The 144,179-nt window shown below is 43.9% G+C and overlaps 5 protein-coding genes across 8 annotated transcripts; 4 read left to right on the plus strand and 1 right to left on the minus strand.

Annotated features, from left to right (window-relative positions):
* Positions 1 to 1,821: 1,821 nt before the first annotated feature.
* Positions 1,822 to 7,670, minus strand: tstd3 (thiosulfate sulfurtransferase like domain containing 3). The gene is made up of 4 exons (XM_021596363.2): positions 7,403 to 7,670; positions 7,037 to 7,222; positions 3,574 to 3,733; positions 1,822 to 2,964 (listed from the first exon to the last, which is right to left on the minus strand). Exons 1-4 carry the CDS (start codon positions 7,527 to 7,529, stop codon positions 2,907 to 2,909), a joined length of 531 nt encoding a protein of 176 aa, XP_021452038.1. The 5' UTR covers positions 7,530 to 7,670; the 3' UTR covers positions 1,822 to 2,906.
* Positions 7,671 to 9,105: 1,435 nt separating this feature from the next.
* On the plus strand, positions 9,106 to 57,175 carry usp45 (ubiquitin specific peptidase 45). The gene is made up of 18 exons (XM_021596366.2): positions 9,106 to 9,409; positions 10,474 to 10,582; positions 11,295 to 11,464; positions 11,669 to 11,769; positions 12,085 to 12,185; positions 36,036 to 36,187; positions 37,621 to 37,716; positions 38,016 to 38,146; positions 48,090 to 48,177; positions 50,923 to 51,004; positions 51,241 to 51,332; positions 51,776 to 51,832; positions 51,962 to 52,087; positions 52,177 to 52,810; positions 53,728 to 53,825; positions 54,017 to 54,103; positions 54,265 to 54,412; positions 55,621 to 57,175. The coding sequence occupies exons 2-18, from the start codon at positions 10,480 to 10,482 to the stop codon at positions 55,749 to 55,751; spliced, it is 2,397 nt and encodes a 798-aa protein (XP_021452041.2). The 5' UTR covers positions 9,106 to 9,409; positions 10,474 to 10,479; the 3' UTR covers positions 55,752 to 57,175.
* Positions 57,176 to 61,733: 4,558 nt separating this feature from the next.
* Positions 61,734 to 69,954, plus strand: pnisr (PNN-interacting serine/arginine-rich protein). Of its 4 annotated transcripts, none has more exons than XM_021596376.2 (12): positions 61,734 to 61,841; positions 62,656 to 62,777; positions 62,950 to 63,132; positions 63,505 to 63,755; positions 63,861 to 64,023; positions 64,222 to 64,481; positions 64,672 to 64,824; positions 66,306 to 66,405; positions 67,070 to 67,123; positions 67,665 to 67,850; positions 67,940 to 69,155; positions 69,624 to 69,954. In XM_021596376.2, exons 2-12 carry the CDS (start codon positions 62,690 to 62,692, stop codon positions 69,652 to 69,654), a joined length of 2,685 nt encoding a protein of 894 aa, XP_021452051.2. In that variant the 5' UTR covers positions 61,734 to 61,841; positions 62,656 to 62,689; the 3' UTR covers positions 69,655 to 69,954. The 4 variants fall into 4 exon arrangements, with proteins under 4 accessions (XP_021452051.2, XP_021452046.2, XP_021452056.2 ...); XM_021596371.2 differs by having other exon boundaries at positions 61,753 to 61,846; XM_021596381.2 differs by having other exon boundaries at positions 61,753 to 61,846; positions 67,943 to 69,155.
* A 2,686-nt stretch (positions 69,955 to 72,640) lies between these two features.
* Positions 72,641 to 89,317, plus strand: coq3 (coenzyme Q3 methyltransferase). The gene is made up of 6 exons (XM_021596396.2): positions 72,641 to 72,952; positions 82,581 to 82,718; positions 84,423 to 84,522; positions 87,020 to 87,271; positions 88,127 to 88,286; positions 88,623 to 89,317. The coding sequence occupies exons 1-6, from the start codon at positions 72,780 to 72,782 to the stop codon at positions 88,817 to 88,819; spliced, it is 1,020 nt and encodes a 339-aa protein (XP_021452071.1). The 5' UTR covers positions 72,641 to 72,779; the 3' UTR covers positions 88,820 to 89,317.
* A 416-nt stretch (positions 89,318 to 89,733) lies between these two features.
* On the plus strand, positions 89,734 to 114,853 carry LOC110519140 (failed axon connections homolog). The gene is made up of 6 exons (XM_021596393.2): positions 89,734 to 91,332; positions 94,990 to 95,125; positions 95,359 to 95,555; positions 108,729 to 108,946; positions 112,828 to 112,944; positions 113,422 to 114,853. Exons 1-6 carry the CDS (start codon positions 91,076 to 91,078, stop codon positions 113,778 to 113,780), a joined length of 1,284 nt encoding a protein of 427 aa, XP_021452068.2. The 5' UTR covers positions 89,734 to 91,075; the 3' UTR covers positions 113,781 to 114,853.
* The last annotated feature ends 29,326 nt before the right edge of the window (positions 114,854 to 144,179 follow it).

Consider the following 144,179-nt stretch of genomic DNA (forward strand, 5'->3'; position numbering starts at 1 on the left):
CAGTTGCTGGAGAGGAAGGAAACCGCTCAGGGATTTCACCATGAGGCCAATGGTGACTATAAAACAGAGTTTAATGGCTGTGATAGGATAAAATTGAGGATGGATCAACAACATAGTAGTTAATCCACAATACTAACCTAAATAACAGAGAGAAAAGAAGGAAGCCTGTACAGAAAACAAAACATAAAACATCCATCCTGTTTGCAATAAGGCACTAAAGTGAAACTCAAAAGAAATTGGCAAAGACAAAACTTTAGGTCCTGAATACAAAGTGTTATGTTTGGGGCAATTCCAACACAACACATCACTGAGTACCACTCTTCATATTGTCAAGCATGGTGGTGGCTGCATAATTTTATGGGTATGCATGTCCTCAGCAAGGACTAGGGAGTTTTTGGGGGTATAAAAATAAACGGAATAGAGCTAAGCACAGGTAAAATCCTAGAGGAAAACCTTGTTCAGTCTGCTTTCCAATGGACACTGGAAGACAAATTCACCTTTCAGCAGAACAATAAACGAAAACACAAGGCAAAATATACAATGGAGTTGCTGACCAAGATAACATTGAATGTTCCTGAGAGGCCTAGTTACAGTTTTGACTTAAATCTGCTAGAAGATCTATTGCAAGACTTGAAAATGGCTGTCTAGCAATGATCACCAACCAAGTTGACAGAGCTTGAAGAAAAAAAGAATAATGTGCAAATATTGTACAATCCAGGTGTGCAAAGCTCTTGGAGACTTACCCAGAAAAACTCACAGCTGTAATCTCTGCCAAAGGTGATTCTAACATGTATTGACTCAGGGGTGTGAATAGTTATGTAAATTTGATATTTCTGTATTTCATTTTCAATTAACATGCTAAAATTTAAAAAACATGTTTTCACTTTGTCATTATGGCATATTGTGTCTAGATGAGAAAACACATCTATTTAATCAATGTTTAATTAAGGCTGTAACACAACAAAATTTTAAATAAGTCAAGGGGTACGAATACCTTCTGAAGGCACTGTAAATTACTATGGCTCTGCATTGTCCTAGAGAAGGCGTCAACTTGTCCAAAAATATTTCTTACTTTCTGTTTTTGGCTATGTACCCTTTCATGAACAGGGTGCGGGTCAATTCCATGTATATTCAGGAAGTAAACTGAAATTCCTATTCCAATTTGCCTCAAAGGATGTCTATGTGAAAAATGTGTAATTGGAATGACAATTTACTTCCTGAAATGGCATTGGCCCCAACCCTGGTCATACGATAGTTCAGTATGGCAAAGTAATTAAACAGAGAATGTTGAGCCGGGAAAATGAAGAAGACACAGACATTGCTGCTTCTGAAGCCATTCTAAAAGATCTGCCTCTCGTTATTGGGACCTGGAATGTGTTTATGGTGTGTTTTTTAGTTGGATGAAGTGGAGAACCACGAGGTGAATAGCCTGTGGCTATGTACTTGTGTACAAGGACTGCTGAATTTGGCAACAAAACTTGACACATCTATCATTGATGACAAACGAACTTGTGAATGCCTCCTGGAGGTTATGTGGCAAATTCATATGGAGAGGTATTGGTTATTTCAAGTAGTTATTACATACAGTATATCACCCCAGTGCACCAGCTTTCTACATGGCAGGGATTAAGTTACCAATACCTTTTTCATAGCAGACAAATATCCTAATTTAATTCAGTTATATAGCATATCATATGGCCATGTCTGTTATTTCATGAGAACATGTAAATAATAGTAAATAATGTTCTTTGTACCTTGTTATAGAATTTGCCTAGTTTCCACTACTCGATCCTCAGAAAACCTTTTTGACAATTAAGAGACATTTTAATTCAATGTGTGTTTATTTCATTTCATACAGAAGTTAAATAACATATTGTGTATTTGATCAGTATATGCAGCAACAACCTACCTATCTACAGTATATTATATCCAATAACTTAGCCTTCAACACAGCATGTTGTATTCACCAATGCTCATATTTACTTGACAGCAGAGACCTGGAACACATTGAGTAGGCAAACATTGTGGAACGCTGCAGATAGAAATGTCACAAATAGATATCATTCTTTATTCTGCATGTCAATCAAGTTTATTTTATAAAGCCCCTTTTACAACAGCAGTTGTCATAGTGCTTTACCAGTTACCTGCCAAAATCCCAAAGAGCAAGCTGAAGTGAATCACAGTGGCCAGAACAAACTCCCTTGACAGAAAAAACCTAGGAAGAAACCTAGAGAAAAATACAGCTCAGAGGGTTGGGCCCATCCTCTTCTGGCTGTACCAGGTAGAGATTTTTAGTACAGACATTTAAGGCTTGATTGTTTTTCCAGTTCATAGTGTTTGTAAGACTGATGGATAAGCAGACAGAGAATCAGGTCTGTCCTACACAATATATTTCTATCTGAATGTGTCACAATGTTGTGCACTGCTGAACTTAGCTCAGATACAATCTGAAGCCAAAACATATCCTATATTACCATATCAGCTACCTACGGTACCCTGCACAAAGTACAAGGTTCACAGCGACATACTCCACCAATAAAAACATTATCATTTGGAGTTGATTACTTATACAACGTGTGGATCTAATCCTAGATTCTGATTGGTTAAAACTGCATTCTATCCGGAGTCTATTCCACAAGTTCCACAAACTGGTTATTAACACCCAACAATGGGTTTATTTTAAACCACAGTCAATTTCACTTGAATCAACAGGTAACAGTGGTCAATTTGCTGTGTACATTCCCTCTTTAATGATATAAAGCAAAATTGGCTATTTATGGATTACCTTCCATAATAATCTGAAATGTCAGCGCAATCTTGATTGATTAAATAAAACATTAAAACTTCTGGTATGATTAAGCAAAATGACTTCCAAGAATGGCACAATTCTTGAGCCTCCCAGACAATCAGCTTTCCTGTTCACATTTTGCCCAATCTTGCCATCCACCTGCATAGTGTTGTGCGCTAGAAAGAGAGAGAAAAAGAAGAGAATAAGTGAGCAATTAATGTTTATAGAACTGGGCAGTAGGAAGCCTAGTGGTTAGAGCATTGGGCCAGTAACCGAAAGGTTGCTAGATCGAATCCCCGAGCTGACAAGGTAAAAATCTGTCGTTCTGCCCCTGAACAAGGCAGTTAACCCACTGTTCCTAGGCCGTCATTGTAAATAAGAATTTGTTTTTAACTGTCTTGCCTCGTTAAATAAAGGTTAAATAAAAACCGATATAATGAAACAGTCCCTGTTTTTCACAACTACAGCATAAAAAAATATATATTTCCATGTACTTGATCAGATGTTTTGGTACTGTATGTGGGACTTCCCCATGGTGCTGAGCATGCTGGGTAAAGCACAGTTGTGTAAGAAAGTGAAGTAAAACAGGGAGTTCCCTAAATGGGCCTTAAACAAAATGAAGTCAAGAGCTGAATTGTATTTTCTATAGCATGAAAAAGCATGACTTGAGGAAATCTCTAAAGTGAGAAGTTATTTCTAGCCTATGCATTTTATGTCAATATGATATAGGCCTGCAATGTATAGTATGGTACTACTAGTAGTGTGTGGATAATGCAGTCTCTCACTCTTTATATCCTAGAGAGACGGCTTGGTCTAGGGCTTTTTGGCTCCTGATCCCAGCCAGGCAAGAAAAGACAATGTGGTCTGTCGGCTGGGGCATGTCTCCACCATACTTCTCCTTGAACTCCTCAGGGTTCAGCTGGAGGGCAAGGTTCACTTGTCCCACTGCAATGGAATGGAAAAGAACAGTATACAACAGAACTGAGGCATAAAGAGCATGTCCCTAACAGTGTCCTAGGAATGTCAAAGAGGTTGGTGGAAGTCCACGAGAGCTACTAGAAGTTGCCATATCATAAAGTTTTTGTTTGCTATGAAATGTATTTGTTTTTGTGCCAGAAAATCATATTGTAAAAGAAATGGTGAGCGGCACACACTAGGAGTGCAGATGCAATAATTTAATAACCAACGTTTTAACCATCTCCATCAGGATAACACAGTGGGTCACAAGTTTATATATACACTGAACAAAAATATAAAAACACAACATGCAACAATTTCAATGATTTTACTATGTTTACAATTCATATAAGGAAATCAATCAATTGAAATACATTAATTAGGCCCTAATCTCTGGATTTCACTTGACTGGGCAGGGGCGCAGCCATGGGTGGACCTGGGAGGACATAGGCCCATCCACTTGGGAGCCAGGCCCAGACTTTCTCCCACAAAAGGGTTTTATTACAGACAGAAATACTCCTCAGTGTCATCAGCTGTCTGGGTGGCTGGTCAGATGATCCCGCAGGTGAAAAAGCCGGATGTGGAGGTCCTGGGCTGGTGTGGTTACAATGTGGTCTGCGGTTGTCAGGCCGGTTGGATGTACTGCCAAATTCTCTAAAACAACGTTGGAGGCAGCTTATGGTAGAGAAATTAACTTTAAAATCTCTGGCAACAGGTCTGGTGGACATTGCTGCAGTCAGCATGCTAATTGCACACTCCCTTAAAATGTAGACATCTGTAGCATTGTGTGACAAAACTGCACATTTAAGAGTGGCCTTTTACGACCCCCATCACAAAGTGCACATGTATACAGTAGATTGAAAGGACACACATAGGTGTCTGTAATCATGGCTGGACTTCATTGGTGGATTTACAGATAAAATAGAACATATAAAACAGCATGACTGATTACATATGATCATACCGCCATAATCAAACAGGAAAAGGTTCATCCAGAGGCGGCGCTCCTAGTGGCCGGGGACTTTAATGCAGGGAAACTTAAAATCAGTTTTACCTCATTTCCATCTCCAAGTTAAATGTGCAACCAGAGGGAAAAATATACACACCCCAACCAGAAGCCATGGATTACAGGCAAAATTCACACTAAGCTAAAGGGTAGAGATGCCGCTTTCAAGGAGCAGGACACTAACCCGGAAGCTTATGAGAAATCCCACTATGCCCTCCAACGAACCATCAAACGGGCAAAGCATCAATAAAAGACTAAGATCGAAACGTACTACACCGGCACAGACACTCGTGAGATGTGGAAGGGCTTGCAAATTATTAGACTACAAAGGGAAGCACAGCCGAGAGCTGCCCAATGACACGAGCCTACCAGACGAGCTAAATAACTTCTATGCTCGCTTCAAGGCAAGTAACACTGAAATAAGCATGAGAGCATCAGCTGTTCCAGAGGACTGTGTGATCATGCCACGCTCTCTGCAGGCCGCAGGGACAGACAGATTACCAGGACGTGCACTCCGAGCATGCGCTTCCCAACTGGCAAGTGTCTTCACTGACATTTTCAATTTCTCCCTGTCCGAGTCTAATACCAACATGTTTTAAGCAGACCCACATAGTCATTTAGACAGGTTACCTTAGTGTTCTTGGGTACAGGGACTACCGCCCCGTAGCACTCACGTCTGTATCCATGAAATGCTTTGAAAGGCTGGTCATGACTTACATCAACACGATTATCCCAGAATCCCTAGACCCACTCCAATTTGCATACGGCACCAACAGATCCACAGATGGTGCAATCTCTATTGCACTCCACACTGCCCTTTCACACCTGGACAAAAGGAACATCTATGTGAGAACATTAATCATTGACTACAGCTCAGCGTTCAACACCATAGTGCCCTCAAAGCTCATCACTAAGCTAAGGACCCTGGGACTAAACACCTCCCTCTGCAACTGGATCCTGGACTTCCTGATGGGCCACCACCAGGTGGTAAGGGTAGGTAGCAACACATCCGCCACGCTGATCCTCAACACAGGGGCCCCTCAGGGGTGCGTGCTCAGTCCCCTCCTGTACTCCCTGTTCACTCATGACTGCATGGCCAGGCACGACTCCAACACCATCATTAAGTTTGCTGATGACAACAGTGGTAGGCCTGATCACCGACAATGATGAGAAAGCCTATAGGGAGGTCAGGGACCTGACCAGGTGGTGCAAGGACACCAATCTCTCCCTCAACGTGACCAAGACAAAGGAGATGATTGTGGACTACAGGAAAAGAAGGACCAAGCATGCCCCCATTCTCATCGACAGGGCTGGAGTGGAACAGGTTGAGAGCTTCAAGTTCCTTGGCGTCCACATCGCAAAAACAAACTAACATGGTCCAAGCACATCCAGACAGTCATGAAAAGGGCACGACAAAACCTATTCCCCCACAGGAGACTGAAAAGATTTGGCATGGGTCAACAGATCCTCAAAAGGTTTTACAGCTGCACATTGAGAGCATCCTGACGGGTTGCATCACTGCCTGGTATGGCAATTGCTCGGCTTCCGACCGCAAGGCACTACAGAGGGTAGTGCGAACGACCCAGTACATCACCGGGGCCAAGCTTCCTGCCATCCAGGACCTCTATACCAGGCGGTGTCAGAGGAAGGCACTAAAAATAGTCAAAGACTCCAGCCACCCTAGTCATAAACTGTTCTCTCTGCTACCACACGGCAAGCGGTACCGGAGCGACAAAGTCTAGGCCCAAGAGGCTTCTAAACAGCTTCTACCCCCAAGCCATAAGACTCCTGAACCACTAATCAAATGGTTCCCCAGATTATTTGCATTGTCCCCCCCTTCTACGCTACTGCTGCTACTCTCTGTTTAATAACTACTCTCTCTCTCTTTAATAACTCTACCTACATGTACATATTACCTCAATACCGGTGCCCCCGCACATTGACTTTGCACCGGTACCCTCTGTATATATATTATTTGTTACTTTTTTTTGTTGGTATTTTCTTAAAACTGCATTGTTGGTTATGGGCTTGTAAGTAAGCATTTCACTGTAAAGTCTACCTGTTGTATTCGGCACATGTGACAAATAACATTTGATTTGAGATGTAATTTGGCTACATAGGCCCACAAACATTATTTACAATGGATAGCAAAAACAATCACAAGAATGGCTTCAGATCAAACTCTACGTCATATTGTACCATGTTGCAGCACATTTTACAATATGCAGATTTGTTCTTTAGAGGTTTATGTCACGAGACAGGTCATAATGAAAAGGATAACTCACGAGGTACGTTGATTGACCCCGGGATGTTTCCGTACTCTCGGAGTTCCCACGGCTCCCGGACATCTATTACCACACTTGTTCGGGTAGCGAGTAGTTTCTTTAATTGTTCGTAAGAGACATCAGTTTCTGGCAATGGGGATGAGCTGAAACTACGTAACACGTACACTTTGTGGGTGACATGGATATCTGAAAGATATAAAACAACGGTTGTTTACTAGTGAGCAGAAAAAAAAAACATTTTGAATGAGTTTTATAGTGTAAAAGACTCACTACAAAAGTTTACAATTAAGCCTCACGTTTTCAACTTCGCTGATTAAACAGCCATAAGACTAGTTATTCATTTCAACCCATGCAAAGCAGACTTACATGATGCACATCGGGAGTGAGTACCGAATGTGTTTGACAGCGCTCTTCGTGAGGCTGGAATGACATTTCGGTTTGCTAAAAGCCATGGAATAGCTGCAGCAAGCCTCGAACAAGCTTTCTGAGCCATGTCAATATTTACACATGAAACTAAATCAAAGGTTTCAAAACAAAACTCAAAAGGACACTACTGTATTGACTGCGACAGCGCTGTTGTTTTCTTCTTCTTCTTTGGGTTTTATGACGAACAACACTCAAAAGGTGTATTGCGCCACCAACTGGTCGGGGGTAAAATGCTTACAAAAGAAAATTCAACTCCACACGGGAGGCGAAAATGTACATTGATCCACACGCACTTCAACAACAAAAAAAGTAACAAAAATATATACTTTCCCAACCCTTCAGTCCTTCAAAACTAAAATACCCTACTCAGGCAGAGAACGTATGGGTAATTGCATACTTGGTGTGTGCCTGAAAGTGGGCGTTACAAAAAAACATCAGTTGGTGGATCAACAGTGATGAGCGTAACATCAGCACTCCATTACTGGTTAGACCAGCCATAGCCAGGTGCACCATGGCTTAATGTCACCCGGAGCGAGCGTACTGTTATGGGTGTAAATCCATCACTGACCCCTAGGTCTAGGGCTCCTGTGCCTGTTTGCTTCTCAGGTTGTTCTTCTTCCCCTCTGCAGATCCAGAACCAGTCCCAGCACCAATCCAGATACCATTGGCCGTCCCAGCACCAGACCACCTGACGAAGTGCGGAGGGAACAAACACCAGACCTTCACCCGGAGCAAGCAGACCACAGGGGGAGTGCCACAATTGACCTCCAGGTCTAGGGCTCCCTTGTGTCTGCTTGCCCTTCAGGTTGTCTTTCCTCCCCTCTACAGATCCTGACCCCGCCCCAGTTCCGGGTGCTGGGTTCCTGTTTTCTCAGAGAACCACAGTCCCAACACCAACCCCTGGGCTTCCAACATTGATACCACCACAATTTCTAACCTGGCCCCAACACCAACCCAGGTTTTCCTTTTCCCAGGCCCAACACCAGCATCAACCCTGGACACAGCACTGACCAACCAGAATTGCCACCTTCATCCAGCAACTGTCAGCTCAACCTTCCCCTCCCCAAAGACACATTGTGGACTGAATTGACTGGCAGATTTGTCTCATTCCTTTTTTTTATTCATTGATTTCTTTGCTTTTTTTTCTCTTTACTTTTGTTTGATTGGATGATCATTTGGTTTGCTTTAATTTAATTGATTACTTATAGATTGAATAGTTGATTATTTGTCATTTTTACTTGTTGAACATTTTAAACTGTAATGAATATCGGAATAACCAAATATTAACATAGCAGGTTAAGATAACTAATGTAGCAGCTTATGAGAATTAATGTAGCCGTTTAGGATAATTAACGTGGCAGGTTACGATAATGAGGATAAGGTTAGGAAAAGGTTTAGGTTTAGCTAAATGTACCTCTTCAGATGCAAAATTGTTCAATCCCAGAACGGGCAAAACAACTGCAAAACAAACGCGCAACATTGCGCGTGCACCAAAGTGTACATATCACACCAAAGACAGTAAAACGCACTTCTCAAATCAAATCTGTCGTATGTTTACACAAGCATACACATTTTCATAAGAATATAGCTCCATAATTTACTTTACTACCATCATAACTCTGCTTTTCCTGCTAGCTGTGTTTAACCTGAACGAGCCACCATATTGCGTCACATGTTGAGTTCACCAATTTGACTTTTTGTGGGTTCAGATGGTAGTTCTCGATGTTCCCAATCGTTTTAGAAAGTCAAGTTTATAACTGAAACTGTATTTAGCGTTTTGAACACTAGCTACAAGTATTTTGTGGACTTTTGAGTTTCTTGATTTGTATGACATACAATACAGTTCTCAATCGTTTGAAATAAGATACGACACTGCAGTGTGTTGACATATTAGCTAGCTAGCTAACTTGCTAGCTCATTGACCAGTTTCAGGGGGAAAAAAAATAGGTGAGTTGTTTCACGTTAGCAACAACATATTTTTTAAATCATCAGAGGCAATGTGGTATGCCAGCTAGTAGCAAAACGCGTTTAAAACCACGAACTCCCAAGTTAACTTAGCTAGCTAACGTTAGTCTATATGGCGACCCCTTTGACAGTACTAGTAACTGTTAGCTAGCTACCTGTAACGTTAGTTAACTTGTCATGTACTGCGTTAGCTAAACGTCACGGTGGCTTGACTTGGTTTTATATTGTTATATTAAGTGTAACCCAGTTAAAATAGATTTGTAAAACACAATTAAAAGTATTATTGTCTGTTTTTGTAGCTATGGCCTACAAAATAGAGCTGTGTCATATGCTTTTGCATCATGTTGAAGTTGGTGACTTTATAAATTAGCTGAATGAACCATTGTCGATATCTCTACAGAACAAAAGATTTCAGCTATTGTCGTTTAGATTATTGTGTGTGTGACTGTGCCCTCCAAACGTTAGTTCAGTCTGGAGGCCAGGCATCATCAGTCTTGCCTCTCTACAGCTCTTAACCACACTATATTCAACTAATTCTAATTGTGGCGGCCATTCAAGACCATGACTATGTGATTCTTTGAATCTGGTGTTGTGTTGGGCTGGGCGGAAACAAAAGCCTGCACGTACAGCAGCCCGTCAATGCCAGAGATGCCCAGTAAGTAAGTAACCTTGCACGAGTTAGAGCGGCTCATAAGAGCAGATCTCCTGTTTCTGTAGCGTGAGGCAGCTTAATGAACAAGTATATCCCCTGGACGGGATGCTAGTCTATTGCAGGTCCTTACTCCCAATCTATCTCCTTAATGCTGGGTGCCATTTTTACTGTCTTTAGTATGACTCGGTCAGGGATCGAAATCCCAACCTTCCAATCTCAGGTGGACACTCAAATCACAAGGCCACTGAGTTGGTTAGAGTTGCCCAGCCCTACACTAAATCATGCAGCAAAGCTCTTAGATTTGCCTTCAATGTTTTCTCTTGGCCCGGTCAGTTTTGGGCACTGCTTAAACCCCAGAGTGGTACTGATATTCCTATGTCTCTCCAATCTACAGCTACAGATGCGGCTAAAGGATCCCTTCTCGTTGAAAGTCGTCGGCATGACTAAGCGGACTAACAAGCCAAGGAAGCCTCGAGATGAAGAGTCGTCGGACGAAGTTAGCGGTAAGATCATGCTCCCTGTTGTGATGGAAAAAAAACATGTTTCTATATTGGCTGCCTAAAAAAGTTTAATTGACCCAATCTTTTTTTATTTTTTATTTCATCTTTATTTAACCAGGTAGGCTAGTTGAGAACAAGTTCTCATTTACAACTGCGACCTGGCCAAGATATCAAATCAAATCAAATCGCGTGATAAAGCATAGCAGTGTGATCAGACAGCAACACAGAGTTACACATGGAGTAAACAATAAACAAGTCAATAACACAGTAGAAAAAAAATACTCTATATACATTGTGTGCAAAAGGCATGAGGAGGTAGGCGAATAATTACAATTTAGCAGATTAACAATGGAGTGATAAATTATCAGATGGTCATGTGCAGGTAGAGATACTGGTGTGCAAAAGAGCAGAAAAGTAAATAAATAGAAACAGTATGGGGATGAGGTAGGTAAATTGGGTGGCCTATTTACCGATGGACTATGTACAGCCGCATCGATCGGTTAGCTGCTCAGATAGCAGATGTTTAAAGTTGGTGAGGGAGATAAGTCTCTGCTCTAGTAATGGATAGTCCAATCATGTCTGATTAATTCTATGGCAGGGGACTCATGTAGTTCAGATTATGCCTTTATTTGACATATATTGTAAATCATGGTCATTAAGGGATTTGTAGATGCTGGGTTAGCGAGCAACATCAATGTGACTTCTTGCTCCTCAGAGCTGACCTGCCAGCATGTCAGCAAGGCGGTGGACCTGAGCTCAGTCAAGAAGGCGGTGACCTCGAGCATGTGGTCGATGTGTTCAGATTGCCTGAGGGAAAGGACTATGATAGATGGAGAGCCAGCCAGTGGCCACGACATCCTCGTATGCCTCAAGTGCGGCTTCCAGGTGAGCTTGGCTTTGAAATATTTTATCTAAGGTGGGAGGATGAAGGTTCTATCAGTATGTTGATGTATGAATTGCTGCACTTGACATGCGATTTGGAAATGAAACACTGTTCGTTTCATTTGTAACAATCTGACCGGCAAAGAGTATGGATGGTGGTAGCCTATCTAAGAAATGGTGATCCAGTGACTTTTACCCCTTTCACAGGGCTGTAGCCAGTCAGAGAGCCAGCACTCCACCAAGCATCACCAAACCCTCCACCCTGAGTCCCACTGCATCACCGTTAGCCTCGGCACCTGGAAGGCCTGGTGAGGACCCTACAGCAACACATGGAACGTACAGATTATAACAGGACGACAATTGTTTTGTTTTTTTTACAGCCATTCTGCCATTCCAAATAGGCTGATGTAGCACTATCCCTTTGTCTTCACTGTAGGCAGAGGATCTTGAACTGAAAAGTTATTTGAATATTTACATTTTGCCTACATTTTGCCTCAGAATCTCCAGTAAATGTTGTGAGCGGTAGTTATTCACACCACCTAAAATAATGACAATTTCATATCAGTAAGCTGATGGCTGTGTTTGTTGCTCTTTCTCTCGCTCTCTCTCCAATTTGTTCACAGGTGTTTTGAATGTAACGAAGAGCTCTCCACTCACTGCAATAAGAAGGCTTTGGCCCAGACCCTGGACTTCCTACAAAAGCACTCTGTCAAGGCAGCCTCAGGTAACACGTTCAACACCTGACAAGGCCAGCCACTCAATGAAAGGTGATACATTTGAGGTATATTTATGTGTAGACCATGGGAACAGCAGGCTACCTACCACCTGAAATGAAAAAGGGTGGGTAAACAGTGATGCCGCACAAGGTGCTGCTACAACTCACACTTCTTTTTCAAATTGAATTATTGACGTTTCTTGGCCTTGACAAAGGCGCTGGACTGAATGAAAAGCTGAAGAATTGAATAAATGAGAACCACTATTCAAAAAAACTATTCTATCTTCTAGGCTAGAGCCTAGATTTCCAAGAAGCAATTTCAGCTTCCTTTCACTTCTATGTATTTTGAGTGCAATTGCTATTGGTTTTTACTATATGTGCTAATACATAGAGATATAGGTTATTACTGAATGCAGAAACCCTCTGTGGAGACTCTTCTCTATAAACTTACATTGGTGCCTGTAACTCCATTGATGTTCACCTGAAGGTGTGGAGTTGAGTGCAACACACCAACTCCCCCTGGTGGCCAAGGCTTTTTGGATTCCAGAATCCAGACACCTTTTTCTTTGAAACTGTGGCCCATAAAATTGTTACCTAAGGATGTGCATCTCTTCTTTCATGAAAGATTCGATACGCATCGAGCTGCATGGGCTCCGATATGATTCAGGAACGATACGTTTTAGTTTGAAACGATTCGGTGCGATTCGGTTTGATTAGGGGAACAAAATGATGTGATGCGATTCGATGCACTAAAATGTATTGCATGAACACATTTTTATTTAAATATCTGCTGCTGAAGGGAGCTCAGGGACTGGGCCTCTCTGATCTGGATCTGTCTGCGGTTACTTCTCTAAGCTGAGTGGCCCCGTGTGTGTGTGAGACCATGTCAAAGGTGTGTATAGGCAGTTGAGCCCAGACTGAGCATCTACCACCCCACTATCAGATTAGGGGTGGTGGAAATGTATGCTTTTTGTCCCCCCCAACTTTTTATCTGAAATGACATCACCCACTGATTAACTTGTCATTTTTACAGATTCAACATGTTTTGAGCTAGTACTATGTCAATATTTATATTTAGAAATTAGCATGGTATTTAGCCAATTAATATTATGCAGCTTTGGATTTTACCCTGTCTTGAAAGTGAATGGTTTAGACAGGGTTCGTCAACTAGGTTAGGCCTTGTGCCAAGTTTTGTTTCTGAGCTAAGTCTGCGGGCCAGAACATAATTTGTATATAATATTTGCACAATTAATTGGCCTACACTACGAATTGAACAACATTTTTAACACATCTGATTAGTACATAATAAATTCAGTGACATTAACATAATCATTTTGATCAGATTACGCTCATAAAATCACCATGACCCTCTTCATTTATTTTAGTCTTTCTCTGTAGGTTGATTGGTGGGGGAAAACAGGTCTACGGAGCCTATTGTAGACTACACTTTTTCTAACGTCAACATTTGTTCAGAACAATTAGCTTGGTCGCAAGAGAATATGTCGCTCTCAAAAAGTATCAAAAGAAAGGTGGATAGTGAAAATGGAAGTTTCAGGGAAGAATGTAAGGAGATATGCGTTCATCTTACCGTATTTTCCCAATGCCAAGCCAGTGTGTCTTATTTTGCAATGAGATAATTCAATCTCAGACGTCATTATAAATCTAAGCATGGAACTTTCAAAGTGGCCTTCCCGCCCCAGACAGAGGCCAGACGCAGAAACATTGAAGCCATAACTGTAAGCTACACACACTGCATTTTTGGCGGACATATTTTGTCACTTAAACAGGTTAAATCTGTAGTTACAAGGAAGAGGGAAAACTGTCATGGACATGGTGGAAAAACTTGTAGCCTTCCGGACTTGTCACCCGGAAGGCTACTGCACTTCAGCACACTGAAGAAACGACAGGCCGTGGAACCAGGCCGCAGTATAGTCACAGAGGTGATGGGAGCTTTCATCAAGCAGCCGAGGGACAACTTCTCCACCAGATTTGAAGACTACAGCATGTCCGAAGATATTGCATTTGTACTTGATCCTCTCACAGTCCACCCAGGTGGACAATACTCCTCCCTTGCTAAGAAAACGATACCCTCTCTGGATGAGGCCGCAATGCAAACTGAGCTGAATGAATTCCAGACATCGAGCCAAATCAGGGATGCGCTCAGGAACGCGAGTCCTTGTGTGCGTTTTGGGTGGCATGCTCAGAGGAATACAGCACAATAAAGATACTCGCGTTTTATGTGCTAACAATGTTTGGATCGACTTACACCTGTATTAGTCCTCATTTTCTTCTATGTACGCAATATAACCTCACGCAATATAGACTCACGACAGGAACCGGCTTTCACATAAGTCAATTGAGGTCAAAATCACATCCATCTCACCTGACATCCACAAGATCGTATCTGAGGGAAATACAACTTTTCTGATTGAGTAAGTAACTTAGTGGCCTGTATGACTGTATTTAGAAAATACTAACATTATCACGAGTGCTTATCCAGGGATATTTAGGTCTCAAGCTGTCAGTATTTTCTGTTTATTCTGTCGTTACTGGAACAGGCTATCCCGATACAGACATTCAGACACACATTGCCTTTTTTTCTTAAAATGGTTTTATTTAAGCAACAACAACAACAGGAAAAATATTTGCGAAAGATGCTGTTAAGCCTCACAGTTTAAGCCTACCTCAGCCAGTTAAGTTATTTTATATAGGCATAGGCTCGGGAAGAAATAGACTCCAATTAAAGCACTCTTGTTAATTAAAATGAAGATTATTGTTGAAATCAATTACTCGACTGGTGTTGTTTTTCTCCATATGTTGCTGTGCAACACTTGCATAACATATTAACTATATTATCAGCACCAGGCACTGTTCACCACCTATTGATTGCACTGCGGTTGTAGCTTTACGTTTCAGCAGCACAACAAAATGTTCCTGCAGCCTGCTTTATTAGTTGATTGTCTCCTGCATTCTCTCTCCGCATGAATTAGGTTAAAATGTAACTTTTGCATTATTTAGATAGGGTAACTTCCTTCTTGGGACATTACATTTGGGAGTTTTTGCATCTCAGGTCTAAGATTCTAAAGTAATGTATATCATTTTTTTTAATGAAAGAAATATTCCGAATTAATTTGGGGGTGCCAGTTGGGGAACCCTGGTTTAGACCGTTTGGAATTTAAGCTCAGACCAATGAATACGAAATGATTGCTGTCCTTTATGAAATGACCCTGTTCATGTATTTGGTCATTTTTACACTGACACTTTAAAGCAAAACTATTTCTTATGAGGAACCTGAACAATCTAAATCAAATCTGAATGATTGAAAACGCCAATCAGCAGTTGGATCTGAGTTGCTGCTTCCACTCCCATAGGCTACACAACTCCGGTAAAACACAATTGTCTGCAGTGCATTTGGTAACAATAACCCAACAATCTACAATGGTTGTCACTCAACTAATACAGCACAGTGTGCACAGTTGTTATCTGACAGTCATATGCACTTACATGCATAAAAGTTTGGTAGGCTACTGAACTGAAGGAGAGGACGCAACAGTTCAGTCGCAACAAAGAAATCATTTTTGGAATACAACAATATGAGTAAAAAACACCCATTAGTGAAGGCGACTCTTAACATTTGAATCGGTTTTCTGCCCGATGCATGCTTAATTTGGATCGGTTTGTGCTGCAACAGATGCACTCATGTCTTACGCATCAGTACCCGGTTCAAATGTTTATTGGTGAGTCGTTACATCCCTATTGTTAACCATAATTTTCCGTATCAGTAAAATAATCCTCTGAGAATGTTGCGTGTAATAACCGGTATTGCTGTGCAAATATGTCAACTAATCATTTGCCGTAGTTTGCTTCAGGTTCAAGAATGTCCAAAGCTTTGTTACAGAACGTTTCTGCATTAAAAGACGCACTGAGGTGTGTTTTAAGTTGACGGAAGCTGTGATGACCTCCCCATTCATGTTGGTCAGGGCCACACTATGGCTTAACTGTTGACATCACTGAAATGAAAAGCTGCCGTTTGGAGGCCACACCGGTGACAACTGAAAACTCGTAAAGATAAGATGGTTCATTGTACAGCTTTTTCTCCTATTGAAGTGAGATGTAATAAGCAATTTGGTAAATGCTTTTGTGAAGGGGCTTGTACAGGATACATTTCCTTGGAATTTTCAAGTAAAATCCTGCACTTGCCATGACTGTTTCATGATTCTGCCCCTTCACAAAAGTGGTTGTGTAGCCTAGCCATGCGTTTCCCAAACTGTACAGACCAAGCCAATTCCACCTTACCCCAGCCAGCTGAGCCACCCTCAACCAGGCCGCCACATTCTCCTCGACCCCCCCCCCCCCCGCCCCCCACCTCCACATCCTCCCGCCTGCCCCGTGTTCATGCCTAAGCTTAGGCTGGTCCACCACAGTCAGTCAGGCAGGCTGTAGTGATGTGGGAATGATGCTCCAGTTCCCCGCCTCTGCCGCATGACCGCACTCATTAGTGGCATTAGGCGCTTGAGCGACGCTCCCCGGCTGGGTTCCCTGAAGAACGAGAGCAGCTGTGTGGGGTCCGGCCACTGAGCTGAGCCCCCCCCCCCCCCCCCCCCACAGTCCCCTCAGCTCACTGTGCCCTCTGTCCCACGCTGCATGTCTCAGCACCTCTGGGAAGGGCCTGTGGGGCATGCTTGTGGGAGCCAGGGTCCAACAACGAGTCCGAAGTGCTGGAGATCAACAGCTGCAGCGCATTCCTAGGGACGAACACACTCAATGATTCGACACACACACACACACACATTCCTTCAATTGACAAGCATTTCACTATACCCGCAATAACATCTGCTAAACACGTGTATGTGACATATCCATTTTGATTTGAATTGTATAGATTGTGTGAATAGGTACATCATGTTTTTTTGTTGTTGTTGGTATATGAGTTTGTGTTGGGCTTTTTCTCTTCCTGTGTCTTAGAAATCACAGAATGGTGCTGTAGCCTCCAGTATTATTCCCCCAGCTTCAAGGGCACTGCGGTTTGAACATACCACTATCCAATTAGATTCTCCATTCCTCCTCTCACTCCAGCCTTGACAAAGCGTACAGGACTACACAGAACTGAAATTCCATCTTGTTCCCTCGTAAATGACGAGGTTGTGATTGTGATGGCAGAGTTTGCCATTCCTTTTCATGAAACATGGTGTGCTCTCTAGATAACTTCCTGTCACCCATCCACTCACTGAGTGGAATAGACAACTTGCACGAGGCACAGTTACACATCGATGTCGCTGATCCTTTTACATTTTTTTTTTTATCAGTCCCTTTGAGTCTGTGGGGGTGGCAGGGGTCCAGTGTTGAGGGGTCACAGAGTGTGAACATTGCTGGGCACCAACAGCCAACATCCCTTCCCCTTTAACTCTACGTTACCTGTCACCGTGCTTCCCACCTGATTGTTTCACACCGGCTGGCGAAACAGGGACAGAAAACGGGCAGCCATTGTTGCAGCGAAAATGAACTGCTGCTGTCAGATGGGGAGCTGGTGAATTGCATTTCTGCTTGAAGGCCAGGTTTTTAGGCAAAGTCTGTTGTTGTATTCTCTTTTTACCATAGACCCCAGGCACAAAAGAGCCCCAGCAAGAATTTTTCTGAATCCATAATAGTTTTGTACAACAACAGCTCAGGGAAGAAAGAAAATCTATTAACCGTACTCTCTCACCAACAAGGCCTTCAGCTCAAGTACCAGAGTCCCACTAAAAGGAGACTTGACCTCAGGGAGCTAGTCTTCGGCTTGTAACACAGCTGGGGTGTCTTTGTGGAGGAAATTAAAATGTTTCTTTTGAAAAGGCATCAGAGCTTGGCGCTCGCTGCGTTTTGCCCATTATTTTCTGGTATTGATTTTCATCCATCCAAGTGAGTCATTTTCCCCCCTCTTTGATATTAGTGTACTTGCAGCAGCAAGGACACGCACAGAATTGTACGGAATCTTTACTTATTACTATTATACTATTATATTTTTCTTCCACCTCTCCTACTCATATACCAAAACCAATGGCTATATGTTTAATAGATTGCTTGTGCTTTTTGAGCTGGTACTTTTTTTTAATTACATTTTTTAAGACCAGCACACAATCTCATAACGTCTCTATGACCACAATATTTCAGTATTTAATGCTCAATATAATTTTTTGAAGTATAAGAACCATAGCTTGATATCCAAGGCTGATGACACAGAAATGGGGATTCTTCAAAACTAAATGAGAGAACCCATGTCAACTTTGTTAAAGGGGCAGTTCAGACAACATGATTTTCATGTTTTCTTGATATTTCTCCACTATAAGGTTGAAATAACTCTGAAATTGTAAAAATTATGATAATGCCATTTCACTAGTGTAAGAGCTTTTTGTATTTGAATTTAAGCATGTTTAGGTGGGATGGAGTTTTTGGCTCACCGCATGACATCACAATCTGATTGGTTATTGGTCAGAATAATACAGTCACGATTTATTTGCATAGTGTATCCTCCTACTTCGAAGGGGTAAGCGGGGTAGGCTCTAGACTAGAAATATTGAAATTTGTATCAACACAACCACATCAGATCAGATTGAGCATTTCAATGGCAAAAGGAGGCTCAAGGAAATAAAAGAAAAAATATATATTGATTGAGTTATTTTAATGAAATAAACACCCACTGAAAATGAAAATGACTGCATAGGGGCTTTAAAATGGCTGCTCCCACCTTAATCACCTTATTCTACTGATGTTTCAGCGAGAACTTTACCTTTCTAGTTGCTGGTGTTATGCATTTTTTGTATTTAGAAAGATGCTAGCCACAGTGGAACAGAATGCTGTACCTGGTGAAAGTAAACGTTTTTGTTTTCTCTCTCTCTCTCGACAAATAAACACATTTGTGCTATAGAAATATTTCCCTCCTAAAAGAGACCATCTTGTGCAATGCATTCCATTTATACAATGGAGCTAGACTCTCTTTTTGACATTTTGGTTTTATGTGTTCAGCCTTTTTTTCATCTAGGACCTTCAACTGTGAGAAAACAATGTATTTGTTGTGTCCATTTAAATGGCATCTCTCAAAGGATACAACTCAACTCTTACCATGTGACATGTTGGATAACCCTCTAAACCCTTTAGCGTTACAGCTGGCTAGATGTTCTATTCTTGGGGGCCCTGGTCAGCCCATAAGACACTTGTTTAAATCCATGGTTCCTGTTCTATATGTGATATAGTGTTGGTCTACAGTCAGTCAGTGGGTAATATCCATAAGAGAAAAACTTTTACCCTGGTGGTCCCTTTTAAGCTAATCAAGGGTGCTTCTGTAGTTTTTTCCCACCACTGCACACTAATGTAGGCAAGCAATGTGGCTAGCAACTGCTTGGAAAGTGTGTATATTTGCGTGTGTGTTTGCGAGCCCATGGCAGTGGGCTCTTTTGGCCTCAGATGGCAAGAAAGCAGGCTTTTCATGCCCTGCAGTCACAACAAATTAATAAGACATTTGGTGTTGCCCAGCCTTCCCCTTGACTGCCTGTTCTCTGCTGCATGACGAGAGCTGTCCTTGGCTCTCCACTACGGTCCCATTCTAAATGGTGAAATTAATCAAACAAGCCTCTTGATAAATGCTCTATTCAAGTATCTGCTTCAATGTTTTAATGTGATGACAACGCTTCATAGGCTTTTGAGGAAGTATGTCAAACGAGAGGTCAAGTAGCGTTTAGCTTGTCTTTTGATACGTTTTGGATATCCATTTTAGCTTTAGCCTAGCCCTATGCTGTGGCGGGTGTATTCAAGTTTTCAACCATAGTTGTTACATTACTCTACTCTAGAACAATAGCGACTGTGGTGATTTAATTTATATTAATGTGTCAACATCTCAAATATGTTTCATTCACCGCATCAATCTAGTGATTTCTTGTGAATTCAATTTATAATAAAAAAGTAGTTTGTGGTGGAATGGCGGTACATTTGATCATATGAATAACCTCTATTGTCTTGTCAGATTTTCAAATGTTTTTTTGTGAACAATTGTTTTTAGTAGATCACAAAGGCAATACAATAAAACATAATTTGCCTCCTTTTTAACCCAACCCTCCCAAATCCCTAACAATGCACACTATAACAAATGTTTAACTCCCAACATAAAAATGTCCTGAAAATAAGCCAACCATTTCCTTATATGAAGGTCATGTGGTGGCAACCGGTGCTGAACACGTTTTTTTTGGCACCAGTCAGCCAAGCCTTGCGCTGTTTGTCATTCAGCTGCAAACCTGGTCTGTCATTAACAGAGAGATTGATTCAAGGGGCACGGTTTTATCAATCGTGTCAGAGAGAATACTGTCCTCCAGAACTCATCAGAACAATCCCATATCATATGTTTATATATGTCAAGTTCATTGAGGGAACATAGGTCACAGTTTGGACTTGGAGACTGTTTCGCATGAAATCTTATAAGTGGTGTCAAGTATGACCTATGAGCTTCAAATGAATTAACTGATGGTGTGGGTTCTTTTGAGTGAAATACACTGCTCAAAAAAATAAAGGGAACACTTAAACAACACAATGAAACTCCAAGTCAATCACACTTCTGTGAAATCAAACTGTCCACGTAGGAAGCAACACTGATTGACAATAAATTTCACATGCTGTTGTGCAAATGGAATAGACAACAGGTGGAAATTATAGGCAATTAGTAAGACAACCCCAATAAAGCAGTGGTTCTGCAGGTGGTGACCACAGACCACTTCTCAGTTCCTATGCTTCCTGGCTGATGTTTTGGTCACTTTTGAATGCTGGCGGTGCTTTCACTCTAGTGGTAGCATGAGACCCACACAAGTGGCTCAGGTAGTGCAGCTCATCCAGGATGGCACATCAATCCGAGCTGTGGCAAGAAGGTTTGCTGTGTCTGTCAGCGTAGTGTCCAGAGCATGGAGGCGCTACCAGGAGACAGGCCAGTACATCAGGAGACGTGGAGGAGGCCGTAGGAGGGCAACAACCCAGCAGCAGGACCGCTACCTCCGCCTTTGTGCAAGGAGGAGCAGGAGGAGCACTGCCAGAGCCCTGCAAAATGACCTCCAGTAGGCCACAAATGTGCATGTGTCTGCTCAAACGGTCAGAAACAGACTCCATGAGGGTGGTATGAGGGCCCGATGTCCACAGGTGGGGGTTGTGCTTACAGCCCAACACTGTGCAGGATGTTTGGCATTTGCCAGAGAACACCAAGAGTGGCAAATTCGCCACTGGCGCCCTGTGCACTTCACAGATGAAAGCAGGTTCACACTGAGCACGTGACAGAGTCTGGAGATGCCGTGGCATGACCGGTTTGGCGGTGGGTCAGTCATGGTGTGGGGTGGCATTTCTTTGGGGGGCCGCACAGCCCTCCATGTGCTCGCCAGAGGTAGCCTGACTGCCATTAGGTACCGAGATGAGATCCTCGGACCCCTTGTGAGACCATATGCTGGTGCGGTTGGCCCTGGGTTTCTCCTAATGCAAGACAATGCTAGACCTCATGTGGCTGGAGTGTGTCAGCAGTTCCTGCAAGAGGAAGGCATTGACGCTATGGACTGGCCCGCCCGTTCCCCAGACCTGAATCCAATTGAGCACATCTGGGACATCATGTCTTGCTCCATCCATTGCACCATAGACTGTCCAGGAGTTGGCCGATGCTTTAGTCCAGGTCTGGGAGGAGATCCCTCAGGAGACCATCCGCCACCTCATCAGGAGCATGCCCAGGCGTTGTAGGGAGGTCATACAGGCACGTGGAAGCCACACACACTACTGAGCCTCATTTTGACCTGTTTTAAGGACATTACATCAAAGTTGGATCAGCCTGTAGTGTGGTTTTCCACTTTTAATTTTGAGTGTGACTCCAAATCCAGACCTCCATGGGTTGATAAATTTGATTTTCATTTATCATTTTTGTGTGATTTTGTTGTCAGCACGTTCAACTATGTAAAGAAAAAAGTATTTAATAAGAATATTTCATTCATTCAGATCTAGGATGTTATTTTAGTGTTCCCTTTATTTTTTTTAGCAGTGTATATTCTCCCAGACATTCTCCCAATCAGTAGCCTCATCATCAATAGTAATTTCCTTTGTCCACGCTTTAACAATTGAAAGATCTTTCCGCTTTAGTAATTGAAGATGAGAGTAAATAACTGACACAACCTCTGAATTTTTTTACATTCCCATCCCAAACGCGTACCCCATGGGATCCCATAGGTGCTGACCCTAGTCTAAGATGAAGAAAGAAAGATGACCCTGGCCAACTGAAAACTAAGGAGACCCTCTGAGTTAAATACATGTATTTCCTCTAGATTATTGACCCATTTTGCAGCCCAGACTTTTGACTCAAATTCTTTACTACCTGAAGTAACAGCCTGGTTATGCCACAGAGGGGTATGGAGATGCCTCTTCCAGTTACACCTATTCACTTCTCAACCCACCCCAAATTATATTTAGTATTAGAGATAATGGAACCATAGTATAACATGCATTTCTTAATAGTTATACTAGAAAATAACACGTATTGTAATCTAATAGGAAAAATGAGTTCCTCCTCCAAGAGACTGATGTAGACTGATCTAACCATGAGTAGGCATATCTGGAAGGACTGGTGGTAAATATAAACATTTTGGTAATGCAAGTCTCCAAAGATCCGGTTTGAGGTACCGGATCTTTGGATGTTTTCCATTCCAAAGGTATTTACGTACAAGTTTATCAATCCTTAACCAATAATCTAGTGTTGGAAAGAGTGGAATCGTCATTGCTACGGAAATTAATACGTGGCAACACTCATCTTTATGGAAGCAACCCTTGTTGGTAAGGAAGCAGGCAACTTCTCCCAAATGTTTCGATCTCGTTCAACCTCTTTGTAAGTGTTCTCATAATTAAACTTCACCAAACCATGCAGAGATGTTTTGTATATTAAAGATGCACAATGTAGAAATTGGCATTTCTTGGTTGCTAAAATTCAAATAGTTCACCTAGTTTCAGTTTGTGACAAAACAAGCAAGTATAGTGTAGAGGATCATTGTATCATCTAAACCACTGTGAAATATATTTTCCCATAACCAAAAAAATGTATTTTCAGCTGTTTGAAGGTGGTGTACAAAACTGAAAGTAAAAGACACAAAAACAAAACTTAAGAATGGCAAGCATAGAAATAGCGCACATAGAACATATCTATAACACACATTTCTATGTGAATTTGGTCGGTTCGCCCAAAAAGTTATATATTGCAGCTTTAATGCCCAAATAAGTGGACTGAGTTTTAACAGGATTTATTGAGTGAAGTGAAACTTTATTGGCTGCTTCATTGAGTGACATTTAATGCTGACTTATATCCTGACACCAATCTGACACCAATCTGACACCAATCTTCTGCCACAAATGCGGCTCTAGAGAGAGAATGAATTTCGAGGATAAACCATCCCCTTGTCTACATCCACAAAAAAATATTGATTGTATGTCATTTGTAGACACCATGGCAGAAAGTTTAGCATACGATCCACGAACCGTATCGATAAAATGCTTTCCCAAACCAAATTTCCTTAAGACCGCCCACAATACTGCCATTTTGAGCCTGTCAGAAGCCTTTTCGGCATCTAGTGACTGCACACAAGCGCACAGTGTGTCCAACTGTTGTTTCATGTATTGCCTGCATTAAATTATAGACTTAGATTTGCGCTGTTGAATTATTGCGATTAGTATTCCACAAATTCAGAAATAAATGAAACCTCAGTCTCAATATGAATGCAACATTCAGGCTTGCCTGCTTTCTGGTCCAATTCCTTTCAAGTTCTTGGAGATACGTTTTTTTTTTTTTCATAAAGAAAGCAAACAATAGCCGTTTTTCTTTCTCGCTTGTGTGAAAAAGAGCTTTGAGTCGAGGAGGGAGTCAGCAGGAGGGGGGAAGGCAGGCATTGGGATCGTTTAGTCTGCCCTGGGGACAAGCTCCACAGTGTCACTGCTGCCCATATTCGGTGGCTGAGCAAGGAGGGCCAGGTGGTGGTGCCGAGCGCGGCACAGTCAAGCGTGGACGCAGCGCATGCTGACATTTGCCTTCCCGACTGCTGCAGGGGGAGGAAAAATCTGCTTTTCCATATGCTTCTGCCCGTTGCACCCCCCCCCCCGCACACCCTTCCCGGGCAGATGGCTCCCTGAACATTGTTTACCTTGAGTGGCGTTCCTAGATGAATTGTGTCCATAGGCATTCCCATTCCGCCCAGTTTTCCCCCCTCTCCTTAGCCAAGGAGCCGGTCGGAATGCACACACACACACACACACACACACACACTTGTATAAACAGGTACATTCTCACAAAGCTACAAACCCATCTCGTCACATTTTCCCCATCGCATACAGATTCCCGAAAAAACGTATCGTATTTCTCTGACTCGTTCTCTTTCTACCAGGAACTACCCTGTACACACTTGTTTGCAATGTGTTGTGTAGTGTGGACATATGGGCCCCTCCCTGATGGCTGTTTAGTTCCAGAGAGACAGGCCTCCAGATGTTTCCAGTGGGGCGGCTGGAGGGACAGATGCTTTTGGCTGGACTGGGGTGGACCAACACTCCATTGAATGGTCCCAAGGCGGAACCCCGCCCCGCTTGGTCACAGAGACCATCATAGTGCCAGGCAAAGAACATCCATCTGCCATAAATCAGAGTAATTATCATCAATATTTGATGTTTGACATTCTCAGTCGATTTTTTTAGCAGGATCACTAACTGATTCTGTCGCAGTAGAGTAGATCTAGCAGGGAGGGTTGGGGGGAGACCGTCTACATCCTCAGCCTGCCATAGTTACTTACACACTTGTCCTGATCTCTGTTGTGGGTTTACAAACTGGGTCATACTCTATGGTAGTGAGTATTGATATTTGACTCGAAGTATCCATTTGTAAAATACATTTATACTTGGTAGCTAGCGCTAGTCGTCTGTACCTGCGCCAAAATGTTTCATCCTATAGCTTGTTCTCCATCTTTTTAAAGTGACCCAACATGTTTTCAGTACTTACGCTGAGTGTGCGTTAAAAGTGTTCAGGTTCCACTCTGCTATGTGTCTGAACATCAGACGGCCAGGTCACGCTTGTCAAGGTCCTTCTTCCCTCAGTTGGGCAGAACCCAGTGGTGGGACTGACTGGCTGCTCGTTGAACACAGCTTTTTATCTTGTGCTGAGCCTAAAACTACCTTTTTACAAAGGAGTGATTTCTTCAGGGAGCATGTGCAAGGCCTATGTGTTTGTTTTTAGCAGGGAAAGGGTGGGCAGGAGGGTCGATTGTTTTCACAACGATAACCTTGGGTTAAGGGTCATTTCGTCCATGTCTCTCTCACCTTGCCCTTGTAATGCTGGGTCAGAGCCAGAAGCGGACTGCCTCATTGGCTTGGGGAGTAAGGCAGCAGCAAGTGGTCCACTGCTAACTGAGCCGTCTGTCTGTCTGGTCGGGGTGAAGTCCTCAAGGTAGCTTAACCTGTAACCAAGCACATGCTGGTTTGGTTTACTTATGGTACATGCAGCTATGGCAATCTCCGTTTGATACCATTTATATGATGAAATCGGTACTGCAGGTAGCCCCATATACTGTCACCAAATATTAACAATGTCACACAATTATAGTCATAAAGATGTCACATACTGACATTGAGCACCAAAAATGATCACATTTCTCATGACTTCCCATTTAGAAAATCACAAATGAACAGAGAGACGAAAGCAAAATGGCAATCAGGTAGCTAGCACGGCACCCACCTTTTCCCATCTCTGATAGTCTTGTAACTCTGATTAAGGTACTCGTGAGAAGTGTGTGTTAGTTCACGGTTAAGCAGCTTGCTCTCTCCCGGAGCATGAAAAAAAGGGATAAATTGTGTAAATGGTGTGAGTTATGGTTTTAGGGTAGGGGGGAGGGGCAGGAAGGAAAACAGGCACAGAGGGTGCTTTCTTTCATCTCGTCAGCCTTGGGTCCTCTCACTTGTTTTGTTCATTAATGCCTAATGTGACGGAACACCACTTGTCTCTCCCTTCACAAATGACACTGATGACAACGGAATAGGAAATGTTGGGCTGCTGGAAGAATTGTTAATTGTTTATTGCTTGTAATGTTCGTACTAGGTCCTAGCATATAAACTCAGCAACAAAAATAAACTTCCCTTTTTCAGGACCCTGTCTTTCAAAGATAATTTGTAAAAATCCAAATAACTTCACAGATGTTCATTGTAAAGGGTTTAAACACGGTTTCCCATGCTTGTTCAATGAACCGGTGTGGCAGGTAGCCTAGTGGTTAGAGCATTGGACTAGTAACCGAAAGGTTGCAAGATCGAATCCCCGAGCTGACAAGGTAAAAAAAACATTTAGTTCTGCACCTGAACAAGGCAGTTAACCCACTGTTCCTAGGCCGTCATTGAAAATAAGGAATTTGTTCTTAACTGTTTAAATAAATAAACTAGTTAAATAAAGATTTTAAAAAACATAAGCAATTAATGAACATGCACCTGTGGAACAGGTGCATGTGGAACAAGACACTAACATCTTACAGACGGTAGGCAATTAAGGTCGGTCAGTTATGAAAACTTAGGACACTATAAAGGGGCCTTTCTGCTGACTCTGAAAAACACCAAAAGAAAGATGCCCGGGGTCCCTGCTCATCTGTGTGAACGTGCCTTAGGCATGCTGCAAGGAGGCATGAGAACTGCAGATGTGGCCAGGGCAATAAATTGCAATGTCCGTACTGTGAGACACCTAAGACAGAACTACAGGGAGACAGGACGGACAGCTGATCGTCCTCGCAGTGGCAGACCACGTGTAACAACACCTGCAAAGGATCGGTACATCCGAACATCACACCTGCGGGACAGGTACAGGATGGCAACAGCAACTACCGAGTTACACCAGGAACGCACAATCCCTCCATCAGTGCTCAGACTGTCCGCAATAGGCTGAGAGAGGCTGGACTGAGGGCTTGTAGGCCAAAAAGTGCTCTTCACTGACGAGTCAAGGTTTTGTCTCACCAGGGGTGATGGTCGCATTCGCTTTTATCATCGAAGGAATGAGTGTTACACCGAGGCCTGTACTGTGGAGCAGGATTGATTTGGAGGTATCAGGTCCGTCATGGTCTGGGGCGGTGTGTCACAGCATCATCAAACTGAGCTTGTTGTCATTGGAGGCAATCTCAACGCTGTGCGTTACAGGGAAGACATCCTCCTCCCTCATGTGGTACCCTTCCTGCAGGCTCATCCTGACATGACCCTCCAACATGACAATGCCACCAGCCATACTGCTCGTTCTGTGCGTGATTTCCTGAAAGACAGGAATGTCAGTGTTCTGCCATGGCCAGTGAAGAGCCCGGATCTCAATCCCATTGAGCACGTCTGGGACCTGTTGGATCGGAGGGTGAGAGCTAGGGCCATTCCCCCCAGAAATGTCTGGGAACTTGCAGGTGCCTTGGTGGAAGGGTGGGTGGGGTAACATCTCACAGCAAGAATTGGCAAATCTGGTGCAGTCTATGAGGAGGAGATGCACTGCAGTACTTAATACAGCTTGTGGCCACACCAGATACTGACTGTTACTTTTGATTTTGACTCCTGCTTTGTTCAGGGACACATTATTCCATATATGTTAGTCGCATGTCTGTGGCGCTTGTTCAGTTATGTCTGTTGTTGAATCTTGTTGTGTTCATACAAATATTTACACGTTAAGTTTGCTGAAAATAAACGCAGTTGACAGTGAGAGGGCGTTTATTTTTTTTGCTGAGTTTATTTTAAAGTATGTGGATACCACTTCAAATTAGTGGATTCAGCTATTTCAGCCACACCCGTTGCTGTCAGGTGTATAAAATCAAGCACACAGCCATGCAATCTCCATAGACACACATTTGCAGTAGAATTTGTTTTTTGTTTATAATTTTTTTTAAATTTAACCTTTTATTTAACTAGGCAGTTAGATTTGGTTATGATATTTAGGCAAAAATTGAAAACAAAAGGGGGCTATCCCTAAGAATTAAGAACAAATTCTTATTTACAATGACGGCCTACCCCGGCCAAACCTGGACGATGCTGGGACAATTGTGCACCGCCCTATGGGACTCCCAATCACGGCCGGATGTGATGCAACCTGGATTCGACCTAGGGACTACAGTGATGCAGTGATATCTTGTACTGAGATGCAGTGCCTTAGACCGCTGCGCCACTTGGGAGGCCTTACTGAAGAGCTCAGTGACTGTCAATGTGGCACCGTCATAGGATGCCACTTTTCCAACAAGTCAGTTTGTCAAATTTCTGCCCTGGTCAACTGTAAGTGCTGTTATTGTGAAGTGGAAACTTCTAGGAGAAACAACAGCTCAGCTTCGAAGTGGTAGGCCACACAAGCTGACAGAATGGGATCGCCGAGTTTAGAAGAGCATTGTGCGTAAAAATCATCTGTCCTCGGTTAGAAAACTCACTACCAAGTTCCTAACTACCTCTGAAAGCAATGTCAGTACAATAGCTGTTAATTGGGAGCTTCATTAAATGAGTTTCCACGGCCGAGCAGCCGCACACAATCCTAAGATCACCATGCGCAATGCGAAGCGTTGCCTGGAGTTGTGTAAAGCTTGCCACCACTGGATGCCAGGAGAACGCTACCTGCCCTAATGCATAGTCCCAACTGTAAAGTTTGGTGGAAGGGATAATAGTCTGCGGCTGATTTTCATGGGTCGGGCCAGGCCCCTTAGTTCCATTGAAGGGAAATCTTAACGCTACAGCATAAAATAACATTATAGATGATACTGTGCATACAACTTTGAGGCAACAGTTTGGGGAAGGCCTTTTCCTGTTTCAGCATGACAATGGCGCCGTGCACAAAGCAAGGTCAATACAGAAATGGTTTGTCGAGATCGGTGTGGAAGAACTTGACTGGCTTGCACAGAGCCCTGACCTCAACTCCATCGAACACCTATGAATTGGAATGCCGTCTTCAAGCCAGGCCTAAGCCCCCAACATCAGTTTCCAAACTCACTAATGCTCTTTTGGCTGAATGGAATCAAGTCCCGCAGAAATGTTCCAACATCTAATGGAAAGCCTTTCCAGAAGTGTGGAGGCTGTTATATCAGCAAAGGGTGGACCAACTCCATATTGATTCCCATGATTTTGGAATGAGATGCTCTACGAGCAGGTATCCACATACCTGTAGTGTAGTGTATCTTCTGTGTGTGTGTTTTGTATTTGATTTCATCAAGACAACCATGTGTATTTAATGATGTAAGATGTGTCAAGAAGAAGTATCTTATCACTCGTTTGCCTCTTAGGCCCCGATTTGCCCTGTGTTTCAACTATTTCTAAGCATAGAGAGATGTACTTAGTTTGTCTCAGCCAGCCACACCCCATGGTTTGAGTGTTAGACTAGTGCACAGAGCTGTCAGTCTCCTAAGTACTCCCCAACTATAATCCTTCTGTGCTTGTCCCTGCTGGCCTGCTCTGCACTGACGACTGCCTCCCTCTTGCCGAGTTGGGACGGTCATGGAGGAGTAACAGCTGGCCCAGAGAGCCATCTCTCCCTAAACAGCGGAAACTTTTCCAGCTGTCATCTGCTCTCTCCCATATGACCCAGCTCTTTTTCCAGCTGCCGCCCTGGCCTGCCGCACGTTAACCCACTTCCACCGCAGGAGACCATGCTCGCAGTTTGCTCTGGTGTGTGTGTGTCTGTGTGCTGCTGGGACCAGGACTGGCCCCCACTAAGAAGCCACCCCAGCACATAATGGGTTGAATGCAACCCCTGGCTCCCTGAACAAACTATTAGGCTCTGGTCTCACAGGAGATTGAGATACACTTTAGGTGTTGATTTTTCTTTGGCGACCTCAGAGAACTTGGCTCGTACGTGACTCGAATGTAGCTCATACAGTTTAAAGTTTCAAAATGCCTTTGCTGGAAAAAGCTACATTGATACGGACAAACTCTTGAAAGGTGAGAACATGCAAAAAAAAACGTAACACATTTTCACTGCACTTGACATACTAAATGAACAGTAAGCGCATCTTAGCGAAAACATTTGTCAGTGCGTGCGTATACAGTGTATTCGAAAGTATTCAGACCCATTGACTTTTTCCACATTTTGTTACGCTACAGCCTTATTCTAAAATAAAAATAAATAAAATCCCTCATAAAAAACTAAGTCATGCGGTAGAAGGAATTGTCCGTTGAGCTCCAAGACAGGATTGTGTCAAGGCACGGATCTGGGGAAGGGTACCAAAAAATGTCTGCAGCATTGAAGGTCCCCAAGAACACAGTGGCCTCGAACATTCTTAAATGGAAGAAGTTTGGAACCACCAAGACTCTTCCTAGAGCTGGCCCCACCCCCCAAACTGAGCAATTGGGGGGGAAGGGCCTTGATCAGGGAGGTGACCAATAAGGTCACTCTGACAGAGTGGGCAGACGGAAGCCACTCATCAGTAAAAGGCACATGACAGCCTTTTACAGTATTCTACCTTAATACCTTAGATGTGTTCATATTTCTGGGGGTGGATTATCCCTGATGTCATCTGTGCGCGAAGTATGTTTGTTGTTAAACGCCGAAAGCTGAACGTTAGACTTCGGTTTATTGTTTTTGTCAAGCTGACACTGTTTCTATATACTTTTATTTTATTTTGGATCCTGTGGCTCTGTTGGGCTTAGTTGCTGTGAGCGCTGCTGCCTGACCCGGGATCCCTCCAGATTCCACAGAGGGGGAGATACACGGAAGCCCAGCTAGCCTAACTGGCTCGGCGGGCTCAATTGGAGATTGCTATTGAACATGGCCAGCACTGCAGGAGCTGTGTTTACTGTGCTTTGTTCCGTGACAATGTGGACCGCACTGACTTTCAATGTAGCAACTGCTTGCTTGCGGAGGACTACAGGGGCGAAGCGGCTACTCTTGGCAAGCAAGTAGCAAACCTTACACAAGCTAATGGGGAATCGACTCCCGCCTACCTTTTCGTTTTCTTCCACCCCAGTAGCCGGACGCCGCTCTGGTCTGGTGGAAGTGTCACCGCCGTGTCGGCTCTCCACAGTCGACTGGCCGGTGCTCAGCAGGGTTCCATCACCGAAAGGGTTTCCCCCTTCCCCCTAGAACGGAGCTCTTCTCGGCCCAACTCGCCGTGGAAGTCGAAGACGGTGTCCTCTGGCAACAGGGGTCTCCTTGGAGATGTTGAGCCCGGACCTGACACAGACCAGGAACAGCTTTGCCGCCCTGGATCCAGATGTTCCATCACCTTTCTTCCTTGAGGGCTTCCCATTCAAGATCGGATCCGGAGGTACCTGCGCCTTTGTCCTGTGTTCTGTCTCCCTCTCCTGTGGCTTCTACCTCGGGTTCAGATCCTCGGAGCTCCCACCCTCATCAAACCGTGAGGCTGCCTGAGAGACCAACCCATTTAACATCGCCAGCTGTCATCATAGGCAGCTCTATGGTGAGAAACATCTCTGTTCCCAAGGCAAAAACCCTGTGCTACCCAGGAGTACGAGTACAGGACATCACAAGGCTGCTTCCGACTGTTCTATGACAGATGCCGGTCAATAACTTGCTTGTAACAGATGACATTCATATTTTGACTATCTCTGTGTTGTCTCTCTTGTTGTGATGTGTGTTTTGTCCTATATTTATTTTGTATTTATTTATTTATTTTAATCCCAGGCCCCCGTCCCTGCAGGAGGCCTTTGGGTAGGCCGTCATTGTAAATAAGAATTTGTTCTTAACTGACTTGCCTAGTTAAATAAAGATTCAATTAAAAAAAATACATATCTTTGAGTTGACATTGGTACTACATTGGTAGCAATACACGGTTATAACATTTACCGAAAATACAGAAATTCCAACGAGGGCGGTGTTTGCTGTCTATATAAATAACAACATTCCTGTAAAGCTTAGAGAAGATCTAATGTTCGATACTGTTGAAGTAATATGGCTACAGGTTCATCTGCCTCACCTAAAACCCATTCTAATTGGAAGCTGCTATAGACCACTGATAAGGAAATGTGTTTTAATAAATTATTAGAATGTTACAGTCCTGAAACCATAGGCCTGAAACCATGTGATTGTATGAAATTAATTTGAATCATTAGATGATTATAATACATGTGTGTAAGGGTTAGACTCATTTGATGATTATATTATAATACTGTATGTGGTTTTAGTCAGAATCAATGTTTTGGGAACAATGTGTCTAGTGTCTTGAGAACAGACTATCTGTCTGAGCCCAGATCCGGGGCGACCTTGGCTGGGACACTGAGAACTTCCCAGTCCCCGGTCTCTCCCTATCTTAGGGGAGGGTAGGAAGACACTATTCTCACGTACTCCCCTAGGCTCAATTGGCGGGCGGATTTGATGGTTGGTGTGGAAGTATGTGTGTCACTATAAATTGAAGGTCCTGTACTGTATACGTCAGAACTTTCTGTGAATAAACATTTAACTTTGGTAGACTGGGCCTCAGTCTGTTTTCTTTTCTATTAGTATCTTACAAATCCTGATATAACAGACTAAGGGTAATCTAATTGAATTGGTAAATTAACAGGAGTATAGAATTCTCCTGACAACCACCAAGTGCTAACAGTTAGTTTCTGGATAATATGTGTGAAATGCTTGATAATGTATGTGATATCAACCGAGAAGTATATTTTCTGGGTGATTTTAAAAATTGACTGGCTCTCATCAAGCTGTCCACTCAGGAAAAAACTGTAACCAGTGCCTGCAACCTGGAACAGGTTGTCAGTCAACCTACCAGGGTAGTTACAAACAGCACAGGAATTAAATCATCAACATGTATTGATCACATCTTTACTAATGCTGCAGAAATTAGCTTGAAAGCAGTATCTAAATCCATAGGATATAGTGATCACAATATAGTAGCCATATCTAGGAATACCAAAGTTCCAAAGGCTGGGCCTAATATAGTGTATAAGAGGTCATACAATAAGTTGTGTAGTGATTCATATGTTGATGATGTAAAGAATATTTGCTTGTCTGTGGTGTGTAATGAGGAGCAACCAGACACTGCACTTGACACATTTATGAAATTGCTTATTCCAGTTACTAATAAGCACCCACTCATTAAGAAAATGACTGTAAAAACTGTTAAAACCCCTTGGATTGATGAGGAATTGAAAAATTGTATAGTTGAGAGGGATGAGGCAAAAGGATTGGCAAATAAGTGTGGCAGCCCAACTGATTGGCAGATGTACTGCAAATTAAGAAATCATGTGACTAAGCAAAATAAAATGAAATTATACTATGAAACAAAGATAAATGATATGAAGACTGATAGTAAAAAGCTTTGGAGCACCTTAAATTCAATTTTGGGGAAAAAAGCCAACACGGCTCCATCATTCATTGAATCAAGATGGCTAATTTATCACAAAACACACTGATAATGCCAACTACTTTTCATCACTTTTTCATTGGCCAGATAAACAAACTTAGGGGATGACATGTCAGCAACAAACGCTGACACTACACATCCAAGTATATCTGACCAAATTATGAAAGACAAGAATGTAACTTTTGAATTCCGTAAAGTCAGTGTGGAAGAGGTGAAAAAAGTATTGTTGTCTATCAACAATAACAAGCCACTGGGGTCTGACAATCTGGATGGAAAATTACTGAGGATAATAGCGGATGATATTGCCACTTCAATTTAAGCCTACTAGAAAGTGTGTGCCCTCAGGCCTGGAGGGAAGTAAAAGTCATTCCGCTACCCAAGAATAGTAAAGCCCCCTTTACTGGCTCAAATAGCCTACCTATCGGTATGTTACCAACCCTTTAGTAAACTTTCAGCACGCATGTAGAGAAGGACACACAACAAGCACGGCACTTGACTGATGATTGGCTAAGAGAAATTGATGATAAATGATTGTGGGGGCTGTCTTTTTAGACTTCAGTGCAGCTTTTGACATTATCGATCATAGTCTGCTGCTGGAAAAACGTATGTGTTATGGCTTTACACCCCCTGCTATAATGTGGATAAAGAGTTACTTGTCTAACAGAACACAGAGGGTGTTTTTTAATGGAAGCCTCTCAAACATAATCCAGATAGAAGCAGGAATTCCCCAGGGTAGCTCTTTAGGCCCATTGAAAAAAGCAATCTTTACCAACGACATGCCACTGGCTTTGAGTAATGACTGAAACACTTAACAAAGCGCCGCAGTTAGTTTCTGAATGGGTAGCAATAAATAAGTTAGTAAAAAATATTTCCAAAACCAAAAGCATTGTGTTTGGGACAAATCATTCAATAAACCCTAAACCTCAACTACATCTCGTAATGAATAATGTGGAAGTTGAGCGAGTTGAGATGACTAAACTGCTGGGAGTTACCCTTGATTGTAAACTTTCATGGTCAAAACATATTGATACAACAGTAGCTAAGATGGGGAAAAGTCTGTCCATAATAAAGCACTGCTCTGCTTTCTTAACAACACTATCAACAAGGCAGGTCCTACAGGCCCTGGTTTTGTCGCACATAGACTACTGTTCAGTCGTATGGTCAGGTGCCACAAAGAGGGACTTGGGAAAATTGCAGTTGGCTCAGAACAGGGCAGCACTGCTGGCCCTTAAAAGTACACAGAGAGCTAACATTAATGACATGCATGTCAATCTCTCATGGCTCAAAATGGTTGTCTGTTTAAAATACAAGCACACAGCTCAGACACTCAGGCATACCCCACAAGACATGCCACCAGAGGTCTCTTCACAGTCCCCAAGTCCAGAACAGACTATGGGAGGCGCACAGTACTACATAGAGCCATGACTACATGGAACTCTATTCCACATCAGGTAACTGATGCTAGCAGTAGAATCATGAATCATGAAGTAACACAAACACAGGCACAGACACATGCATACAAACACATGACAACATACACACTATACACACACGTACGCATGGATTTTGCATTGTTGATATGGCCTTGGCAGAAGCTAATGGGGATCCATAATAAATACAAATATAGCACGCTTGGGGTTTGTCAAAAGGCACCTAAAGGACCATGAGAAACAAGATTATCTGGTCTGATGAAACCAAGATTGAACTCGTTGGCCTGAATGCCAAATGTCACGAGGAAACCTGGCACCATCCCTACGGTGAAGCATGGTGGTGGCAGCATCATGCTGTCGGGATGTTTTTCAGTGGCAGGGACTGGGAGACTAGTCAGGATTGAGGGAAAGATGAACGGAGCAAAGTATATAGAGATCCTTGATGAAAATCTGCTCCAGAGCGCTCAGGACCTCAGACTGGGGTGAATGTTCACTTTCCAATAGGACGACGACACTAAACACACAGCGAAGGCAACGCAGGAGTGGCTTCGTGCCAAGTCTCTGAATGTCCTCGAGCGGCCCAGCCAGAGCCAGGACTTTAACCTGATTTGACCATCTCTGAAAATAGCCTGACAGAGCTTGAGAATATCCGCAGAGGAGAATGGGAGAAACTCCCCAAATACATGTGTCCCAAGCTTGTAGCGTCATACCCTAGAGGACTCGAGGCTGTAATCGCTGCCAAAGGTGCTTCGACAATGTACTGAGTAAAGGATCTGAATACTTATGTAAATGTGATATTGCTCCCCAAAAAATTAAAGCCTTTTTGCTTTGTCATTATGGGGTTTGTGTGTAGATTGAATGGGGGGGACTGTTTAATCCATTTTAGAATAAGACTAATGTAACAATGTGGAAAAAGTCAAGGGGTCTGAATACTTTCCGAATGCACTGTACATTTCACCTGCTTAATAGTTGCATTTGAAAATGTCAGGCACTCATTAGTAATCGAATACAAAACCTTGAGTTAGGCATGAGTACTCGATTCTAGTCTAGAGTTTAAAAATGACAAAAACCTTGTGTATTGGAGTTAAACAACCCTTCCTCTTTGTGCCTTGCAGGAACCACATCGAAAATGATCAAGCTTAGAGAGGAGCCCAGCGACTATGCAGACCAGTCCAGAGGGAAGAGTCCAGTCAACAACAGCACACTGGTCCTGGTCAAAGGCATCAACAACCTCGGAAACACCTGCTTCTTTAACGCAGTTATGCAGGTGCTGTCATTATGAGATTGGTTTGTATACCGTAAACATTACGTCACTGGTGCGGCTGCTTATGGAATGCAACCATAGGGATAAGGTCATGTCGAGGTCATGGTGTAATGAAAGTCATTGCATACCTTACAGAGCTATTTATAACTTGTCAGAAATGTGAAGATCAACTAGCCCATGTCCGCTAACACTTTCTTGCTAGGTTTGTTAGCCCGTAGATTTTTTTTCTGATGTTTGAGTCGCTCAAATATCACATGAATAAACATTAAGCATGGCATGGCATGTATAGAATTGCAAGAAGATTAGCTTTAAAACGGCAACATGTTGTCTGCACCCCATAACAAAATGTGTGGAATTGCTGGAAATTAGCTTTAAACTTGCAACATTTACTCTCCCCCAACAAGAGAGGTGTCATAAACAGGGCTTGTGCCCATAGAAATAGATGTGGCGTGGGTAGCCCTGGTCTAGGGAACGGTGTACTGTAAACATGGCGGCTGGTCAAACTACCAACTGCCATGTCAAGTGCTGCTCCTCCCTACAGTAAAATACCATAACATAACAGGCATCGGCAACACATATAAACAGGTTCTGCCATAATGCCATCTGTCATATTTGTTTTATGTCTTTACAATACAGCTGTATAGGCAAGGTCAAGTTATGCATATATAGTACAAGGGTATTATAAATGCATATGTGTGACTCATCTATCCACAGGAGAATAGGACTGGTATGGAACACATTCTCTATGTTGCAGTGCGTATTGGCTGTCTGGTCTTGGGGATTTGAAACTTACATTCCCTTTCTGTTTTCTGCCATTTTGTTAATCACCTTCTGGAGCTCTCTTGTGATTGAAACCAGACCGAACATTCTTTCTTTACACGTTTTCTTTTTCTGTCTCTTTCTATTCTCATTGTCTCCTTCAAAATTGCAATTTTTGCTGGTGAAACAACATAATTGTCAGAGAGAAAGCTCACACTGCTGAAGTCATTGTGTCTTTTCCATAGCAACTGTCTTCATTGCCAGGATGTGACAAAACAACTGTCGCTTGAAAGGGAAGAAAGAGATGCTGCAGTAATATGATGGGACAATGGTGGCTCTGGGCAATCCTTTCTGTGTTTCAGTCACAGCTCATCGTTTCTTTGGAAAGGGCTTCTTTAGCATAATGGTATTTAGGCTAACACCTGCCAGTTTCTCAGAATTAAGAGATTTTTTCAATTGTAGACTTTTCAGGTTTTTTTTTGCATTTGTAATATTTTTCAGTTTTTATCGTTTTTTTTGTGAAGGGATAATGAAATAAAAAGGAAGAAGTGCAGGAAGATGTTAATTCATGATTCTTCTAACTGATCAGAAATGATTCTGTCCTGTCCATGCAGGGGAAAACGATGATGACTAAATTAATGGTAAATTGTTAGTAACAGCTGATTTCTGTCCATCAGAATCTGTCCCAGACTCACATGCTGAACGACCTGATACAGGATGTGAAGGAGAAGGGACACAAGCTGAAGATCTGCCCCCCTGCCGAGTCAAACGTGGTACGTTCCACCCTCATCCGCTTGATGTGGTCCAGTCCACCACTGTAGTCTTTTACTGTACATGGCACAGGAAGCCACTTATTACTGTCTATATGGGTGGTTCTTTTTATTATTAGCATACAGGTAAATAACTCTTAAGTCATGTTGTAGCCCACACCCCACGTCTCCAGTCATCTGTAAAATGCAGTCGAGCCCCTTCAGCCTTTCCATGGTAGTGCAACAATGTATGAAATACATGCCTTGTCTAACACTCATATGTTCTCTCGCTCGCTCTCTCCTTTCCTGGGGTCGTCCTTCAGGGGGCGTTGACGGTGACTCTGCCCAGCCCAGAGCCCCTGACCTCGGCCATGTTCCTCTTCCTACACAGCGTGAAGGAGTCTGGGAAGGGCCCTGTCAACCCCAAGATCCTTTTCAACCAGCTCTGCCAGAAGTAAGAGTCTACACATTTGTCTTTATTTTATGTTTTGGCCATCTCGCAGCATTGGTGTTGATGGTGCCGGAACCCAGTATAGGCTATTGTATAACCATGGGTGTGGACTTAACCTGCTTCCTGTGCTGGTCCATGCTAAAATATATGTTATGAAAAGAACATATGAGGGCTGCCCTGTAGGGTGCCAGAGGAGGCACTACAGACCTGTAAAAGGTTGGCGAAAGCTTTCATAATTATGTTCTCTTTCATTGTGTACTAATGACAAACTTGATCACCAAGAGATATCAATAGCTTTCGTTGCCATCAATTCTTCCTTACTTGAGTGATGGAATCACCGCTGCGCAGAAACATTGCACTGTGGTTGCAGCGTTGGCGATGCATCAATGTTGGACACAGCCTCATATGCAGACAAGCTGCCCTGCTCCCAAGGATCGAGGTCAGCGTGCCCCAACTGGTCTGGCACTTCTCCATTGCAGTGGCAACAGTCAACCACACAATACAGGCAGGGGCCACAGCTTTTACCTGCCCTGTTGTCAAGCTGCCATGGCGACGACTTCAGAGAAGAGGATGTCTCAACCTGCTGGACCCTACCAGCACCTGGTCCATCCAGTCTTCAGTCCACCCTGCTTCCCAACGCTGCTCAACACTAAACCCATTAACACCAACGAACTCCACACGGAACGAACAACAGACCTCACCGCATAAAATGGCTCTGGTGCACTCTGCTTCCAGCTGCAATCAAAACAGCATGGCATGTCCTTGTTCTCTTGAACACACCGCACCACCTGTGTAGGTGTTTGAACCTGAGCATGGTAAACCGGCTGAGTGGCTGGCCCAGGCAGCCCTCCCAGTTTCATGGCGAAAGCTTATGAACACGGTCCCCTCTGAACATGCTGAACGGTTGGTTAGGTCTCTCTTTAAACGTGTGGTGAATGGTTGGTTGGCTCTTGTTGTTGGAACATGCTGAACGGCTGGTTTGGCCCAGGCTGGCTGTGGTGTGTAGAGCCTGTTGGGTTAGGTAGGACCGGGCTCTGTACAGTTGGCTGTGTCTGGGTGGGATGGGGAACGTTTGGGTGGCTGGAGCGCCGAGACTGTCGACCGGCTGGGTGCCTCTGGTGTGTCCAAGCACCTGGCCTTTTCATCTGCCCAGGTGTGTGTGAGTGTGAGAGCAACGCCACCCCTCACCTGGTACCACCTCACCCTGCAGCGCACATGCACTCAGCCGGGCGTGCACATAGGCACAACACGCATGCACGTGCACCAACACACGTTCACCCAGTGGACCTCACTTCATTCCTCACGCTCACATGCACATGACACCGACGCATGCCTTTATTCAAACCCTTCTTCCATGCACAAATTGACTCGGCACAATCAAATGCACATGCTACACCCCTCATTCCATGTCTCCACGCACACCTATGACTTGCCATCGCTCTCCCATCCTTAACAGACCAACTCTACACCTCCCTCCTCATTCTGTCTGTAACTGCATGTCAGTGGGGCAGGGTCAAGAGTCGCTCCTCTATACAGGGACATTCTCCTGATGCTGTTTTATGATATTTCTCCCGCGGCGTGTTGACCTTCGGGATGGATAAAGCCATGTACACACTAGGCTGTGTGCATGTCCAATCCTCGTCTTTATTACCCGAGGTCTCGTAGCTCAGCGGCGTGTTGACGGCCCTGACCTGGGAATGTGCACCCTAGTTGCTTAACAACACACTGTTTTGTTAAACTGGCTACTTGGATAGGACCCCATGGTGTGTGTTTGTCCTTGGTATTTAAGGAAGATTGAGCCTAGTGTGTGTTGTGTTGTGTTCACCCTTGACCAGCTGAGTCACTCCCTGCCTGGCCTGCCCTTCTGGCTGCCCTGCTATACCCAAAGCCAGGCCTCCTGCGCCAGCTGGACGGGTCAGGCTCGGACCAGCGCCAGGCCCAGCGGTTTGGAAGGTCAACACCACACACTGTATCTGGTGCCAGTGAGAGACTCAGCTTGTACCCAGACCCGCCAACTGGGCCTATGCTGCTGTGGTGGGGGATGTGTGTATGGTGCATGAGAGGAAAAAGTGCTACAATTTATTCTGATGTAAATTGTCATATGACTTTGGACTGTCAGCAAAGCTTGCGTATGCTTACACGGGAACACTTTTACCCCCCATTTTCCTTACACTAGCATTCACTTATAAAATTGTACATACACAATACGAACACACACACTTGCACAAATGCACTCCGCAAACACACACACACACACATACACACTGACTGACCTTCTTTCATTACTTGTAGTCTGTTTCTACCAACCTGTGTGTAAGTCCAACGCATTAGGAAAATAGCAGGGTACAACAATTGTCCACATCTCTAGCAGGCAGCCACACAAAGGCACATGGCCACACAGGTCTGTACATGCATGGACGATCTCCTGCCGGTGAAGCATTGAAGACCAGGCATTCGCAGAGGAAGGTCACATTCAGCTGGTCTCACAATGCCTGATAAATCATGTCCACAGAGCTGCAGCTGCCTATACAGGGCATTCATTCCATTTCTGATGTTCCATATCACGCTTTTGTCTGTCCTTGTGAGGAGTAGTCTATACGTGAATGAATGAAAAGGATTCAATGCACTCATACGTGTAGGGAGGTAGATAAAAAGCTGCATTCAGTGATGTGAGTATGGCAGAAGAGCGAGACGTCGCTAAGAAATAGACCTACACTTATTAAAAGGAATGTCTTTTATTTTTTTTTGAAATGATTGCTTGTGGCGCTGTGACACTGTGAATGTAATTACATATGAGCCAGGGTGTTCTATAAGTCAGATAAGTGTTGATTTTTTTATGTTAAAGATGTGTGTTTTTTTTTACATGGATAATAGATGAGTGGTTTTTTTTTTACATGCTTGTGCTGGATGGATAAGTGGCTTTTATTATGCGAACGTGTGTGTCAATGGGAAAGCGACTCAATGTACACTACCGTTCAAAAGTTTGGGGGTCACTTAGAAATGCCCTTGTTTTTGAAAGAAAAGCACATCTTTTGTCCATTTTAAAATAACATCAAATTGATCAGAAATACAGTGTAGACATTGTTAATGTTGTAAATGGCGGATTTTTTATGGAATATCTACATAGGCGTATAGAGGCCCATTATCAGCAACCATCACTCCTGTGTTCCAATGGCAAGTTGTGTTAGCTAATCCAAGTTTATCACTTTAAAAGGTTAATTGATCATTAGAAAACTCTTTTGCAATTGTTAGCACAGCTGAAAACTGTTGTCTGATTAAAGAAGCAATAAAACTGCCCTTCTTTAGACTAGTTGAGTATCTGGAGCATCAGCATTTGTGGATTCGATTACAGGCTCAAACTGGCCAGAAACAAAGACCTTTCTTCTGAAACTCATCAGCCTATTCTTGTTCTAAGAAATGAAGGCTATTCCATGCGAGAAATTGGCAAGAAACTGAAGATCTTGTAAAACGCTGTGTACTACTCCCTTCACAGAACAGCGCAAACTGGCCCTAACCAGAATGGAAAGAGGAGTGGAAGGCCCCGGTGGAGTGGGAGGCCCCTGGTGGCATCGTATGTTGGAGGGTCATGTCAGGAGGAGCTTGCAGAAAGGGTACCACATGAGGGAGGAGGATGTCTTCCCTGTAAAGCATAGCTTTGAGATTGCCTGCAATGACAACAAGCTCAGTCCGATAATGTTCTGACACACTGCCCCAGTCTGAGCACTGATGGAGGGATTGTGCATTCCTGGTGTAACTCGTGCAGTTGTTGTTGATATGTTCATCCCACAGGTGTGATGTTCGGATGTACCGATCCTATGCAGGTGTTGTTACACATGGTCTGCCACTGCGAGGAAGATCAGCTGTCCGTCCAGTCTCCCTGTAGCTCTGTCTTAGGCGTCTCACAGTACGGACATTGTAATTCATTGCCCTGGCCACATCTGCTGTCCTCATGCCTCCTTGCAGCATGCCTAAGGCACGTTCACGCAGATGAGCAGGGACCCTGGGCATCTTTCTTTTGGTGTTTTTCAGAGTCAGTAGAAACGCCTCTTTAGTGTCCTAAGTTTTAAATTACCTGTGACCTTAATTGTCTACCGTCTGTAAGCTGTTAGTGTCTTAACGACCGTTTCACAGGTGCATGTTCATTAATTGTTTACAGTGCCTTGCGAAAGTATTCGGCCCCCTTGAACTTTGCGACCTTTTGCCACATTTCAGGCTTCAAACATAAAGATATAAAACTGTATTTTTTTGTGAATAATCAACAACAAATGGGACACAATCATGAAGTGGAACGACATTTATTGGATATTTCAAACTTTTTTAACAAATCAAAAACTGAAAAATTGGGCGTGCAAAATTATTCAGCCCCTTTACTTTCAGTGCAGCAAACTCTCTCCAGAAGTTCAGTGAGGATCTCTGAATGATCCAATGTTGACCTAAATGACTAATGATGATAAATACAATCCACCTGTGTGTAATCAAGTCTCCGTATAAATGCACCTGCACTGTGATAGTCTCAGAGGTCCGTTAAAAGCGCAGAGAGCATCATGAAGAACAAGGAACACACCAGGCAGGTCCGAGATACTGTTGTGAAGAAGTTTAAAGCCGGATTTGGATACAAAAAGATTTCCCAAGCTTTAAACATCCCAAGGAGCACTGTGCAAGCGATAATATTGAAATGGAATGAGTATCAGACCACTGCAAATCACCCAAGACCTGGCCGTCCCTCTAAACTTTCAGCTCATACAAGGAGAAGACTGATCAGAGATATAGCCAAGAGGCCCATGATCACTCTGGATGAACTGCAGAGATCTACAGCTGAGGTGGGAGACTCTGTCCATAGGACAACAATCAGTCGTATATTGCACAAATCTGGCCTTTATGGAAGAGTGGCAAGAAGAAAGCCATTTCTTAAAGATATCCATAAAAAGTGTTGTTTAAAGTTTGCCACAAGCCACCTGGGAGACACACCAAACATGTGGAAGAAGGTGAAACCAAAATTGAACTTTTTGGCAACAATGCAAAACGTTATGTTTGGCGTAAAAGCAACACAGCTCATCACCCTGAACACACCATCCCCACTGTCAAACATGGTGGTGGCAGCATCATGGTTTGGGCCTGCTTTTCTTCAGCAGGGACAGGGAAGATGGTTAAAATTGATGGGAAGATGGATGGAGCCGAATACAGGACCATTCTGGAAGAAAACCTGATGGAGTCTGCAAAAGACCTGAGACTGGGACGGAGATTTGTCTTCCAACAAGACAATGATCCAAAACATAAAGCAAAATCTACAATGGAATGGTTCAAAAATAAACATATCCAGGTGTTAGAATGGCCAAGTCAAAGTCCAGACCTGAATCCAATCGAGAATCTGTAGAAAGAACTGAAAACTGCTGTTCACAAATGCTCTCCATCCAACCTCCCTGAGCTCGAGCTGTTTTGCAAGGAGGAATGGGAAAAAATGTCAGTCTCTCAATGTGCAAAACTGATAGAGACACATACCCCAAGCGACTTACAGCTGTAATCGCAGCAAAAGGTGGCGCTACAAAGTATTAACTTAAGGGGGCTGAATAGTTTTGCACGCCCAATTTTTCAGTTTTTGATTTGTTAAAAAAGTTTGAAATATCCAATAAATGTTGTTCCACTTCATGATTGTGTCCCACTTGTTGTTGATTCTTCACAAAAAAAATACAGTTTTATATCTTTGTTTGAAGCCTGAAATGTGGCAAAAGGTCGCAAAGTTCAAGGGGGCCGAATACTTTCGCAAGGCACTGTAGTGTTCATTGAACAAGCATGGGAAACTGTGTTTAATCCCTTTACAATGATCTGTCAAGTTATTTGGATTTTTAAGAATTATCTTTGAAAGACAGGGTCCTGAAAAAGGGACATTACTTTTTTTGCTGAGTTTGTTGTATTGATTGTGTGTGTGGCAGTTTGTTGGCACCCCTCTGCCTGTCGAGGTGGTGCAACGTGCCGGGGTTGCCTTGCGTCTGGTACTAACTCATCCGCTGTTAATTGTATTAGCACCGCAGCTGTCTGCATTGGTCAGGGCCAGATTGGGAGCAGCGCTACAGGGCCCTTCTGCCTCTCTTCCACTGGGATGAGCTTCTAGACTGCCCCGTTCCCACTGATCCCATTGGAGCTGCTCGTCTGCCTCTCACCCGTCGTTGCTCCGTGCTCCTTTCCCGGAACAAAATACCCCAAGACTGCTGCGTGCCTCTGTCTGTCTTATAATCCCGATTATCACTGTGTGCCGACCAGATCCTGCACCAGTCCGACCCGCTTTGTCATTGAGCTGTTAGATATGCCGAGTTGGGGATGAGTGTGTTTGGCATGCATGCAAGACACGATTTGCTTGATAGAAAGCCAAATTCCCCATTGTAATTCTCATTTGCGTTCAATTACTTTCTTACACTTCCTTTACACAGGATACAAAAGAGGTGGCAAGCTAACAGCTCAAGTATTCAGACAAGAAAACATGCTTTAAAACCCAACACTCATTTTGTACACATTTGAAGGAAGATATTTCATTATATGTTTTGGCATCTTTAAAGGGAATGAAATGAGGGACATATGTGATCCCCCCTTCCGCCCCTCTTGCGTGTGGCAGAGAGAGGGCAAAGGGACAAAGGTAGAGAAGGGGGGCTGAGTTGGTCCTCTAGACCTCCTACTCATGCCCTGTGTTGGGGGCAGGTGGCCATTCATCTCTCCCCCAGCTCCCGTCACCCATTCTGGGGCTAGACGTCAACATCCATCAGCACATGGCAGAGATGACCCAGACTGTAGGCCCATCCACTCTGCTGCCAGTTAGAGGATGAATACCTCTGTTCTGATTGGGTTTGGGAGCACGCCAGGAAGAATGGTTCACCGGTTCAAAGGGGTAAATCATTTGGTTTCATTTGCATTGCAGGCCAATCTGGACGGGTCATTGGCCTGTATGTAGAGAGGATATGACATCGGATCAGGATGCCAAACCTGGGACAATGGAGCCCCTACAATGCCTTTTAGGAGGACACATTTCTCTGTGGTGAGCTGCTCAGGGGCGTTAATAAAATAGGACGTACAGACATGTAGGCTAACGCCCTTCGAACAAGTACCAGTATTCCAGTGATCAAGACGGTGAGCATTGTTATATACAGTGCCTCGCAAAAGAATTCATCCCCTTTGAAGTTTTTCCTATTTTGTTGCATTACAACCTGTAATTTCAATTGATTTTTATTTGGATTTCATGTAATGGACATATACAAAATAGTCCAAATTGGTGAAATGAAATGAAAAAAAGAACTTGTTTCATTTTTTTTTTAACAAACAGAAAAGTGTGGAATGCATTCACCCCTTTGCTATGAAGCCCCTAAATAAGATATGGTGCAACCAATTACCTTGAGAAGTCACATGATTCTGTAAATAAAGTCCACCTGTGTGCAATCTAAGTGTCACATGATCTCAGTATATATACACCTGTTCTGAAAGACCCCAGAGTCTGCAACACCACTAAGGAAGGGGCAACACCAAGCAAGCATCACCATGAAGACCAAGGAGCTCTCCAAACAGGTCAGGGACAAAGTTGTGGAGAAGTACAGATCGGGGTTGGGTTATAAAAAATATCTGAAACTTTGAACATCCCACGGAGCACCATTTAAATCCATTATTAAAAAATGAAAATAATATGGCAGCACAACAACCATGCCAAGAGAGGGCTGCCCTCCAAAACTCACAGACCAGGCAAGGAGGGCATTAATCAGAGAGGCAACAAAGAGACCAAAGATAACCCTGAAGGAGCTGCAAAGCTCCACAGCGGAGATTGAAGGATCTGTCCATAGGACCACTTTAAGCCGTACACTCCACAGAGCTGAGCTTTACGGAAGAGTGTCCAGAAAAAAAGCCATTGCTTATAGAAAAAAAATAAGCCAACACGTTTGGTGTTCACCAAAAGGCTTGTGGGAGACTCCCCAAACATATGGAGGAAGGTACTCTGGTCAGATGAGACAAACCCAACACCTCTCATTACCCCGAGAACACCATCCCCACAGTGAAGCATGGTGGTGGCAGCATCATAATGTGGGGATGTTTTTCATTGGCAGGTACTGGGAAAATGGTCAGAATGGAAAGAATGATGGATGGTGCTAAATACAAGGAAATTCTTGATGAAATCTGTTTCAGTCTTCCAGAAATTTGAGACTGGGACAGAGGTTCATCTTCCAGCAGGACAATGACCCTAAGCATACTGCTAAAGCAACACTCAAGTGGTGTAAGGGGAAACGTTTAAATGTCTTGGAATGGCTTAGTCAAAGCCCAGACCTCAATCCAATTTGAGAATATGTGGTAAGACTTAAACATTGCTGTACACCAGCGGAACCCATCCAACTTGAAGGAGCTGGAGCAGTTTTGCCTTGAAGAATGGGCAAAAATCCCAGTGGCTAGATGTGCCAAGCTTATAGAGACATACCCCAAGAGACTTGCAGCTGTAATTGCTGCAAAAGGTGGCTCTACAAAGTATTGACTTTGGAGGGGTGAATAGTTATGCATGCTCAAGATTTCTTGTTTGTTTCACAATAAAAAAAAACATTTAGCATCTTCAAAGTGGTAGGCATGTTGTATAAATCAAATGATACAAACCCGCCAAAAAATACATTTAATTTCCAGGTTGTAAGGCAAAAAAATGGGGGTGAAGACTTTCGCAGGCCACTGTAGATGGTCAGATGCTAGACTGGTATCAAAGAGGCAACGAATGTACTTGCCACCCTCTATCACCATGTGCGCTCCGATAGCGTTGGGTCAGGAGTGGTCAGTGGTTCTCTTGGGTCAGCTGCATGTTTTCCTGCCAGCCTGTCAGGCCAACCTGTTCTATGGCTGTGTGGCTGGCGCTGCCCAACAGGTTGTGGTGGTGGTTCTGGCCCTGGATGCCCATCTGGCCATAGCATCTGTCCCTACATCTGTCCTGCTGTGGCCAGGGACAGGCTCAAGGAGAGCTCCCTCTACGAGTGCTGAGGTATGAACATGCAGGATGTCCACTGGCACCATCGCCATGCGTTTTCACCCTTAACTACATGTGCTGCTGGGGAATGACAATGATGATGGGAGATATGTGTACTCTAGACAGTAAAGTGCTTTCTATTGAAAAAATTCTGAATTGGCTTGCACAGTAGGCCGTTGGTAAGCCCAACAGCCATTTTCACCTGCAATATCAAATTTAATTTGCAAATACTTGCACAGGTCATACAATTAGCCACGAAAAGAAAGACATTCTCATGTACACCATAAAGTAATGAATGTATGTCATTGTCATCGTCTTTACTTGGAATCTTGCTTAACACCCGAAGGCAGAAGGAGTTCATTGTCTGGGTATGCATATATATATGTGTGTGTGACCGTAACTGGTTTACTGAAAGCTGTGGGAATGAAACAATGGCTGTCTTTAAGCACCAGAAAACTGCAGAGAGGAGAGGAAATTTGAATGAACCAACGAAAAGTCCTTGAGAAAAAATAATGGCCTTTCTCCACTCTCATTGATGTCTCTGTATGCACTAGTGATACAGCCGATTGCTTTATGCATGTGGTTGATTGCTTTGTGCATGCCTGTGTGGGTGGGTGGGTGTTGGTGTACCAATTGATTTGTGTTTGCCTGTACTAGATTTACTCATTTTTTATAAACTATTATCCATTATCAACAACATACATGTGACTGGTCTAGCTTAGCAGTAGAGCTGCCCGCTTCAGACCACATGTACTGGCCCTGGAGACAGGTTTCGGTCCGCCGTCCACCTCTAACTTTCATCCCTCTCAACTGTCTCCCTCTCTCAAGATCTGTCAATCTCTGTAAAAAAAGAAAGAGAAAAACAACAATAAAATACAGAATTATGTTTACACAAGAGTGTGCGTATGTGTACGCATTTGACATGGTTTCTGTGTGAGTGTATATGTTCTGACTGTGTTCTCTCCGTCTCACCAGGGCTCCACGCTTTAAGGGCTACCAGCAGCAGGACAGCCAGGAGCTGCTCCATTACCTACTGGACTCCATGAGAGTAGAGGAGACTAAGGTGAGACTATAGACCCACGTTACAAACACCACATCCTTCTTCCACTCGGCCTAGTACCATGGCTCCCGCTCTGTGCCAGTGGCCGTGTTTGAGATCCACACTGACTGAGCAGACTGACCCATCTACGAATCGTTCGTAATGAGTAGTTATTTAGGATGCCTTTTTTTCTTCTTCTTGTAGATCAGTCAAGTGACTGAGCAGAATGTTTGCTCTCCAACACACCCTGTGACTTGTGAAGTATGAACATGGTGACTTAAAGCCCTTACTCTCTATGTGAATGGTGTCTATGATACCCGCAGCCAAGCTACATGTAGGGTGGTGTCCAAGCTAGTAGGAGTATGCAAAAGAACAGCCAATGTTTTGATTGCAATTGAGAAGCACACTTCAATCGCCAACGGAGAGCAGACTGAAAGCCATGGGAGACATTCACCTGTGTGCTTGTGGATGACAGTGTGCAGGGTCTGGTCTTTGCCTTTGCTCCTCGGCCAGCCATTGTCTTTTAACCTTATGGTACCATATTTTCTGGCAAGTGCAAACAGTCTCCCCCCCCTCGTTCAGCAATTAGGGGGAGCCCACCATCACTCGGTGCTGAGTCAGTTGGCCCCTCGACCCCACCAGCGGCTCAGCCAGCCCCAAAAAGAGAGGAGAGTAGCGGGTGTGGAGTGGTCAGCCCGGGGCCAGTGACAGGGGGACAAGGGTACAGGCTGGGACTCCCCCCTGGTTCTTTTTAAACTTGTGAACACTGACAGTTGTGCCACTTACTGGACTTGCAAGTGGCACAACGGGCGTCATTGTGTGATCTGGGAAACACGCAGCTGTGGGTCGCCCCATTGTGCTGGAGGGTCACCCCCCCCCTGCTCAAATCAGGGAGTCCGGGAGGGAGGGGTGAAGGGTGGGGAGCTGGCCCTATTCATACATACATTATAGGTTTGTTCATTATACGTTTGTTTATCCCATGTGTAACTCTGTGTTGTTGTTTTTGTCGCACTGCTTTGCTTTATCTTGGCCAGGTCACAGTTGTAAATGAGAACTTGTTCTCAGCTGGCCTACCTGGTGAATAAATAAAAGTGAAAAAACATAAAGGTGAAATAATAAAAAAAACGAACATTTCAAACATAGGCTTATATGCATTTTACATCTACTGTCTGATGATTTTACAATACATTTACCTGCAAAAAGGTGTAATGGGTTCACACTCAGAGATGTCGCGTGAAGCTTGCTTCATTCGATTTCTTACATTATTTTCACTGCATCAGGGATAGCGTGCCGTACACAGACGTTTCACTGCATCAGGGATAGCGTACACAGACGTTTCACTGCATCAGGGATAGCGTACACAGACATTTCACTGCATCAGGGATAGCGTACACAGACGTTTCACTGCATCAGGAATAGCGTACACAGACGTTTCACTGCATCAGGGATAGCGTACACAGACATTTCACTGCATCAGGGATAGCGTACACAGACGTTTCACTGCATCAGGGATAGCGTACACAGACGTTTCAGCTTTACAATGTGTAGGTACCATTTTCTTTTCATTCAAATAAGCATTTGTAAAGAACAGCCAATGTGCAGCAGTTGCTTCTAATCAGGTTTGCCACTCATCTGCCATAAATTGACCTGCACACCATATACAACCCAACAAATATTGTATACACATCATCTTGACACTTACACGTTTTATTTACTCAAAACGGAATTGTAGGTACACTCATCGTGTTTAGCTTGCACCAACTCAAATGTACGGAATCAGCCCAAACAAACGTGCAATAAAACACACACACACACACACACACACACACACACACACTCTCTCTGAGTGACTGGCCATTTCTCCCATAGCCTGTCAACAACAACCTAGGAGGCCCAAGTATTTGTGTTGATTGGCCATTTAGTTTCAGAAGTCTAAATATGCTAATTGCACACAGTCAATCATCACCAATTAGCTGAGACGTTAGGTAATGCTCCCTCTCAGGGCCTGTCCTTCTTGGCCCATCTTAATTTAGTTTACACCCCTCCAACCTTTTCTTTCCTCACGCCCCTTTCCTTAACCTGAGCCTACACACTGTTACTTTGGGTAGGGGGGTTCTGGGGGGTGGCGGATGGGGGTGTCCTGCTGGTGATTAATTAGTGTGGGGCTCAGCAGGGTCTGACTGACTAGGGAGAGGAGTACAGGAGGGGTGCAGCGGGGGCTGCAGAGCTGGGATTAACCAGGTTTTTGACCTAAATAGCCAGTCCAGTGTGTGGGTCCGGGGACAAGTCCACAGACCACGGCCAATTATCTATTGATTGGTGCTTTACTGTGTTTGGTGCCTCTTCTTCTACTAGCCGACACACTCGCTGACCATGTCACCTTCAATCACTGCCCACGGCCCCGCCACCGAGAGTGTCAGAGACGGCTGGCTGACACACTCCACACAAACACATGCGCAGTTTACTCACACAAACACACACAGGAGAAGTACACATATGAAGTATACACACGGCCGCTGTGTACACACACACACACACACACACACACACACAGAGAGAGAGAGCTCTGGAAGAAGTGTGTATTTGTTTACTAATGTGTATTTACAAACCCACTATCATTTTTGTAGTGGTTTCAATTCCTTGGCTTTCCATGGTAGCTCTTATATAAATCACCCTTTGTTGTGTAAAACCTCCATTTTGTAGTCCTCCAATTTTCTATCTACTTAAGTTGCATTTCTATGAGATCAATGTGGTGTTTGACATTCCCAGCGGATCAAGGCGGGCATTCTGAAATCCTTCAACAACCCCACAGAGAAGACTGCAGATGATGAGACCAAACGCCAAGTCAAAGGTTCCTGTTCCATTCGGACCCTCATTAGTTTTGACCTAAATCGATAGCGCCATCTCGTGGCAGCTTGATGTACTGTTCAATGGCTTACTTACTATGGAAAAATTCCTCAGCCAAAGGAACCGCAAAGCATGTTTCATGATAAAACATAGGCATTGATTGAAGTCCATTTATTCTGCATGATTGTAGCTGAACTTTGCTGTTTTTATTTGCTTCACCTTTATTTCCTCTTATCTCAGCATACGGGAAGGAGGGTGTGACGATGAACTTTGTGGATCGCATCTTTGTGGGGGAGTTGACCAACACCATCATGTGTGAGGAATGTGAGCATGTAAGTGATTCATTGTCTGTCCTTTCTGTTTATGGTTACTGGAATCTAGGTGCATTTAGGTGTGTGTGTGTGGTCAACCACTGAATAGTGTGGCTGTATTCCTTAATACTTAATGGTGATTCATCATAGAACTATAGTTATAATATATTAATAATATATGCCATTTAGCAGATGCTTTTATCCAAAGTGACTTACAATCACGCTAAATACATTTTATGTACGGCTGACCCTTGGAATCGAACCCACAATCCTGGTGTTGCAAGGTGCCGTGCTCTACCAGCTGAGCCATATGTTTTGTGTGTGTCATACACAATTAAACCATTTTAAACCACTTCTCAATGAGCAGCGTTCATTTTTCAGTAAGACTGCAGTTGCTCCCAGCTGAAAGCCAGGACGTACTTTGATTGTGAGTGTTATGGGTGCCTGTCCTCTGTCTCCCACAGATCTCCACAGTGAAGGAAGCCTTCATTGACATCTCCCTGCCCGTCATTGAGGAGCGGGTGAGCATATCTTTGCATTGGTTTTGCAATAGTGTCCAGTCTGCTTCTGCCATGTTGGTCATACGTGATAAGTGTATATAGTATGTTGGTTTCATCTCTATCTTTGTGTCATGTCCTGGTGCTGTTCAGATGTCCAAGCCGTCCAACCCGGGCAGGACTGGGAAGAGCAGTCGGGAGCAAGAAGCTCACGTCTCCCACGGTGGCGAGATGCTTTCCGCAGTGCTCAATAAGAACAGCAGGAAACTTAGCGGACAGGTGTGTGTGTTTTTTGTGTCTGTGTGTAAGTGTAGTTTGAGTCAGTGGGTGGGTGTGTTTTGCTGACTGTGTGTGTCTACCTCCCTCAGAAGCAGCAGCAGGGCCAGAAGTCCCCTGGCTCTGTGGAGGAGAAGGGGGCAGACAGCCCCTCAGACCACCCCGAGGAGGAGTCCCCCTCCGTAATGGCCCGTGCCGCAGGAGGTTCCAAAATGGCCGCCACCAGCAGCCTATCGGATGGCAGCGATAAAGACTCAGGCCCTCAGGAAAGTAGCAATGACGCAGACAGCGAGGCCTCGGAGAGCGAGTGGATCCCCCGGCATCCCTCGGGCCACAGCCATGGTGGCAGAGGGTCCACTCCTACCCAGTCTCCCACCCCGCCTGCCCTCTCCCCCAGGACCCAGCAGGGTGGTGCTGTGGAGCAGCTGGTCAGTGCAGTGCATAAGATGAACCTGGGCCCTGATTCAGGGGACTCACCCTCCACACACTGTCCTGAGGACCAGAGGGAGCCCCAACCTCAACATCCTCAACAGTCTCCTCACTCCAACCACCAGGGGGCATTCAAGGCACTGTCCCACAGCTACACGCCCTGCTCCAAGGAGTGCTCCATTCAGTCCTGCCTTCACCAGTTCACCTCGGTGGAGCTTCTGATGGGCAACAACAAGCTGTTGTGCGAGAGCTGCACAGACCGCCGGCAGAAACAACTGCGGAAGAGCACCTCAGTAGGTTAGTAAAACACATACATCGTTTGATAGAGAACTTGTGCTGGTTTGAAAGATGTAATGTATTTTTTTTATTTAACTAGGCAAGTCAGTTAAGAACAAACTCTTATTTACAATGACGGCCTACCCAGGCCAAACCCGGACAACTCTGGGCCAATTGTGTGCCGCCCTATGGGACTCCCAATCACGGCCGGATGTGATACAGCCTGGATTCGAACCAGCCTCTTGCATTGAGATGCAGTGCCTTAGACCGCTGCGCCACTCGGGAGCCCTGGAGATCCACAGTTGTTAAAGACAATTTGTTGAGATACTGACCTGATAGTGACAGCAGTAGGTGTTATGTAAATTTGTGGCTATTCGGCACCTATCCATGTCATGCATTTACACAGATATTCAAATGCAGACATTTAGGCTACGCTGACTTGTATCAAGCAGAGCAATCATGTTTTTGAAAAATTCCCATTCACAAAGTGACATTGTGGTGTCTATATGTGCTTACAGACAGTGGTGTAAAGTACTTAAGTACAAGTACTTTAAAGCACTAGTTAAGTAGTTTTTTTTAGGGAATCTGAACTTTACTTAACTATTTAGATTTTAGACAACTTTCACTCCACTAAATGCTTAAGGAAAATAACGTACTTTTTACTTCATTCATTTTCCCTGACACCCACAAGTACTCTTTACATTTCAAATGCTTAGCAGGACTGGAAAATGGTTACTTTAAAGAATGTGAAATTATTTATACTTTTTTTATTTTAGCAATTACATTTACTTTTGATGCTTAAGTATATTTAAAACCAAATACTTTTAGACTTTTGCTCAAGTAGTATTTTACTGTATGTCTTTTGCTTGAGTCATTTCTTATTAAGGTAGTTTTACCCAAGTATGACAATTGTGTACATTTTGCAACACTGCTTACAGAGAAGAAGTCTGACAAGGTGTACACCAGCGCTCGCAAACAGATGCTGATCTCTTCGCTGCCCCCGGTGGTCACTCTGCACCTGAAACGCTTCCATCAAGTTAGCATATTATGCATTATTGTACACATCTTTACGTTATACTACATGATATATAATTTTCATGTGAATTACGTTGTGTTCTCCTGTTCATCTAAATTGTTGTGATCATGGTGTAGGCTATTACTGTGTGTTGATATCTTTGGGGTTGATTGTGTGTGTGTGTGTGTGTGTGTGTGTGTGTGTGTGTGAAGGCAGGGATGAACCTACGAAAAGTCAACCGTCACGTCAACTTCCCTCTCATCCTGGACCTGGCGCCGTTCTGCTCGGCATCCTGCAAGGTACTCACTCTTCTTCATGTGAAAACAGGGACATTATCTTTACTATAAAAAAACTCACACTGAAATTAATATGGGTCCTTGGACACTGTAGCTCAAATGATAAGTATTTGTGCTTGTTCCTCATCCTGAGTGCATTGATGTGTGTGTTTCTATTTGGGCAGAACCTGGTGGCAGGGGAGCGTGTGCTCTACAGCCTGTATGGCATCGTGGAACACAGCGGGTCGATGCGCGGGGGCCACTACACAGCATACGTAAAGGTCCGTTGGCCCCAGAGGAGAACCGAGCAGCCACACCGCAGAAACATGGCAGGTAAAAACACTCTCTTTCTGTCTGTCCATAAAATACACTCTATTCCTTTACCAATTTTGTCTTAAGAGTCTGTCAATGCGTTTACATTTCAAATATATATATAATATATATATATATATATATATCGACCAAAGCATGGAATTGTATGATTGTAAAAAAGTATGTGTCGCTTACACATACAAACGCACTGTATTTGTGTGAAGGCCTCACTCTGCGTAACCTTGAAGGCGGCATTAATGAGAGAAAAAGCGCTGTAGTGTGTATAAATGTCCAGCGTTATATAGATGTATTTTCTCCTTTCCATACTCAAGGAAAGCGCCTGCCATTCAGCGACGCTCAACTGTAATGAAAATGTCTTTGTGACAGAGGTCTGTGTGAGCAGTTGTCCTCGCTGGTAAATAACTAGTATAGAACTTGAGGTGACATTGTCTTGGCAGCATTGGTGAGCCACCGTAGAGAGGTCAAAGGGACCTCGGTAACCACGGTTCGTCTGTCTCCATCAAATGGCAACGCCGCTGTCGTCCACCATCCATCTCCTCGTGTCAACACATCCCTTCTTACAATGCTCATCTTTTTTATCCCCTCTTTATTTTCTCCTCACTGCTTTTCTCTTTTGCTTCAATACATGTTTTCCTCACCCTGCTGTTAACCTTCCGTCAGGTAACGGCTGAAATACACCACACGGCTTTTGCCCGGTCTACGGGCTCTAACCATCAGAGAACCTCTCGCATTTAACAATTCAGTCAAATCGTAGTGTACACCTGGCGGCCTCCACGGCGGTACAATGGGAGAACTCACACTTGGCTGATTTACGGCCGAATATATTCTATATATTTTCTCATTATCGGGACACCGTAAGTGCCCTTGAGAGCCTTCAACCGCAAATTGGGTATGCGCTTACACTTTACGGGCTGTGGCGTTATATTTTACCTACGGTTTGCTCCGATTTCCTCCGATTTTGAAAAATGTGCCAGGATCCTGTAGATCAGGTTAAAAACCTGTAATGTCTGCCCAGTTTAAGTTTAAAATAGACTTAGTGCAAACAGTAAGAGTTTAGGGGCTTGTAAGTAAGCATTTCCCTGTATTCTGTTGTATTCGGCGCATGTGACTAATAACATTTGATTTGTTATGATTATGAAACACGCTTGGTCTAATTTGTCTTACCTACATACCAGTGTTGCTATGAACATGTATTTACTGTGTTTCAGGTCCAAGGGAAGCAAGCAGTGCCACACAGGGTCAGTGGGTTTATGTAAGTGACACCAATGTCCATGCGGTACCAGAGTCCAGGGTCCTCAACTCTCAAGCCTACCTGCTGTTCTACGAGGAGATGCTGTGACTGCCAGAGCACGGAGCTGCCCAACAATCATTGGTGTCTCAGTAGACAGAGGAAGAGGGGAAAAAGAGAGAGAGAGACCTGCTTTGGGTATACCTCTCTCTAAACTTTGACTCCCAAGAGCATGAAACATGGCACGTACTACATGATGGGATTGGTAGTTCATCAGGGACATAAAGTCACCGTGATGTTTACTGGACTGCTCAGCATTGAAGGTTCACCACGCTGGTCCACTTACTGAACGTCCCCATACCCTTGCTCATACTTCTGTATGTGAGAGAGAGAGTTTTATTTTTTTTTATTTTAATTTATTTCACCTTTATTTAACCAGGTAGGCTAGTTGAGAGCAAGTTCTCATTTGCAACTGCGACCTGGCCAAGATAAAGCATAGCAGTGTGAACAGACAACACAGAGTTACACATGGAGTAAACAATTAACAAGTCAATAACACAGTAGAAAAAAAGGAGAGTCTATATACATTGTGTGCAAAAGGCATGAGGAGGTAAGCGAAAAATTACAATTTTGCAGATTAACACTGGAGTGATAAATGATCAGATGGTCTTGTACAGGTAAATACACCAATATTGGTGTGCAAAAGAGCAGAAAAGTAAATAAATAAAAACAGTATGGGGATGAGGTAGGTAAAAATGGGTGGGCTATTTACCGATAGACTATGTACAGCTGCAGCTGTACATAGTGAGCGAGAGAGTGGCAGAATAGTAGGTTTGATTAAATGTACAAAAAAAATGCTGTGTTATTTATATTTTACAGCCTGCTGTGGTGAATACGAATTGTATTTTTTGTAGAACATGCGAATGTGTGACTATCATTAAATGGTGATTGCCAAAAGAGTTTTTGGTAAGGGAAATTATATAAAATTATGGGAAACATATCAAAAGACTTTAAGTACCAAAAGAATGTGATCTCAAACTATTCCTGAATGGAGAGGTCCATCATGTGGCAGGCCATCCGAGTGTGTTTCAGACCAATACATTACTGTGTTGGGTCGGCACTGTTTTTTTCAAATCCTAGTTCTATTAAATATGCACACTGGTGCACAAACAATCTCTAACCACACAGATACAAACACATTGTGACGTTTAACAAAGAGACATTGCTACATATATGAATGCCAGCTCGCCGGACAATAAACGATTGTTTTCATTTCATTTAGTATTTTTATCCCCATATGTTCTGCTGTAGTTAAACTAACGTGTGTTGATCAATCTTGGGATTCAAATGTGTCTCACCATTTATGTTTAATTGTTCTGCAACATTTTTTTGTGGGGAATGAAATGGAGATATTTCATCTGTCGATTGTTGGGAAATTGCCAAATTATTCTGGTCAAATGAGAGATTTCTGTAAGTAAAGATACGTTTTTTTGTCCCCCCCCCAAAAAAAAACAAATAAATACTCAGTGCCTACACTCTAGGATTACTATGCTTCTGCATGTTAAGAACAAATAATTACGGTGAACACATATTTGCATACAGACAGCTTGTGTGAAATGTAAATGCAAAACCATGAGAATATGGTGAATTACCACAATACTAAACCATATATGGGTATGGTGCCACAGGGTTTTTCTTCAGGCATTCTTTTCCTTCTGAAAATGCCAATCGATTTCAGTAAGGAACTCGGGAACACCGTTGGCTCATGTGAAATCATATATATCGAAGAGCATAAATCTAATTTATGAAATGGGAAACCAACAAGGCTCAGCTTGCATGTTCTTGTTTTGGGTGGATGTATGAATCCTCCTTTTTTTTCTCCGCCACGGAAAGTACCTGTCTCATCCCTCTTTACTGTGTGAAGACGGTGCCGGCCATTAGTCAGGGGCTGTCACAGTGAATCCCATAGTTGCCATATTCACTCTGTCGGTGGCGGCGATGTGCCGTGACGGGTGCAAAGCAGCGCTGTTTTGAGAAACATGTCGCGAGCTGGTGAGGAGGAGGTGGGTGTGGAATCAGGAAAAGGGCAACGTCTAAAAGTATCCCATCGTCCAACCTCCCGGTCCCGTACACACTGACATCCCAATCACGCTGCTAAAACATTAAAGCAGAGTGTCAAGCCACCCACCAACAACACAGCACGGTTTTCTTTTCTTTTTTCATGTATTTGGTCTATTTTTAAAAGCAGGGGCTCTTGCTTGGGGACGTTCTCTTGAAGGATCAGATATGATTTTAATCTCAGTTAATGAAAGGGCCTGGTCGTCTTTCCTCTGTCACGGTGGTCATGGAAACCAGTGACAAGGGACCGCTGCAGTGTTCATCTCTTACTACAGTACAGTACAAAGGGACAGTGCTCAGGCTCAGCGTAACATTTAGTCACTGCCATGGAAGGCGGAAATCGAAGTGTGTCCCCTTCAAGCTTGGAAGCGTATTGCTTTCAGGGCACTGGTCACGTGGTACCAAGGGTTTGTTTCTCACTGCCATGTTCTCTGTCAGCATCTGTGTTAGGCAGCATACAGTACACGGGTGTTTATTTTAGTCTATAGCATTATTGTCTTGACTTGTTGCCGTCTTGTGTTTCAAATGTTTATTTCAGAGGTTTTAGACAGAATCACAGTACTGGACGGAATTCAATCAATTGAAGATAGGGGATTTTCGGATAGAGCCGATGTGCTCTGTCCCAGACAGTCCACCAGATGGCTGCATGCACTGGATACAGACAGCTGTTTGCTATTGGAACTGAACAGGGCCTCGTGCAGTAGGGAAACATCCATCTTTTTAATAGCCAACCACAAGAATTACAGAAATGACAGGCTACAGATCTTGACTGAGATCAATAAAAAATGACCTTGTCTCGAATGCAACCAAGAGCTTAGGCCTACGGAAAGAGGGTAGACACAGATTGTATAATATGACTTCCATCTAACCTGGAGGAAAAAACTAAAAAATACTTTCCAATGGCATTGACTCTCTCATTGATAAAGATCATGCCAATAGCCTCAATGAGTCCGTCGGTGCTCACTGGGCTCTTTCCTACTCTCTCTTTCCCCTCTGGTCATGGTCTCAATTTGGGTGCGCTACCGAAACAGGGAACTGAATGGGGAGGTTCAATTCTAAATGTATGTCCATCTATAATTATGATGCGTATTTCTTTGTATTCGTATTTCTATACCCCCTTGTCCTCAGCTGCTTGCTAAATCTTAAGTTCAGGTCCCCAAAAAATTGAATTCAATAATTATTGATAAATTAAGTTATTTTTTATTCCTTTAATGTTCTTGCCAAGCAATGCATAATGTCTATCTTACAAACTGATAAAATATTTTAACAAAACCATTCCCCCTGAAAATAGATTACATTACATCGTATAACAAAATATAAAATCTTCTAATGTAATTTTTTTGACGTTTCTAGTAAAAATGGTTGTTTTTACTAGAAGGCTCACTTGGGGTGACAATGTCTCATAGTGATTTTCGTGAAGGTCATTTTCCCTAGAGCTGGAAATGTGTGACAGCAGTGCAGCAATGGGAGCTTTCTGTGTGTTATCACCCTTTCATCTCTCCATCTTTTCTTTCATCTCTCCACTTGAAGACAATTCACGGTGTACAAGTCTAATGAAAGAAATGTGAAAAATAATATTTTCATGTCATTCTTTAAAAACGATGAGACAATTTATTTTATTTTATTTGACCTTCATTTAACTAGGCAAGTCAGTTAAGAACAAATTCTTATTTACAATGATGGCCTAGAAAAAAGACCTCCTGCGGGGACGGGGGATAAGAATAATAGGACATAACACACAGCACGACAAGAGAGACACCACAACACTACATAAAGAGAGACCTATAAAACAACAACATAGCATGGCAGCAACACATGACAACAAAGCATGGTAGTGACACCACGTGAAAACAACATGGTAGCAACACAACATTGCAGCAGAAAAACGTGGTAGCAGCACAAAACATGGTACAAACATTATTGGGCACAGACAACAGCACAAAGGCAAGATGGTAGAGACAACAATATATCACGCGAAGCAGCCTCAACTGTCAGCAAAAGTGTCCATGATTGAGTCTTTGAATGAAGAGATTGAGATAAAACTGTCCAGTTTGAGTGTTTTTTGCAGCTCGTTCCAGACGCTAGCTGCAGCGAACTGAAAAGACAAGCTACCCTGGCATGTGTGTGTGCTTTGGGGACCTTTAATAGAATGTGACTGGTAGAAAGGGTGTTGTATGTGGAGGATGAGGGCTGTACTAGGTATCTCAGATAGGGGGAGTGAGGTCTAAGAAGGTTTTATAAATAAGCATCAACCAGTGGTTCTTGCGATGGGTATACAGAGATGACCAGTTTACAGAGGAGTATAGAGTGCAGTGATGTGTCCTATAAGGAGCATTGGTGGAACATCTGATAGCCAATTATTAGTAGAAAAAAATGTAAGATTTTACCCTATGACAAACAATGGTGGTATATATATTGCTCACATATACCCTTTCATCAGATATCATTGGAAAGCTTAGATTCCCAGCTATCTATCAGACACATTTTCAGAATTTTCAGGTCAACAGAACTTTGACCTTGAGTCTCGGGTACATATCAGAATTACCTCTATGCTTTAAAAAATAATTCCTGGTTCATTTCAAAATGAGTTTCAAGTGGTTATGAAAGGTCATGAAATTACCTTTTAAACGATGTATAAGTTAACCAACCTTGAAAGCCCCAGCTACAACCATCGTTTAAAAATGGCCCATATTGTGCCATTGACATTAGAATGTTAGAAGCTTAGCCATAGAATTCCATGTAGTAGGGCAGCTGTTTATGGATTGTAACTTTGGTGATATATGCAACACATTTTTCACTCACAGCTAGATTTGTAGATAGAGGGCCGTCACAGGATTCATGCACAAGTTCAATCCCTGTACAGGACACTATAGCAGGGGCCTTGAACATATATTTCACGTAGAAATTCAGTCTCAAATCGTCACCTGTTTGGGGTCAGATACTGCTGAACATCACAATACACGCCCATGTTCTCCTGGCTGGAGTAAACTCAGATGATAATCGCACTTGTCAGTGTGGCAGTGCATCTGTGTGTGAGTGAGTGAGTGTTGTCTGTAGCTTGTGAGGTGTGTAGACATATTCCCACTATTTAGGGAATAGGGTGTCATTTTGGACGCACCCAGAGATTCTTAGTTATGCACGTTTTTTAGTCCAGGACTAGAGAATATAAAACAGCCACTGTGGTCTTGAGATGACAAGGGTAGGCTATACCAGTGGAGTTTAGGTTGTTGAGCACCCTGGCAGATGCTCCGAGGAGCATCATCATGGAATGCTCACTACTCTTCGGCTGTTGGGGAGAGAACACGCGTGAAACCACTCTGAGTCAAAGAGGAATGCAGAGAATACAGAGACAAATAAGAATGCAAACAAAGAGAAGTGGAGTCTCTACTCCACTGAAAGAGGTGGAAAAGAGGTGCGTGTAAACGCTTTCTCTCCTCTTCTAAGACGCTCACTCTTTCCCACAGCTCTGTCTCCTTGTTCCTGTTCTCCATTCCTCTTTTATCTACACCATGACTTATTTTCTCCAGTGTTCATTTCAAGTGAATATGTCTTAATCAGGCCATAGGTGTGTGTGTGTGTGTGTGTGTGTGTGTGTGTGTGTGTGTGTGTGTGTGTGTGTGTGTGTGTAAAGCTCACGATACGGTTCCACCACCATCTCCTCTTTATTGACCTATTCCAATCCATACCTCTCCATGTTAATTTCACGGGAATATGTCTTCCGGTGTTGGGGAAACTACTCTGAAAATATAGTGTACCAAGCTACCAATTACTTCACACTGGAAGAAATTAAGCTACACTAACGCTACCCTTAAAAAAACATATATATGGTAGATGAACTTTAAAATATTTACAATTACTCTACTAAATACAATTTGGGCCAAATTGTCATTTGGAAATAGCTTGTAATATGTACCAGAAGAATGATAGTACATCATTTCTGCAGAATCTTTTGGCCATAATTTACAATCAGCAGGCCTACTTTTGGCCCCATAGAGCCCCAATGGGTTGTGGCGAGGTCGCCTCCGACCAGACTACTTCCAGGTCGTAGCCATTTTGAGTGCTCGACGGCGAAGAACCAAGTCGGTGAGGTGGGAGACGCTCACGTTAGTTATGATGTTTCGTTTGTGTGCATTCTTATCATGCAGATGTTACAGTGGGTGATGTTAGCGACTGATCTTTGAAGCGTTATTCCAAATCACGGCTAGCTATTTTCTAACTTTCCAACCCGAATCTTGGAAAACGAGCAAGCTGACGATAGCTAACTGTTAGCCAGCTGCATTTCGCACTGAGCCTGGGGAATTCGAAAAAAAATTGACTGATGAAGCAGACGAGTAATGCACAGTAGTTTATATAACACGAGTGTTTACCTACCTAGATATCACAAATTAAGTGCATGCAATGTAAATGAAATCCACTTGTAGCGTGAAGCGCAAACGTTCGCTAGCTGGCGCCACCCAGCAAACATCCATGTCCGCCTCAGTTAACTTAGGGGCGTGAATGTTAGCTAGCTAACTAGCTAGCCACAATTACGCAGATCTCAATTAGCTATCAAGGTTAGCAATTTAGCTTTGCCTTTATTTAATTCGTTGGCTTCAGCACTGTCAAAAAATCATCTGCATCGATGCTAACGCTACTTGTTTGATCCAAGCCATTTGGGTGAACCGCCTCATGTAGCTAACTTTACATAACTGAGGCTGCATAACTAGCTTGCTAACACATTTATTTGTATTTATTTAACATTTTATTTAATTAGGCAAGTCACTTAAGAAAAAATCTTATTTCGCAATGACGTCCTACCCCGGCCAGTCATCATACGTCCAGTTCGCATGGACGGTTCACATTGAGAATATCACTATTCAATTACAGTAATGTCATATCATGCTTCTGTCTCACATAGGCAGGCTACAGGCGTAGGAACTACAGGGTGAGAAATGTGGGACCAGGGTGGACAGCCTTGGCCGCAATGGCCTATGAACCAGCAGCAGTGGATGCAGTCCTTCCAGCACCAGCAAGATCCAAGTGGGTGACCTGTATGCATGGAGCACTGTACAAATGGAAATTATCCCAGATTAGATTGGTGTAACATTGCTTTGACCATGCAGAATGAGAGCTCAATCATTGCATTATTTACAATTTTACAAAATGACACCCCAAACAACGCTTCTCTTGTCTCTCTCTCTGTGTGGTGCAGGCCAAGTGGACTGGGCAGCACTGGCCCAGGCCTGGATTGCTCAGAAAGAGTCTACAGGCCCTTCAGTAGACCAACAGAACATTCATCCTAATGGACAGGACATCCCTGGCATGGATCCTGTGATGCCCAATAACCATGGCTCCTTCCAGGGCGACGCCAATTTTGGCAGATTGTGGCAACCTGGTAAACTCTAAGCATAATTTTCTGGGGATGGAGAATATAGAAGGCTTATGTCGGTGATCTGTTTTCTCACGTTGCAAGACAATCATGCTTGCTATACTCAGTCGGTACATAATTTGTCATTATATCTCAGGGATGATGTGATGTCACCGATGTACTCCAGCGAACATGTTATGGGAGAATTTCACATCCACCACATTAACAGAGCTGTGCCCCAATCAACTTAGTTCCCCTGCAGTCCAGTAGTTTAATGTTAGAATAGCATGACTGCAAGTGTATGTTTTTGATTTTTGATTGGTCTCGTGTAAGACAAGCCTTTTGGTGGGCTTAAAGAGATCCTAATAAACAATAACAATGTACATTTGTTGTTCACAGAATGGGGGATGCACGGTCAGCCCCCTCCTCCTCCTCCTCCCATAGACCAGGTGTGGATCCCCCCAGGAACAGGACCTATGGGGACTGGACCTATGGATGTGGTGGCTCCCTCTGAGGACAGCAACAGCCAGGACAGTCTAGAGTTCTCTGAAGGCCACCACAGGGTCTACCCCCAGAACAGCCACGGCTTCGGGGGTCAGCCCGACAACTACGCCATGAACCCAATGGCCATAAACCAGTTTGATTATCAGGTACACACCACACAGTTACATTAGAGTTCCTTGGCTGCTGTATATGGTCTCTCCATCATTCAACTAGTTTGGATGGTCCTCATTTCTCGTTTTCTCTCTCTGTAGCATGGGGCGGTTGCCACCTACGGCCCCACATCCACAGGGTTCCACCCTCCATACTGGCAACAGGGTCCCCCACAGAACAGACGGGACAGGCCCCCTGGCTTTAGGGATCGCCAGAGGTCCCCCATCCAGATCCCCAAACAAGATGCTCCTGCTGCCGCCCTCGGTGAGCATCTTCACCAACACCTTGGTACAAAAACGTCCTCATTAAATGGCCGCAGATCAGGATTTCATCCCTGGACACTTTCTGCTGTCAGAGGCAGAGACTTGCTTCAACTCTCTTGCCTTGAAATACCCACAACATCCTAAATGTTGTATCTCACCATGTTTTGTGTCTGTGTTGATCTCTACTTTTCTCAATTAGCTTTCCCAGGCACGCAGGAAAACAGACACGCACACACAGCATCCAATGACCTGGCTCTCCTCTCAGATGCTGTGAAGAGGCGCACCCTGCCGGCCTGGATCCGAGAGGGCCTGGAGAAGATGGACAGGGAGAAACAGAAGAAGTTGGAGAAGGAGCGCATGGAGAAACAGCGTGCTGAAATGGCTAAAGATGAAGACAAAGAGAGCGACGCGGTGGACGAGGGAGGAGATGGGCCTCGTTTACCCCGCAAGAGTAAATTTGTAAGCATCAATCACTTTTTGTTTCCATGGCGTCATGAATCCCATTAACCTTATGAACAGTGGGTTGAAATATCCCCCAAATAATTTCATTATATTCCTGTAAACCTGTGACACTAGTGAGCTTTCAGGAGGTTCTGTTGTCGTATCTTTGTATATCTGACCTACCACCCCTTTCCCTCCCCTGTAACAGGACAGTGATGATGAAGAGGGTGATGAAGAGGAGAGGGAAGATGAGGACCGGGTCCTGACCAGGAAGCAGGAACTGGCCAGCAGGAGCCCGTCACCTCCCCTTGAGGACAAGAGCGAACCAGAGATGACTGAGGAGGAGAGAGAGTTCCAGCTGGTCAGTTTTGCTTACAGCTACCATTCTGACACGTTGGGGTGGGTGTAGGGTTGTGTGATAATTCGAATTCTTGCGCGATATTCTAAATTCCTGTATCGCAAGAGTCAACTTTTTTTTTTAATTAGCGTTTGTTGGCTTGTAGGCTACTTGTCTTTTTTTTGTTTAGTCTCTTGCTCCTTCTGTTCTGTGTGTACCTTCCCATTTATAACAGGGATCTGTATATAATGATGAGATGCTCATGTCTCCTCCCTAACAATGGGAATCGTCCCAAGGGCGGGAAGAGAGGCGACAAACTTATGACCATAGAAACGCACTGGGCTAAATTTGGATAGATTTTGGCAAGAGAGAAACCTCTCGCTTCGCATCTTCTTCTGTGTTTACACACACACACCAAGCCGCTCACAACAACAAAGATGAGAGATCACTTCCTATCTGACAAGCAGTTTCAACTTACTATTTGGATTTGAGGTTTGGTCTAACAGAATCGGTCATATGGACACCGAAACACATTTATACTTTTTACTGTAATAAAAAACAGGAAAATTCAGGAAAATTTATGCTCAGTTTGTAGGCGTGGCATTGCGGTACCACTAGCAGCATTTCAGCCAAAGACCGTTATACTAGCTGTCTAGTCTGTGTTTTATACATTTGCAATAAGCATAAAGCACCTGTTATAAAGGAGTTGGCAATTTGTTCTCATTCTGAGAAATAAGGTGTGCCGTTCTGAACAAAATGGACAGGCTAGCACGCTGTTCAAACAGTTGGAGACGGACAGAAGTGTGTTCATAGCAATTCAACTGTTCTGTCTTGTTAGCTAGCAAATAGATCCAAGTTAACTTGAAATATAAAGATTAGCTAGCTATTCTCTAGCACGTGGGCTTGTGCTTGAGAGATTGTTTGACCTGCGTTAGTTTTCTATAATGCCTGCTACAAGAAGTGCATTGTCCATGGTTGTGGTTAAATTTGTAACAAAAAGGACATTTTAATAGACAGACTTGAACTCCAGATCAGTTATTATTGCAAAAAAGCAGGTTAATAAACTCTTGATCAAATATTTAAATTATTAGTGAGTTGTGGAAGGCTTACATTTAGCCTCGGTATAATTTCACACACCCTGAATTCATTAGATCAATGTATTGGACCTTTTTAATTGTACAACAAAGCTTATTTGGAGAAACCATGAACAACAAACAACAATGTATATATCGTGAATCGCCTATAAGTTTGAAACAAATCTATATGTCATTTTTCGGCCACGTCGTCCAGCCCTATTAGGATGTCTTTTGTTATACATTTGTTTGTGTTATGTTATAGAGCCCTGGTGCTCTAATTGCAGCTCTGAATTTAGTGGTCCCTGTTTTCACTAATTTCAAAATATAACAAAAACATCCTATCCAAGATTGCAAGAGAATTGCCCTCTTAACAAACAAATTATTATCATTAACTCATGTCAGAGCATTTTCTCACATTTCTCTCCAAAGATGATTGTGACTAAAACTCTGCTGACGGAAATCCTGCTGGAGGTCACCAACGAAGAGATCCAAACTGTGGCCAAAGAGACTCACCGCAAAGCCACCAAAGGTCTGCTTACCCCCGTCTCCTCGAGCCCACGCATCATCTGTGCCTGTCACAAAGACATCATGTTTAAGCCTGTTTTATATAGTCTGAAAAACGTCACTCAATTCATCTCCGTAAGTCAGGGTAATTGAGTGGCAAACTTAGGAGTATTTTCCAAATGTGATCATATGCATCTTCAACCATTCTCTGCTAATGCAACGGAAGAAAAAGAAAATGGCCCTGGTAAAGACAGTCGAGCAGCTGGTGTATTTAAAACAAAACAACAGTAACCTAAGCTGTTTTCCCTGGTTGCTGCTCCTGAAGGTCCTCCTGAATGACTGTTTCTGAACCCATTGACTTTATAACATACACTCACCTATAGATCAGATTCAAGTGACTTGTCCCCGTTTATCTGACACTAGTGCATTAGTACAGAGTGGTTCTTCTCCCCTATTCCAACTGTCTTGACTTTGAATGTATGTGACAGACGTTGTTTGTTAACCCCTTCTCTTCTCTCCGTTTTCTCATTTATTTTTTATTTTATTTTTTGTTGTTGTTGCCAAAGACCGCTCTTGTGAATAGTGCATTATCTGTGCCCCCCTTCTCTAGAGACTTCTCTATGGTGGCTGTCTCTATGGTGGCTCTATGTGTTTTAACATGTTGTTCCTGTTGTTGATGTGAATCAAAGCGCCTGCCAAACAGCTGGCACAGTCAAGTGCACTGACTTCTCTGATCGGCATTGGTGAGTTCCCCTTCTTTTCCTCCAGGCGGGGGGGTTGGGGGGGGTGTTGCTGGGTAAGAATCAGAGCTCAAACCCCTGTCCCCTTCACTGCTTTAGTAGCTCAGAAGAGTGACTGAGGCAGCCGAAGGGAAGGGTCCACCTCACAGCTAGGGTTGCAAAATTCCCCAAACATTACCAGAAGTATTTGTTATTTATTTTTTTATTCCGGTTGGAAAGGAATTAGCTGTCATGGAATCCTCCAACCTGGAATTCTTCTCCCGGGATTTCTGATAAAACTGGGAATTTGGGGAATGTTTCTGAAATGTTGCAATCCTTCACAGCACAGTTTGAGTGTCTTAGCCTTAGATTTACAAAGTTTTTTTTCTTATCAGAACACTAAAGAGCATGCCATCTCACAGTAAGTGGGGTGTCAGTGGGTTTCTAGTATGAAGTTCAGTTGAAAACAGACAGACAGTAGGCTCGTCTTTGATGGGAAGCTTGGTTGGGTGTATGGCTAGTTGCAGCGGTCTTGCTCAAAAAGCTGGGGGCTCTGTTGTGGCAGGTGGACTTGGAGACTATGGCTCGGACTTGAGTGAGGACGAGGAGGAGCACAGCGCCCAGGCGTCCGAGTCCTCCGACACGGACGAGGAGGAGCTGCACCACCGTATCCGGGAGAAGATAGACGCCTTCCGACGTAAGGAGAGGGAGCTGCAGGAGAGACAAGCGCAGGAGGCGCAGCACGCACGTGGTGAGGGAACTAAAGGCAATATCAATAAGCAGCGGTGACGTTGTCTTTGAGTTTTAACATATATGTTTTGTTTTCTGTCTGTCTTCCAGAAGAGATGGCACTGGACAGAGTGAGCAGAGAGAGAGGGGATTATGATGAGGGCCAGTTAGAGAGCCTCCACAAACAGGAAGTGAGAGAGAGGGAGGCGGAACCCACAGCAGAGAGACGCAGGTCCCGCAGTGAGCCTGAGGTTAGCAACGAGGTCAGGCAGGTGGGTCGGGGTAAGGAGCGTGGCATAGTGCGGGGCACCAGCGGTTCCCCCAGCAACGGACGCAGCAGCAGCTCCCACTCCAGCTCCAGCAGTGCCAGCAGCCAATCGTCTTCCTTCTCCTCATCATCCTCAGCCTCCTCACGCTCCTCTTCGCCCTCCTCCTCGCCCCGGAGGAAGAGGAGGCGCAGCCGCTCCTCCTCGCACAGGGCCCGCGGTGGCCGGCGCAGCCACAGTCGCGGCTCCCACAGACGTCACGGGGAGCGCAGCGGCGACAAGGCCCGGGAGAGGAGGAAGGGCAGTCGGAACCACAGCGCAGAGCGCTCTGCCCGCCACCGGAACCGCAGCCACTCTCGAGAGCGAAGGGTCAGCAGGGGAGGCAAGAGCAGGTCCAAGGACAGGGCCAGCCGCAGCAAGAGCAGGGACAAGGAGAGGGACAGAGACAGGAAGAGGAGTAGGGAGCGCAGGGACAGTCACAGCCGCAGCAAGAGCAGGGACAAGGAGAGGGACAGAGACAGGAAGAGGAGCAGGGACCGCAGGGACAGTCACAGCAGCAAGCACAAGCAGAAAGCCTCCAGCAAGGATAGGGACCGGAAGAAAGACCGTAGCGGCAGCCACGACAAGAAGGAGAAAGAGAAGAAGGAGAAGGAGAAAGAGTCAGATAGGAAGAAGGAGAGGCAGAAAGCCAAAGAGAAAGAGCGGGAAAAGGAGAAAGGGAAGGAAAAGGAGAGGGGGAAGGAGAAAGAGAGGGATAGGGAGGTGAGCTCTGTGGTGGCGGAGGAAAGCAATGGAAAATCCAAGAAAAGGAAAGAAAGCAGCGATCACACAGACCCTCAAGGTGACAAGCACTCCCATCAGGGTAGCAAGGCTAGCAAGAAGGGCTCCGCCAAATCTAGCAAGAGGTACTCCGACTCGGAGTCGAGCAGGTCCCAAACCCCCGAGCTTAGCAAGGAAAAGAAGTCTAAGAAATCCAAACGTAGTCGCTCAAGATCAACGGAAAAATCTCACAAGTCTGGTAAGAAGGCAAGCCGCAAAAACAAGTCTAAGTCACGATCAAGGTAGTATTCCATTTTTTACCATTATTTTTTCTGTTGTATCATGTTTCTGTTGTCATATTGGAGGTGGACTGCCCAGTAATATTTATTTTGTACAACTTTCCTTGTTCTCTGTCAGGGCTCAAGGCTACCTTACAAAGATAAATCATTAATCTTTTCATGATGTGTAAGGAGAAAAAAAGGAACCGTTTGTAGCCAAGTTTCTGTTCCTCTGTCTCCATAGTGCCCCCTGTTGGGCATGTGCAGCATATCAATCTATTTTAGTGCCTTGTGTGAATGTAGTAACTGTTCTTCCCAAAGGAGAGTGACCAAGTTCATTCAGAAATAAATGCAATATATTGTCCTCGTGATGAGCTGATGTTAACAGGGCCCCAGTGAAGGTGTGACTGTTTCTTTAGCCTGTGTGTCATTTTGCGTGTGTGTGTGTGAATGGTGCAGCACCATTAATGTTCCCCTTTGCGTCTGTTTCAGGTCCACGTCTCCCGCCAGGCGTAGGCGTTGAGGAGCGCAGGGCTCCCTGATCTGTGCACTTTTAAATTCCATGAGTTTAACAGGCTTGTCTCATTATAGAGGCAATGGTGTAGGTGAACTCTCCACTCCCCCCCACCTATCTTTGTAAATATGTTATTTTTAAGGGCAAGTCGGCAAACAGGACATTTTGAATGCTAGGTTTTTGCCTTCTATCATGCAAAGCTCGGAGGCTTTGTAGTCAGTAGAATCTTGAAAAGATGTGTCATTTTAAAAAGCTTAACAGGATAAACATATTAATGTAAATTGTTGAATAAAACTCAAATGATCCCTTGTTCTGAGTATTTTCTTTTTTTTGGGGGGGGGGGTCATTATACCTGCAGTAATTTGGATTAAGTGCAATTGATAACATGCCATTATTAATTGTATTTAATTCTAGGGGCAAAGAGGAACATTTTGCTATATGAACACTACAAATTCATCCATACTGAACAAAATAAAAAATGCAACATATGAAGCGTTGGTCCCATGGTTCATGAGTTGAAATAAAAGTTTATCTCATCTTGTCTACAAATTTGTTTACATCCTTGTTAGTGAGCATTTCTCCTTGGCCAAGATAATTCATCCACCTGACAGGTGTTGCATATCTAGAAGCTGATTAAACAGCATGATCATTACACAGGTGCACCTTGTGCTGGGTACTGTAAAAGGCCACTCTTGAATGTGCGGTTCTGTCACAGATGGACCCTCTTCTCTCTCCTTTATTGCCATATTATAACCAGCAGCACACAGCAATGCTGACCATATTTTGCTTTTATGAGAGATTTGCATTCAGAAATGCAAGCTGCCTCACTTTCAAGGGCCTGATGTGGTTTCTTCTCTCAGTAATTATTTGTCCCGTTTTTGAGAAGACCCCCTCAGAGGGAACGGTTGTGGCCACTAAGCAGAGTCTCCCTGTCATGACTTTAGTGAGCCGTGGGTAGACAGAGGCCTTGTTCTTCCACCTGCTCAGGATCTGCAGATCTTTGGAGGGGCTCCTCCATAGGGTGTCCATCAACTGTCACATGTCCTGTGGTTACATCTGCTTCTCTCTGTCGGCAGGTTGTGATTCGCTGCAGACCCTTACACAGGAGTATCATTTTTGAAGCTGTCACATAGCTGAAAAGAGAGAACTTTAACTTATTAGTTCAGGTTCATGTTTTGTCTGCTGATACTACATTCTCATCTACTGGTCATATACATATATAATACTGGATTAAATAATGTAGTAATAGCGGCTTTCTGTACCTCTCCACTGATCTCAACAGTGACCTGCTCAAAGGGTTCCAGGACTCTGCACACCTCCAATTCCTCTTGGGTCAGAGCATCAACAGGTGCATTGACAATGGCCAGGGTAGAGATGATGGCATCCTTTGACTCAATAAACATGAGAATTCCACCTTGTAGTGCAGTCTTGTTTAGGCCTAAGCCCAGGCATCCCCATCTGGCGTTGTGTAGACTTAAGTTTTTCAGCACCTTCTGTGCTCCTGTGGTAGTGTTCCACAGCTGCTTTCATGGCTTTGGTTATGTTAGCTGCATTGTCGCTAACACAACAGATCACTTTTCCATCTACTTGCCATTCTCAACAGTTCCTCTGCCAAGTTCTCTGAGGTGTGTCTGTCGCTGAACTCAAAGCAGTCCAGAAGACAGCTAGCTAGACATCGAAAAATCTTCAATGAAGTGACATGTATAAGAAGTGGTTACCCTTGATGTACAGCATTCAGTGGTAAGACAAACTGCAGTAACTTTTTGGACTCTTTCCCGCACTGAAGTCTGCGTGCTCTTGTACAGGTTGTGGAATAGGTGATTTTGAAAGGATTTCCTGCTTGGAATTGTGTACATTGGATTTAGACTATTGCTATAATTTCTAAAACTTCTGTCCTCCACTCACGAAAATGGCTGGAAATCGGTGACAATCATTTTAGCCAATGCAATATAATTTTGGCCTTGTTTTGCTACAAACGTAGACGTTTGGCATAAACTGTTCCATATAAGACTGCGTTGCTGTGGGTCGCGGAGTAGGCCTACGTGACTGAGTGGGTACGGAGATGCTGGCTCCACCACTATCACAAGCAGGCCCGCTAGTTTCTCGAAGCTCCGCTACAGCTAGCTTCACAGTTGGGTGTACAGTTCACATATACCGGTGTAGGTTGTGCTTAGAACCGGCTTTTTATGAGATTTTGTTTTTGGCAAATTCTACACTGTGCTCTAACATTGTCTACATGATTAAAATGCATCCAAATGCTACTGTACTTCCGACTCATGTTCCAGCTGTTGATTTCACAGCTGTCCTTCCTCTCTCTCCTCGGCTGCTAAGTGTGTGACTGTGAGTTGGCTCGGCCCTCCCTCATGCATCTTTGGTTCCTTGGTTGACACTACGTGTCTGATTGACAGGAACAACAGGCGAGGCTGTTAGTCTGAGCAGACAGTCAGAACGAATGTGTGCGCTTGAGCATTTAGGCCTATATTATTTTATTACTATTTTCGTTCTTTGAAATAGTTAATTATATTAATTTAAATCTTTTGATTATTCATATCTTCATTTAAATTTTTTTTTTATAAATAGATTCGTCTCTTTTGATATTCGAGCCGGTTCCCAACGTTCACCTTCGCGACCGACCCATCACTAGTTGATAATAACAACACTTACAGTTGACCAGAGCAGCTCTAGCAGGGCAGAAATTTTATGAAGTTACTTGTTGGAAATGAGATTGCATGGCTGTGTGCTCGATTTTATACACCTGTCAGCAACGGGTGTGCCTGAAATAGCCGAATCCACTCATTTGAAGGGGTGTCCACATACCTTGTATATATTGTGTATATGTTCAACACAACACCAATCATCAAAATGTATCACTCCCCACCCCACCTTACCTGACAACAGGCTACGTTAGTTGTATTTAATCATTTATATGTTACTGAACTCATAGTGTTGGCTTGATTGAGCTTTTATACACTATAATAATTTGGGACTGGAGCAGATTGTGCCCGGAACCAGTAGCTAGTAGGAACTGTCTGTGCACAGCAGTGGTTCCACTCGAACAGTAAGATAATGAATACACCACGGTCACATTGACCTGTCGATACCGAACAGAAACATACATGTAAAAAACAGACCACATGTATTCAAAGAAGTTTGAACGGTTCATCTTAGGGGTTTGTACCCGCTGTTTAACAAGCGCGGTGAATGGCACTACAACTTCAGCTCGGACTGCAGTCAGCTGGACTTCAGTACGTAAACATCACAAGCAGTTTCTTGAGCGTCGCTCTCAAAATGGTTTCGCGGTTGTGAGGTATGGTACGCTTACATTTTAGTTTGCAGATGTGGTATGAGGGTCTTGGCGATTGCACATGGACTCAGTTTCTCTAACTAACTCCATGCTGACGGAAAATGGTTTCGTTCCAGGTAGTCTTTTTTGCAGCCTTGCGGAGCATCTCAGAAGGGCGCTGCATGGGTTTTCATCACTAGACTAGAAAGCAAATGGAGAGGGGCCCACGTGAATAGCAACTAGATTTCGTTGCGAAACGTTTTGCTATTGTGTGCACTAATTATTACACCCCAGGGTTGTATTCATAATTGTACGCGTTAGCAAATCTGATGATTCCAAATGTTCCCCGGTGTTGTATGGACTGTTTAGTTGAGCTTCTGTGTGTCCACCATGCATGTGCCCCCTCATTCTAGTTTTATGGCCCTATATAAACAGAAATAGCAAAAAAGTTCAAATGATTGAGTGACAAGTTTGCGCCAAATCTTTCTATGGGGGGTGATCCATGCCAGAATTAAACCTCGAGAGGCTACTAATACCGCTCACCAAGTCCCCAAACGTCTTCCTAGTGCCATAAAATACTGCCATGAATTAACATAGACTGTCAATGGAGACAAGTTTGTTTCTAAAGCGTCAAACTGCGGACGCATTCACATCACGTGACATGTGCAATTTAATTTGTCGATTTTGCTAAAATAGGGCTATTTTGAACGGTCATCCAACTCGGAATTCCAATTCAGAATTGTGTCCGTTACCGGATTAACAGAGACAGTCACCGTCACCATTCAATCCTTAGACTACACATTTCTGTGAAAATGTCTTATGGTTAAAAGCAGGATTCAAATTGGGTGGGGGGGGGTATGTGAGGATATAGGCCTAACCCTTGTTATAGAGATGAGCAAAAAGCATATGCTACCACGTTTTCTCAGCCATAGGAAAAGCAACGGTCCAGACTATATAAAGTGATCTAGGCTATAACAATGATTAACTCCACGATTATTTCCGCAGTCTACTAGCCTATAGGTCTTGCTCAGCCTCAACATCACAGGAAAATGTTGGTTTATTAAATGCTCTGCAATTTAGAGCTATGCCTACTGCAAAATACCAAAACGTTAGAATCGATATGGGTCTATGCATAGACCAAACAGCTTAACAGATAAAACCATTTTATTATTCAGGAGAATCCCATGGAATCAGGCTATTCATTTCAGTGCAGTTGCGTTGTTAAGCATATCCTTGAACCAAACCTAACCGAAAACACCCCAGCCTGTTCTGATCACAGATCATGATGAAGCCTGAACATTTCAGCTGTTTGTCATTGATTTAGCTCACAATCGCCTACAGATTTGATACACATGAAGACCTTTATTTAATCTGGATTTGACAAACAAAAGCCTGATTAGGATCCTTACTTTCCTCCACGTCATACTTGCTACCAATTAGGCTAAATATATTCCTATTAATTTACAAAGGCTAACCATTGCAATGAATGTTATTTACCATCTTGTGCTTTTTATGAATTAACAGGCATCAGGGTAAAAAATATCATTTCAATGTCCCCTCCCCACACATCGATGTTACTTACCTTACAGATCACAAAGTCAGACAAATTTCCGTTCCATTCATATGCAAATACATTTGATTCATACACTGGCTTGTCTGACTGGCATGTTTTCATTTTAAACAGACCTCCCCTTATCTACACTGAAACAATATTCATCCTCTATGATTTCAAAAAAAAACTCATAGCTCATTAGTACACCCACATATATAGATAGTTCAACATTGTTGTATTGTAAGACATACTAACAAATACCAGCAAGGGATACGTTACAATTTACAATAAAGTCCAGGCGCTGCTGCCCTCTTTGTTCTGAGTGTTTGCAGTGCTAGTGTTTTTAGCTAATCTGCTAATCACATTATGTGCCAAGTATGATAGTTTTCTTGCTCTTTCTTAGCAGATAATGACAATAACAGTAGCTGATGTAATGAAAAGTTGGAGCGTGGTTAGGTGTTAGGCAGGACCCCCTAGGTCCAGGAGAACAGGAGCAGAGTAAAGGGAACAGGGTAGGAGACAGACGTAAACAAGCAAACACACAGATTAAAACGATTATCAGGTATGTAAAAATAGTTATTGAATGATTTAATTTAAATGTTTGATTAGACATGCAATAATGTGAATGGCGGACCGAAATGAAAGGATACATGTCTAATTTTTTATGTCAGTGGGGTTGATGAGGGAGGTAAGGGATGGGCCCTGGAAAAGAGAGAGAGAGAGAGAGAGATGAGTTGTGAGAGAAACTCCAGGGCGGTGTCATGACCACTGGAGTCATACACTTTAACAGTACCTACCTGGATGTAGTTGAGGACTTGGTGGACTGTATATTATTTAGGGTTAGGTTTTTACTTAGCATTATGTGTTCTCTCCCAGATGCTTGTAAGGGCACAGATGACAGACCGATAGGATTCCAGTTCAGGTTGTTTAATGACGCCGAGTCACAGAGCAGTAATGGCACAGCACAGTGTGTGGCTTGACAATTAAGTTAACTAAGAGTTTGTGTGGTTCTGAAAAGGGGTGAAATTAAATGCAATAGTTAATGGCAGATATAGGCTTAAAACAACCTCCAATTACATAACCATATGTAACCATATTATTTATAGCTTATCAAATCAAATTTATTTATATAGCCCTTCGTACATCAGCTGATATCTCAAAGTGCTGTACAGAAACCCAGCCTAAAACCCCAAACAGCAAGCAATGCAGGTGTAGAAGCACGGTGGCTAGGAAAAACTCCCTAGAAAGGCCAAAACCTAGGAAGAAACCTAGAGAGGAACCAGGCTATGTGGGGTGGCCAGTCCTCTTCTGGCTGTGCCGGGTGGAGATTATAACAGAACATGGCCAAGATGTTCAAATGTTCATAAATGACCAGCATGGTCCAATAATAATAAGGCAGAACAGTTTAAACTGGAGCAGCAGCATGGCCAGGTGGACTGGGGACAGCAAGGAGTCATCATGTCAGGTAGTCCTGAGGCATGGTCCTAGGGCTCAGGTCCTCAGAGAGAGAGAGCGAGAGAGAGAGCGAGAGAGAGAGAGAGAGAGAGAGAGAGAGAGAGAATTAGAGAGAGCACACTTAAATTCACACAGGACACCGAATAGGACAGGAGAAGTACTCCAGATATAACAAACTGACCCTAGCCCCCCGACACATAAACTACTGCAGCATAAATACTGGAGGCTGAGACAGGAGGGGTCAGGAGACACTGTGGCCCCATCCGAGGACACCCCCGGACAGGGCCAAACAGGAAGGATATAACCCCACCCACTTTGCCAAAGCACAGCCCCCACACCACTAGAGGGATATCTTCAACCACCAATAGCTTATCTGCTGCACAGGGCGATACAACCTAACAACATGGCTGAGACTTTACTAATGAATGATCAGAGGAGTGCAATTACACAGCAGTACTGAGCAGTGCCATCATCCTCACACAACTGCATGAACTTGAATGTATAATCCATCCACAGGGCTCATTGCTAACAAAATACCCACAATCAGTATACAGTATACATCCATATAACCACAGGGCATGGCATATAAGACGAGACACTGAAATGCCAACGCTAAATGTCTGAAATGAGATGGCAGAAACAACAAGGTTAGCAACCTTACAGTTGCTAGCTCGCGGTAGATTAGCATAACAAAAGTGTGCGTCCACAACACATGAATGATAAGAAATATGAACTCACATTTCTGAAGGATGCACACTTTCTCTAGTGACTTCTTTCCTTCTCCTCAGAGATCGCCCAGCATGCTCTGCTCCACATCACCTTTGGGCGGAGCTACAGCTCTCCTATGATGAACTAATATTTACTCTCGATAGTCTTTCGTACACTGGAAGTGGGTGTTACTTAACGTGACCCAGTGGTTAGCCTAGAGATGGACTATTTGGAGAAACCCCTGGGCCAGTGTTGGTACTGCTGACGGCATGGCGATGCCGCCCACCACGAGGCGGCAAATGCAAATAGTTATCATCAGAGATTTTTAAATTCACCTTAACGGATGGTGACTCCAGCTAGGAGCACCAAGCTTTCCCAGGTCTCGCGTTCCTTTTGTCCTTCTTCCAAGCCAAGTCATTCACCCGGATGTCGAGGCACTTGGTCCCCATGATTTTTCTCCGGTGGCTCTCCTTTTTCCTCATACGCCCTGTCCATGTTCAGTCTCACCTTGATTGATAATATAAATAAATCCAATTTATATTTCATACTATTACGAATACATATCTTATATCTCTTGGAAGGCCAGAAAATAAATGAACAGCGGACAATAATTTTTACCTGGCCAAAAACCTCCACATCAAAAACCTCCAGACCGTGCTGAAGGTGGTCTTCGAAGGCGTTCTGATCTGGTTCGACAACTTCCACCACATCAGGTGGAGTATCGATGACCTCAAAGTACGTTATACAAAAATGACAATAGAAAAACACTAAGTCAGTCACACATTTTTTTATACTACAGTATATGCAATAATGTTATATACAATTGCAGTAAACTGCTGCGGCTCCCCTCCATACAGCAGGCGATAGGGTGAATACTCTGGAGGCCTGTACACTGCTGTGTTGTGTGTAAAGATAATTACCTTCAGATTGTCCTCCCACCATTCCTGGAACCCATCAAGGGACTTGCCCATGTCAGTCCCGTTGGTCCGTTCATGCAAATGTGGAGTCACCATACATCTACACATTAACATATCACTCACTGTACTATCAGTGTCAATTTCGAAAAACTCTAAATTACTGGATGCCTATGGGAAACAATACAAACGACCATTACATTATTAACCACTAACATGTAAGCTGACATTGACTAAATCCAACTAGGCTAGAGCTAACTAGCGCTTAGCCAAGCTAAATGTGGTTTGCATCAAGCTAGCGAACTGTTAAACGCTACTTTCATACAAATGTTAACACTAACAATTTTATATATATTAGCTAAACTAAACTGAACCTTTGTTCATAGAAAATAAGAGTACAGAAAGTTTGCACGCCATGTTGATCCCTTCTCGTTCATGTAAACCATTAGCAACCTAGCCTAACTCCATTACCTTACTTATAATGGGGGAAAATACCAACCAGTTTTTCACTCGGTTAAAACCTTAGCGGCAGTAATTGTATACATACATACATTTAAATGCAAATACCTGGGAAGTAAAATAATTTTCAAATAAACCAAATTTGCCTTAACACAGTAGACGTAAATATTTCCTAATGATATCACTATTGAAATATAGCCTACTTACTACTCAGTTGGATTAAGGACATTTTTTTTTCATCGTCTCTAAGGAAACACTCCAATCTCTTCTGCCACTTGTCTGTGTTGCCGCCTAGCTCTCAAATACCGTGCCCGTCGCTCTATGAACGGTCACTGCTATCTGGATTCCTTGGGACGTCCTTACCCTGAACCCTAAACAAACACTAAATGTAACTACAGTGCCTTGCGAAAGTATTCGGCCCCCTTGAACTTTGACCTTTTGCCACATTTCAGGCTTCAAACATAAAGATATAAAACTGTATTTTTTTGTGAAGAATCAACAACAAGTGGGACACAATCATGAAGTGGAACGACATTTATTGGATATTTCAAACTTTTTTAACAAATCAAAAACTGAAAAATTGTGCGTGCAAAATTATTCAGCCCCCTTAAGTTAATACTTTGTAGTGCCACCTTTTGCTGCGATTACAGCTGTAAGTCGCTTGGGGTATGTCTCTATCAGTTTTGCACATCGAGAGACAAATGTTTTCCCATTCCTCCTTGCAAAACAGCTCGAGCTCAGTGAGGTTGGATGGAGAGCATTTGTGAACAGCAGTTTTCAGTTCTTTCCACAGATTCTCGATTGGATTCAGGTCTGGACTTTGACTTGGCCATTCTAACACCTGGATATGTTTATTTTTGAACCACTCCATTGTAGATTTTGCTTTATGTTTTGGATCATTGTCTTGTTGGAAGACAAATCTCCGTCCCAGTCTCAGGTCTTTTGCAGACTCCATCAGGTTTTCTTCCAGAATGGTCCTGTATTTGGCTCCATCCATCTTCCCATCAATTTTAACCATCTTCCCTGTCCCTGCTGAAGAAAAGCAGGCCCAAACCATGATGCTGCCACCACCATGTTTGACAGTGGGGATGGTGTGTTCAGGGTGATGAGCTGTGTTGCTTTTACGCCAAACATAACGTTTTGCATTGTTGCCAAAAAGTTCAATTTTGGTTTCATCTGACCAGAGCACCTTCTTCCACATGTTTGGTGTGTCTCCCAGGTGGCTTGTGGCAAACTTTAAACAACACTTTTTATGGATATCTTTAAGAAATGGCTTTCTTCTTGCCACTCTTCCATAAAGGCCAGATTTGTGCAATATACGACTGATTGTTGTCCTATGGACAGAGTCTCCCACCTCAGCTGTGATCTCTGCAGTTCATCCAGAGTGATCATGGGCCTCTTGGCTGCATCTCTGATCAGTCTTCTCCTTGTATGAGCTGAAAGTTTAGAGGTACGGCCAGGTCTTGGTAGATTTGCAGTGGTCTGATACTCCTTCCATTTCAATATTATCGCTTGCACAGTGCTCCTTGGGATGTTTAAAGCTTGGGAAATCTTTTTGTATCCAAATCCGGCTTTAAACTTCTTCACAACAGTATCTCGGACCTGCCTGGTGTGTTCCTTGTTCTTCATGATGCTCTCTGCGCTTTTAACGGACCTCTGAGACTATCACAGTGCAGGTGCATTTATACGGAGACTTGATTACACACAGGTGGATTGTATTTATCATCATTAGTCATTTAGGTCAACATTGGATCATTCAGAGATCCTCACTGAACTTCTGGAGAGAGTTTGCTGCACTGAAAGTAAAGGGGCTGAATAATTTTGCACGGCCAATTTTTCAGTTTTTGATTTGTTAAAAAAGTTTGAAATATCCAATAAATGTCGTTCCACTTCATGATTGTGTCCCACTTGTTGTTGATTCTTCACAAAAAAAATACAGTTTTATTCTTTGTTTGAAGCCTGAAATGTGGCAAAAGGTCGCAAAGTTCAAGGGGGCCGAATACTTTCGCAAGGCACTGTATTTTATACATTTATACTTGATCGAGGTAGGGACATCCCAAGGATAGCAGCTATGAACTCCTCTATTCGACTGAAAGCCATGGACACAACTCTTATTGGTTGTCTGATGTAGGCTACTGGGAACTGTTAACAACAGGCTGATTAGCTAACAACATTTAGATCTGTATACAGCGAGATAAGATGACATACCATGCCATGAGGTGTTGAAGGAAAGACAGATTACCTATAGATTGGACAATCTTTTCTAGGCCATTAGCAATAACAGGAAATACACAAGCCGTAAGCTACACTATAGATCAAGGTGTTTACGTTGGAATGTCTGCTTGCACAGAAAAAGTGTAAGTTTCTAACATTTAAGGTTGAGATTTAATTCATATCAATATAAACTATACACATTATGACTTTCATTAACACGCAACTCAGGCGTCACGCAGACATTAGTCATGTCAGTCAGACGTTCAATGCTAGGCAACAGCCACACGGTAGTACGGTTGCATCGGCTTATATATGTCTCTTATCACCCCCCATAGGTTTCCATAAAAAGCACTTCTCATCTGTAGTAGGCTAAGTGAATAACGTGATACGCCTCCGCCTGTAATTTTTGATTTGTAAGGGCGGGGTCAAGTTTACCATTGAAGCTGCTTCACTCAACTCTGCCTCACGCTCCACCACTACAGAGTTTAGTTACCCTCTTAGCTAGCTGTTAAACGGTTGTGTTATTAGCCTTCGCCTATTTGGCCAGCTCAAACCAACTGATCTGCCACGTTGGATATCAAAAATTGGCTTTGCCAAAGTACCCAAACAAGCCAAAAGGAGAAGGATAGCGATGAGCGGCAGCGTCAATCACCGAGGCCGCCGCCAAGCCTAGCAGCGATGATGCTGTCGAGCTCCAGCTAGCTGTGCATGCAGAGCTTACCCACCCTCCCACAAGCTCCACCAGGATAACGGCTCCACAGCCCCTCCACCGCCGACTGTTCCTGACGATCTTGGAACAGAGTAGCCAGCCCAGGTTAGCTTAGAATCCTACCCTAGCTGCAGGGTTTCTGTCCAAAAACATTCATTTAATAGCAACTGGTTCATAGGATGAGAGTGGCTGGAATACTCGTTTACTGCAGATGGGGCATTTTGTTTCCTATGTCGAAGGTTCTATGTTGCAGACAAGGCCTTCACCCAAGCTGGGTATTCTGACAGGAAGCATGCTATTGATAGTACCAAAGGATCTGACACTGCTCGCCAAATTTTTTTATATATTCTTAATTCCATTCCTTTACTTTAGATGTGTATATGGTTGTGAAATTGTTAGATATGACTGCACTGTCGGAGCTATAAACACAAGCATTTCGCTACACCCGCAATAACATCTGCTAAACATGTGACAAAATCAAATTTCATTTGATTTGCTAGGCACGCATCAAGCAAAGAGCATTTGAAATGCACTGTGAAAAGAAACCATTTTGAAGTGCTATGGGAAATATTGGTGTCAACACTTGACAGGCAGCTGGCAAGAGATCACAGAATTTTGGCGATTGTGGACATCATTGACTTACTTTAAACCAGTAACCACTGAGGGGGACATTGGACATGATAGAGTTGGGGGGGAGGGGGTTGTGGACTTTTTCAGTCTGATGGAATATACTCTAGGAAAAGACAAGGAACTTGGCAAGGTGTTATAGCACCATAAACCCACAACGCCGCACACATGTCACACAATATTCCAAATGAAATCATAGGGCTCATGAGTGGAGTGTCCACAGCTTCATCCACTGTCACAAATGTGTTCAGTCAGCACGGAAGAAGCGCTAGGACAGTTAAACTAATCCAACTGGCATTTTGAGGGGAAAGATTTAGAGGAGAATGGAATGATCGATTACTCAAGATGCTCCACAGAGCATCACCGAGGCTGCAACTTCTGAAAAGGTAACAAACAATCTGGCTGGTTGGTTTCAATCAAAATCTTGGTTGCATAGCCAGTGGCGTCATTTCAGAAAATCTGTCTTTCTGTAGCGTGTAGAGCGCTTTCCATGGTGCTGATAGAGGCGCGAAATCGCCGCTACGCTACCTGTCACTTCTTTCAGCATTTAATTTGCATTATTTTGGTAAGACATTCACATGGGCTGTTTGTAATGGGTGAATTACTCTATCTTGTAGCCTAGATTCATGACCAAAATAGCCTTGTTTAAGTGTGTAGGGCACTGTCTATTGTGCTGCCTCAGTGCAGAGGTGCAAAATCTGTAGTCTACCCTATCTGTCCCTTCAGAAGCACTCAAAGGTCTCTGTCTCAGCGTTCTAACTTTATTTAGTATAGCGTGATATAAGCAGAATTCAATATAATTCCAATGCATGAGCCCCCCAAAATAGTGCGCCCTCACTGCCTCCTTGGTCAATGTATCCTGCTGTTGCGTCGGGTGTGTGCACTAGCGAATATATGACCCAGCCATTGTGAGCTCTACGCTGTGTGACTGCAATAGAGACGACCCGGGACTTCCCCAATGTCTAATCCATGTCACTATTTGAGTACCCGATGACAATTGTTTTGCATCTTTAGGATTCGCCATGCCTCCAAGACCACTGTGGACCCAAATGAGGTGAAGAGGTTCCAGCTTCTCGCCACCAAGTGGTGGAACGAGCAGGGAGACTTCGCAGCCCTCCACTCAATGAACGACCTCAGGGTGCCTTTCATACGGTGCGTGTGTGTATGCCTATAGTTTATTCACCCCCATTACTCACGCCATTGCATATTATTAAAGATGCCACAATCATCCAGTGACTTGGAGCCACTTCAGACGTAGAGTCTATGTCGGAGCCAGTTATAAATCTTCACGGATCCACCAGTACCCGAATTCTCGGGTCTGGATTCATAATTCGAAATAATGCCATCTCTGATATTATTGTTACGGGTCTATGTTATGTGTAATTTGCACTGACTTGTCCGGGAGAGCCCATACAGATCTGAACACAACTGCTGTCGTAGAGAGAGCAATTTGTTAAATTATGCTAATGCTCTTGCTTTTCACAAGAGTGGCGCGTGTAGCTTGTTGTTGGCCAATTCTAAATCATTCAAAGCTGCAATTAGCTACGGTCATAGAGCCTCACTGTGTGTGTGTGGCAAAAGTCAGGAGATATCTAATCAATGGAAGATGTTATTTGTAACTGTAGGATTAGAAAGCCCATGCACTGCGTATGCACTGCAGCCACAGTTAGCATCGTAACTTTTTTATTTTAGTTAGGATCTCGTACAACGCTGTGTACTGCTCCCTTCACAGAACAGCGCAAACTGGCTCTAACCAGAATAGAAAGAGGAGTGGGAGGCCCCGGTGCACAACTGAGCCAGAGGACAAGTACATTCGAGTGTCTAGTTTGAGAAACAGACGCCTCACAAGTCCTCAGCTGGCAGCTTCATTAAATAGTACCCGCAAAACACAACGCCAACAGCGAAGAGGCGACTCCAGGATGCTGGCCTTCTGTGACCACTGGTCACTCTGACAGAGCTCCAGAGTTCCTCTATGGAGATGGGAGAACCTTCCAGAAGGACAACCATCTCTGTAGCACTCCACCAATCAGGCCTTTATGGTAGAGTGGCCAGACGGAAGCCACTCCTCAGTAAAACCAAGATTTTAACTCTTTGGGTCTGAATGCCAAGGGTCAGGTCTAGAGGAATCCTGGCACTGTCCCTATGGTGAAGCGTGGTGGAAGCATCATTCTGTGGGGATGTTTTTCAGCGGCAGGGACTGGGAGGCTAGTCAGGATCAAGGGAAAGATGAACAGAGCAAAGTACAGAGAGATCCTTGATGAAAACCTGCTCCAGAGCGCTCAGGACCTCAGACTGGGGCGAAGGTTCACCTTCCAACAGGACAACGACCCTAAGCACACAGCCAAGACAACGCAGGAGTGGCTTCGGGACAAGTCTCTGAATGTCCTTGAGTGGCCCACAAGAGCTTGGACTCTCTCTGGAGAGACCTGAAAATAACTGTGCAATGACACTACCCATCCAACCTGACAGAGCTTGAGAGAGAGAAAAACTCCTCAAATACAGGTGTGCCAAGCTTGTAGCGTCATACCCAAGAAGTCTTGAGGCTGTAATCGCTGCCAAAGGTACTTCAACAAACTACTGAGTAAAGCCTCTGAATACTTATGTAAATGTGATCTGTTTTTAATTTTTAATACATTTGCAAACTTTTCTGAACCTGTTTTTGCTTTGCCATTATGGGGTATTTTGCGTAGATTGATCAGTAACATTTGATCAAGTTCAGAATAAAGCTGTAACGTAACAAAATGTGGAAAAAGTCAAGGGGTCTGAATACTTTCTGAATGCACTGTATGGCTCTGGGGATGGGGTGGACAGAGTGGTTGTGTGTTTTCATAGTGTGACCTCTGACCTCTATTTCAGGGATAATCTGTTGAACGCACATGGCGGGCGGCAGCCGGGGAAACCCCTGGCAGGGCTCAGAATACTGGACGTAGGCTGTGGCGGGGGGCTGCTCACTGAGGTAAAATGTGTGTGTGTGTGTGTGTGTGTGTAAGAACGAGATAGATATGCAGTCTGATGCTGCTGTGGACAGACTCTTATCCCCATACGCCTGCTTGGAAATTCCAATTGTTTGAATTGCAAGCCATCAAATCAGATTTAGCTTCACTTTGAATGTAGCCTGTACAGTACAATTCTGCTTGTGATGCAAGCCTTTTCCTTGCTCTACTTGCTCTACCAGTTGCTAATAATATGTTTAAATGTCAACTAAATTCACATTTCTTTTCAATTTGACTGGTCAGGGTTTGGTGGAAAGGACAGTTGGTCGTTTGTTGTTTGTGTTTGTTAGTTTTTTGATAACTTCACATCTACAAAGGATTGCATTTGTTTCCTTGCTCTTATTCGAAGTGAACACACACCAGCAGTTTGATTTGAGGAGACAACTTCAGGTCTGATATAGCTCTCTATCACAGACACATACAGACAGAGAGAAACACACACACACACACAGTCTGTTAGACTTTAGGCTGTATGAGTCTGTCTCAGAGAATCGTGTCGTTAGGGAAATTCCCTTCAGAAGAGATCAGCTGTGGAAGGATGGAGATTGGCTGCGGGTGAGCAGGCAGCACTACACTGTAAACACGCGTGCCAACGCCATACACACATTTAGCCAGAAGGGGGCGCTGCGTCTCAGGGACTTTCATCAACTCTCCTCAAATTCTCTATCGAAATTCCTCCCAATCCCCACCGGCCACCTCTCCCTCCCCCTCTACCTTCCTTCCAGCACTTCACTCACTAAATAGACTGTTAGTGTCCTTTCAAGGGTCAGGCGTTCGTAATTCTATTGTAGAATCCATATGCATGAACTCACTTTCGCTCTCTCTGCCGTGGCTTCATTCTATCACGTCGCTCTATAGACGGACAGTGTTCTTTTAAGGGCCAAGTGTTCATCATTTTACTCTGGAATCCAATTAGTGCCTTCAGAAAGTATTCACATCCTTTGACTTTTTAAAAAATGTTGTTGTGTACAGCATGAATTTAAAAAATGGATTCAATTGAGATTGTGTCACTGATCTACACACAATACCCCATCATGAATTTAGTTTTCATTTTTTACAAATGTATTACAAATGAAAAGTTGAAACGTCTTTTATGGCAACTAAATAAGTACAGGAGTAAAAATGTCACAATTCTCAGACTCTCTCTGTGCGCAATAATAGTGTTTAACATGATTTTTGACTGACTACCCCATCCTCTGTACCCCACACACACAATTATCTGTAAGGTCCCTCAGTCGAGACGTGAATTTCAAGCACAGATTCAACCACAGAGACCAGGGAGGATAACCAATAGCTCGCAAAGAAGAGCACCCATTGGTAGATGGGTGTAAATAAAATATTTAAAAGCAGACACTGAATATCCCTTTGAGCACGGTGAAGTTATTAATTACACTTTGGATGGTGTATCAATACACCCAGTCACTACAAAAATGCAGGTGTCCTTCCTAACTCAGTTGCCAGAGAGGAAGAAAACTGCTCAGGGATTTCACCATGAGGACAATGATTTTAATGGCTTTGATAGGTGAAAACTGAGGATGGATCAACAACATTGTAGTTACTCCACACTACTATCCTCAATGACGGAGTGAAAAGAAGGAAGCCTGTACAGAATAAAAATATTGCATCCTGTTTGCAATAAGGCACTAAAATACTGCAAAAAAGAGAGTGAGGAAGAGGAGTAGCAGAAGTGGCAAATAAATTAACTTTTTGTCCAGAATACAAAGTGTTATGTTTGGGGCAAACACATCACTGAGTACCACTTTTCATATTTTCAAGCATGGTGGTGGCTGCATCGTGTTATGGGTATGCTTGTCATTGGTGAAGACTAGGGAGTTATTTAGGATGAAAAGAAATGGAATAGAGCTAAGCACAGGCAAAATCGTAGAGGAAAATCCTGGTTCAGTCTGCTTTCCACCAGACACTGGGAGACACGTGTTTTAGGTTATGGTCCTGCTGAAAGGTACAAGGCAAAATATACACTGGAGTTGCTTACCAAGATGACATTGAATTTTCCTGAGTGGCCTAGTTACAGTTTTTACTTAAATCAGCTTGAAAATCAAAGGCAAGACATGAAAATCGCTGTCTAGCAATAATCAACACCCAACTTGACAGAGCTTGAATCATTTAAAAAGAATGGGCAAATATTTGCCCAATCCCGGTATGCAAATCTCCTAAAGACTTACACAAAACCACTCACAGCTGTAATCTCTGCCAAAGGTGATTCTAACATGTATTGACTCAGGGGGTTTTAATACTTATTTCATCAAGATATATTAGTATGTTACAATTTAAAAATGTTTATGGAAAGTATAATTTTCATTCCACTTTGACATAACGGGGCATTGTGTGACAATGAAATCAATTTTAATCTCACCTTGTAACAAAATGTGTGAAAAGTTTCTGAAGGCATTGTATGTATAAACTCACTTCCTCTACCCTCCCTCTCTCCCAACCTCCCAGCCCTTGGGTAGACTGGGGGCAGATGTGCTAGGCATTGACCCGGTGGCAGACAGTATTGGGACAGCTGAGGTACATGCCTGGCATGATCCAGACCTGCGTGGCAATGTGCGCTACCGTGCCATCACTCTGGAGGAGCTCTCTGAGAAGGGGGGGAAGGGAGCGGGGCAGTTTGATGCGGTGGTGGCCTCTGAGGTGGTGGAACATCTGGCTGACCTGGAAACCTTCACACTCTGCTGCAACCAGGTGCTCAAGGTGGGTCATGTGACTCGCGTGTGATGTGGCCGTGTGACTGTTTTTTCGGAGAGAACAGTCACTTCATTGAGTTATCCGTGTTTTCTGTGGTGTGAGTGATTTGTACTATCGACGGTCCCCTTTACCTGATCTTTCAGTGTTTTTTTTTCTATTGAATTCTTATCTGTCAAACTTGTGCCGCTGCCACTCAATTGACAACAATAGAGCCATCCGAAGCAACACACATCTGTTGGGTCACATTCATTAGTGTACACAACAACAACAAAAAACATTTTTGCAACAGAAAAGGAAAATGAGGGCCTCCCAGGTGGCGCAGTGGTCTAGGGCACTGCATCGCAGCGCTAGCTGTGCCACCAGAGACTCTGGGTTCGTGCCCAGGCTCTGCCGCGACTGGGAGGTCTGTGGGGTGACGCACAATTGGCCTAGCGTCGTCCGGGTTAGGGAGGGTTTGGCCGGTAGGGATATCCTTGTCTCATCGCGCACTAGCGACTCCTGTGGCGGGCCGGGCGCAGTGCACACTAACCAAGGTCGCCAGGTGCACAGTGTTTCCTCCGACACATTGGTGCGGCTTGCTTCCGGGTTGGATGAGCGCTGTGTTAAGAAGCAGTGCGGCTTGTATTTTGGAGGACGCATGACTTTCGACCTTTGTCTCTCCCGAGCCCGTACAGGAGTTGTAGCGATAAGACAAGATGGTAACTACTAATAATTGGATACTACGAAAAAGGGGGGTAAAAATTAAACAAAAAGGAAAATTAGCATTTCTTATTGGACCAGGTACCAGTCCAGGAAGTCTCTCCTGGTTTGGTGCCTAATGAACACAACCCTGGGTTGTAACGGTCTCCCTACTGTGTGCAGCCAGGAGGCTCCCTCTTCATCACCACCATCAACAAGACCCAGCTGTCGTACGCCCTGGCCATCGTGGCAGCAGAGGAGGTGCTACGCATCGTGCCCAGCGGAACCCATGACTGGGATAAGTTTGTCAGCCCCGTGGAGCTGGAGCGCCTGCTGGAGTCCAGTGAGTCTGCCTGCTCTTCCTTCACATGCTGCTCTTCCTCACTCTCCTCTTCGCTCTTTCTACTGTCCCTTTTGGTATTTTACTATTGTGCTGGTGCCTCTTTTTGAAGGCAAACTGGTGTCTTTGTTTGGCTCATTCTTTCGTTCTCACTTTCCAATACGCGGTTGTGTGTGTGTGAGACCCTCTCTCGCTCTCTTTCTCTAATCCATTTGCTCGCTTTCTGTCTTTTCAATTGTCCCATTCTCTTATTTCTCATCCTCTCTTTCTCACCCATTCTTTCCCTATCCCTCTCTTTCTCTGTCTGACCAATTTCTCTTTATTTCTACTCCGTCCCAGATGGTTTCCATGTGGAGTCTATCCGAGGGATGCTGTATAACCCTCTGTCAGGGGCCTGGAGCTGGACAGAGAGCACCAGCATCAACTACGCCCTGCACGCGGTCAAACTCGAGGAGGAACCGAACCCCGACGAGGACGACACCGAAGACCCCACCGTGATAGTTGCCCAAGCTAAGGCCAGACGCTGGTACAACTGACTTGACCATGGAAGAGAGAGTGGTCATACGTGGTCAGCTGCAGCACAGATCTTCTGATCTCTGAAAGGAAAGGCAATGGACCTAAAAAAACAAAGCTATTGAAAGTTATAGTTCAGTGCTTGATACAAGTACATGATGTTTTCTTGCAGCCAGGCCATGATTGTTCTGTGAGTTCAAGCATAATGAGTCCCTCTGAATTGTGTGAACTGTTTAAGCTTTCGAGGCTTGTCATTACAATGCCATCTGTTATGGTAGAAGTGTTCGTCACCATGGTTGACATCTCAGGTCTCTGATTTACTATTGAGCAAGATGTTTTCTTCAAGTAGAGTCACAATGTGTCTGTTCATAAAAATCCATTGTGTGGATATTGTTTGTCTTGACATGCTTATTAATATCCTCCATTAGGAAATGAAATAGTTTCCTTTAAGATTCTCTGATCTGATGATTTATTCCTCTCTAGTGTCATTTCAACAGTGTGAAAATATAGTCCAAATCAGTGATGTGGTGTTCGTTGTAAGTTTTGTGCTGAATTTCAGGATCTCAGTAGAGGGCTTTTTATATTAGAAAATTCTTTAGATTTTCTGTCCACGCATTTCCTGCCTCAGCCTCTCTCTACTCTGTAGCCATGGTGACTTTGAGATTATAATTGGCTTCTTGCTGAACTATTACACAAAACCCAAACAAGCCTCCAACTAAAATAAATCATGCTTGCAAGTTATTCTTCAAAACAGATGAAATCATTGGCCGGATGTTTCAAGAAGTACAGTCACAGTAGTGTGTTTCTGTCATATTTTTCCATTTGCCCTTTTATATAGACAACCCCAGGACCTCATGACACAAATGTTATTCTAGTCACATGCCCCACTGGCTTCTAACAAATTGCATTTAAAAGCTGTTCGTTCTATGCCCAAACTATTGATTATGGGTCGATGTAGGCTATAGAACAGTCATTTGATGGTTTTCAGTCACATACTTAAGCAGCATAAGATTCCTCTGCCATAAATTGAGCAGAGCAGGATGAACATGTCTACAATTTGTCCAGTACACTCGAGTCTACCTCCAGTGACATGAGCGCTCGACCACGAAGCCGCTGGAGTGCGCGCTCTTCTTGCAGAATAGCTCTGCAGTAAGGATTTTGGATGTATAAGCCTTCTTATTGAATATATATTTAAAGAAAAAGTGAATCTGCAGGAAGCAATCATAAACTGATCAATGAATACGGTTTCAGAACTACTATGAACCGAACCTTTTGGGAAAAGCAGAGCGCGCGGATGCAGGCGGCACTAGGTTGGCACAAATTATTTATATCCACACTGACTGATATACATTATTGTATATTTTGGAAGCCATAGAAATACATTTATTAATGTCTACATTCGTTTTTGCCACGTATTATATTACAAACACCTCAATGCATACTTTCTATTGTATTATTAAACATAAAACTTTTTTTTTTATCTTCCAAGTATAATTTAAAGAAATGACTAATGTTACTGTCCCCACCACAACAAAATACTTAAATATATGTAATTTTGTTCTTAACGTTTAATTTAATACTATATTATTATAATGTTAATTTAATAGTGTAGAATTCCATTCATTCCTATGGAGGACTGCTCCTACTTTCAAGCTAAGTTGCTTCGCAATATTAGGTATTATTAGGTATAAGTAGCTGTAGTCGGTTATACTCACTCTGCAGTAAAAGTAGTCAGAAGCATGCACCTGCTATGCACGCATATTGTTGTTGAACGTGCGCCAGTCGTTATAGCACTCGAAGAGTGTTGTGCAGTCAATAGTGGCTAAATGCAAAGCCTACTGTATATAGGTTGGTCCATGCAAATAATGTTGCTATGGGTTGCTATGGAGATATTGCAGGACTTGGTGAAAATGCATTGCTTAATCCATTTAATTGGCATTTAGAAATCAATGTACTTAAATAAAATGTGTAATTTGCAGATGTCTTTATCATCATGATATAAGGCCTGGCCTATTGCCCTGTATTGTGTGGTGGTTTTGCTATCGCCAAGGCTCAGATGTGAGGGGAGCGCTCACCGTCTGCTACTCGTTTCCATTGGAACGGACAAAGGCTCCGAGGGCTGGCGGAGGATGCCGAGCTCAGGCCGGAAGATGTCTGTTTCTAATGTTTGGCAGATTAAATAGCATATCGCCATGCAGCATAGGACTGTTGTGACAGACTGATGAAGGCGATAGTGGTTTGCGAGAGGACGCAGGCGCCACGCGGCGATTGATAAGAGTATGTGGGGTTCTGGTTTCGCCACGTCCCGACCTTGTGTGGTTGAACTCGGGCGGAATCACAGCGTGCCCTTGGGGATATGTGGTTCCGACGAGCCACACTCTCTTTATGGCTATATCGTCGCAATCCCTTTACGGGACTACGGTGGGATCATGTCGGGATTGGGGTCGGATTCCTGGTGGAAGAAGACCATCTATATCACCGGCGGTGCCCTCCTCGCCGCTGCTGCCTATCTATTACATGAGCTGCTCGCCATCAGGTAGGATATACAATGGCAAACAAATATGCCACACATGACAACGGTATTGGTTCACATGATCAAATGTGTGCATTTGTGTGATGCTTGGGCTGTGTTTTGCGTAGGCCTAATATACAATATTCACAATAATGATCTATAATGATAAACGCCTTTCATACCCTCGGGGATGGGCTGGGTGTGCGCGCTTGCTGTCTCCTCTGATCAGCTGCTCTTGACAGATCTCTGAATAACAGAATACTGCTCTCGTTTGTTCACATTTGTTCATGTATTCGCGGAATCATCTGTTCTTGCACTGTGGGCTAGATTGTACAGCTCTTTGATGATCTCGTTCCCAAGGAGGCAAGGACAGGTGATGGAAAAAAATAGTTGAAAGTGGAAAATCACGCGTCAGGTCTTGTGCCATGTCTTGAGCGTAAAATATGAATTTCTCTAGCGCTGCAGCAGTGGTGTCAGAATGTTTAGTGGAAGCGGACGTTTTGTGGCCTACTGTTGAATGAAATGCGTCTGGTTTAATCTCTGAGAGGGAAGATTAATCCAGGCCTATTGTTAACGTAATGAATGGCGCTACTGTCCCCACGCAGTCCCCAGTCAAGCATTTAGGCCTATGGTACATTAGGCCCATGGTACATTCGGTAACGGTGGCTCCATATAATCTGTCACACTCTAAGAGGACTAGTTTTTGCATTTCCTCATTTGGAACCATTTGTTGAATCACGTCGCATACGCCTACTACTGTCATGCTTCTACCATAGAAAACTACATGTTGACAGTAAATCTGCAGCATGTGTGTTATTCTATGCCACCCCTTTTGAGTGCTTCTTCTCAAAGGGACCCCCTGTAATCTAGGCCTAAATACAATAGTGTTTCTTCGACACGGTCCAGAATTTCCGCACCATTGGGAAAATGGACTGAGACGTCGCCTTTCGACCGTTTCGATGGTTTCAGCACCATGGACAGCGACATTTTGTGGGAATGTGAGTTGTTTATCAGGTCGCAGACTGTCCTGCGCAAGACTATTGTACCGAAGACCTAGCCTATACATTTTATTAGCCAAAGTAGGCTATCATGTCCTATTTATTTCCAGAAATGAATTTTAATTTCAAGGTGTTACAAAATGCCTGATGATGCAACTGACTTTAGATGGAGTCCAATCCTGCTCTCTTGGACATGATATGTGGCTATAATTCATCAAATGAATTTAGGTAAGAACTAGAGTCATTGCAAGGCAGCACGCCCCTGTACTGTAGGCTGTTTAATTATTGAAGCCTAAAGAGATGTCAGTGTCAGTCACCCACACTCTCCGTTTATAAACTGTGGAGTAGAAATGTGTGGACTCTATCAAATGTTCACAAGCACGATTAACCTCCCAGGCCTTGATTTCAAGGGTAGTAGAGGATTGAAATAGAAGTTCAGGCAAATCCTAGAGTTTCTTCTGCTGTAGTCCCATTGAATACCACGGAGTCAGTAGTATGATGAGGACTTTACCCTTTCAATATCTATCTCATTATCTTAAAATGGTGTATTGTATCTGTGTGTACCTTGTGTGCAGGAGTGTTTAGACGGGTGACTTGAATATAGTGAGGGGACAGGTTGTTCTAGGGCCATTCAACAGTAACAGAATTACACTTTGACTTAGATTTGTCAACATTTATTTCACAATTTATGCCAACCCAAAACATTTGATTTTTAAAGTGTAACAAGCCATACAGCACTATATGCGCCAAGACTACTTTGAACAATTTACACAGAAAGATTTCACAAACTTACATTTACTGGAAGAGCTGTGCAGATGCAAAGTTTTGTAACAGAAAAAATCTCCCTCAGTTTTTGATGCGACCATGTTTTCCAAAAACTGTTCATTTATCTTACTTCTGAGCAGATATTTATCTGCTGAAAGAATGGGGTGTAAGCTATGACATGACACCTTGAGTTAGAATTGTTTTGTTTGTTATTGAACTACACTAGGTGAAGTAGATTTACATCTGGTAATAGAATTACAGTAACTAAACTACATAATGGGTCCATGATCTGTACTACACAAAAAAAATGCTAATTATGGATATGAATATGATTATTTTCATGGTGGTGTATCCTGAAAAGGTAAACAAATGTAGAAATATGCATTATCCTTCTTTTGAATATCTGGGTATTATTCTACACAGTGGATATTATTGTATTGAGCTCCACCCCCCAAACAAGACCACATTTGGTTGGTCCGAACCAGACCCAATCTAAAACAACCATAGACGTCAATGTTTCACAAGTTTGGACATCACAGTAGAGCACAATACAGTAGAGTTCAGCACAGCACAGTACTGTACAGTACACCACCTGTACTGTGCTCTACTGTACTGTGCTGTCCAAACCTGTGAAACATAAACATCTTTGATTGGTTCAGATTTGGTCTGGCCAGGACGGACTGACCAAATTCCAACTACTTTTCAATGTCCAATGAGGTCCGGTGTCCGTCAGGGATCAGTGGGTGAGGATGCTGGTTACAGTAAATGGAAAGAGAGTAGGATTCAGTAAGAGCCGGGAGACATGACATTAACCGGAGAGAGAAAAAATAGAGAGAGAGAGCAGCAGAGAGAAAGGGAGGGGTTATCCAGACTGTCATTACAGTCTTGCTTTGACCTGAGATACTGTATATAATGGCAAGATGGTCTTGTCTCTGCCCTAACAATGGGAGTTGTTGTCCCAAAGGTGGGAAGGCAGGCAGTCTGCTTATCGGTCCGCTTGTCGTGGACAGATTTTGGCAGGAGTAAACCTTCTCGCTTCGCCTCTTCCTCTCTGATTTGACCAACAGGGGACGGAAAGGGGAAAACAGTTATGAGCTGAACATAACAGTATGCCAGTGGAAGGTAGGACAGTAGCAGGTGACCCAAGTGTGACGTGACTTGTATGATTTCCCATTTTAGCCAATTCAATTGCAGTTATTCTGTTACTGATTTTGCAGTAATTCCGGTACCGATTTGGTAATAGAATTATGAGTTTTAATTACTTAATTCATAGACCAACTTGATATCAGTAAAAACACTATAACTACTTGGTAGGTGTACATTTACTTGTTACTTCTGTGAAATGTCATTATCCTCCCTCTTGATGAAGAGAAATTAGGAAACATCTTAAAGATATGTGGGTTTTTGATAATAGAATGTATAGATGCCTTAATTAAAAAATATATAGACTCTTCGCTTTTATTTGACACACAATTTGACATGCTTCTATGAACTTCACATGTTGGTGCTCATCGGCCTTTGTATGGAAATGCCCTGTGTAAGACAGTACTCAGGGAATTGCAGAATAGTTCCTCTCGCTGCTATGTCACCATGCTATAATATGCGTCAAGTGAGACCCTAATCCTCCCAGTCAGATTACTAAGAGCCAGAAACAGCGCTGTAACTAGTCGTACTCTCTCCTCTCTGATCTCCAATTAGGGTTGAGGTATGATAATGTTCCTACAACCACAAACTGACCTGGGAATAGCTGTACTGTTGGCACAGAAACTTTGGATCACTTTTGAAGTGGCTGCCACAGAGATAACAACTGTTTTAACAAGTATTTCATCTCATGGGGGCTCCCACTTGTGTAGTTTTCTGTTGCCTCAGTATAGCACACCTTTTCAGCTGGCATTTTGTCTCCCCGGGTGTTTTCCAGGAAGGAGCAGGAGTTGGACTCTAAAGATGCCATCATCCTCCATCAGTTCTCAAGGCCAAACACGGGGGTCCCCAGCCTCTCACCATTCTGCCTCAAGATGGAGACCTACCTACGCATGGTTGACCTGCCCTACCAGGTACAATAGTCTGTGTATGATAAAGTAGAACTTGAAAAGTACTGGTTTCCTGCACACAGATGAATCTTACATTCCTGGACTTAAAAGCACTTTAAATGGAAATGCTCCTTATCCATGTTTTTTTTATGTCCAGGGATTAATCTGAGTCTGGTAAACCAGTCCTACATATTCGGATACAACTAGAGTTTGTCAATTTCCCAGTGCTGAACCCCATTCTGTTCTCCCCCTTGCAGAACTACTTTGATGGGAAGCTCTCTCCACAGGGCAAGATGCCTTGGATTGAGTATAACCGGCAGCAGGTGTCGGGGCCAGAGTTCATCATTGACTTCCTGGAAGAGAAGCTGGGCGTCAACCTCAACAAGAACCTCAGTCCCCAGGAAAGAGCCGTGTCCCGGGCTGTCACCAAGATGGTGGAGGAGCACCTCTACTGGTGACTCAGTCAATTAATATACCCACGGGTCCTCCAAAGCTACAGTGGTGACTCCATATGTCACAGCCATTCCCAAATTGCTCCCTACCCTCCCCCTTGGCCATTAACCCTTGATGTTAGCATGTCTGAAGAGTTTAGATAGGTACACTAGATATACAAATGTATGTGGACACCCTTTCAAATTAGTGGATTCAGCTATTTCAGCCACACCCGTTGCTGACAGGTGTATAAAATCGAGCACACTGCCATGCAATCTCCATAGCAAAATATTGGCAACAGAATGGCCTCACGGAAGAACTCAGTGAATTTCAACATGGCACCGTCATAGGATGCCACCTTTTTAACAAGTCAGTTCGTCAAATGTCTGCCCTGCTAGAGCTGCCCCCGGTCAACTGTAAGTGCTCTTATTGTGAAGTGGAAACGACTTGAAACAACGACAGCTCAGCCGTGATGCGGTAGGCCACACAAGCTCACAGAACGGGTCTGCCAAGTCCTGAAGCGCGCGTAAAAAAACCCGTCTTTCCTCAGTTGCAACGCTCACTACAGAGTTCCAAACTGCCTCTGAAAGCAACGTCAGCACAATAACTGTTCGTCAGACGCTTCATGAACAGGTATTCCATGGCCGAGCAGCTGCACACAAGCCTAAGAACACCATGCGCAATGCCAAGCGTCGGTTGGTGTGGTGTAAATCTCCCCGCCATTGGACTGGAGCAATGGAAAGGTGTTCTCTGGAGTGATGAAACACCCTTCACCATCTGGCAGTCCGACAGACGAATCTGGGTTTGGCAGATGCCAGGAGAACGCTACCTGCCCCAATGCATAGTGCTAGCTATAAAGTTTGGTGGAGGAGGAATAATGGTCTGGGGCTGTTTTTCATAGTTTGGGCAAGGCCCCTTAGTTCCAGTGAAGCGAAATCTTAACGCTACACCATTCAATGACAATTTAGACGATCCTGTGCTTCCAACTTTGTGGCAATAGTTTGGGGAAGGCCCTTTCCTGTTTCAGCATGACAATGCCCCCGTGCACAAAGTGAGGCCCATACAAAAATGGTTTGCTGAGATTGGTGTGGAAGAGCTTGACTAGCCTGCACAAAACCCTGACCTCAACCCCATCGAACACCTTTGGGATGAATTGGAACGCCGACTGCGACCCAGACATAATCGCATCAGTGCCCGACCTCACTAATGCTCTTGTGACTGAATGGAAGCAAGTCCCCGCAGCAATGTTCCAACATCTAGTGGAAAACCTTTCTAGGAGAGTGAAGGCTTTTATAGCAGCAAATGGGGGGGAACAACTCCACATTAATGCCCATGATTTTGGAATGAGATGTTTGACGAGCAGGTGTCCACATACTCTTGGTCATGAAGTGTAGACGCAGGGTAGTGGTGAAGTTTCCACCATATTGCTTCCACCGTACAGATGGGAAGAGATTGAAGGGTTAGGGCCAATGGGAGAGTTGGGAATGAATTGGGACTGGCTAAGCTCGCTCACTCTAGTGTTCCCAAGTGGTCATCCACACAGCTACATTACCGATCTACTTACAGTATATAGAAGGGTGGGACTCCACATTATTGGTGAGTCACTGCTGGGCATCTGTACTGGTGAGGCTTCTGCTGGGAAGTCACTGATCCTGCATTCCAAATGGCACCCTATTCCTGATATAGTGCACTACTTTGTAAGGAACAGGGTGCCATTTTGGATGCAAGCTGAGCCTTTCCCGGTTGGGGCCCAGGGAAAGGTAGTCGGATGAATGACACATCTACAAGCATTTGTGTCTGAGCATGAATGTCAAAGAAAAGAGGGCATACTTGCTCATCAAGCTCTTTTCTACAATATTTACAGGGCGAGAAATCAGTCGGTAACATGTTTCTGTGCATTAGATCTTGTGAATCTCATTCAGAACCAGAGCCATGAATTGGAGGGGGGCGGGGGTTCCATAATATTGCTCTGCAGCTGTCGAGTAAGGGGCAATTCATATAACTCTCATTTCCACTCCCTTTCTCTTGCTCTCTGTTTTCCTCCCGTCTTCTTTTCCTCTTATCACCTCCTTCTCTACTCTCTCTCCTCTTTCCCCCTCCCTCTCGCAGGCTGTGTTTACTATTGATTACATTATTAATGGCTGTGCAGGACTATGGGGCTGCTTGTTGCGCTGTTTGGCCAGCTGAGGTTAGCAGCATGGGTCACAGCGTGCTGAGATCATATACAGCTCTTCAGGCCCGTAAATTAGCATGATTGATGTTGCTATGACAGCACGAAGAGGAAGGCTGCTCTGTGACAGAGATATGCCTCAGGGCCCAGATTCTTAAAACCTTCTTAACTATAGACTTATGAAGAAAGTTAAGCAAAGTTGATATTCCTCAAAGGTTATTGGACATTTATTGCGCTATTTCTTATGTTTCTCCTTAAGCAAAACGTTAAGAAGACATTAGATTATTGAAAATACAATTTGAGGATTTGTTCTTAATTCCAATATAGCTAAACCCTTAAATTCAGGGCAGTGAGAGACTAAGCTCATGAAAGCAATTGAACATGTTTAATTCACTCACTTATTTTAAACCCAAGAACATCTAATCTCTGTAGGAAATATGTTAACATGATTGCCATTAACAGCTTGCTAAACATCTTAAGAAGATTCGTCAGAAGATATTTGAGAAGTTTGTAAGAAAATCTTGAAACCTAAAGATATTGTTGAGGAATTTCACTTACGAATTAACTTATGAACTTCTTCTTTTTTTTCTTAAGAAGCTTTTGCATAAGAGGTGTTTTGTGAATCTGGGCCCTGGTCTGGGAGATTGTGCTGTTAGTTCACAACGTACGTGTACTGTGTATTAAGTTCAGTGTCTGGTTTAGTAAAGATTGTCATTTGTCTTCCATTCCTATTGTGTAGAGCTCGAGTTGTCACAAGTAAGAGCACTGTTTAATGATATTGAAATCATTGAAATAGGTATATGATTTGATCTCAGGTTGATCTCAGGTTTGTCTGGTTAAGCCCCTGAAGCAAATTTCCCCTCAGATCCTTTTCAAGACAGCTCAATCTTTTTTTGTCTAGAGAGCTGACTGTTAATTATCACAATACATTCATTGCTTTTGTCCTGATAATTGAAGGTGAATTATTAATTCAAAATGTCTCTGTGATCTCATTGCCTTAGAGTGGTGGAGCAGGTGATGGAGAGATGGTATGGTAAAATAAAAAACACAACACATTATCAAATCAAACTTTATTTGTCACATGCGCCGGATACAACAAGTGTAGACTTTACTGTGAAATTCTTACTTACAAGCCCTTAACCAACAGTGCAGTTCAAGGAGAAGGAAATATTTACTAAGTAGACTAAAATAAAAAGTAATAATAAAAAGTAACACAATAAGAATAACAATAACGAGGCTATATACAGGGGGCACCGGTACCGAGTCAGTGTGCAGAGGTGCAGGCTAGTTGAGGTAATCTGTACATCTAGGTGGGGGCAAAGCGACTATGCAAAGATAACAAACAGCGAACATACAGCAGCGTACAAAAGGAGGGGGGGTGGGGTCAATGTAAATTGTCCGGTGGCGATTTTATGAATCGTTCAGCTTGGGGCGAGAAGCTGTTGAGGAGCCTTTTGGTCCTAGACTTGGCGCCCCGGTACAGCTTGCCGTGTGGTAGCAGAGAAAACAGTCTGTAACTTGGGGGACTGGAGTCTCTGACAATTTTATGGGCTTTCCTCTGACACCGCCTATTATCAATCAATCAAATGGATTTATAAAGCCCATCTTACATCAGCTGATATCACAAAGTGCTGTACAGAAACCCAGCCTAAAATCCCAAACAGCAAGCAATGCAGGTGTAGAAGCACGGTGGCTAGGAAAAACTCCCTAGAAAGAACAGAACCTTTAGGAAGAAACCTAGAGAGGAACCAGGTTATGAAGGGTGGCCAGTCCTCTTCTGGCTGTGCCGGGTGGAGATTATAACAGAACATGGCCAAGATGTTCAAAAGCTCATAGATGATGAGCAGGGTCAGCAGGGTATTATATAGCTCCTGGATGGCAGGAAGCTGGGCTCCAGTGATGAACTGGGCCATTCGCATTACCCTCTGTAGCGCCTTACGGTCAGATGCCGAGCAGTTGCCATACCAGGCGGTGATGCAACCGGTCAGGATGCTCTCGATGGTGCAGCTATAGAACCTTTTGAGCATCTGTGGACCCATGACAAATATTTTTCTCCTGAGGGGGAAAAGGTTTTGTCGTGCCCTCTTCACTACGGTCGTGGTATGTTTGGACCATGATAGTTTGTTGATGATGGGGACACCAAGGAACTTGAAACTCTCGACCCGCTCCACTACAGCCCTGTCAATGTTAATGGGGGCCTGTTTGGCCCGCCTTTTCCTGTAATCCACGATCAGCTCCTTAGTCTTGCTCACATTGAGGGAGAGGTTGTTGTCCTGGCACCACACTGCCAGTTCTCAGACCTCCTCCCTATAGGCCGTCTCATCGTTGTCAGTGATCAGGCCTACCACTGTTGTCAGCAAACATAATGACGGTGTTGGAGTTGTGTTTGGCCACGCAGTCGTGGGTGAACAGGGAATACAGGAGGGGACTAAGTACACACCCCTGAGGGGCCCCAGTGTTAAGGATCAGCGTGGCAGACGTGTTGTTGCCTACTCTTACCACATGGTGGGGGCCTGTCAGGAAGTCCAGGATCCAATTGCAGAGGGAGGTGTTTAGTCCAAGAGTCCTTAGCTTAGTGATGAGCTTCGTGGGCACTATGGTGTTGAACGCTGAGCTGTAGTCAATGAACAGCATTGTCACATACAGGTGAAGTCAGAAGTTTACATACACTTAGGTTGGAGTCCTTAAAACTCCATTTCAACCACTCCACAAATTTCTTGTTAACAAACTATAGTTTTGGCAAGTCGGTTTCCAACAATTGTTTACAGACAGATTAGTTCACTTATAATTCACTTTATCACAGAAGGTCAGAAGTTTACATATACTAAGTTGAATGTGCCTTTAAACAGCTTGGAAAATTCCAGAAAATGATGTCATGGCTTCTGTCAATTGGAGGTGTACCTGTGAAAGTATTTCAAGGCCTACCTTCAAATTCAGTGCCTCTTAGCTTGACATCATTGGAAAAATCTAAAATCTAAAAAAATTGTAGACCTCCACATGTCTGGTTCATCCTTGGGAGCAATTTCCAAACGCTTGAAGGTACCACGTTCATCTGTACAAACAATAGTATGCAAGTATAAACATCAATGGACCACAAAGCCGTCATACCGCTCAGGAAGGAGACACGTTCTGTCTCCTAGAGATGGACTTACTTTGGTGCAAAAAGTGCAAATCAATCTCAGAACAACAGCAAAGGACCTCCACCTCCAAATTGATCCCGCTCCAGAGTACAGGCCTCTGTAACGCCCATTCGTTCAACGATAAATGCGAATCTGACCATCACCCCTGGTGAGACAAAACCGCAACTCGTAAGTGAAGAGCACTTTTTGCCAGTCCTTTCTGGTCCAGTGACGGTGGGTTTGTGCCCATAGGCGACGTTGTTGCCAGTGATGTCTGGTGAGGACCTGCCTTACAACAGGCATACAAGCCCCCAGTCCAGCCTCTCTCAGCCTAATGCGGACAGTCTGAGCACTGATGGAGGGATTGTGTGTTCCTGGTGTAACTCTGGCAGTTGTTGTTGCCATCCTGTTCCTGTCCCGCAGATGTGATGTTTGGATGTACCGATCCTGTGCAGGCTTCCTACTTCCGGCGCCGACAGAGATGGCCGCCTCGCTTCGCGTTCCTAGGAAACTATGCAGTTTTTTGTTTTTTTACGTGTTATTTCTTACATTAGTACCCCAGGTCATCTTAGGTTTCATTACATACAGTCGAGAAGAACTACTGAATATAAGATCAGCATCAACTCACCATCAGTACTACCAAGAATATGTTTTTCGCGACGCGGATCCTGTGTTCTGCCTTACAAACAGGACAACTGAGTGGATTCCATGCAGCGACCCCCAAAAAAAACAACTCCGAAAAAGAGGGAAACGAGGCGGTCTTCTGGTCAGACTCCGGAGACGGGCACACCGTGCACCACTCCCTAGCATTCTTCTTGCCAATGTCCAGTCTCTTGACAACAAGGTTGATGAAATCCGAGCAAGGGTAGCATTCCAGAGGGACATCAGAGACTGTAACGTTCTTTGCTTCACGGAAATGTGGCTCACTGGAGAGACTCTATCCGAAGCGGTGCAGCCAACGGGTTTCTCCACACATCGCGCAGACAGAAACAAACAACTTTCTGGTAAGAAGAGGGGCGGGGGCGTATGCCTTATGACTAACGTGACATGGTGTGATGAAAGAAACATACAGGAACTCAAATCCTTCTGTTCACCTGATTTAGAATTCCTCACAATCAAACGTAGACCGCATTATCTACCAAGAGAATTCTCTTCGATTATAATCACAGCCGTATATATCCCCCCCCAAGCAGACACATCGATGGCTCTGAACGAACTTTATTTAACTCTTTGCAAACTGGAAACCATTCATCCGGAGGCTGCATTCATTGTAGCTGGGGATTTTAACAAGGCTAATCTGAAAACAAGACTCCCTAAATTTTATCAGCATATCGATTGCGCAACCAGGGGTGGAAAGACCTTGGATCATTGTTACTCTAACTTCCGCGACGCATATAAGGCCCTGCCCCGCCCCCCTTTCGGAAAAGCTGACCACGACTCCATTTTGTTGATCCCTGCCTACAGACAAAAACTAAAACAAGAGGCTCCCACGCTGAGGTCTGTCCAACGCTGGTCCGACCAAGCTGACTCCACACTCCAAGACTGCTTCCACCACGTGGACTGGAACATGTTTCGTATTGCGTCAGACAACAACATTGACGAATACGCTGATTCGGTGTGTGAGTTCATTAGAACGTGCGTTGAAGATGTCGTTCCCATAGCAACGATTAAAACATTCCCTAACCAGAAACCGTGGATTGATGGCAGCATTCGCGTGAAACTGAAAGCGCGAACCACTGCTTTTAATCAGGGCAAGGTGTCTGGTAACATGACCGAATACAAACAGTGCAGCTATTCCCTCCGCAAGGCTATCAAACAAGCTAAGCGTCAGTACAGAGACAAAGTAGAATCTCAATTCAACGGCTCAGACACAAGAGGCATGTGGCAGGGTCTACAGTCAATCACGGACTACAGGAAGAAATCCAGCCCAGTCACGGACCAGGATGTCCTGCTCCCAGGCAGACTAAATAACTTTTTTGCCCGCTTTGAGGACAATACAGTGCCACTGACACGGCCTGCAACGAAAACATGCGGTCTCTCCTTCACTGCAGCCGAGGTGAGTAAGACATTTAAACGTGTTAACCCTCGCAAGGCTGCAGGCCCAGACGGCATCCCCAGCCGCGCCCTCAGAGCATGCGCAGACCAGCTGGCCGGTGTGTTTACGGACATATTCAATCAATCCCTATACCAGTCTGCTGTTCCCACATGCTTCAAGAGGGCCACCATTGTTCCTGTTCCCAAGAAAGCTAAGGTAACTGAGCTAAACGACTACCGCCCCGTAGCACTCACTTCCGTCATCATGAAGTGCTTTGAGAGACTAGTCAAGGACCATATAACCTCCACCCTACCTGACACCCTAGACCCACTCCAATTTGCTTACCGCCCAAATAGGTCCACAGACGATGCAATCTCAACCACACTGCACACCGCCCTAACCCATCTGGACAAGAGGAATACCTATGTGAGAATGCTGTTCATTGACTACAGCTCGGCATTCAACACCATAGTACCCTCCAAGCTCGTCATCAAGCTCGAGACCCTGGGTCTCGACCCCGCCCTGTGCAACTGGGTACTGGACTTCCTGACGGGCCGCCCCCAGGTGGTGAGGGTAGGCAACAACATCTCCTCCCCGCTGATCCTCAACACTGGGTCCCCACAAGGGTGCGTTCTGAGCCCTCTCCTGTACTCCCTGTTCACCCACGACTGCGTGGCCACGCACGCCTCCAACTCAATCATCAAGTTTGCGGACGACACAACAGTGGTAGGCTTGATTACCAACAATGACGAGACGGCCTACAGGGAGGAGGTGAGGGCCCTCGGAGTGTGGTGTCAGGAAAATAACCTCACACTCAACGTCAACAAAACTAAGGAGATGATTGTGGACTTCAGGAAACAGCAGAGGGAACACCCCCCTATCCACATCGATGGAACAGTAGTGGAGAGGGTAGCAAGTTTTAAGTTCCTCGGCATACACATCACAGACAAACTGAATTGGTCCACTCACACAGACAGCATTGTGAAGAAGGCGCAGCAGCGCCTCTTCAACCTCAGGAGGCTGAAGAAATTCGGCTTGTCACCAAAAGCACTCACAAACTTCTACAGATGCACAATCGAGAGCATCCTGGCGGGCTGTATCACCGCCTGGTACGGCAACTGCTCCGCCCTCAACCGTAAGGCTCTCCAGAGGGTGGTGAGGTCTGCACAACGCATCACCGGGGGCAAACTACCTGCCCTCCAGGACACCTACACCACCCGATGTCACAGGAAGGCCATAAAGATCATCAAGGACATCAACCACCCGAGCCACTGCCTGTTCACCCCGCTATCATCCAGAAGGCGAGGTCAGTACAGGTGCATCAAAGCTGGGACCGAGAGACTGAAAAACAGCTTCTATCTCAAGGCCATCAGACTGTTAAACAGCCACCACTAACATTGAGTGGCTGCTGCCAACACACTGACACTGACTCAACTCCAGCCACTTTAATAATGGGAATTGATGTGAAATGATGTAAATATATCACTAGCCACTTTAAACAATGCTACCTTATATAATGTTACTTACCCTACATTATTCATCTCATATGCATACGTATATACTGTACTCTATATCATCGACTGTATCCTTATGTAATACATGTATCACTAGCCACTTTAAACTATGCCACTTTGTTTACATACTCATCTCATTTGTACATACTGTACTCGATACCATCTACTGTATCTTGCCTATGCTGCTCTGTACCATCACTCATTCATATATCCTTATGTACATATTCTTTATCCCCTTACACTGTGTACAAGACAGTAGTTTTGGAATTGTTAGTTAGATTACTTGTTGGTTATTACTGCATTGTCGGAACTAGAAGCACAAGCATTTCGCTACACTCGCATTAACATCTGCTAACCATGTGTATGTGACAAATACAATTTGATTTGATTTGATTTGTTGTTGCACATGGTCTGCCACTGCGAGGACGATCAGCTGTCTGTCCTGTCTCCCTGTAGCGCTGTCTTGGACGTCTCATAGTACGGACATTGCAATTCATTGCCCTGGCCACATCTGCAGTCCTCATGCCTCCTTGCAGCATGCCTAAGGCACGTTCATGCAGATGAGAAGAGACCCTGGGTATCTTTCTTTTGGTGTTTTTCAGAGTCAGTAGAAAGATTAACATTAACATGAACAATGTCTACACTGTATTTCTGATCAATTTGATATTATTTTAATGGATATTTTTTTTTGCTTTTCTTTAAAAAACAAGGACATTTCTAAGTGACCGCAAACTTTTGAACGGTAGTGTGTGTGTATATGTATGTGTGTGTATGTACAGTGGGGCAAAAAAAGTATTTAGTCAGCCACCAATTGTGCAAGTTCTCCCACTTAAAACGATGAGAGAGGTCTGTAAATTTTCATCATAGGTACACTTCAGCTATGACAAAATGAGAAAGAAAAATCCAGAAAATCACATTGTAGGATTTTTAATGAATTTATTTGCAAATTATGGTGGAAAATAAGTATTTGGTCAATAACAAAAGTTTATCTCAATAATTTGTTATATACCCTTCGTTGGCAATGACAGAGGTCAAATGTTTTCTGTAAGTCTTCACAAGGTTTTCACACACTGTTGCTGGTATTTTGGCCCATTCCTCCATGCAGATCTCCTCTAGAGCAGTGATGTTTTGGGGCTGTTGCTGGGCAACACGGACTTTCAACTCCCTCCACAGATTTTCTATGGGGTTGAGATCTGGAGACTGGCTATTCCAGGACCTTGAAATGCTTCTTACGAAGCCACTCCTTCATTGCCCGGGCGGTGTGTTTGGGATCATTGTCATGCTGAAAGACCCAGCCACGTTTCATCTTCAATGCCCTTGCTGATGGAAGGAGGTTTTCACTCAAAATCTCACGATACATGGCCCCATTCATTCTTTCCTTTACACGGATCAGTCGTCCTGGTCCCTTTGCAGAAAAACAGCCCCAAAGCATGATGTTTCCACCCCCATGCTTCACAGTAGGTATGGTGTTCTTTGGATGCAACTCAGCATTCTTTGTCCTCCAAACACGACGAGTTGAGTTTTTACCAAAAAGTTATATTTTGGTTTCATCTGACCGTATGACATTCTCCCAATCTTCTTCTGGATCATCCAAATACTCTCTAGCAAACTTCAGACGTGCCTGGACATGTACTGGCTTAAGCAGGGGGACACGTCTGGCACTGCAGGATTTGAGTCCCTGGCGGCGTAGTGTGTTACTGATGGTAGGCTTTGTTACTTTGGTCCCAGCTCTCTGCAGGTCATTCACTAGGTCCCCCCGTGTGGTTAAGGGATTTTTGCTCACCGTTCTTGTGATAATTTTGACCCCAATTGCTCCCACAGTTGATTTCTTCAAACCAAGCTGCTTACATATTGCAGATTCAGTCTTCCCAGCCTGGTGCAGGTCTACAATTTTGTTTCTGGTGTCCTTTGACAGCTCTTTGGTCTTGGCCATAGTGGAGTTTGGAGTGTGACTGTTTGAGGTTGTGGACAGGTGTCTTTTATACTGTTAACAAGTTCAAACAGGTGCCATTAATACAGGTAACGAGGGGAGGACAGAGGAGCCTCTTAAAGAAGAAGTTACAGGTCTGTGAGAGACAGAAATCTTGCTTGTTTGTAGGTGACCAAATACTTATTTTCCACCATAATTTGCAAATAAATTCATAAAAAATCCTACAATGTGATTTTCTGGATTTTTTTTCTTCTCATTTTGTCTGTCATAGTTGAAGTGTACCTATGATGAAACAGGCCTCTCAGGCCTCTCTCATCTTGTTAAGTGGAAGAACTTGCACAATTGGTGGCTGACAAAATATTTTTTTGCCCCACTGTATATATGTGTATATATATATACAGTCATGGCCAAATGTTTTGAGAATGACATAAATATTAATTTTCACAAAGTCTGCTGCCTCAGTTTGTATGATGGCAATTTGCATATACTCCAGAATGTTATGAAGAGTGATCAGATGAATTGCAATTAATTGCAAAGTCCCTCTTTGCCATGCAAATTAACTGAATCCCCAAAAAACATTTCCACTGCATTTCAGCCCTGCCACAAAAGGACCAGCTGGGATCATGTCAGTGATTCTCTTGTTAACACAGGTGTGAGTGTTGACGAGGACAAGGCTGGAGATCACTCTGTCATGCTGATTGAGTTCAAATAACAGAATGGAAGCTTCAAAAGGAGGGTGGTGCTTGGAATCATTGTTCTTCCTCTGTCATCCATGGTTACCTGCAAGGAAACACGTGCCCGTCATCATTGCTTTGCACAAAAAGGGCTTCACAGGCAAGGAAATTGCTGCCAGTAAGATTGCACCTAAATCAACCATTTATCGGATCATCAAGAACTTCAAGGAGAGCGGTTCAATTGTTGTTAAGAAGGCTTCAGGGCACCCAAGAAAGTCCAGCAAGTGCCAGGACCTTCTCCTAAAGTTAATTCAGCTGCGGGTTCGGGGCACCACCAGTACAGAGCTTGCTCAGGAATGGCAGCAGGCAGGTGTGAGTGCATCTGTACGCACAGTGAGACAAAGACTTGGAGGATTGCCTGGTGTTAAGAAGGGCAGCAAAGAAGCCACTTCTCTCCAGGAAAACCAACAGGGACAGACTGATATTCTGCAAAAGGTACAGGGATTGGACTGCTGAGGACTGGGGTAAAGTCCTTTTCTCTGATGAATCCTCTTTCCGATTGTTTGGGGCGTCCGGAAAAAAGCTTGTCCGGAGAAGACATGGTGAGCGCTACCATCAGTCCTGTGTCATGACAACAGTAAAGCATCCTGAGACCATTCATGTGTGGAGTTGCTTCTCAGCCAAGGGAGTGGGCTCACTCACAATTTTGCCTAAGAACACAGCCATGAATGAAGAATGGTACCAACACATCCTCCGTGAGCATCTTCTCCCAACCATCCAGGAACAGTTTGGTGACGAACAATGCCTTTTTCAGCATGATGGAGCACCTTGCCATAAGGCAAAAGGGATAACTAAGTGGCTCAGGGAACAAAACATTGATATTTTGGGTCCATGGCCAGGAAACTCCCCAGACCTTAATCCCATTGAGAACTTGTGGTCAATCCTCAAGAGGCGGGTGGACAAACACAAACCCACAAATTCTGACAAAACTCCGAGCATTGATTATGCAAGAATGGGCTGCCATCAGTCAGGATGTGGCCCAGAAGTTAATTGACAGCATGCCAGGGCGGATTGCAGAGGTCTTGAAAAAGAAGGGTCAACTCTGCAAATATTGACTCTTTGCATCAACTTCATGTAATTGTCACTAAAAGCCTTTGATACTTATGAAATGCTTGTAATTATACCTCACTATTCCATAGTAACATCTGACAAAAATATCTAAAGACACTGAGGCAGCAGACTGTGAAAATGTATATTTGTGTCATTCTCAAAACTTTTGGCCAAGACTGTGTATATATATATATATATATATATATATATATATATATATATATATATATATATATATATATATATATGGATTGGAAATTATGCAATTACGTTGATGGAACCTACAATCTATCTGCATATTGAAGCAGTTATTGAGACCGTTATTCCGTACTTTCTCTCAGCTGCCTTTCTCCCTGCCACCCTGTTTTACTGCCTACTGGGCTGCTAGAGGCCTACAACACAGTGTATATCAGGCAGCCTGGATTCACCTGGTCAGTCTGTCATGGAAAGAGCAGGTGATCCTAATGTTTTGTACACACAGTGTATGTGTTTCCATATGATTGTACTATACTACCCCTGGGATAATAACCTGTATTATGCTTGTCTAACTATACAAGACGATAGCTTACTGCCAGTCGACAACCTGTCTGTGTGTTTCTATATAAGACTGTACTATAACCTGTATATTTGTGTTTCTAAACAGGACAATAGCCTATTGCCAGTGGGTAGACAACCTGGAGGAGACCCAGAAGATGCTGTCAGTCACTGGTCCTCTCGGTGACATGCTAAAGTGGATCCTCAGCCACCTGAACAGCAGCATGGTGCAAAGGGAGATGTACGGCCATGGCATCGGACGCTTCTCCAAGAAGGAAGTCTACAAGCTGATGGAGAAGGACATGCGCACGCTGGCCGAACTGCTCGGTATGTATGGAGGGGTACAGGTGGATGGGAGGGTAGGAGTAGACAGATGGTTAATCCCAAATCAACCTATGGGCACTACCCTTAGGCCTAGGTACTTGTGTAGATATGAGACCTGGCCCATCAGAGTGCAAAATGGAGGAACAACCATATTGCTTACAGCGATCCAATCCTCTCAGATCTACACAAAAACCCAGGTGGTAGGGACTAGGGGTTGATTTGGGATTCAGGGAGAGACTAGGGGCAATTGAAGAACAACTTATGATGTAGCCAATTTCTCAACGCTCTCACAGTATTGTCAGTGTTGGGGAATTGGCTACTGATGGAGATATGAGGAACAATGGGAAAGGAAGGCTTTCTAATCATCCGGTATCAATTATAACATGGGGTCAGTTGAAGTTCACTGTAAGATTGACTTTGTTGTGGGGTTTGTCCTTTATGCAGAGCTCCATTTTACCCTCTTCCACTCTCTAGTGGTGAGACACTGTATATGCACTGTGCTTCCAACTACATTATGTGTTTCAAATGTATTTTAGTCGGGAAAAGAGCAGAGAATGTCTATTGATTTTAGCATAAACTCTTTGCAAGGTGGTAAACTGTAGTGTAATACGTGCAATCTGAATTTACTTTATAATGCTTTGAATATAAGTCCCCACCCCCATGCACCAACAACCAACAAAAGGAAAACAAAGGAAAACAACAATGCAAAAAACAAAGGTCATTTTTAAACAATGGATGAGCTTTTCTTCGTAATCTACTTGAGAACTATTTAGGGTTCAAGTAAAACTTTTGAATAAGTTAAGTTATTATAGAGAGGTTTAGTGCTTTTATATGTGCTTTTATATTGAATATTCTCAACCCACCCAGTTCATATTCATTATAGAGAGAGGCACGCTTTATCTTGTCTGGTTTAACGTCTCAGATAAAGTGAAATATTTTTTGCTCATATGATTTGAAAAACGAATCATCTGGAGTAGGCAGCGCCATGAGTAAGTGAGTAAACTGAGATATGACTAAGGAGTTAATCAGGGCAATTTTCACATAAATAGTTGCAGGATCTGGTCTATTTTTACAAGTTTTCTATTGAAATTCATTATAGAGAGCTCATTTTATATATTTTGTGAAATGAATACCAGGTATGTCTACTTCACCGGTAAACTACAGAGTGATGTAAAAAAAAATATATATATATTTTTAAAGATCCAATACGTAATATAGTACACTCATAATTAGGCTTTAGTCCAGAGAGTACAGAAAAGTTATCTAGATCTTCAATGAGACATTGCAAAGATCGCACCCTTTTTTTCAATTTTGCCTAAAATGACATACCCAAATCTAACTGCCTGTAGCTCGGCACCTGAAGCAAGGATATGCATATTCTTGATACCATTTGAAAGGAAACACGTAAGTTGGTGGAAATGTGAAATTCATGTAGGAGACTATGACACATTAGTTCTGGTAAAAGATAATACATTGGGAAAAAAACATGTTTTTTGTTTGTTTGTTGTTCCATCACCTTTGAAATGCAAGAGAAAGGCCAATATATGACTTAGGAATCTAGGCACAATTTAGATTTTGGCCACTAGATGGCACCAGTGTATGTGCAAAGTTAGACTGACTCAATGAACCATTGCATTTCTGTTCAAAATGTTGTATCAAGACTGCTCAAATGTGCCTAATTGGTTTATCAATACATTTAAGTTCATAACTGTGCACTCTCCTCAAACAATAGCATGGTATTATTTCACTGTAATAGCTACTGTAAATTGGACAGTGCAGTTAGATTAACAAGAATTTAAGCTTTCTGCCCATATCAGATATGTTTATGTCCTGGGAAATGTTCTTGTTACTTACAACCTCATGCTAATCATATTAGCCCACGTTAGCTCACCCGTCCCGCAGGGGCAAAACCAATCCTGTAGAGGTTACTATAAAACTTGGATGTAGAGTGAGTTTCCTGTAAACAGTATATGTTATATTTATTTTCTTTTAGCCATGTAAAGACTGATCTTTTTTAAAATAATTTGCTAAACCATTAGAATTATAACTGGCTATACTTATTTCACCCCTTACCATAACTAGATACTATTCTCAGTCTAAATTGACCATAATTAGTGCTTGTAAGGTTACTGCCGTAAGAGGTATTATGACGGTCATTTGAGATTTCAAATGTCTGATATTTAGGATTCAAGAAACAGGTTCTAGCAATAATTGTTTTATTCTCTTGCCTGTTTGCCTGTGAGCCAATGCCACAGACTATCAAGTGTGACGTCTAAATAAATAATAACCCAGCCAATTTGCATGGTTGAGTGTCTGTGTGTAACATGAAATGAGTATAGCCTTAATATTCAAGATGATAACTGTAATCCATATCGTATCACCATCATAGTTTCATCGTAATTACCTCTAACAGAATTTTCATAGAAAAACACATCCCAGCATTTCCATAGCACTTGACGTTTCACATGATCATGAAAGAGACCTTGCATTACTATAGAGACGGCTTCACTACTGTACAAAGGTATCCCATACAATATGTTGTTATTATTTCCCAATGTCCCTGTTCTGATACCTTCCCCTTGCTTGTTGTAAACATAGATAAACATGTAGACAAAGACATAGAAAAGATAGATAAACAAATAAAACGTATTCAATTAGAGAAAAGTTCTCGACAATAGTGAGAGGTAGAGAGAGAGAGAGAGAGAGATCAAGTGTGTGTGTGTTCATATCAACTTCATAGTTCTCAGATATTTTTACAGTTCCCATGCTCTTTTTTCTTCGTAACCTGACATCCCCGTAGAATTTAGTACAGCCACGATGTTATGAAGCTGTCTCGGAAGAGCTGTCCCATCTATAAAGTGTGTGTCCCCAATGAGAAGGCACGCTTACCCCTCTCCCGCCTCTGCTCTGTACAGGATACAGCCTCTTCGGACGTTCGTTTATCTCCCGGGGAAATTGGTAATTGAGACCGAATTTGGTCCATTTAAGCTCCCTTTCCCTGCTTTTGATCAGCTCCTTTTGTTGGTGGTGTTCACATTTTTCGATGATAGGTCGGGGGACTCTTGGTCTTGTTACTCCGAGTCTGTGCACTCGGTGGAAAGACATCTTGTTTACAGTCTCTAGAGAGGAAGTTTCAAGGTGGATTGCATGAACTCTGATCGCCCCCTCTGGATTATTGGATGGGTCCTCAGGAATCCTAGAAAATATTAGATTTTCACTCATGCTGCGCCTTTGTATGTCTAGTTGCGACTCCCTCACCACCCTGTTTTCCCCGAGTAGACAATCCATGTTGGAATCGATAGTTACTTTGGCTGAGAGTGCCTTGTTCTCTCCTTGAAGTGTGAGAATTTCACTCTGGCTAAACTCCAAACTCCCACACAGCCCTGCTATCTCCTCACACAGTTTTTCAAGTGTTGCATGGATTCCACCAAGAGCATTATCCTCTACATAAATGGTAAGTAAATCGTCCGTGTCTGTAGATTAATCTGTCTTTCTTTTTTTGTCGGGTTAAAATATTTTGTGAGTTAGCCGGATCTTTCCACGATGGAGTATGTTGTTCCTCCATAGCACAATGCTGTTGATACTCGTCGATTTCCCCCAGGATCTCCTTAGTATCCAGGTTGGCTCTGATCTGCAACCAGTTGTTTACAAATGTTTTAAACGCTGCGTCTTTCCCACGACGACAGAAGATGTAATCATGAGTTGCAAAATGCGCAATCCCACTTCCCATACACGATTGTTTTCGCTGTTTTGTTTGTAATTTACAGGCTGCTCCGTGAAGAGTCTGAGGCACTCAGCAGGCTTTTCTTATCGTGTTCTCTTATAGTTGGCTGATGGTTGGTTTGATATTTGTTACTGACCCCATCTGTTCATCTGTCCTGCAGGAGATAAGAAGTACTTCATGGGACCTAAAATGTCGACAGTAGACGCTGCTGTGTTTGGTCACCTGGCCCAGGCCATGTGGACACTACCTGGCACACAACCTGAAAAGCTCATCAAAGGTCAGTTCAATCTCTCAGCCACTGTGAAATGTTTTACTCATACTCACAATACCAAAGCATCCTAATTGATTGATTTTGAAAGTGTGCCTTGTGATTGTGTTACTGGTATGTTGTTATCGAGATTGTGTAACACATTCTGTACCTAATGTGTTATTCTATAGATTTAAAGGCAGGTGTAGAATAGGATGCAATGTCCTCCTTTTTTATCCAAGTGTACTTGCCTACGTCTTCCACTAGATGACAGTGAAAGACTGTAATGTGCAGTGTTGTTGCACATTTGCTCGTCATGGTTTCAGTCTTTAGAGAATGTTTGATCAGAGATCAAAGACCAGTCTATTTTCATTTTCGAACTGTACAAAATATGACAATCAAAGTTTGAATAGGAAATCAAAGGATACTCTGACACGGATGTACATTTTCCTTGAGTACCGATGTTGGAACCTTTACTTCCTCTATTCCCTGTCCACTGTGTTTTAGGCGAGCTCGTCAACTTGGCCATGTTCTGTGAGCGCATGCGGAGAAAGTTCTGGCCTGAGTGGTTTGTGAACATAGAGGACCTGTGCTATGACGGAGCAGACACTGACAGCAGCGAGGGCTCTCCTACATGCCTGATGGACTTTGGCCTGTTCTCCCGGACAGACACCATGGAGGAGAGTGAAGCCTCTGACAAACACACACACTCACACACTCACTCCCCCAATACGGACCACTCGCTGTTCGACTCAGACGTGGGCACGGGCTCGGAGAACGAGCCGCAGCTCAAGTGTGACCCTCCTAGTCCTGACCCCCCTAATTCTGCCCCTTCCAACCCCAGTCCCAAACCTCCCAACCCTTGACCCACCCTCATCCAGTGAGGTGGGGTGGTTTTGGCTGAGGCGGTCAGACGGCCGGAACGTCAAACTAATCAGGGCGCTGCTATCTGGATTGGCACCATAGAGCCGCGGAACACAGAGGCACAGTTATCGCTTCTGCTGCTGCCTCTCCCTCTCTTTCAGAGATCTGTGCTCACACATGGAGGCACAGTTATATTCCATGATGACTGAAAACTATATCCTAACAATGTAATATCAGTGCACTCAGACAAACTGGGTATTTGTATGCAGAGCGTATAAATCGAACCCCATGTTACATGCGTTGCATTATGATTTCCTCACCCCGAGTGATGGTGACATTGCCAACATGTCACAATCACAGACGTTGCCTTATTTGTGTCAGTTGTCCCAGGGTACAGGCTAGCGTGAAACATTTTGAGAGAGATTGTTGGTGAAAACAGGTGTGTCTGTCCATGGAATACAGGCAACACGGCTGTTTCTTAGAAATGTAACTAGTGAAAGAGAGACCATGATGATGGTGAAGGTAGCAGAAACACGAAATCACTGGATTTTAGAGAACAGGGGTCAGTAATTTGCTAAGACTTGGACACATATTGTAAAGTGATATATGTATATATATAAAGAGTCTGCTTACTATGGCGGCTGCTCTAGTCTGTGTCTTACTAACGGTGGGCTATTCTACCAGTAGTCCTATGGTTTGTGGCTTGCTGCTGAGCATCAGCCACAATCACTGGCCTTTCCATCAACCATTTGTGTCTAACTTCACTCTAGTAAAGGAGATTGGGATGGGCAAAAGGAACTGGAGATGTAACACTCTGGTACACTTACCAGTACAGGCTGGTTGTAGAGCCGAATCTTGTATCTCACCACTAGAGGGTGCTCTATCTATACATTCATCCTGCTGTCTATTTAGCTCTATGGTCTCGAGTCCTGCAGTTTTTGCCACTTGGAATGTTAAAGGCCCAGTGCAGTCAAAGTGTGATATTCCTGTGTTTTATACAGTTGAAGTTGGAAGTTTACATACACTTGGGTTGGAGTCATTACAACTAGTTTTTCAACCATTCCACAAATTTGTTGATAACAAACCATAGCTTTGGCAAGTCGGTTAGGACATCTACTTTGTTCATGACACAAGTAATTTTTCCAACAATTGTTTACAGACAGATTATTTCACTTATAATTCACTGTATCACCATTCCAGTGGGTCAGAAGTTTACATACACTAAGTTGACTGTGCCTTCAAACAGTTTGGAAAATTCCAGAAAATGATGTTATGGCTTTAGAAGCTTCTGATAGGCTAATTTACATTATTTGAGTCAATTGGAGGTGTACCTGTGGATGTATTTGAAGGCCTACCTTCATACTCAGTGCCTCTTTGCTTGACATCATGGGAAAATCAAAAGAAATCTTTCAAGACCTCAGACATTTTTTTTACACCTCCACAAGTCTGGTTCATCCTTGGGAGCAATTTCCAGATGCCTGAAGGCACCACGTTCATCTGTACAAACAATAGGACGCAAGTATAAACACCATGGGACCATGCAGCCGTCATACCGCTCAGGGAGGAGACTCATTCTCTCTCCTAGAGATGAACGTACTTTGGTGCGAAAAGTGCAAATCAATCCCAGAACAACAGCAAAGGACCTTGCAAATATGCTGGACGAAACAGGTACAGAAGTATCTATATCCACAGTAAAATGAGTCCTATATCGACATAACCTGGAAGGCCGCTCAGCAAGGAAGAAGCCACTGCTCCAAAACCGGCATAAAAAAAGCCAGACTACGGTTTGCCACTGCACATGGGGACAAATATGGTACTTTTTTGAGAAATGTCCCCTGGTCTGATGAAACAAAAATAGAACTGTTTGGCCATAATGACCATCGTTATGTTTGGAGGAAAAAGGGGGAGGCTTGCAAGCAACATCTCAAGACATCAGTCAGGAAGTTAAACCTTGGTCGGAAATGGGTTTTCCAAATGGCCAATGACCCTAAACATACTTCCAAAGTTGTGGCAAAATGGCTTAAGGACAACAAAGTCAGGGTATTGGAGTGGCCATCACAAAGCCCTGACCTCAATCCCATTGAAAATGTGTGGGCAGAACTGAAAAAGCGTGCGCGAGCAAGGAGGCCTACAAACCTGACTCAGTTACACCAGCTCTGTCAGGAGGAATGGGCCAGAATTCACCCAGCTTATTGTGGGAAGCTTGTGGAAGGCTACCTGAAACGTTTGGCCCAAGTTAAACAATTTAAAGGCAATGCTACCAAATACTAATTGAGTGTAGGTAAACTTCTAACCCACTGGGAATGTGATGAAAGAAATAAAAGCTGAAATAAATAATTGTCCTACTATTATCCTGACATTTCACATTCTTAAAATAAAGTGGTAATCCTAACTGACCTAAAACAGGGAATTTTTACTAGGATTAAATGTCAGGAATTGTGAAAAACTGAGTTTATATGTATTTGGCTAAGGTGTATGTAAACTTCCGACTTCGACTTTATATATTTCCACACTGAGGTTGGAATGATATTGTGAAAATGATGATAATACCCTTTTAATATAACAGCTGTTTGAAAAGACTGCCTGAAAGGTCAGTCAGTTTTGGTGGGATGGAGTCAGACCAATAAGAATAGACCATTAGGAAATGGAGTTCTAAACCTGTCTGCCAATAACAGCTAGTTTTCAGTTTTCCCCTCCCCATCCAGACCACTACCAGACAGTCCTAGCTAAATTCTTGCTTGACAATTTGCTCTTTGCTAAGAAGCTGTTTTTGTTTCTTGTTGGCCATTTGAATTGAAAACAATCATGTTACCCAGAAATGATTTGAAATTGAGATAAAAAACAGCTGCATTCGTTTTCACTTTATTACAGTATTAACACCAAACTAATACAGAAAGTTACTGAAACAGAATGGAAAGGCCCATTTGTAGCAAGTAGTGTTATCCTTTTAGGTGTGTGTTTGTGTGTGTCTGTGTGTGTGAGAGAAAGAGACCGGAAAAATGATAGTGGGCTGTAATATGACTACATTACCAGGTATGGTTTAAGCCATAGTGCACAGAAATTATGAAGAGAGGGGTTGAATATGAATCGTACAGGTTTGAATCATACAGGTTTGATTTTGCTTTCTTTACTCAGTGAACTCACACTTATTTGAAAACAGTGCCAGCACTTTTTGCAATATTTTTGCAATATTTTTGCAATATTTTTGTTGTCATGTTTAAAATGGGCAAAACTAACGCACCTAGGACGCTGGGGATTGTGATGAGAAGATGGTAAGGTCAAATGAATGGAATGAGACATGTGCAGTATATCAATGACACAGGTCACTGGATGTCTGTGTAGTAGCTAGGCATTTAAGTTGGAATATTGATAGGTGTGTAATCAGGATGAGCCTGAGAGAAGATCATATTTATTCGCAAAGTAGCAATGTCAAAGTAAATAGTTGTTTGCAAAGGCACATGGACAAAATACCAAATAAAACAGTAAAATGTCAATCTGCTAGGATTATGCTCACCCTACCTCCCGATGATGAAACATACCATTGCAAAACAATGTGGACCAAGACATGGATCTGTCTAAACCTTTTCTCAAGTGTCTTTTAATTAGACTTTTTTTGTGTCTGTAATTGAGAAAATATTTTTAAGGGAGTTTGATTGAATTGCGTTGTCCTATTGTTGAAAATATATATTTTTTTTAGAAGCATAGGTAGACCAGACCCTCGATGAGAGAACAGCAGAGGCGACGCTATCATATGGGGCAGAGCTGCCTCCAGAACCTGACTGATCCCCAAAAAACATCAACCTGCGTTATATTATTGGGATGTGTTTTTACCATTCTACATATGAATAACTCGTGGCAGTGCGACTGCTTTGTCAAGCTATATTAGAACAATATATTTCCTGCTAGTGGAAACATTACATTGCTGGGAAATGTACGCAAGTGTGATAAACTCACTGTAACATACTGCCATGGATGTCCTATTATGATGACAATGATTACTCTCAATGATTCAATTAAACAATAGCTGTGACAATTTTAAAAATGATCTTTGTATGAGTTGTGTGTCTGAACGTTGGTATTATTTTACCGTAAATGTACTAAATTTGCGCATTCAGTATTTATAATAATTAATTTCTCAATTATTTTCACCTCTAACATTATTTGCTTGTGTACATATATTAGCATTCTAGATATTAGTACCCTATATTATTACTCTGCATTCATTGTGTGTGTGTTTAGCATGTGAGCCACAGTGTTTTCAATCAGGCTAACGAGTGGCAGGCATCCAGGCGCGGAGGCGGGCTGATTAAGGCTCTGCCAGGCGCTGGAGGCAAGGAGGGGAGAGGTGGAGGAGAGAAAGCTGGGGCTCGGAGAGAGGGGGCTGTGTGGTGGTGCTGGGCTGGGGGAGAGGGGAGAGAGGGCCACGGATCAGGAACCAGGATCCCCAGGGATGGAGCAGGTGTAGGCTGCGAGCGAGGCCTTTGGGCCCGAAGGAGCACACAGAGCTTAAAACAATATGCACAGCTCCTTTTTTTAATTTTCCTTTTCTGAAACTCCCCACCTCTCTCACTGCCTCTCTTTCTTTCTCTGTGCCCCCTCCTCTCTTTAATTTTCTCCCTCTCTCTCTCCTTGGCCCTCTCCCTCTCTCTCTCGCGCTTAACAGATCAGTGCTCCACAAAGAGGGATAAACACAGAGAGGAAAATTAAAAAGGGAACTCCCTTGGCACACCAAAACAAATTAGAGCAAACAAATTACACTGAGTCAACACACAAACACGGGAGCATCTGTGGCTCTGGACTGACTGAGGGGAGCTGGTGGCATCCTCAACCTCAGACACCACCACTACAGCCACCATACAGTACAGTACTGTACGCTCTCTCGAACCAACCCACACTCTCTACACTCTCATTGAGTTACACTAACAAACTTTAACAGATTAACTCCAACTATCATATTTACAACAACAACAACAACAAAAACATATATATACAGTGCCTTGCGAAAGTATTCGGCCCCCTTGAACTTTGCGACCTTTTGCCACATTTCAGGCTTCAAACATAAAGATATAAAACTGTATTTTTTTGTGAAGAATCAACAACAAGTGGGACACAATCATGAAGTGGAACGACATTTATTGGATATTTCAAACTTTTTTAACAAATCAAAAACTGAAAAATTGGGCGTGCAAAATTATTCAGCCCCTTTACTTTCAGTGCAGCAAACTCTCTCCAGAAGTTCAGTGAGGATCTCTGAATGATCCAATGTTGACCTAAATGACTAATGATGATAAATACAATCCACCTGTGTGTAATCAAGTCTCCGTATAAATGCACCTGCACTGTGATAGTCTCAGAGGTTCGTTAAAAGCGCAGAGAGCATCATGAAGAACAAGGAACACACCAGGCAGGTCCGAGATACTGTTGTGAAGAAGTTTAAAGCCGGATTTGGATACAAAAAGATTTACCAAGCTTTAAACATCCCAAGGAGCACTGTGCAAGCGATAATATTGAAATGGAAGGAGTATCAGACCACTGCAAATCTACCAAGACCTGGCCGTCCCTCTAAACTTTCAGCTCATACAAGGACAAGACTGATCAGAGATGCAGCCAAGAGGCCCATGATCACTCTGGATGAACTGCAGAGATCTACAGCTGAGGTGGGAGACTCTGTCCATAGGACAACAATCAGTCGTATTTTGCACAAATCTGGCCTTTATGGAAGAGTGGCAAGAAGAAAGCCATTTCTTAAAGATATCCATAAAAAGTGTTGTTTAAAGTTTGCCACAAGCCACCTGGGAGACACACCAAACATGTGGAAGAAGGTGCTCTGGTCAGATGAAACCAAAATTGAACTTTTTGGCAACAATGCAAAACGTTATGTTTGGCGTAAAAGCAACACAGCTCATCACCCCGAACACACCATCCCCACTGTCAAACATGGTGGTGGCAGCATCATGGTTTGGGCCTGCTTTTCTTCAGCAGGGACAGGGAAGATGGTTAAAATTGATGGGAAGATGGAGCCAAATACAGGACCATTCTGGAAGAAAACCTGATGGAGTCTGCAAAAGACCTGAGACTGGGACGGAGATTTGTCTTCCAACAAGACAATGATCCAAAACATAAAGCAAAATCTACAATGGAATGGTTCAAAAATAAACATATCCAGGTGTTAGAATGGCCAAGTCAAAGTCCAGACCTGAATCCAATCGAGAATCTGTGGAAAGAACTGAAAACTGCTGTTCACAAATGCTCTCCATCCAACCTCACTGAGCTCGAGCTGTTTTGCAAGGAGGAATGGGAAAAAATTTCAGTCTCTCGATGTGCAAAACTGATAGAGACATACCCCAAGCGACTTACAGCTGTAATCGCAGCAAAAGGTGGCGCTACAAAGTATTAACTTAAGGGGGCTGAATAATTTTGCACGGCCAATTTTTCAGTTTTTGATTTGTTAAAAAAGTTTGAAATATCCAATAAATGTCGTTCCACTTCATGATTGTGTCTCACTTGTTGTTGATTCTTCACAAAAAAATACAGTTTTATATCTTTATGTTGAAGCCTGAAATGTGGCAAAAGGTCGCAAAGTTCAAGGGGGCCGAATACTTTCGCAAGGCACTGTATATATAGTTGGGTATGCCATGACAGTGCATTCACAACTACAGAATGAATCCAAGATTGTTAGCTTAGTATATTTAAGAGTAGGCCCATACACGTGACATATGAAGTATGAGAAGTTAGTTGTATGTTAGTATTTCAGAGAAAAAATGTGTATGTTTCAAAAAGTGGTTGTAGGAGTGAGTTGCACAATTTGTGCTTGAATCGTAAAGTGGGTGAGTTCAAGTCCTAACATATGATACATATGTTACGAGATTTTATGATGATTTTTATGTTAAAGTTCTGTCTGTACATTTCATTAACCATGGATAAATTCACTGTATATCAACATATTCAAGCATATTGATCTGTTCCACTGTGAGTGTGAATGTGTGTGTTTTGATGGTTTTGGCTGGCCCTTCCCTTGGCTCTCTGGCAGTGGCAGTGACCAGTCCATCTGCCTTCCACTGTTTGTCTGGGGCCCTGGGGGACAAGGGCCACTGTGGCCTCCGGGCCAGCTGGTCATCCTCCAGAATCACCCCTTCTCTGCCAGGGGGGTCCCAGTGGGCCCCAATGGACCCTGGGACACGCCACAGTACCTCCACAACCAACAAAGTACACCCACAACCAGCCGCCCGCCGCATCCCCCACAGGCTCAGGTGTTCCCCACAATGCCTGGGTTCATGGGGACTTGACACCAACAGGTGGCGCTGTTTTCTTTACTAATTACAGCTTTATTTATTCATTGGCATGTGGAGGCTTCCAGATGACTTTGACCGCCTCACTCGTTCATGGGACAGGTGTGTGTGTGTGATAGGTGTGTGTGCGTGCGTGTGTGCGTGCGTGCATGTACAGTAGCAGTCAGAAGTTTAGACACACCTAATCTTTCAACGTTTTTTCTTTATTTTTACTATTTTCTACATTGTAGAATAATAGTGAAGACATCACAAATATGAAATAACACATATGGAACCATGTAGTAACCAAAAAAGTGTTAAAATAAATAAACATATATTTTATATTTGAGATTCTTCAAATAGCCACCCTTTGCCTTGATGACAGCTTTGCACACTTTTGGCATTCCATCAACCAGCTTCTCCAGGAAGGCTTTTTCAACAGTCTTGAAAGAGTTACCGCATATACTGAGCAGTTGTTGGCTGCTTTCCCTTCACTCTTCAGTCCAACTCATCCCAAACCATCTCAATTGGGTTGAGATTGGGTGATTGTAGAGGCCAGGTCATCTGATGCAGCACTCCATCACTCTCCTTCTTGGTCAAATAGCCCTTACACAGTCTGGAGGTGTGTTGGGTCATTGACCTGTTGAATTCCAAATAAATCACAGACAGTGTCAACAGCAAAACACCACCAAACCATCACACCTCCTCCGCCATACTTCACGGTGGCAACCACACATGCAGAGTTCATCCATTCACCTATTTTGCATCTCACAAAGAAATTGCGGTTGGAACCAAAAATCTCATCAGACCAAAGGACAGATTTCCACGGGTCTACTGTCCATTGCTGGCAACCTTGGTTAGCACGCACTGCGCCCGGCCCGCCACAGGAGTCGCTGGTGCGCGATGAGACAAGGACATCCCTACCAGCCAAGCCCTCCCTAACCTGGACGACGCTAGGCCAATTGTGCGTCGCCCCACGGACCTCCCGGTCGCAGCCGGTTACGACAGAGCCTGGGCGCGAACCCAGAGTCCTCTGAACAGTTGATGTGTCTGTTAATTGATCTCTGTGAAGCATGTATTTGGGCTGCAATTTCTGAGGCTGGTAACTCTAATGCACTTATTCTCTGCAGCAGAGGTAACTCTGGGTCTTCCTTTCCTGTGGCGGTCCTCATGAGAGCCAGTTTCATCATAGCGCTGGATGGTTTTTGTGACTGCACTTGAAGAAACTGTGTCTTAAAGTAAGAATGGACTGTCGTTCATCTTTGCTTATTTGAGCTATTCTTGCCATAATATGGACTTGGTCTTTTACCAAATAGGACTATCTTCTGTATACCACCCCTAACTTGTCACAATACAACTGATCGACTCAAACACATTAAGAAGGAAAGCTGTCATCAAGGCAAAGGGTGGCTATTTTGAAGAATCTCAAATATAAAATATATTTTGATTTGTTTAACACTTTTGTGGTTACTACATGATTCCATATGTGTTATTTCATAGTTTTGATGTCTTCACTATAATTCTACAATGTAAGAAAAAATAAAGAAAAACCCTTCAATGAGTAGGTCTGTCCAAACTTCTGACTGGTACTGTATGTGTGTGTGTTTATAAACAGTGCCCTCCGTAATTATTGGGACAGTGACAAATGTTTTCTTCTTTTGTTTCTGTTCTCCAAAAGTTTGGATTTGAAATCAAACAATTACTATGAATTTAAAGTTCCGACAGTCAGCTTGAATTTTAGGGTATTTTATTAGGTGACCCGTTTAGAAATTACACCACTTTTTGTACATAGTCCCCCACTTTTAGGGAACCAAAAGTATTGGGAGAAATTCTCGTATGTGTATTAAAGTATTTGGTCCCATATTCATAGCACGCAATGACTACATCATAGCACACAATGACTACATCATAGCACACAATGACTACATCATAGCACACAATGACTACATCATAGCACACAATGACTACATCATAGCACACAATGACTACATCATAGCACACAATGACTACATCATAGCACACAATGACTACACAAATGTGTTGGACGCATATTTGCTGTTTGTTTTGGTTGTAATTTCAGATTACTGTGTGTCTGGTTTCGCTTTTGCCATTTGTGCTCATGACCAAATGTGGCACTTGTACATATTTTATTTACAGACGGTCATGGTAAACCTTAAGAGCATTTTGCCACTCTATGAGCCTTCCACACGTGGCTCTATTTATCAGCAGATCTAGTTGTTTCTCTATGTCACTTGGTCTGTGGGGATGTTTCAACCACTGATATACTTTGAGGTTAGTGACTCTAATGTTAACTTCTCCTCTGGGAGAAAGAGAAAGAGGGCAGAGAGAAAGTGGGAGAGCGAGAGAAAGAGGGAAGGAGAGAGAGAAAGAAAGAAAGAAAGCGAGAGACTAAGAGTTCAGGCCCCAGCGCAGAGCACAGATAGAGACACCACTATGGACCAGGCCCTATCATGGCTTCCCTTCTGTTGGCCCATAATCTCTCTCCCCACGCTGCACTCCCCTTCTCTTCTTCCCTCCATCCATCCTTCCCTTCCCCATGATGTTATCTTCTGCTGCTTATGCCCTAATACCCCAATTGTTGGGCTCTAACAACAATCATTAGCAATCCCAAACGAGACTGAGGGGCAAATTTAACAGCTTTTTTCTCATGTTTTTTCTCTCTTTTTTTCCTGAAGAGCAGAGGGATATTGGCAAAGCCTCTTTAAACTCTCTGGCTTTGTGGGGGATTATTTTTGTGCCGAGATCCTGGCGGGTGTTTCTGTTTTTTTCCTTCCTGGTTGTGGTGGCAGACACGCTAGGTAAACAGTTTGTGTCACACTCGATTGCGTTTTAGAAATTAAAAAATGAGGGAATGACAATGGGTCGGGGATGGGGACACTGACACCATAAGACCTGGGCTCTTTGGGGACCAATGGTTCGTGTCCTGACAGAGTGGCCCTCACAGCCAGAACAATGCCGGGGCCCGTCCTTCAGAGTACGCTCCCAGTTCCCAGTCTCTAGCACTATCTACGCTAGGCCATCTGTCTCGCTCTCTCTTTCTCTCCTCCTCCTCTCCTCCTCTTTTCTCGGTCTGGAATGGCAGTGGATTTTAATGTGTTGAATGTGGCTCAATTATTCAGCTGTTTACAAACACAGTTAGGCTGGAGGTGTGTGTGAGAGAGTGTGAGCGTGAGTGTATGTGTGTGTGTGCTGCTGATATTGCGGAATTCCCCGGGTGGTGCAGGGCTGTGTCTGTGTCATTCAGAGCTCAGGTCTAGAGAAAACACATTCTCTTAATACTTGTCCGCTGTGCAGTTTAGACTTTGGAGGTGTCTGAGGGTTTAAATGCATAATATTGCATTTCAGTCTCCATGGTTTATACAGAGATGATTCACAGTTGTGTTGGTTTATAGTAGCCCCAGATGATTGGATGACAGTGTACAGTTTGCTTCTATCGTCAAGATGGTTCAGTAGTCAGACCCACTGCAGTTTAAATGGTATTAAAACTCCACGGAGGGGTAATGGTGTCTGTGTATGACGGGGCTCTCCAACCCTGTTCCTGGAGAGCTACCCTCTTGTAGGTTTTTCGAACTAACCTGGTTCAGCTTATCAACCAGCTACTTCTTAGACTCAGGTGTGCTAGATTAGGGTTGGAGTGTAAACCTACAGGACGGTAGCTCTCCAGGATCGGGGTTGAGAGCCTTGGTCCCTGAGCTGACAAGGTAAAAATCTGTCGTTCTGCCCCTGAAGAAGGCAGTTAACCCACTGTTTCTAGGCCGTCATTGTAAATAATAATATTTTCTTAACTGACCTGCATAGTTAAATAAAGGTTAAATTAAAAATGAAAAAATAATATACGGTATATAGTACAGGTTGGTATGAAGACCTATAGAGGGCAGTGTTTCACTACAGAACAGTGACCTGTTGCTATTAGCAGAACCCCGCTGACACCACCAATGTACTGTCCTTCTTGAACTCTGATCTTATCTGTCTGGATAGAGTGATAAAAAGGAATGGCAAGAAAAAGTGATTCAATCTGCTGCAAGTCCTCTCAGATCATAGAGACCCTTTATATCCAACATGTTATTAGCTTTCAATGGGGAGTAACTCCGGCAGTTATCTATGGACCTTTGGTTCAGGTCAGAGCCAAAGGGGCTTTTCAGTACCCTTTTCACACTGACACATCGTCCTGAACCGTACTGTGAGAGTGCAGTTCAGTTCGACACCATCGTCTGAAAAAAGGAACTGGCAGGACTGAGTTTACCGTTCTGTTGTCACCTCACACATTTTGATTTATGTATCATTAACACCACCTTCAGAATTAAATCTTAAATGGCTTAACAATCAAGTTCTTGTTTACTCACATAAACAAATTTGTGGGGGAAATGATTTGCATTCCGCAATTTCGTAGGAGGATAAACGGGCTACAGGTTACACAGCCATCGTACCTGTCACATATCGCAGTTCCGTCACGAGGGACCGACCCATACCAGTCTGCCTGGAGCGTCGCGGGCCTCCCCTAATATATAATCTGTTGTTACTCTGTCACCGCGAGGAGCTCGTTGAGCCCTGGGAGACGCCACAGAAATTCATTAATCTAATTAAATATGTCGTATTGCCCAAATGAGACGCTGCACTGGCTTTGCTGCAGGATACAGTAAGTGCAAAGTAAGGCTTGGTCCCACAAGAGAAGCAGACAGCCGACTAGCACTAACACTAACAGGCTTCATTAAACTCTTAATTACCTATTGTTTCTAACTAGTTTGTGGTGTTTTAATGAGAATCTACAGGAGGTTAAATGTAATCTAAATTTTCTAATCTACTGGTCCATTACCAAGGAGTCAAAATGTTATTGGTTTTGTGAGTAATAAGACTTTTAAATGGCACTGGTAACACTCCCGAGGGGTTGGAGTGGGGTTTCAGCTGTGTAATTGAATTCAGCTTTTTTTCCTCCATTTTTTGGGGGGAGGGAAAGGGGAAGCATTTTCTGTTGCACTCAGTCACTCAGGTCGTGGAGTGTCTCTCTTCGGTTCCGTTTGGATCACACATCCTCTCCATACGCCCGGGTCACCATGACAACCTATTCAGAAGAACGCTAGCTGAAGATGCCACAGGAGCCTACAGATGAAGGCAACCAGTGTGTGTGTGTGTGTGTGTGTGTGTGTGTGTGTGTGTGTGTGTGTGTGTGTGTGTGTGCGTGTGTGTGCACACCTCCATGTGTATGTATGTGCATGCATGTTTGGGTGTGGTTTGTGTCTGTGTGTGCGCACATCTGTGCGTGCGCACTTGTGTGTATATGCACACACTTGCGGGTGTGTGTGTGTGTGTGTTTTTGTCCTATGTACTTTCCTGTGCTGTCACTTGGATCCAGATAAGCCAAAGGATTTATCACCCAGTGAATTGCCTTTGAGTGGTGTATAAAATGGCTCCAATACATTCTCATATGAAAACGCTGCGAGGTTAACGAGTGCCAAATTCACAGAGGACTAAATCTATTAGGAGTTTCATGGATGGAATCAATCAACATGCGCCACTCCGATGCACTGATTTGTCATTTTGAAGCATTGCCTATTTGAATTCCAAAACACAATCTGCATGGAATGTTTCGCTTTGATTTTGATTGGCTCTTCATCAATGAGATGGAAGGAATTGAACTAATTCGATTTCTATCACGTTACACATTTATTAGCACGGGCTGTCTGTAGCAGTTGACTGCTGTTTCTCTCTCTGTTCCCAAACCTGGAGTCTGTTTTCAGGCCTGTCATAGTAGCGAAATGGCACAATACTCTTCTAGCTGGGGTTATTTCACAACGCCTACAGTGGGGTTATTGGCCTATTGCTTAGTTTTAGTCTAATCAACAACTGACTTACACCTGTTTTCCAATTGTTACACCCGCCACATCCACATTCTGTTTGGAAGTTCAGTTCTCTCTATTGTTGAAATTGATCTGATTTGACATTTTTTTTTAAACTTGTGAGGCACTGTGAGTGGAGGGGTTGCTTGCCACAGTTCATTCTAGGTAGCAAAGGACGAGGAGGAGGTAGAGCGGGAGAAATAGGAGTTAGTAGAAGATCACTGAGATTGAGTGATGACGAAGTGTCTAGTAGCAGGCCCTAGATCACTAGAAATAGCCTGTTTCCATATTAGCTCAGACTGGCCTCTCTGGGATCTGTGGTTTGGAAAGTTGATTACATGTTTTCCAATCGCGTGGGTGCATTATTCACATGTATGTGGTGTTCACAACGCTTAGTACAAAACTCAAAACAGATCATCAAAAAGGCAGTTCTTTCAAAACTCTAAGCACATTTTCAATTGACTAAGTACAACACACAAAATCATACACTTACTTTTTCACCAAATGTAATCAGCGTTTCATCTAGGAATACCCGTTTCACATTGCAATACATGCTGATGAAAAGTAATTGCTTTTCACAAATCAATGCTCACATTACTTTTGATATGATTTGTTAAAATACATTTGACTTAATCTGACTCTTCTCAATTGATAATCACTTAACTACTTAACTACTTCACTTAAATACTTATTTTCCACCATAATTTACCAATAAATTCATAAAAAATCCTACAATGTGATTTTCTGTATTTTTTTTTCTAATTTTGTCTGTCATAGTCGAAGTGTACCTATGATGAAAATTACAGGCCTCTCTCATATTTTTAAGTGGGAGAACTTGCACAATTGGTGGCTGACTAAATACTTTTTTGCCCCACTGTATCTTGCATCTTTTTTGCTATTGAATTAACTGGTTGTTAGAACATATATGTTGTGTTTTGGTGATTAAATCAATGTTCTCATGGTATTTCACAGCAAACTGGATCAATGGTTTTGGTGATTAAATCAATGTTCTCATGGTATTTCACAGCAAACTGGATCAATGGTTTTGGTGATTAAATCAATGTTCTCATGGTATTTCACAGCAAACTGGATCAATGGTTTTGGTGATTAAACAATGTTCTCATGGTATTTCACAGTAAACTGGATCAGTGGTTGTGTGGTAAGATGTTTTCAAACAAAATAAAAGGTTTTGAATATAAGATGTTCTGAGTTACAATAGTTACCAGTTTATACAGTTTTGTACTAAGAGATTTGAAAATTCACCACAAAACTGTAATGTGTGTGTGTCTGTGTGTGTGTGCCCACTGGGCAAAGATGTCAGTTCAACGTCTAGTTTTGATTTACATTTGGTTGAGTTGTCAACTAATGTGAATTCAATGTGAACTCAATAAAACATTTCACCATGCCATTGGATATAGGTAAGAATTTGGGTAACAAAAAGACAACATTCCCTGACATTGATGACTTTGGCAAATCCAATCACTTTTCCACGTTGATTCAAATCAAATCAAATGTTATTTGTCACATACGTCGAATACAAAAGGTGAACCTTACAGTGAAATACGTACTTGCAAGCCCTTAACCAACAATGCTTTAAGAGTTAAGAATTTTTTAAAATAATTTTTAAGTAAAAAATAGATAGGTAGAAAATTGAAGTAACAAAGAATTAAACAGCAGCAGTAAAATAACAAGCGAGGCTTTATCCAGGGGGTACCGATACAGAGTCAATGTAGAGGCTTTATCCAGGGGGTACCGATACAGAGTCAATGTAGAGGCTTTATCCAGGGGGTACCGATACAGAGTCAATGTGGAGGCTATATCCAGGGGGTACCGATACAGAGTCAATGTGGAGGCTATATCCAGGGGGATACCGATACAGAGTCAATGTGGAGGCTATATCCAGTGGGTACCGATACAGAGTCAATGTGGAGGTTATATACAGGGGGTACCGATACAGAGTCAATGTGGAGGTTATATACAGGGGGTACCGATACAGAGTCAATGTGGAGGTTATATACAGGGGGTACCGATACAGAGTCAATGTGGAGGTTATATACAGGCGGTACCGATACAGAGTCAATGTGGAGGTTATATACAGGGGGTACCGATACAGAGTCAATGTGGAGGTTATATACAGGGGGTACCGATACAGAGTCAATGTGGAGGTTATATACAGGGGGTACCGATACAGAGTCAATGTGGAGGTTATATACAGGGGGTACCGATACAGAGTCAATGTGGAGGTTATTTACAGGGGGTACCGATACAGAGTCAATGTGGAGGTTATATACAGGGGGTACCGATACATAGTCAATGTGGAGGTTATATACAGGGGGTACCGATACAGAGTCAATGTGGAGGTTATATACAGGGGGAACCGATACAGAGTCAATGTGGAGGTTATATCCAGGGGGTACCGATACAGAGTCAATGTGGAGGTTATATACAGGGGGTACCGATACAGAGTCAATGTGGAGGTTATATACAGGGGGTACCGATACAGAGTCAATGTGGAGGCTATATCCAGGGGGGTACCGATACAGAGTCAATGTGGAGGCTATATCCAGGGGGTACCGATACAGAGTCAATGTGGAGGTTATATACAGGGGGTACCGATACAGAGTCAATGTGGAGGTTATATACAGGGGGTACCGATACAGAGTCAATGTGGAGGTTATATACAGGGGGTACCGATACAGAGTCAATGTGGAGGTTATATACAGGCGGTACCGATACAGAGTCAATGTGGAGGTTATATACAGGGGGTACCGATACAGAGTCAATGTGGAGGTTATATACAGGGGGTACCGATACAGAGTCAATGTGGAGGTTATATACAGGGGGTACCGATACAGAGTCAATGTGGAGGTTATATACAGGGGGTACCGATACAGAGTCAATGTGGAGGTTATATACAGGGGGTACCGATACAGAGTCAATGTGGAGGTTATATACAGGGGGTACCGATACAGAGTCAATGTGGAGGTTATATACAGGGGGTACGGATACAGAGTCAATGTGGAGGTTATGTACAGGGGGTACCGATACAGAGTCAATGTGGAGGTTATATACAGGGGGTACCGATACAGAGTCAATGTGGAGGCTATGTACAGGGGGTACCGATACAGAGTCAATGTGGAGGTTATATACAGGGGGGTACCGATACAGAGTCAATGTGGAGGTTATATACAGGGGGTACCGATACAGAGTCAATGTGGAGGTTATATACAGGGGGTACCGATACAGAGTCAATGTGGAGGTTATATACAGGGGGTACCGATACAGAGTCAATGTGGAGGCTATGTACAGGGGGTACCGATACAGAGTCAATGTGGAGGTTATATACAGGGGGTACCGATACAGAGTCAATGTGGAGGTTATATACAGGGGTACCGATACAGAGTCAATGTGGAGGTTATATACAGGGGGTACCGATACAGAGTCAATGTGGAGGTTATATACAGGGGGGTACCGATACAGAGTCAATGTGGAGGTTATATACAGGGGGTACCGATACAGAGTCAATGTGGAGGTTATATACAGGGGGTACCGATACAGAGTCAATGTGGAGGTTATATACAGGGGGGTACCGATACAGAGTCAATGTGGAGGTTATATACAGAGGGTACCGATACAGAGTCAATGTGGAGGTTATATACAGGGGGTACCGATACAGAGTCAATGTGGAGGTTATATACAGGGGGTACAGGTACAGAGTCAATGTGGAGGTTATATACAGGGGGTACCGATACAGAGTCAATGTGGAGGTTATATACAGGGGGTACCGATACAGAGTCAATGTGGAGGTTATATACAGGGGGTACCGATACAGAGTCAATGTGGAGGTTATATACAGGGGGTACCGATACAGAGTCAATGTGGAGGTTATATACAGGGGGTACCGATACAGAGTCAATGTGGAGGTTATATACAGGGGGTACCCATACAGAGTCAATGTGGAGGTTATATACAGGGGGTACCGATACAGAGTCAATGAGGAGGTTATATACAGGGGGTACCGATACAGAGTCAATGTGGAGGTTATATACAAGGGGTACCGATACAGAGTCAATGTGGAGGTTATATACAGGGGGTACCGATACAGAGTCAATGTGGAGGTTATATACAGGGGGGTACCGATACAGAGTCAATGTGGAGGTTATATACAAGGGGTACCGATACAGAGTCAATGTGGAGGTTATATACAGGGGGTACCGATACAGAGTCAATGTGGAGGTTATATACAAGGGGTACCGATACAGAGTCAATGTGGAGGTTATATACAGGGGGTACCGATACAGAGTCAATGTGGAGGTTATGTACAGGGGGTACCGATACAGAGTCAATGTGGAGGCTATGTACAGGGGGTACCGATACAGAGTCAATGTGGAGGTTATATACAGGGGGTACTGATACAGAGTCAATGTGGAGGTTATATACAGGGGGTACCGATACAGAGTCAATGTGGAGGTTTTATACAGGGGGTACCGATACAGAGTCAATGTGGAGGTTATATACAGGGGGGTACCGATACAGAGTCAATGTGGAGGTTATATACAAGGGGTACCGATACAGAGTCAATGTGGAGGTTATATACAGGGGGTACCGATACAGAGTCAATGTGGAGGTTATATACAGGGGGGTACCGATACAGAGTCAATGTGGAGGTTATATACAAGGGGTACTGATACAGAGTCAATGTGGAGGTTATATACAGGGGGTACCGATACAGAGTCAATGTGGAGGTTATATACAGGGGGTACCGATACAGAGTCAATGTGGAGGTTATATACAGGGGGTACCGATACAGAGTCAATGTGGAGGTTATATACAGGGGGTACCGATACAGAGTCAATGTGGAGGTTATATACAGGGGGTACAGGTACAGAGTCAATGTGGAGGTTATATACAGGGGGGTACCGATACAGAGTCAATGTGGAGGCTATATCCAGGGGGTACCGATACAGAGTCAATGTGGAGGCTATATCCAGGGGGTACCGATACAGAGTCAATGTGGAGGTTATGTACAGGGGGTACTGATACAGAGTCAATGTGGAGGCTATGTACAGGGGGTACCGATACAGAGTCAATGTGGAGGTTATATACAGGGGGTACCGATACAGAGTCAATGTGGAGGTTATGTACAGGGGGTACCGATACAGAGTCAATGTGGAGGCTATGTACAGTGGGTACCGATACAGAGTCAATGTGGAGGTTATATACAGGGGGTACTGATACAGAGTCAATGTGGAGGTTATATACAGGGGGTACCGATACAGAGTCAATGTGGAGGTTATATACAGGGGGTACCGATACAGAGTCAATGTGGAGGTTATATACAGGGGGTACCGATACAGAGTCAACGTGGAGGTTATATACAAGGGTTACCGATACAGAGTCAATGTGGAGGTTATATACAGGGCGTACCGATACAGAGTCAATGTGGAGGTTATATACAGGGGGTACCGATACAGAGTCAATGTGAAGGTTATATACAGGGGGGTACCGATACAGAGTCAATGTGGAGGTTATATACAGGGGGTACCGATACAGAGTCAATGTGGAGGTTATATACAGGGGGTACCGGTACAGAGTCAATGTGGAGGTTATATACAGGGGGTACAGGTACAGAGTCAATGTGGAGGTTATATACAGGGGGTACCGATACAGAGTCAATGTGGAGGTTATATACAGGGGGTACCGATACAGAGTCAATGTGGAGGTTATATACAGGGGGGTACTGATACAGAGTCAATGTGGAGGTTATATCCAGGGGGTACCGATACAGAGTCAATGTGGAGGCTATATCCAGGGGGTACCGATACAGAGTCAATGTGGAGGCTATGTACAGGGGGTACCGATACAGAGTCAATGTGGAGGTTATAGACAGGGGGTACTGATACAGAGTCAATGTGGAGGTTATATACAGGGGGTACCGATACAGAGTCAATGTGGAGGTTATATACAGGCGGTACCGATACAGAGTCAACGTGGAGGTTATATACAAGGGGTACCGATACAGAGTCAATGTGGAGGTTATATACAGGGGGTACCGATACAGAGTCAATGTGGAGGTTATATACAGGGGGTACCGATACAGAGTCAATGTGAAGGTTATATACAGGGGGGTACCGATACAGAGTCAATGTGGAGGTTATATACAGGGGGTACCGATACAGATTCAATGTGGAGGTTATATACAGGGGGTACCGGTACAGAGTCAATGTGGAGGTTATATACAGGGGGTACCGGTACAGAGTCAATGTGGAGGTTATATACAGGGGGTACCGATACAGAGTCAATGTGGAGGTTATATACAGGGGGTACCGATACAGAGTCAATGTGGAGGTTATATACAGGGGGTACCGGTACAGAGTCAATGTGGAGGTTATATACAGGGGGTACCGATACAGAGTCAATGTGGAGGTTATATACAGGGGGTACCGGTACAGAGTCAATGTGGAGGTTATATACAGGGAGTACAGGTACAGAGTCAATGTGGAGGTTATATACAGGGGGTACCGATACAGAGTCAATGTGGAGGTTATATACAGGGGGTACCGATACAGAGTCAATGTGGAGGTTATATACAGGGGGTACCGATACAGAGTCAATGTGGAGGTTATATACAGGGGGTACCGATACAGAGTCAATGTGGAGGTTATATACAGGGGGTACCGATACAGAGTCAATGTGGAGGTTATATACAGGGGGTACCGATACAGAGTCAATGTGGAGGTTATATACAGGGGGTACCGATACAGAGTCAATGTGGAGGTTATATACAGGGGGTACCGGTACAGAGTCAATGTGGAGGATACATACAGGGGGGTACCGATACAGAGTCAATGTGGAGGCTATATACAGGGGGTACCGATACAGAGTCAATGTGGAGGTTATACACAGGGGGTACCGATACAGAGTCAATGTGGAGGCTATATACAGGGGGTACCGATACAGAGTCAATGTGGAGGTTATATACAGGGGGTACCGATACAGAGTCAATGTGGAGGCTATATCCAGGGGGTACCGATACAGAGTCAATGTGGAGGTTATATACAGGGGGTACCGATACAGAGTCAATGTGGAGGTTATATACAGGGGGTACCGATACAGAGTCAATGTGGAGGTTATATACAGGGGGGTACCGGTACAGAGTCAATGTGGAGGCTATATCCAGGGGGTACCGATACAGAGTCAATGTGGAGGTTATATACAGGGGGTACCAATACAGAGTCAATGTGGAGGCTATATCCAGGGGGTACCGATACAGAGTCAATGTGGAGGCTATATACAGGGGGTACCGATACAGAGTCAATGTGGAGGCTATATACAGGGGGGTACCGATACAGAGTCAATGTGGAGGCTATATCCAGGGGGTACCGATACAGAGTAAATGTGGAGGCTATATCCAGGGGGTACCGGTACAGAGTCAATGTGGAGGATACATACAGGGGGGTACCGATACAGAGTCAATGTGGAGGCTATATACAGGGGGTACCGATACAGAGTCAATGTGGAGGTTATATACAGGGGGTACCGATACAGAGTCAATGTGGAGGCTATATACAGGGGGTACCGATACAGAGTCAATGTGGAGGTTATATACAGGGGGTACCGATACAGAGTCAATGTGGAGGTTATATACAAGGGGTACCGATACAGAGTCAATGTGGAGGTTATATACAGGGGGTACCGATACAGAGTCAATGTGGAGGTTATATACAGGGGGTACCGATACAGAGTCAATGTGGAGGTTATATACAGGGGGTACCGATACAGAGTCAATGTGGAGGTTATATACAGGGGGTACAGGTACAGAGTCAATGTGGAGGCTGTATACAGGAGATACCGGTACAGAGTCGATGTGGAGGCTATATACAGGGGGTACCGATACAGAGTCAATGTGGAGGTTATATACAGGGGGTACCGATACAGAGTCAATGTGGAGGTTATATACAGGGGGTACCGATACAGAGTCAATGTGGAGGTTATATACAGGGGGGTACCGATACAGAGTCAATGTGGAGGCTATATCCAGGGGGTACCGATACAGAGTCAATGTGGAGGCTATATCCAGGGGGTACCGATACAGAGTCAATGTGGAGGTTATATACAGGGGGTACAGGTACAGAGTCAATGTGGAGGTTATATACAGGGGGTACCGATACAGAGTCAATGTGGAGGTTATATACAGGGGGTACCGATACAGAGTCAATGTGGAGGTTATATACAGGGGGGTACCGATACAGAGTCAATGTGGAGGCTATATCCAGGGGGTACCGATACAGAGTCAATGTGGAGGCTATATCCAGGGGGTACCGATACAGAGTCAATGTGGAGGTTATGTACAGGGGGTACCGATACAGAGTCAATGTGGAGGCTATGTACAGGGGGTACCGATACAGAGTCAATGTGGAGGTTATATACAGGGGGTACCGATACAGAGTCAATGTGGAGGTTATGTACAGGGGGTACCGATACAGAGTCAATGTGGAGGCTATGTACAGGGGGTACCGATACAGAGTCAATGTGGAGGTTATATACAGGGGGTACCGATACAGAGTCAATGTGGAGGTTATATACAGGGGGTACCGATACAGAGTCAATGTGGAGGTTATATACAGGGGGTACCGATACAGAGTCAATGTGGAGGTTATATACAGGGGGGTACCGATACAGAGTCAATGTGGAGGTTATACACAAGGGGTACCGATACAGAGTCAATGTGGAGGTTATATACAGGGGGTACCGATACAGAGTCAATGTGGAGGTTATATACAGGGGGTACCGATACAGAGTCAATGTGGAGGTTATATACAGGGGGGTACCGATACAGAGTCAATGTGGAGGTTATATACAGGGGGTACCGATACAGAGTCAATGTGGAGGTACAGAGTCAATGTGGAAGTTATATACAGGGGGTACCGATACAGAGTCAATGTGGAGGTTATATACAGGGGGTTACTGGTACAGAGTCAATGTGGAGGCTATATCCAGGGGGTACCGATACAGAGTCAATGTGGAGGTTATATACATGGGGTACCGATACAGAGTCAATGTGGAGGCTATATCCAGGGGGTACCGATACAGAGTCAATGTGGAGGCTATATCCAGGGGGTACCGATACAGATTCAATGTGGAGGCTATGTACAGGGGGTACCGATACAGAGTCAATGTGGAGGTTATATACAGGGGGTACCGATACAGAGTCAATGTGGAGGTTATGTACAGGGGGTACCGATACAGAGTCAATGTGGAGGCTATGTACAGGGGGTACCGATACAGAGTCAATGTGGAGGTTATATACAGGGGGTACTGATACAGAGTCAATGTGGAGGTTATATACAGGGGGTACCGATACAGAGTCAATGTGGAGGTTATATACAGGGGGTACCGATACAGAGTCAATGTGAAGGTTATATACAGGGGGGTACCGATACAGAGTCAATGTGGAGGTTATATACAGGGGGTACCGATACAGAGTCAATGTGGAGGTTATATACAGGGGGTACCGGTACAGAGTCAATGTGGAGGTTATATACAGGGGGTACAGGTACAGAGTCAATGTGGAGGTTATATACAGGGGGTACCGATAGAGAGTCAATGTGGAGGTTATATACAGGGGGTACAGGTACAGAGTCAATGTGGAGGCTGTATACAGGAGATACCGGTACAGAGTCGATGTGGAGGCTATATACAGGGGGTACCGATACAGAGTCAATGTGGAGGTTATATACAGGGGGTACAGGTACAGAGTCAATGTGGAGGCTGTATACAGGAGATACCGGTACAGAGTCGATGTGGAGGCTATATACAGGGGGTACCGATACACAGTCAATGTGGAGGTTATATACAGGGGGTACCGATACAGAGTCAATGTGGAGGTTATATACAGGAGGGTACCGATACAGAGTCAATGTGGAGGTTATATACAGGGGGTACCGATACAGAGTCAATGTGGAGGTTATATACAGGGGGTACCGATACAGAGTCAATGTGGAGGTTATATACAGGGGGGTACCGATACAGAGTCAATGTGGAGGCTATATCCAGGGGGTACCGATACAGAGTCAATGTGGAGGCTATATCCAGGGGGTACCGATACAGAGTCAATGTGGAGGTTATGTACAGGGGGTACCGATACAGAGTCAATGTGGAGGCTATGTACAGGGGGTACCGATACAGAGTCAATGTGGAGGTTATATACAGGGGGTACCGATACAGAGTCAATGTGGAGGTTATGTACAGGGGGTACCGATACAGAGTCAATGTGGAGGCTATGTACAGGGGGTACCGATACAGAGTCAATGTGGAGGTTATATACAGGGGGTACCGATACAGAGTCAATGTGGAGGTTATATACAGGGGGTACCGATACAGAGTCAATGTGGAGGTTATATACAGGGGGTACCGATACAGAGTCAATGTGGAGGTTATATACAGGGGGGTACCGATACAGAGTCAATGTGGAGGTTATACACAAGGGGTACCGATACAGAGTCAATGTGGAGGTTATATACAGGGGGTACCGATACAGAGTCAATGTGGAGGTTATATACAGGGGGTACCGATACAGAGTCAATGTGGAGGTTATATACAGGGGGGTACCGATACAGAGTCAATGTGGAGGTTATATACAGGGGGTACCGATACAGAGTCAATGTGGATGTTATATACAGGGGGTACCGGTACAGAGTCAATGTGGAGGTTATATACAGGGAGTACAGGTACAGAGTCAATGTGGAGGTTATATACAGGGGGTACCGATACAGAGTCAATGTGGAGGTTATATACAGGGGGTACCGATACAGAGTCAATGTGGAAGTTATATACAGGGGGTACCGATACAGAGTCAATGTGGAGGTTATATACAGGGGGTTACTGGTACAGAGTCAATGTGGAGGCTATATCCAGGGGGTACCGATACAGAGTCAATGTTGAGGTTATATACATGGGGTACCGATACAGAGTCAATGTGGAGGCTATATCCAGGGGGTACCGATACAGAGTCAATGTGGAGGCTATATCCAGGGGGTACCGATACAGTTTCAATGTGGAGGCTATATACAGGGGGTACCGATACAAAGTCAATGTAGAGGCTATATCCAGGGGGTACCGATACAGAGTCAATGTTTAGGCTATATCCAGGGGGTACCGATACAGAGTCAATGTGGAGGCTATATCCAGGGGGTACCGATACAGAGTCAATGTGGAGGTTATATACAGGGGGTACCGATACAGAGTCAATGTGGAGGCTATATCCAGGGGGTACCGATACAGAGTCAATGTGGAGGTTATATACAGGGGGTACCAATACAGAGTCAATGTGGAGGCTATATCCAGGGGGTACCGATACAGAGTCAATGTGGAGGCTATATACAGGGGGTACCGATACAGAGTCAATGTGGAGGCTATATACAGGGGGGTACCGATACAGAGTCAATGTGGAGGCTATATACAGGGGGGTACCGATACAGAGTCAATGTGGAGGCTATATCCAGGGGGTACCGATACAGAGTAAATGTGGAGGCTATATCCAGGGGGTACCGGTACAGAGTCAATGTGGAGGATACATACAGGGGGGTACCGATACAGAGTCAATGTGGAGGCTATATACAGGGGGTACCGATACAGAGTCAATGTGGAGGTTATATACAGGGGGTACCGATACAGAGTCAATGTGGAGGCTATATACAGGGGGTACCGATACAGAGTCAATGTGGAGGTTATATACAGGGGGTACCGATACAGAGTCAATGTGGAGGTTATATACAGGGGGTACCGATACAGAGTCAATGTGGAGGTTATATACAGGGGGTACCGATACAGAGTCAATGTGGAGGTTATATACAGGGGGTACCGATACAGAGTCAATGTGGAGGTTATATACAGGGGGTACCGATACAGAGTCAATGTGGAGGTTATATACAGGGGGTACAGGTACAGAGTCAATGTGGAGGCTGTATACAGGAGATACCGGTACAGAGTCGATGTGGAGGCTATATACAGGGGGTACCGATACAGAGTCAATGTGGAGGTTATATACAGGGGGTACCGATACAGAGTCAATGTGGAGGTTATATACAGGAGGGTACCGATACAGAGTCAATATGGAGGTTATATACAGGGGGTACCGATACAGAGTCAATGTGGAAGTTATATACAGGGGGTACCGGTACAGAGTCAATGTGGAGGTTATATACAGGGGGTACAGGTACAGAGTCAATGTGGAGGTTATATACAGGGGGTACCGATACAGAGTCAATGTGGAGGTTATATACAGGGGGTACCGATACAGAGTCAATGTGGAGGTTATATACAGGGGTACCGATACAGAGTCAATGTGGAGGTTATGTACAGGGGGTACCGATACAGAGTCAATGTGGAGGCTATGTACAGGGGGTACCGATACAGAGTCAATGTGGAGGTTATATACAGGGGGTACCAATACAGAGTCAATGTGGAGGTTATATACAGGGGGGTACCGATACAGAGTCAATGTGGAGGCTATATCCAGGGGGTACCGATACAGAGTCAATGTGGAGGCTATATCCAGGGGGTACCGATACAGAGTCAATGTGGAGGTTATGTACAGGGGGTACTGATACAGAGTCAATGTGGAGGCTATGTACAGGGGGTACCGATACAGAGTCAATGTGGAGGTTATATACAGGGGGTACCGATACAGAGTCAATGTGGAGGTTATGTACAGGGGGTACCGATACAGAGTCAATGTGGAGGCTATGTACAGGGGGTACCGATACAGAGTCAATGTGGAGGTTATATACAGGGGGTACTGATACAGAGTCAATGTGGAGGTTATATACAGGGGGTACCGATACAGAGTCAATGTGGAGGTTATATACAGGGGGTACCGATACAGAGTCAATGTGAAGGTTATATACAGGGGGGTACCGATACAGAGTCAATGTGGAGGTTATATACAGGGGGTACCGATACAGAGTCAATGTGGAGGTTATATACAGGGGGTACCGGTACAGAGTCAATGTGGAGGTTATATACAGGGGGTACAGGTACAGAGTCAATGTGGAGGTTATATACAGGGGGTACCGATAGAGAGTCAATGTGGAGGTTATATACAGGGGGTACCGATACAGAGTCAATGTGGAGGTTATATACAGGGGGTACCGATACAGAGTCAATGTGGAGGTTATGTACAGGGGGTACCGATACAGAGTCAATGTGGAGGCTATATCCAGGGGGTACCGATACAGAGTCAATGTGGAGGCTATATCCGGGGGGTACCGATACAGAGTCAATGTGGAGGTTATGTACAGGGGGTACTGATACAGAGTCAATGTGGAGGCTATGTACAGGGGGTACCGATACAGAGTCAATGTGGAGGTTATATACAGGGGGTACCGATACAGAGTCAATGTGGAGGTTATGTACAGGGGGTACCGATACAGAGTCAATGTGGAGGCTATGTACAGGGGGTACCGATACAGAGTCAATGTGGAGGTTATATACAGGGGGTACTGATACAGAGTCAATGTGGAGGTTATATACAGGGGGTACCGATACAGAGTCAATGTGGAGGTTATATACAGGGGGTACCGATACAGAGTCAATGTGGAGGTTATATACAGGGGGGTACCGATACAGAGTCAACGTGGAGGTTATATACAAGGGGTACCGATACAGAGTCAATGTGGAGGCTATATACAGGGGGTACCGATACAGAGTCAATGTGGAGGTTATATACAGGGGGTACCGATACAGAGTCAATGTGGAGGTTATATACAAGGGGTACCGATACAGAGTCAATGTGGAGGTTATATACAGGGGGTACCGATACAGAGTCAATGTGGAGGTTATATACAGGGGGTACCGATACAGAGTCAATGTGGAGGTTATATACAGGGGGTACCGATACAGAGTCAATGTGGAGGTTATATACAGGGGGTACAGGTACAGAGTCAATGTGGAGGCTGTATACAGGAGATACCGGTACAGAGTCGATGTGGAGGCTATATACAGGGGGTACCGATACAGAGTCAATGTGGAGGTTATATACAGGGGGTACCGATACAGAGTCAATGTGGAGGTTATATACAGGGGGTACCGATACAGAGTCAATGTGGAGGTTATATACAGGGGGGTACCGATACAGAGTCAATGTGGAGGCTATATCCAGGGGGTACCGATACAGAGTCAATGTGGAGGCTATATCCAGGGGGTACCGATACAGAGTCAATGTGGAGGTTATATACAGGGGGTACAGGTACAGAGTCAATGTGGAGGTTATATACAGGGGGTACCGATACAGAGTCAATGTGGAGGTTATATACAGGGGGTACCGATACAGAGTCAATGTGGAGGTTATATACAGGGGGGTACCGATACAGAGTCAATGTGGAGGCTATATCCAGGGGGTACCGATACAGAGTCAATGTGGAGGCTATATCCAGGGGGTACCGATACAGAGTCAATGTGGAGGTTATGTACAGGGGGTACCGATACAGAGTCAATGTGGAGGCTATGTACAGGGGGTACCGATACAGAGTCAATGTGGAGGTTATATACAGGGGGTACCGATACAGAGTCAATGTGGAGGTTATGTACAGGGGGTACCGATACAGAGTCAATGTGGAGGCTATGTACAGGGGGTACCGATACAGAGTCAATGTGGAGGTTATATACAGGGGGTACCGATACAGAGTCAATGTGGAGGTTATATACAGGGGGTACCGATACAGAGTCAATGTGGAGGTTATATACAGGGGGTACCGATACAGAGTCAATGTGGAGGTTATATACAGGGGGGTACCGATACAGAGTCAATGTGGAGGTTATACACAAGGGGTACCGATACAGAGTCAATGTGGAGGTTATATACAGGGGGTACCGATACAGAGTCAATGTGGAGGTTATATACAGGGGGTACCGATACAGAGTCAATGTGGAGGTTATATACAGGGGGGTACCGATACAGAGTCAATGTGGAGGTTATATACAGGGGGTACCGATACAGAGTCAATGTGGAGGTACAGAGTCAATGTGGAAGTTATATACAGGGGGTACCGATACAGAGTCAATGTGGAGGTTATATACAGGGGGTTACTGGTACAGAGTCAATGTGGAGGCTATATCCAGGGGGTACCGATACAGAGTCAATGTGGAGGTTATATACATGGGGTACCGATACAGATTCAATGTGGAGGCTATGTACAGGGGGTACCGATACAGAGTCAATGTGGAGGTTATATACAGGGGGTACCGATACAGAGTCAATGTGGAGGTTATGTACAGGGGGTACCGATACAGAGTCAATGTGGAGGCTATGTACAGGGGGTACCGATACAGAGTCAATGTGGAGGTTATATACAGGGGGTACTGATACAGAGTCAATGTGGAGGTTATATACAGGGGGTACCGATACAGAGTCAATGTGGAGGTTATATACAGGGGGGTACCGATACAGAGTCAATGTGGAGGTTATACACAAGGGGTACCGATACAGAGTCAATGTGGAGGTTATATACAGGGGGTACCGATACAGAGTCAATGTGGAGGTTATATACAGGGGGTACCGATACAGAGTCAATGTGGAGGTTATATACAGGGGGGTACCGATACAGAGTCAATGTGGAGGTTATATACAGGGGGTACCGATACAGAGTCAATGTGGAGGTACAGAGTCAATGTGGAAGTTATATACAGGGGGTACCGATACAGAGTCAATGTGGAGGTTATATACATGGGGTACCGATACAGAGTCAATGTGGAGGCTATATCCAGGGGGTACCGATACAGAGTCAATGTGGAGGCTATATCCAGGGGGTACCGATACAGATTCAATGTGGAGGCTATGTACAGGGGGTACCGATACAGAGTCAATGTGGAGGTTATATACAGGGGGTACCGATACAGAGTCAATGTGGAGGTTATGTACAGGGGGTACCGATACAGAGTCAATGTGGAGGCTATGTACAGGGGGTACCGATACAGAGTCAATGTGGAGGTTATATACAGGGGGTACTGATACAGAGTCAATGTGGAGGTTATATACAGGGGGTACCGATACAGAGTCAATGTGGAGGTTATATACAGGGGGTACCGATACAGAGTCAATGTGAAGGTTATATACAGGGGGGTACCGATACAGAGTCAATGTGGAGGTTATATACAGGGGGTACCGATACAGAGTCAATGTGGAGGTTATATACAGGGGGTACCGGTACAGAGTCAATGTGGAGGTTATATACAGGGGGTACAGGTACAGAGTCAATGTGGAGGTTATATACAGGGGGTACCGATAGAGAGTCAATGTGGAGGTTATATACAGGGGGTACAGGTACAGAGTCAATGTGGAGGCTGTATACAGGAGATACCGGTACAGAGTCGATGTGGAGGCTATATACAGGGGGTACCGATACAGAGTCAATGTGGAGGTTATATACAGGGGGTACAGGTACAGAGTCAATGTGGAGGCTGTATACAGGAGATACCGGTACAGAGTCGATGTGGAGGCTATATACAGGGGGTACCGATACACAGTCAATGTGGAGGTTATATACAGGGGGTACCGATACAGAGTCAATGTGGAGGTTATATACAGGAGGGTACCGATACAGAGTCAATGTGGAGGTTATATACAGGGGGTACCGATACAGAGTCAATGTGGAGGTTATATACAGGGGGTACCGATACAGAGTCAATGTGGAGGTTATATACAGGGGGGTACCGATACAGAGTCAATGTGGAGGCTATATCCAGGGGGTACCGATACAGAGTCAATGTGGAGGCTATATCCAGGGGGTACCGATACAGAGTCAATGTGGAGGTTATGTACAGGGGGTACCGATACAGAGTCAATGTGGAGGCTATGTACAGGGGGTACCGATACAGAGTCAATGTGGAGGTTATATACAGGGGGTACCGATACAGAGTCAATGTGGAGGTTATGTACAGGGGGTACCGATACAGAGTCAATGTGGAGGCTATGTACAGGGGGTACCGATACAGAGTCAATGTGGAGGTTATATACAGGGGGTACCGATACAGAGTCAATGTGGAGGTTATATACAGGGGGTACCGATACAGAGTCAATGTGGAGGTTATATACAGGGGGTACCGATACAGAGTCAATGTGGAGGTTATATACAGGGGGGTACCGATACAGAGTCAATGTGGAGGTTATACACAAGGGGTACCGATACAGAGTCAATGTGGAGGTTATATACAGGGGGTACCGATACAGAGTCAATGTGGAGGTTATATACAGGGGGTACCGATACAGAGTCAATGTGGA

This window comes from Oncorhynchus mykiss, chromosome 3 (assembly GCF_013265735.2).
Source record: "Oncorhynchus mykiss isolate Arlee chromosome 3, USDA_OmykA_1.1, whole genome shotgun sequence".
Lineage (NCBI taxonomy): Eukaryota > Metazoa > Chordata > Actinopteri > Salmoniformes > Salmonidae > Oncorhynchus > Oncorhynchus mykiss.

Bases quoted from the DNA above. Each gene is read 5' to 3' on its own strand.
- pnisr (XM_021596376.2), top strand. From the start codon at position 62,690: ATGTGGGACCAGGGTGGACAGCCTTGGCCGCAATGGCCTATGAACCAG. The intron at 63,756-63,860 runs GTACACACCACA...CTCTCTCTGTAG, and splicing joins TAAACCAGTTTGATTATCAG to CATGGGGCGGTTGCCACCTA. The intron at 64,482-64,671 runs GTAAGCATCAAT...CCCCTGTAACAG, and splicing joins TACCCCGCAAGAGTAAATTT to GACAGTGATGATGAAGAGGG.
- coq3 (XM_021596396.2), top strand. From the start codon at position 72,780: ATGTATTCAAAGAAGTTTGAACGGTTCATCTTAGGGGTTTGTACCCGC. The intron at 82,719-84,422 runs GTGCGTGTGTGT...CCTCTATTTCAG, and splicing joins CTCAGGGTGCCTTTCATACG to GGATAATCTGTTGAACGCAC. The intron at 88,287-88,622 runs GTGAGTCTGCCT...ACTCCGTCCCAG, and splicing joins GGAGCGCCTGCTGGAGTCCA to ATGGTTTCCATGTGGAGTCT.
- LOC110519140 (XM_021596393.2), top strand. From the start codon at position 91,076: ATGTGGGGTTCTGGTTTCGCCACGTCCCGACCTTGTGTGGTTGAACTC. The intron at 95,126-95,358 runs GTACAATAGTCT...TCCCCCTTGCAG, and splicing joins TGGTTGACCTGCCCTACCAG to AACTACTTTGATGGGAAGCT. The intron at 112,945-113,421 runs GTCAGTTCAATC...ACTGTGTTTTAG, and splicing joins ACCTGAAAAGCTCATCAAAG to GCGAGCTCGTCAACTTGGCC.
- tstd3 (XM_021596363.2), bottom strand. From the start codon at position 7,529: ATGGCTCAGAAAGCTTGTTCGAGGCTTGCTGCAGCTATTCCATGGCTT. The intron at 7,223-7,402 runs GTAAGTCTGCTT...TATATCTTTCAG, and splicing joins TCACTCCCGATGTGCATCAT to ATATCCATGTCACCCACAAA. The intron at 2,965-3,573 runs GTGAGAGACTGC...CTCTCTTTCTAG, and splicing joins GTCTCTCTAGGATATAAAGA to CGCACAACACTATGCAGGTG.
- usp45 (XM_021596366.2), top strand. From the start codon at position 10,480: ATGCGGCTAAAGGATCCCTTCTCGTTGAAAGTCGTCGGCATGACTAAG. The intron at 11,770-12,084 runs GTGAGGACCCTA...ATTTGTTCACAG, and splicing joins CTCGGCACCTGGAAGGCCTG to GTGTTTTGAATGTAACGAAG. The intron at 54,413-55,620 runs GTAAAAACACTC...ACTGTGTTTCAG, and splicing joins ACACCGCAGAAACATGGCAG to GTCCAAGGGAAGCAAGCAGT.